This window comes from Alligator mississippiensis, chromosome 11, assembly GCF_030867095.1.
Source record: "Alligator mississippiensis isolate rAllMis1 chromosome 11, rAllMis1, whole genome shotgun sequence".
NCBI classification, from domain to species: domain Eukaryota; kingdom Metazoa; phylum Chordata; order Crocodylia; family Alligatoridae; genus Alligator; species Alligator mississippiensis.
Window position 1 is genome coordinate 63,872,881 of NC_081834.1, and position 137,617 is coordinate 64,010,497.

At 55.2% G+C, this 137,617-nt stretch overlaps 6 protein-coding genes across 14 annotated transcripts; 1 reads left to right on the forward strand and 5 right to left on the reverse strand.

Annotated features, from left to right (window-relative positions):
* Positions 1-9,449: 9,449 nt before the first annotated feature.
* On the reverse strand, positions 9,450-15,520 carry LOC102573721 (antigen peptide transporter 2). Its single transcript, XM_059715291.1, has 12 exons — positions 15,285-15,520; positions 14,729-15,217; positions 13,990-14,104; positions 13,756-13,886; positions 13,409-13,614; positions 12,468-12,665; positions 11,163-11,291; positions 10,901-11,089; positions 10,644-10,817; positions 10,398-10,557; positions 10,006-10,142; positions 9,450-9,925 (listed from the first exon to the last, which is right to left on the reverse strand). Exons 2-12 carry the CDS (start codon positions 15,207-15,209, stop codon positions 9,734-9,736), a joined length of 2,112 nt encoding a protein of 703 aa, XP_059571274.1. The 5' UTR covers positions 15,210-15,217; positions 15,285-15,520; the 3' UTR covers positions 9,450-9,733.
* Positions 15,521-17,069: 1,549 nt separating this feature from the next.
* Positions 17,070-20,057, reverse strand: PSMB8 (proteasome 20S subunit beta 8). The gene is made up of 6 exons (XM_059715292.1): positions 19,875-20,057; positions 19,644-19,773; positions 18,479-18,590; positions 18,146-18,275; positions 17,676-17,880; positions 17,070-17,308 (listed from the first exon to the last, which is right to left on the reverse strand). Exons 1-6 carry the CDS (start codon positions 20,031-20,033, stop codon positions 17,220-17,222), a joined length of 825 nt encoding a protein of 274 aa, XP_059571275.1. The 5' UTR covers positions 20,034-20,057; the 3' UTR covers positions 17,070-17,219.
* A 799-nt stretch (positions 20,058-20,856) lies between these two features.
* On the reverse strand, positions 20,857-30,575 carry TAP1 (transporter 1, ATP binding cassette subfamily B member). The gene is made up of 11 exons (XM_059715290.1): positions 30,266-30,575; positions 28,713-28,827; positions 28,469-28,599; positions 27,328-27,533; positions 26,912-27,109; positions 26,348-26,476; positions 22,901-23,089; positions 22,565-22,738; positions 21,903-22,062; positions 21,660-21,796; positions 20,857-21,414 (listed from the first exon to the last, which is right to left on the reverse strand). Exons 2-11 carry the CDS (start codon positions 28,820-28,822, stop codon positions 21,169-21,171), a joined length of 1,680 nt encoding a protein of 559 aa, XP_059571273.1. The 5' UTR covers positions 28,823-28,827; positions 30,266-30,575; the 3' UTR covers positions 20,857-21,168.
* A 17,738-nt stretch (positions 30,576-48,313) lies between these two features.
* PSMB9 (proteasome 20S subunit beta 9) lies at positions 48,314-51,646 on the forward strand. Of its 2 annotated transcripts, none has more exons than XM_019499142.2 (6): positions 48,314-48,423; positions 48,915-48,982; positions 50,346-50,477; positions 50,569-50,698; positions 51,202-51,390; positions 51,468-51,646. In XM_019499142.2, the coding sequence occupies exons 1-6, from the start codon at positions 48,373-48,375 to the stop codon at positions 51,471-51,473; spliced, it is 576 nt and encodes a 191-aa protein (XP_019354687.1). In that variant the 5' UTR covers positions 48,314-48,372; the 3' UTR covers positions 51,474-51,646. The 2 variants fall into 2 exon arrangements, with proteins under 2 accessions (XP_019354687.1, XP_014456281.1); XM_014600795.2 differs by having other exon boundaries at positions 51,202-51,343.
* Positions 51,647-57,750: 6,104 nt separating this feature from the next.
* On the reverse strand, positions 57,751-67,873 carry LOC102564562 (class I histocompatibility antigen, F10 alpha chain). 2 transcript variants are annotated; one of them, XM_019499145.2, is made up of 8 exons: positions 67,761-67,873; positions 63,283-63,379; positions 62,187-62,447; positions 60,563-60,838; positions 60,158-60,433; positions 59,712-59,831; positions 58,937-58,969; positions 57,751-58,819 (listed from the first exon to the last, which is right to left on the reverse strand). In XM_019499145.2, the coding sequence occupies exons 2-8, from the start codon at positions 63,341-63,343 to the stop codon at positions 58,809-58,811; spliced, it is 1,038 nt and encodes a 345-aa protein (XP_019354690.1). In that variant the 5' UTR covers positions 63,344-63,379; positions 67,761-67,873; the 3' UTR covers positions 57,751-58,808. The 2 variants fall into 2 exon arrangements, with proteins under 2 accessions (XP_019354690.1, XP_006258578.2); XM_006258516.4 differs by having other exon boundaries at positions 63,283-63,425.
* Positions 67,874-69,353: 1,480 nt separating this feature from the next.
* Positions 69,354-113,903, reverse strand: LOC102562567 (major histocompatibility complex class I-related gene protein). 7 transcript variants are annotated; one of them, XM_059715296.1, is made up of 10 exons: positions 113,782-113,898; positions 109,757-110,020; positions 105,146-105,418; positions 104,356-104,637; positions 104,072-104,161; positions 103,623-103,655; positions 103,320-103,343; positions 102,784-102,816; positions 88,769-88,958; positions 69,354-69,663 (listed from the first exon to the last, which is right to left on the reverse strand). In XM_059715296.1, exons 1-9 carry the CDS (start codon positions 113,825-113,827, stop codon positions 88,804-88,806), a joined length of 1,200 nt encoding a protein of 399 aa, XP_059571279.1. In that variant the 5' UTR covers positions 113,828-113,898; the 3' UTR covers positions 69,354-69,663; positions 88,769-88,803. The 7 variants fall into 7 exon arrangements, with proteins under 7 accessions (XP_059571279.1, XP_059571278.1, XP_059571280.1 ...); XM_059715295.1 differs by lacking the exon at positions 69,354-69,663 and adding an exon at positions 84,866-86,254; XM_059715297.1 differs by lacking the exon at positions 69,354-69,663 and adding an exon at positions 84,870-86,005.
* Positions 113,904-137,617: the final 23,714 nt, after the last annotated feature.

A 137,617-nucleotide genomic window follows, 5' to 3' on the forward strand; every position in this document is an offset into this window, starting at 1 on the left:
CACTTACCTTCGGGGGATCAGCTGTTGCTGCCCCCGCTGCCGATTCCTCTGCTGCTGCTGCCACCGCCGCCGCCGCCTCCGGTCAGTCGGTTGGTAAAAGGGGCACACGTGCGTGCGGGACAAACGTGTGCTGCCTCCTCTCCTTCCCGCTGCTGATACCTTCTGCACGCCAATTGCACATGGACCCCTTAATACATTTTTCCAGGATTTTCCCTGGGATGGAAGTTAGACTAATTGGCCTATGGTTACCCGGATCCTCCCTCTTCCCCTTCTTGAAGGTGGGCACAACGTTGGCCCTCTTCCAGTCCTCAGGAACCTCTCCAGAGCACCACAAGTTTTGGAAGAGTTTTGCCAGGGGTTCCACCATGACATCGGCAAGCTCCTTGAGCACTCTTGGATGAAGTTCATTCAGTCCTGCTGACTTATATATATCTAGTTTTTTAATTGATCACACACCATTTGTACAGCAATGGTAGGAAACCAGTCATTCCTACCCTGCTCATTCTGTACCATATCTGGTGTGATTTTCCCCTTGGCCCAGTGAAAGTTTGAAGCAAAGTAGTCATTCAGGAGTTCAGTTTTCTCCTGGGTGCCAGTAACCAGCTCTCCTGAGTTGCTGAGCAATGGTCCCACACTCCAATTTGTTTTCCTCCTGTTCCCTATGTATCTAAAGCAGGACATCTTGTTGTCCTTGATCCCCGTTGCTAATTTTAGTTTAGTCACCACTTTAACCTTTCTAATCTGTTCCCTACAAGTGCTGGCCATTGTTGTGTAGTCTTCCTTGGGGCCTGTCCCAAGTTTCCATTGTCTGTATGCCTCTTGCTTCTTTCTTACAAGGACTATGATTTCTCTGTTTAGCCAAGAGGGATTCCAGCCCTTTTGCTGCCTTTCCTTCACATGGGAATGGACTTCCTTTGTGCTTCAAGGATTGTGTCCTTAAGGAACAACCACTTTTCATGCACTCCTTTTGCCTTTGGTCTCTGGTCCCACAACATTTTCACTACTAGTGACCTGAGCTTGTTGAAATTTGTATTTATGAAGTTCAAAACTTCAGTCCTGCTATCTAGTTTGTCTATCTTGCAACAGACCATGAATGTGATGGTTTCATGGTCTTTATCACTCAGGCTGCCCTCTATGTTTAAGTTGGTCACCAGGTCATCTCCTTTGGCCAGGACCAAGTCTAGAAGAGTGTTACCTTTGGTTGGCCTGTGCACCTCCTGCGTCAGAAAAAAGCTCTTCAGTGCAGGTCAGGAAGGATCACAACTGATCCTACCTGGCCAAGTGTTCCTCCCAAAAGATGTCTGGATAATTGAAGTTGCCTATGACGACCATGTCCCATGCCCACACAGCCTCTGAAAGTTCCTGGGTGAACTCTAGATCCAGTTCCTCCCCCTGGTTTGGTGGTCTGTAGTATACACCTACAGTTAGGTCTTTCTCACCACACAACATGGTCTTTTTTGCACAGTAAACCATTAATTGTATAATATGTTCAAAAGGTGGCAGGGGCCTCAGGTGATATATCTAGTGAAGAGAACTCAAATGCACACACACTGGCTGGGGGTAGCTGGCCAGGCTGTAGCACAGCCAAGAAGTAACTGGGGTTGCAGTGCATCCCATGGAGGTGGGTGTAGCTGAGACCTGGAGCTAATGCCCCCAGGTGCAGCTTTCACACAGCAACCACTGGCTGAATGGTTCATCCTGCTGGACAGCAGTGTATGGGATCAGAGGTTGCCGTGTGCTGACCAGATGCTTCTGTGCAGGGCTCCATGTCAAGCAGATCCATGTGGGCTGCTCTCTCAGCAGTGACGTTTTAGGGGGCCAGAAGTTCTACTACACCTATGATGAAAAGGATTTTGTCAGCTTCAACATCCAGAAGCAAACATGGGTGGTGGCTGTGCCACTGGCATTTGCACAGAAGAACTGGTGGGCCAGTGGCAAGACCTGGACCAGTTTGTGCAGTGGTACCTGAAGGAGAAGTGTCTGCAAACCCTGAAGAGCTTGCTGCAGGAGGGAAAGGCCGTCCTAGCCCAGAGGGGTCAGTGAATGGTCCCGATGTCACAGGCATGGGGCTTCTAGAGCACAACAGACCTTGCACACATATGGACTGTGTGTTGCTGCCTGAAGCTGTCCTGGACCCAGGCTTATCACTAGCTGTCCCTGTCTTCCTGCCTCCCCAGTCTCCCCTATGGTGTCGGTGTTCCAGAAATGTCCCCAACAGCTCCGCCACCTTGTCCTGCCATGTAAGGGGTTTTACCTATGTCCCATCCATGTCTCATGGGAGCAAGAAGGAGAAGAGGTCCAACCGGAGACTTTCACTGATGGGATCCTGTCCACTGCTAATGACAAATTCTACATATGGACATCCCTGGAGCTTGGTCCCATATCTGCCATGCACCACTATGCCTGCCAGGTGGAGCACAGCAGCCTGCTGGAAACCTCTTTGACCTGGGGTAAGGGCTGTAAGGGGGATAATGGATGGGGGGCACCTCTCTGAGAGCTGAGAAAGGACCAGCTGCAGCACGTGACCTCAGGCATCCCTGCCCATGGGCTGCATTCAGTGCTCTCGCCAAGTGACTACTGTTCCCAGGAGACGTGGTTGTCAGCATGGAGGATGTCCTGTGGCAGTCAGTTCCACAGGCATTTGCCTGTTCCACAAGTTAATGTTCAGGGTGAGGGCAAGGTTTGAGGTGGTGCAGATTGAACAGCAGTGCTCCATCATCCCATCCACAGAAGGTGCATCCCTGGTGCATGCTTCCCCCTGTAACTTCTCCTCTTATCCACCCCCCACAGTCCCTGACATGATGGCTGGCCTGTCCCCTGGGGTCCTGCCCTGGCTGTCCTCATCGTGGCCAGGGGAGTGATCATGGTTAGCGCTATCCTGGCCTGTGCCATCATCTGGAGGAAGAAGTCAGCAGGTAAGAGGTTCCTCACATTGCGGGGGGGAACTCACATTGAGGAGGTAACCAGAAGAAGAGACACTGCATTATCATGGTGGGCAACTCCCTGCTAAGAGGAATGGAGGGAACCATCTGTCACCCAGATCTCATGGCACGAGAGGTTTGCTGTCTGCCTGGAGCCTGGATCAGGGATGTCACAGTGAGGATTCCTGACCTCATACAGCTCTCCGATTACTATCCTATGGTCCTCATCCATGTAGGCACAAATGATCTGTGCAGGATCAGTCAGAACTATATCAGGAGTGACTACACATCTCTGGGGGCCAGGATTAGGAAGACGGGGTGCAGGTGGTCTTCTCATCGATCCTCCCAGTCAGCGGTCACAGTAGGCATCACATCATCTGTGTCAGAGCGGTCAACCTGTGGCTTTGGAGTTGGTGCCATTGTGCGGGTTTTGGCTTCCTGGACCACAATCCACACTTCCGTGTAAGGGACTTCCTGGGACGCAATGGTCTTCATCTTTCCACAAAAGGTAAGAGTCTCTTTTCTTACAGGTTGGCTGATCTCCAACATCAGGCTTTAAACTAGGTTTGATGGGGGATGGTGAGGCAGGAGATGGAGAGAATCTAGGACCTACAATCTACGAGACATGCAGCAGGACATCCCAGGTAAGTACCAAGGGGCCCTTTAGGCATCAGAATGGGGGGGCAATTTGAATTGTTGTACACATTGAGGGCTATAGGTTGTACAGAAGTGAATTTGGGCACGTCTGCAACAGCACTGCAACCAGACTGGTGGTAAGTGCAAGAGTGAAGTGGAGCAGTGGTGACTAGGGCAAGGGGGGAGGAGGGGCTCCTGTGAGGGACATTTCTGGTCTCCTCCCTTGACACCGCCCTTTCTTCTTAGTATGCTTTCCCTGTTCTGTCCCATATCTAGGTGCCTCAGGTTTGCAAGGCATCACCCTGTTTTTGTGGCCCCTGCTATGGCCCTGTGCTGCAAGATGAGGCACAAGGGAGCAGGGTGCCCATTAGCCAGCAGCACTGCCAGCTGAGGGAGGACATGCTAGCTTTTAAGACCTTGCCAGTCACAGACCCTGTAACAGTAACAGCATCAGATCCTGGGGGTCAGGGCCCTATCTGTCTGTCTGCTTACCCTGACAGTGGGGAGAACTGCTTTCCTTGCTGATCCTAGAGGACACCTATGGGGGACTGTCACAGAGGGCAGGTGAAATGGGAAGTCCACCTTGAGTGGGGACAGCTGAGGCAGATCCTCCCAGTCCCACTTTTCCCTGTTCCTGGGTGCCAAACTGGAGAGAGAGTGAGGCCCAGTGAAGTGCAATGTTCCCCAACTCATCTCCAGCCCAGCTGTGCTGGCCTCCTGCCCCCAGCCTCACTCCTCCCACTGGCCTCGGGGGCTTGGCAGAGGCAGGGTCTGTGGGCAGGTGGAGGCTCCCATTGGAGAGTGGGGGCTTCAGGGTCCTAAGAAGGAGCAGGGATGTGGGGCCAGGGAAGGCTCCTCCCCACTGACCAGGGATGGCAGGAGCCCCAGGACACAGCAGGTGCCTGCACATTGCAGTCCATTTCCTCTACTGCACTGTCTGTGTCCCCCCTTGCCCAGGTGCCAGCACTGGCTGGACTGGAAGCTAGGTGGCTCCTGGGGGGGGGGAGGTCCTGCACCTCATCCTTGGAGGCTGCTCTTAGCATGTGGATCCCTGGCCAGGCAGAACCTACCTCACCCCTTGCCCCATCTGCTGTGGGCTAGGGCAGTGCTGTTTCCTGAGCTGGGGTCGGGTCTTGCCACCCCTCCCATGCAGTTGGCAGCTCTGGCTGCATGTGGAGACATGGGGCTCCTGGCAATCCCACCCCTTCTGCGTGAGCCCTGGGGGAGGGCCAGGGGTCAGCCCAGGGGTGCAGCTACCAGCCCCATGACCTGCCAGCCGGCACCTGGTCAACGCCACTCCAGGGCAGGGTGAATGTGAAAGGCCTTCTGGCTGTGCTGGCAGCAGCTCGCACCCACCTGTCTCTTCTGTGCCTGGAGTAGGCCTATTTGTTTCTCTGTTGGGACATGGGCTAAGGCCCACCATGTGACTTAGTGGGCCCCCCACTAGTTGGGGGCCAGTGGGGACAGAGGAAACAACTGATCACTTGGGACAAAAAATGACAAAAGAGAATGTGCGCGTGGGTCAGAGGGTCAAAACAAGCACACCATCGGGGCACACCAAGCAGAGCACCTCAAACAGTGCCCACCAACTCTCAAATGCAGCTAGAGAGCTGGCAGCTACTGCTCAGCAGTACTCTGCCCGGAGACTGGACCATAGGAAACAGAGGAAAATGGCCCCACAGTCTCTGGGGACCCTTTCAGCCAGAGCCTCCTTCCTGGTGACATAAATAGCCAACTTGGTCAGGGCCAGAAGGAGGTTAACCAGGAGGTCCTGGGCCTCGGTGAGGCCACAGATAGGGACTGCAAAAATAAACAAGTGAATAGAAACGTGCAGCCAGAACCTCAATAGGAGGTTGTGGAGGAGGAGGTGCAGGATGGGGCTGGGAGATGGGGCTGGAGACACCTGACTAATGCCCATCCTTCCTCCCCACACAGGGAGCAACCATGGCTTCAACACCTGCGTCAAAGGTAAGTGCAGGGGGCTCTAGCTTGAGGGATCCCCCAGAGGAGATGCTGCCCCTCTCCGAGCCAGCCCTGGGAGCCCCGTATCACCCCAAGCCAGGAGGCTGTGGAGGCCGAGTAGGGGGACAGCTGCTGGCTGGGTCTGTGCCAGCCCCCCTGCTCCTGGGAGGAGAGGGGCAGAGTGCGGAGTGTCTGTCACTATCCTAGGCAGCCTGGGCTCTGGGGCCTGTGGGTCCAGGGAAGGGGCTGCAGCCTAGGAACTGCCAGGAGCAGAGGCAGCACAGTGCAGGGAGCCCCTCAGTGGGAGGTATGTTGTGGAGGGGCATCTCCTCCCCTCAGTGCAGGGAGTGACCCCAGGCTGGAGCCAAGTGCTGGGTCAGTGACTGCCCAGTGTTGCAGTCCCTCTAGTTCCTATGTCTCCTGTGTCTTCTTCCCCCGACTTAACAGAGCTGGGTGGAGTCTGTGCCACCTCCTGAAGGGCCCACAGAGGAGGAGAGAGCACAGCACCGAGCAACACACTGCACTGATTCACCCCTTCCAAATGCCTTGATTTTACTGTCTTTGTTTTTTATAAAAAGAACAGGCAGAGATTTCATACATTTCATAGATTTCATAGACATTAGGGCTGGAAGGGACCTCGGAAGATCATCGAGTCCAGCCCCCCGCCCAAAGGGCAGGACGTCAGCTGGGGTCATAGGATCCCAGCAAGATAAGCATCCAGTTTCATCTTGAAGGTGTTCAATGTAGGCGCTTGAACAACCTCCGGTGGCAGGCTGTTCCAGACCTTGGGGGCTCGGACAGTAAAGAAATTCTTCCTTATGTCCAGCCTGAAACGATCTTGTAGTAGTTTGTGACCATTCGTCCTCGTCATCCCTTGGGGCGCTCTGGTGAACAAACGTTCCCCCAGATACTGGTGGTCACCCCTGATAAACTTGTAGGTGGCCATCAGATCACCCCTGAGCCTGCGCTTTTCCAGGCTAAAGAGCCCCAGGGCTCTCAGCCTGTCATCGTAGGGTCTGCTTCCCTGACCTCTGATCATACGCGTGGCTCTTCTCTGGCCTCTCTCAAGCTTCTCCACATCCTTTTTGAATTGTGGAGCCCAAAACTGGACGCAGTACTCCAGCTGCGGCCTCACTAAGGCTGAGTACAGGGGGAGAATGACGTCCCGGGATTTGCTTGAGAAGCATCTATGGATGCAAGCCAGTGTTTTGGTCGCTTTACTAGCCGCAGCATCGCATTGCAGGCTCATGTTCATCTTGTGGTCAGTGATGGTCTTGTGGTCTCTTTCTTCCATAGTGCTAGCCAGCGTAGCACTGCCGAGCCTATAAGGATGCTGCGGGTTTTTCTTCCCAAGGTGGAGAACCTTGCATTTATCGGCGTTGAACACCATCAGATTCTCATCCGCCCACTTGCTGAGCCTGTCCAGGTCAGCCTGGATCACCCGCCTGTCTTCTGGCGTGGATGCTTTGCCCCAAAGTTTGGTGTCATCGGCGAACTCGGCCAGTCCGCTTCTGACTCCAGTGTCCACATCGTTAATGAAGATGTTGAACAGTATGGGTCCAAAGACAGAGCCCTGGGGGACCCCACTGGTCACAGGACACCACGATGAGTGACTTCCATCAATTACTACCCTCTGGGTCCGCCCCCGGAGCCAATTTTCCAGCCAGTGGATCGTGGGGGACCCAAGGCGACAATTGGCCAGTTTCTCCAAGAGACGATCATGGGACACCAGATCGAAGGCTTTTTTGAAGTCAAGATATATGACATCAATCTCATCTCCCTTGTCCAGATGAGATGACCTTGGAAGTTATTCTTACCAGGGAGACAGGCAAGACTTACACTGCGTCAGGCAGTGTGGGTCATGCTCTAGAGCAGCAGTTCTCAACCTTTTGGCCAGGTGCGCAGTGTGGGGTGCATCTGCAGCTATATTGCACTCTGGGGACTGGCCCCACCCTTGCCTGCCCCCAAGGTGCTGGACCAGAGTCCTGGGGGTCTGTGCACCTGCCCCCCCTGCGCACCAGGGTTGTGACACCACTCCCCTGCTGCAAATCTCCAGACCATGAGAAGCCCCATGGACTGGATGACATGGCACCATGGGCCAGAGGCTGCTCACCCTTGCCTAGAGCATCCATTTTGAATTCCTTGTACATTAACCCTCATAGCATATTTTTGCAGTGTTGTTCAATGTGTGCTGTTGCTTTCTGCTGCTCCACTTTGCTCTGCACATAGTGCCTGCAGCCCTGGGGGTGACTCCAGGACAGGTCTGTGTTCTGAGGACATATAAAAAGCCTGATCTAAGATGCAACTTGTAATCTAAACTGGTGCCCAGGTGCCTGAACATCCCCAATTCAGGGAGGAGTGGAGGAGGCCAAATTCTCTCATTTGCACTAGACATTGCTTCTGACAAGGGAATCCTTTTTCCCTTTTCCTTTCCTTTCCTTTTCAGGGTGGGTGGGGTGGGGTGTTGAGTTTAAGATTGTAAGAGCTTCTTTATGTCATAACCCATTGATTTTTAGTGCCTCGGCACATTGGAATTTTCCCACCACATGGAGCTTTCTTTGCATGGATTTCTCAGCTGCAGAGAAATCCCCGGTGCAAAAGAGTTCCCGCCACACGCATGCAAATTAGTGTCCCACTACTGGTCAATTCTAAATTATTCCTATGTGGCAGCTAGCAATTGGCTCACTAGCTGTATAAAAGGTTGGAGCAGTTTCCGCCCAAGTTGGAGGACTCCACAACCATCTTGTGGGGAACTCTAAGCGCGCTGCGGAGCCTAGCAAACTCCGCGTGTGTCTTGAAGGAGGATATAGGGGCCTGATCAGGTTCTAGCCACTCCCCGTCATAGTGGAAAATTTGACGTATCCCCCGTGTTCAGCGTGCGGAGTCGTACATCGACAACTCATCTCGGTGCGGTTCGGAAGAGATCTCAAGTAAGTTTCCTTCCTGCACTGTGACCATCGGCAGTGTAAGTAAAGCTTTCTTTGTAAAACCAATACGCTTCCGTGCCTAACTCTACTCCGTCGTGGAAAAACCCCACCTGACGGTCCGGGCTACTGGTCATAGCCTCAGACTGCCCTCGGTCCCGACACTTTAGAGAATAAAATGTGCACAGTTGGGGCTAACACACGTTTGTTGTTGGATTTCTTGCACTCTAGCCTGGTTGGAGGTTTCTCTGGGGCTGGGCAGGGGCACGCAGCAGGGCTGGCGGAGTAGGAGGTGTTGTGGTGCTGGAGCTGGCCTGATCTCTGCTGTCTCCGTGCAGCATCTATCTCAATGTGTCCAACACTGGTGAGGCCTGTTCTAAGCCTCCAACTGGCTGTAGTCCAGTCGCATCCTCTGCCTGGATTGGGAACATCCCCTAGAGTAGTGGTTTTCAAACTTCTTGAGCTGAACCCCACTTTGAGTTACAATTTTGTCCCCAACTGCCCCCCCTCGCCCCCACCCCAGAGGAGCAGTGCGGCCAGGCACAGGATGCCCCTCATCTTAGCAGCCACCACAGCCCATGGCTCCAGCACCTCCTACCTTGGCCCCATTGTGGCTCTAGGCTGTGCCTGCTGCACCAGGCTCCCAGAGGCACAGCAGCCCACTGGTGGAGCCCATCCAGGGCTCCCCACCCCTGCATCCCCACACAAGGCTGCAGTGGCACTGGCTTCTTGCAAACTTCTTGCCTGAGCCTCTCTGTGCTGCACCACCACCTCCACAAGTTTCCTTCACCCCCCTCCCCAGGGGGTGCATCCCACAGTTGTAAAAACTGATGTCATAGGGGCCTGAAGTGCCAGGAAGGCACCTGTCTGCTGGCAGCAGGGTCTGTGGGAGGACAGGACCCCTCCTGCTGTTGCAGATGTCCCTGGCAACCATCCCTCCAACCCCTGCCATGGTCCTAGCCACTGACCTGGGATTGGAGAGTCACCAGACAATGACAGGCGCATGCATTATTTCAGCTCTTCATTTATTTCACAAAATACATTGCACAGCCCAACCCCAGCTCCAAGACATACCCCCCCCCCCCAAACCAACACGCAACATGCAGGTAACACTGGAGACTCACAGTAAGGTAACCAGGGTAGAGCACAACCCACCCCATGTCCTGCCCTTGTTTCTGGCTCTCCCCAACCTCTTCTACTACCTTTCCCATCCCCAGAGACAGCTGCCCACTCCCGACCAGGCTACAGACCCTGTTGGGAGGCAGAGGGGTTCCTTCCCCAAGTAGTGGGTTACTCAGCAAGCTGCCTCTGCACCAAGCTGTAGTAGGGGCCCCGGCGTGCCATGAGCTCCGTGTGCGTCCCCTGCTCAGCCACAGCGCCGCCCTCCAGCACCACGATGTGGTCAGCTCCCTCTACCGACGCCATGTGATGGGCAATCACCAGCACTGTGTGGGTCCCCCCACTCAGCAGTGCTGCACGGACCTGGGGAAGAGTGGAGACAGTCAGGACACAGCCTGAGGTGCCCCTGCCCTGCAAACCTGCGTGTGAATCTCGCCACTCACTGCAGCCTCACTCTCCACATCCAAGGCACTAGTGGCTTCATCCAGTATCAGCACCCTCGGCTGCCGGATCAGGGCCCGGGCGATGGCAATTCGCTGTTTCTGCCCCACCGACAGCTGCCCGCCCTTCTCCCCCACCTCTGTGGGCAGGAGAGACAGCAACGGTCAGGACACCTGGGTTCTCTCTCAGCCTGGGAAGCAGAGTTGGGGGCTGGGGGAGTTAGAGCAGTGGCGGAGGCTGGGAGCCTGGATGCCTGGCTTCTCTCCCCAGCTCTGTGACGGCATGGGGTCTGCTGGATTGCAGAAGGGAGCCAGGATGCCTAGGATCTCTCTGCAGCCCAGGAAGAGGAGTGGGGCTTCCCAAAGCATGTGGCCAGGTGCACTGTGGGACTCACCCATCTCCAAGCCCTGGTCCAATGTGGCGATGAACTCGGCAGCATGGGCTGCTTGGGCTGCGGCCATCACCTGCTCCTTGCTGCAGCCCTCCAGCCCATAGGTGATGTTGTCCCGCACAGAGCCAGAGAAAAGCATGGGCTCCTGCCCCACCAGTGCCACCTGCCCATGAGAAGCCATGTGAACTGACTCCCACCTCAGTTCACTACTCAACATGCCAGATGCAGCCCACAGCCCACAGCTCTCACCTGTCGGTGCAGGTAGCAATGCTCATAGGTGTGCAGGGGCTCCCCATCCAGCAGGATCTCCCCGGCCTGGGGCTCGAAGAACCGCTCCAGTAGTGCCACACATGTGCTCTTCCCACTGCCGTTTAAACCCACCAGCGCCGTCACTGCCCTAGGCTGCAGCTCAAACGATACCCTCTGCAACGGCAGCCACCAGATCAAGGGGCCATTGTGGCCACAGCAGACACCCAGGCTCCCCCAGAGCTGTGGAAAAGAGGTACCTGAAGGACCAGGAGGTCGGGGCGTGAGGGGTAGGTGAAGGAGACGTCCCGGAAGGCGACATGGCCCTGCAGCACGGCGGGCGCCCGGGTTCCATCAGTGCTCACGGCTGGCACCCGGTCCAGATACTCAAACACCTTTTCTGCCGCACCCACGTTACTCAGCAGGTCACCATACATGTACACCAGGGTCTGGGGGTGGGACAGAGTCAGGGATGTGCTGGAGGTGGGGGGAAAGGGATGGGTAATTCCCTGCCCCACTCACCTGTAAGTATCTGCCCACTTCACCCTGGTACAGCAGGAAGGAGACCAGGCCACCCTTGGTCATGAGCCCATCCTGGATCTGCTGGTGGCCGCAGTACAGCATCAGCACCTGCATGGCCAGCTGCAGCAGCTGGGGGCACAAAGTGGCTGTCATGCCGCCAAGTCCATCATTCATAACCCTGCATCCCCCCAATGTGCCTGGAGAACATGTTGCCTATGGCTGTCCTGGACCACAGTTTATCCACCAGCCTGACTCCAACTCAAGTCATTAGCTTGCACCCTGCCTTTCCCCGACACCTGGATTTCTTTTTCAGGTGCCTGGGTTCCTCTGTCTTCCACAGCTCATGTGCTAGAGCACAACCAGACTTTCTTCCTCTGGGGCTCTTGTCTTTCAGACTGTGGCCTGCCAGGCCAGGACACCTGGGTCCCCCTGTTCACCCACCACCTAGGACTGCTGCACTCAGCTCATCCCTGGAGACACAGGCAGTGGGGTCACATGTGTTCTGGTGCCCTCTGTCCATGGGCAAGGAGCAATATCCCCTCCTCCACCAACACACACACAAAATGCAGGTTGGTCAGCAGACACGCTTGCACACACACAGGCATCCAACACACACAAAACCCAGGTGTCCAACACAGACATGCACTCAGATAAAATGCAGGTGTTCAATACTCCCCCACTCCAAGGTGTCCCACACACACACACAAAACAGGTGTGCCACACATGCACATACAACCCAGGCATCCGGCACAGACACACACACACACACAAAATGCAAGGGTCCAACACAGACACCCTCCAGGTGTCCCATATATATACCTCCCACAACCCCCTCCCACGGTGTCACACATGCACACACAACCCAGATGTCTCACACAAACATCTCACACATCCCAAGCACCCACCCGGAAACAGCCCAGGTATTCAATTCATACACAGAATGAAGGCATCCAGTATGTACACACACACACACACACACATACACACACACACAGCAAGAGCTAACTCATGTAGACACAGACACACAACCTATGTGTCCAACACACATGCACACAGCAGAATCCCGCTTGTCCAACACACACACACAAACACATGCACTTGCATGTGCACACATACACAGATGACCCCCCTCCCCACCTGACTCCTGGGTTCATTCCCCCCCGCTATTTCCCCAACAGCAGCATAACACATCCCCCAGGTGCCTGGATCCCAGCCACATCCTTTCTCTAGCCCTCTTATCCCAGCCTGAATCGTGCCCTCCTCCTGCCCCTTCTCCTGGACACCAGGGTCCCACAGGTGGCTCACCCGTTGGAAGAGCAGGTAGAGGGCCCGCTCCAGGTCTCGGCGGTCCTTGAGGCGCTGGGTGTGGGCTAGAGCTGCCTTGTAGCGCTGCGCCTCCTCCTCCTCAGTGCCGAAGCTGCACACGGTCTCCATGGAGGCCACAGCCTCGCGTGCCACCTCCCCAGAGTAGGCCACGGAGTCCTGAATAGCCCGCAGCACGGCCTGGGGTGTGGGACAGAGATGGGGAATACCATGATGCCAAGAGGTTTCCTTAATTTCTGTGGAGAGGGGTCTGCCCCTCCCAGCCCACTGGCAGAGAGGGGTCTCTGGGACATGGGGTCCAGGCAGCCTGCCCCCAGAGTGCCAAGAGAAAGATACACTGCCCCTGGTAGCAACTTGGATCACAGCACCCTAAAGCTGTGGGGCTGGAAGGGACCTGTAGAGTTCACAGCTAGTCCAGCTCCTGCCTGAGGTAGGACCAGCCCTGTCCAAACCAGTCCAAACAAATCCACTGTCCAACCTCTGAACAAAACTAGTCACCCCTGACACAGCACCAGGCATCACCCCCGCCCGGCCACAGGAAAAGCAGGGGGACCATGGTGACTGATGTCCTGCTGCTGCAAAGGGGTTCCCAGGCAGAGGCTGTGTCCCCGCTGCAGAAGCAAACACCTCCCACATCTGTACCCATCTAACCAAGAGGTCAAATCCCTCCCTGACCCCAAATCCGGAATTAGTCTGAGCCTGAGCAGACAGGCAAGACCCTCTAGCCAGGACCCTCTGGGTTTGGTCCCAGCAGGAGCATTGGCACAGCTCAGTTGCCACCCGCAGCCCTAGCTCCAGCCAGCTCCCAGTGCCTCTGATGACGGCCTCTGTCCTTTCAACCCTCAGCCTTCTCCTTTCCAAACAAAAGGTTTTGAGTCTTTTAGAGTCTCTCCTGGTCTGGCCACTCCCCATGAGCCCTGTACCTGGTAGCGGGCATCATAGACCTTCCGGGAGGCCATGGTGAGGGGTGACTCCAGCAGCGTGAGCAGTGTCAGGCGCCACGACAGGCCCAGCATGAAGCCATAAAGCCCCAGTGCTTTCACCAGGCTGCGCAGGAAGATGTTGGCATTGGCTGGCACTGAGCGACTCATCAAGGTCGTGTCCTTGGACAGGCGCGATGTCAGGTCCCCTGCAAGGTGCAGGGGCACAGTGAGGCCTGGCTCTCCCTTCACTGCTCATGGGGGATGTACAGGGTGGAGCGGGGGCATGGGGGGCAAAGAGGGGGATGGGTGGCTGAGGGAAGGCTGCAGTGAGGGAGACTGGGACCCACCTGTCTTGACCTGCTGGAAGAAGGCCAGGTCCTGGTGCACCAGGGAGGAGAAGAGTAGCCGGCGAAGGCGGAGATTGAGCCGGGAGAGCACAAACATGAAGAGACCCCCGCGGCAGCCAGCAGCCAAGGAACTGAGGGCGTGAAATGGAGAGATAAGACTCTAGTGCCCCCACCTTCCCTCTCCTGCTCTCCATTGAACCCTTTGGGGGAGCTGGAAAGCCCCCAAAATCCCACCTGCCGAAGGAGACCAAGCACATGAGGCCAATGGCAGTGGTGAAGGCATCAGAATCATAGCGGCTGCCCAGGATGTCGATGACGCGGCCAGTGTAGTAGGGGATGAACGTCTCACCTGCAGCAGGAAAGATGGTTTTAAGAACCCAGACCCTCAAATTCACCTCTCTTCCCAGGGCCAGGGTGGCCCCCTCCCCAGCTGTGTGCGAGTCTGCGAGCAGTGGGTTCGTACATTGCAGGTCTCAGAGGAGGTGGTTTCACATGGAGGGGCCGGGGGCCCAGCTCAGTGGGGCTGCTATCAGGCACCTCAGCAGACACAAGCATCTTGTGGGGCCAGCAGCGCCAGCCCCCTGACTCAAGTACCATGGAGGTGACAAGGCTCCCACACCTTGGCGTGGGATGTTCTCTGCAAGAAGCACGTCAGAGGCCTTGGCTTAAGTGCCTCCACCTCGTATCCAGACTCTATCAGGTCAGGGTCTTGGGGCCTGACCACAGCTGCTGGGACAATGTAAGAGCTCTGACCCACTGGGCCCCATCCTACTCTGTCCTCAAAGGCATGAGGATGCTTCTGTGTCTCCATTGTCCGATCTGGAGGCCACCTGAACTGAGGTTTAGCTTTCCCAAGCAGTGATGCTCATGAGCAAACAGATGTGCTCTCTCCCCATGCCACGGCCCTATCTGGCAAAGGAAGCTCCCTTTGCCCCACCTTGAGGACAGAGGGCTTCCTGGGATGCCAACTCACCGATGACAGCCACAGTGAGGAAGACGAAGGCTCCAGACAGGTAGGGCAGGTCAGGCTGGGACAGCCCCATCAGCCGGCGCAGCAGGGCCCAGGATTGCCATCGCCGCTCGGTCTCCTCTGCACTGGGTGTCCCAGCCCCTCGCCCCAGCGCCCCCCAGGTGAGCTGGGCCAGCCCGGCTGCCCCATAGACCAGCAGCAGCCAGCCCCAGGGGCCACGGGCCAGCGAGGCAGGGGGGGCACCGGCCACGCACCCCCGCAGCGTGGCATAGAGCACGGGGCCCAGGCACAGGGCGGCCAGGGGGGCCGGGCGGGGGGGCCCGGGGCCCAGCAGGCGCCAGGCCCCCCCCAGCCCCAGCAGGCGCAGCGCCGCCTCCAGCCAGGCAGCCGGCATTCCCGGGGGGGCCAGGCCCGGCGCCCCCCAGCCCAGCAGGGCCAGCAGGGCCAGGTCGCACAGCAGCAGCGGCCAGGGCAGGGGCAGCATGGCCGGGGCTGCGGAGGTCAGCGCGGCCGGGCACCCAGCGCTCCGGGGCCGAGCTCCCGCACGCCCAGTACAAACCAGTCCGGCCGGGCGGGGCGGGCGGCTCGCACCCGGGATGCACGACCCCGCAGCTGCCTGCAACCGGCTCGCAGCCCCCGCACAACTCCAGCCCGCCCCGCCGCTTCCCCGCTTTCGCTTTCGTCTCCCCGCCCCGCCGCTCCGGGCCTGCGGCCGCCGGGGGGAGCCCGAGACGCGCGGCCCATCGCCGGGGCGCGGCGGGACTCGGCGCTGCCCCCCGGCCCAGCGCTTCCCCGCCAGCTTCGGGCCCGGCCCCGGCCCCGGCCTCGGGCCCCCGAGCCCCTGGCGCGGCCCCTCCTGCGCCCGGGACGCAGGGGCCGGGCTCAGCGCTCCTGCCTGGAGGGGCGGAGGGGGCAGGGGCTGGAGTCGGGCGGGGATTGTGGGGGCAGAGGGTGGGAAAAGCCAGGCAGAGGGGCGAGAAATAAACACCGGGTGAGCTGGCCTGGGAAACGGGGAAAGCCGGCGGGAGGAGGTCTTTTAGAGACCATCCATGCCCATAGCTATTCCCTGGTCCAGCCACCCAGCTGCCCGCCCTCATCTTTCAATTCACATTCATGGATCTGTCCACCCGTCCATAAATCCATGCATCCACCTGGCCATCCATGCACCCACCCACCCCTCATTCATGTCCATCCATTCACCCACCCATCCATCTGTCCATCCATCCATCCATCTGCCCACCTGCCTGCCCATTCATCCATCCATTCACCCAACCATCCATGCATCCATCCATCTGCCCACCCATTCAGCCTGTTCATCCATCCACCCAGTCATCCATCCCTCCATCCATCCACTCCCCACCCACCCTACCTTTCTAGCTTTTCCTGGCACCCCATCAATTGTCTGTCCATCAACCTCTCTCCCTACTAGAACTGAAAAATACAAATGATTTTTAAAACTATATACCAATTCCATTTTTTGAATTGGTAATTGAAATTGGTTTGGTATATTTACATCTGGGTTTTCAATTTTGTTTTAAGGCAGTTTGGGGCTGGGGAAGGGGGGGGGAGGGGCAAACTGTTTAATGTGACAGCTGAGTTTAATCCAAAACTATATATTGTTTTGTTGCAATCTTACCAAAGGCCAGCCTGAGCTGTAAGTGCACTGATTGCTGGTGCTTCTGTCAATAGCTCTGGGTTTCCTGGCTGCTTGTCTATAGGGTAAGGAGAGAAAACCTCTTCCCTTGAAGCCCAGACTCTAGAACAGCAGCAAGCTTGGTCCTGTCCTGTGCTCAGGGCATGATGCTGTGGACACACACTCAGGGGATGTCCCCAGGAGACCCCCATCACAATGAAATTCCTGTTACTGCCCCAGCGAGCATCAAGCTCATTGTCTGGGAGTTGAGGGAAAGACCATTCCTCAGTTTTTGTCAGTCCCCAAAGTGTCCTGGCTGCGGGCCCCATGGGAACACCCCCGTCTGACCCACCAGCCAAGAGAAAAGCTAGTGATGATGTATGACTCCCAGAGAGGTTTCTCACAGTGGGATAAGAGCTGTGACTTAAGGGCCTGCCTTTAATACAACCCATCTAAATATAACCCACCTAGCCAATGCCCCCTCTCCCCCTTCCATCTGGGTGTCCCCATCATCACGCCCTGCCCTATGCCTCATGCATCCCACCCAGAGCTGGCTGACCATTCCAGTATCTCCCCATCCCCACATAAAGGGGGGCTTTAACCAGGGGTCTCTAGCTTTTTGACTACACTGCCCCTCGGAGACAAAGCCAGCTCTCAACCACCCCCTAGCACCCCTGACATGACTCACAAACTCAGCGCCCAAGGCCACAGTGGGTTTAGTTCAAGTTTATTTGGTCAGGCACCAGAACACATTGTGGTGTCACTGACCCCATTCCCCCCACTACCCCATCCTCCTTCATTGCCGTGGTCCTGAGTCTTGTTGCTCCCTGATCCTGGGTCAGATCCTGGTCCAGTCTCATCTCATTGCTTGGCCTCTGTGTAGGCGTGCAGCAGGTCGCTGACATCTGTCCGTCCCACCTGAATCCAGCCATCCTCCTTCATGTGATACACTGGGGGGGACATGGGAGGGTGAGGGGGCAGCTAGCAGAGGGCAGCGCTGGGTGAGTGGGATAAGAAGGCTGAGACCAGGAAGGGGATGGGACCCAGGTGTCTGGGAAGCCAGGGCAGGGTACACACCTCACAGGGGGCCCTACAGCACTCCCATGCCAGGAATAGGGACCACAGAGTATTGTTGGTAGGGATGCAGGCATCCAGGATGGAGCACTCCAGAGGCCCCTGTGATACTCCTGTCCCTTGGGGAATGGGATCTGTCCACCCAGGCTCATAGCCCCACATGCTCACCCCCCAGGAGTAGACCCAGGTGTCTGGGATGGGGAGGGGAAGCTCAGCCCCCTGAAGCAACCACTGGGCCCTTACTATTGACAACGCCCCCAGAGTAGGAGTCGCGGTGGGTGGCATAGGCGATGGCGTGACGGGCCAAGGCATAGGCCTCCTCCACGGTGAGGTCAGGTCGGTAGCCACTATCCAGAACCCCATAGGCATAAGTATTCCCACTGCCCGTGGAGAACATGGGGCCAGAGAGGCGGGTCCCGTTGTCATCCACGTAGTACAGCCCGGGGCCCTGCAAATGGATTGGAGAGATGGTGAGAGGGGGCTGGGGGCAGGGACAGGGGTTAGGGGATGGGGACAGGGACAGGGCCTGGGCTGGGGCTCCATGGACAGGGAGTGAGGGGCTGAGAGCTGGCGAGGTAACCAGGCAGTGGGTTCAGGGAGCCTGGTGGGGCCAAGGTCTCAGGTCACTGCCAACCAGAGGGACATGGGCAGGGCAGTGGCTGGGTGTTCCCCTGGGGGGTGAGGCTGCAGGGTGGGGGGACCCTTGTAGGCACCTTCTTGTCCCAGCCACAGATCATGCTGCCCACGGACAGCCCCATGCCACGGTACTCGCCCAGCATGTTGGCCAGCAGCTTGGAAGCAGCTGAAACGCTGATCCGCTCATTGTTGCGCAGTGCGTAGAGCCTGGAGGGGGAGAGGAGTAAGTACCTGGGGACCCCACGCACACCACACCTCCTTCCTGTGCCCAAGATCCTCCCCAATACTGCAGCACCCTGAATGCCCCTTAACCCCCACCACAGACCACACAGCCTCCCTTCCCCATCTCCTGGTCTCTTCCCCACCCCCACCCCCTCATACCCCACAAGCCGCCCACCCGCTGGGATCACCTGCAGTGTTTGGCAAGAAGCCGCTCCCAGTACTGGCAGTCGGCGGCGCTGCCCGACATGGTACCCAGAAGGTAGGGGTTGATCTCGATCACCTTGTTGAACTGCAGGGTGGCTGCAGGGAGTCAGGGTAGGGCTGTCAGTGGGGCTCACTCCTCCTCCCCTTATAAGGACCCTGTGGGCAAGCCCAGTTTGGGGTGTGGGAAATAAGATTGGGCCCATGTGGATGGGTGGGTGGATGGATGGATGAATGGATGGATGGATGAAGGGAGGGAGTCAGTGGGTGTGGATGGATGGATGGATGGATGGATGGATGGATGGATGGATGGATGGAAGAGTGCCTCTGAGGAAGTAAGGAACACCAGGGAGATCACAGGAATTCAAGCCGGAAGGGACCTCCCCAGGTTACATCCAGTCCAGCCCCCGGCTCAAGGCAACATCACCTCTGCCTAAACCACCCTAGCTATGTGTTGGTCCAGCCTGCCATTGGCAACTCCAGGGATGGAGACTGTAGTGTGTCTCTGGGCAGCCTGGCCCATTGCTTGACCACGGCCAGAATCAGGATGTTCATCTTCCTCTTCAGCCTCAGTTTCCCCTGCTGCAGCTGGAGGCCATTGCTCCCAGTTTGGTCCTCTGTGGCCACAAGGAAAAGCCCATCTCCATCCCCTCTGTCACTGTCCTTTGGGGATTTCTGACTGTGATCACCCCCTCCCCCTTCTCTTCTCCAGCCTCAGTCCTCAGAGCTCTTTCCCTACCAACCTTCCTGCCTCCCAGGCCCCTGCTCCTGTTGGTTGCTCTGTGCTGGACTCTTTCCCATCTGCCCCCATCCTTCTAGAAGTGCAGGGCCCCACACTGGACTCAGGACTCCAGGAGAGGCCTCCCCAGTGCTGAACGGAGCAGGCACACTGCCCCAGGTTTGCAAGTGACACTTCCCTCCGTAGGACGATGGGATGGAGCAGGGACCGGCTTATGGAACAGCTGGGCAACGTGGCCAGGCGAGGGGGCACCGTGACCCCTGAGCCCAGTATGTGGGGCAGCCTCCAGATCCTGAGGGGAGCCCTGGCAGGCCTGGGGATGTATGGGGGAAGGATGCCAGCCCAAGGGCGCTGCAGTGGGGACAGGGGCACCCCAGGGGCAGGGACAAGGTCAGGGGCACGAAGCAGCTCACAGATGTAGCTCCCTGAGGAGGCCCGGGAATCGGTGGCCACGACCACGCCGTGCTGGAACTTGAAGGCCAGCGTGGTGGTGCCGTGCAGCAGCTGGATGCGGCCCGCGGGGCCCCGCAGGAACTCGGCCGGCTGTGGGAGGGGACACACGTCGGACTGGTCCCAGCTTCCCACCCCGTCCCCCACAGCTCCGACCGCCCCGGACCACCCCGCGCCCCCGGGCCCGGGCCCACCTGCAGCCCCGGGGGCAGCGCCAGCTCGGGCCGCCGCGCCGCGAAGCCGTAGTGCGCGGGGCCCCGCGGGGCGGCTCCGGCTCCGGCCTCGGCCCCGGGGGGCGCCCAGGCCCAGGCCCAGGCGCAGCGGGGCGCCCCGCACAGCTCCGCCAGCGCCATCGCCCCGCAGCCGCTCCGAAAGCGAAAGCGGCGGCGGGGCGGGGCGGGCCTGCCCCAGGGCAGCGGGAGCACGGGTGGGACATCGCGGTGGGGAAACGCTGGATGTCAGGGCGCACGAGGGGCTGGAGCCGCGGCATTAGGGCGCACGGGGGTCCTGGGGACCGGGGCGCAGGAGCCGAGCGCCGGGCACCCCGGAGCAGGGAGCAGCGCCCCGTGCCCCCGGGGCGGGGGCGTCACGGCCGCTCGCTCCAGCGAAGCGCGTCCGCCGGGCGGGGCGGGGCGGGGCGGGGCGGCGCAACCTGCCGCGGCCCGATCTGCCCGGGAACTGGTGACGCGGCCCGGCCGCAGCGCCGCTCCGTGCCCCCTGGGGCTGGCACCCAGCGCGCCCGCCCTCCCGCCCGCCTGTCAGCGCCCGGCCCGGGGGAGGGTGCGGGTTTGGGGTCCCGCAGGGCACCGGGCTGCAGGACCCCGCTGTGTGCCGAGGTGCGGGGGAGAAACCCACAACCCCAGCCCCGCCGGTGCCCCTCACTCAGCCCTGTCCTCCTGGTGCCCCACAGGCCCGTGCCCCCCATCCCCCCCTCGCCCCTCACCCCCCGCTCGCCCCTCACTCCCCACCCCACAGCCCTTTTTCCCCAGGGTGCCCCTAGCCCCTCACTCCTGCCCAGCAGCCCCTCTTCCCCATGCTGCCCCTGCCCATCATTCCAGCCCCCAGCCCTGCCGGTGTCCCTCACTCCCACCCCACAGCTCCCTTCGGCCAGCCGGCCCCAAACCCACCGGGGTAATGGGGTAGACACGACTGAAGCCAGAGAAAAAAAGAAACATATGAAAAAACTGAAGCAGTTTATTACAAGTCACAAACGCAGTCCCCAGAAGCAATGGGATTCACTTCAACCAGGGGCCCTGCCTCTCTCCACTGCAGGATCTCCTGGGCCCGGGGCTTGGAGGCTTCTCTCCCAGGAGGCTGCCTTCCCCAGGGGCAGCAGGCACTACCCACCTCCCCACATGGTTCCCACATCTGGGTCCAGCCTTACAGCCAGTATCACAAAGCAACTCCAGAGGGCAGGGAGGGAAGGAGCCTGGGGCCTGGGAGCCCAGATTCAGCCCTCCCCACCCCCTGTGGGGGCCACACACAATCTCAGGGTCCTCCAGATTCCTCTTCGCTGCTGGCATTGGACCTGTTGTTCCCGTTCTGCTCCTGGGCCTGGAATAGGCGCCAGTATGCCCCGCACTGCGCCAGCAGCTCCTGGTGGGTGCCCTGCTCCCACACAATGCCATCCTCCAGCACCAGGATATGGTCAGCCCTCTCCACCGCACTGAGCCGGTGGGCGATGAGCAGCACCGAGCGCCCGGCCCGTGCACCCTCGTACACCTCTGCCTCCACCTGCCATAGCAGCAGGGTCATGGCCAGCCCCAGAAGTGGTGCTAGACCCTCACAACCCTCCCAGCTTAGCTGGGACCCCTCATGCCCAACCCACCACCCACCCAGCCCCTCCAGTACAGATGCCCCTCATGCCTGACCCCCAAAGCCACTTCAAACCCAGTACTATGCTCCACTCCTCCCACCCCTGCTGGTTCCCCTCACTCAATCTCACATCCCCCTGCCCCCAGCCTGCACACGCCTCTCACCCGCAGCTGGCTCTCGGTGTCCAGGGAGCTGGTGGCGTCATCCAGGATGAGCACACAGGGGTCTCGGATCAAGGCTCGGGCAATGGCCACTCCCTGCCGCTGCCCCCCGGAGACCTGGCCCCCCATCTCGCCCACGTCTGGGGCACAGAAAACAGCGAGGTCAGGGCATCTCAGGATGAGGGGGAACTGGGGCCCCAAAGCAGGACAAGGGGCAGTGGCAGAGGAGTTGTCTCAGTCCCATACCTGTGTCATAGCCATGGCTTAGCCGGGCAATGAAGGCATGGGCATTGGCACGCCGGGCAGCCGCCTCTACCTCCTGACGGCTCTGGGGCCCCAGCCCATAGGCGATGTTGTCATGCAGAGAGCGGGCGAACAACACAGGCTTCTGACTCACTAGTGCCACCTACAAGGAGCAGAGAAGAGCAAGCGCTGAGGTGGGCAAGAAGCAGGGGCTAGGGCAAGAAGGGATGCCTCTCCAGGGTGAGCTGGAGAAACCTGGACTTGGCAGGGGTTGAACTGCAGGTGCCCAACGTCAGTGGAGAATGTACAGACATTTCCTCTCCCAAGAGAAACCAGAAGTGATTTACTTCAGGTTGTTCCCAGGTTGTTTTTCTGCTGGGAGAAACACTCATGGTTTCTTGAGGGAGAGAAGTGACTGTATGAGGGAAGAGAGACAAAGAAAACAAGGGTCAACTTGACAGATAGAGCAACAGAGAGAACTGGCACAAAGCAGGGCAAGGGCATCTCAGCTATGAATACAGGGACTTCGAGACTCGCCCTTTGTAGCACCCTAGGGGACCAATCCCTACTAGGTTATCTGTTCTGTCTATCCATGTCCTGGGAATCAGCATGCGGGAGACTGGTCCCAGAGGCAAGTCTGGGTATAGGAAGGTAGACGCCCTTACCTGGCGGTGCAGGTACTGGTGCTCATAGTCCCGCAGGTCCCGCCCATCCAGCAGGATGCGGCCACGCTGGGGCTCATAGAACCGTTCCAGCAATCCCACCAGCGCACTCTTCCCAGCACCTGATGGCCCCACCAGTGCTGTCACTTCCCCAGGCCTCAGCTCCAGTGAGACACCCTGCCGGGGACCATGAAGGTGGAGGGGAGGTGGGGATCAGATAAGGACATGCCCTTTCCCAGCCCCTGGTGCCCCTCCCTGCTCCCATTCACCCTCTTTCCCCCATCCCTCCATCCAATCCCCCCCATGACCCACTGTCCTCCTGGACCTCCCTCCAGGTACCTTGAGAACAGGAGTGTCATCCCGTCCGGGGTAAGAGAACCAGACATCGCACACCTGGACATGCCCACGTAGGTTGGGGGGCTCCAGGGTCCCAGAAGGGGTGATCTGGGGCGTTCGGTCCATGTACTCAAAGATCTTCTCAGAGGAGCCCACGGCCTTCTGCACGCTGGGGTAGACAGACAGCAGCACCTGGGAACGGGGAAGGGGGAGTCGGGGGTGAGAACTGTCCAGGGGTGTGAGGGTGATGGGGAATGTGACTGGGATAAGACAGAAGCAGTGACCTGGAGATGGGGAAAGCCTGAGGCCAGCAGAACTGAGAGGCTAGGTTTCAGCTGACTCCAGGAGCCAGCAGGCCTGGTGCCAGGGGAAGGCAAGCTCAGGGATAAAGACTTCTAGTGGCGCCGGCAGCTTCTCAAGGGTACTGCAATGGGAGCCCAATGAGAAGCTGTTCCCACAAGAAGAGTATCATGATGCCCCTTTTTAAATCCCTGCATGTCCACACCTTGAACACAGCGCCCAGTTCTGGACCCTGCACCTCAGAAAGGATATAGGAGAGCTCTAGAAAGTCCAGAGAAGGGCACAAGGATGATTTGTGGCATAGAGGGGCTTCCCTATGGGGAGAGACTAACAAAGCCAGGCCCGTTCTGTTTAGAAGAGAGATGCAGGAGAAGCCTTTACAAAGTAAGAAATGGTGAAGAGAAAGTCACTTGGGATTAATTATTGACCGTCTCTCCCCAGACAAGAACAAGGGGTCACAACACAAAATGAGTAGGCCATCAGTTTAAAACCAACACAAGTCAGCTCTTTTTTTCACCCAGCGTGTCATTAAAGAGTGGGACTCATGGCTACCAGATGTGGTGGAAGCTGACAGCTCAGCCAGATTCACAAAGGGATCGGACAAATCCTTGGAGGAAAGAGATATCAGTTGCTATGGAGCACAGGAGGGGCATGGGGTCCAAATTAGAATGTCCTAGACACTATAAATGTTGGAGGCTGCAAGTGAGAGACAAACAGGGGGAAAAAACCCTGGTCAGACCCAGCTCACTCCCCCTTTCAGCACAGGGTGACACAGGAGACTGGACAAGAGGAACCTATGGGCTGACCCAGGACATGGCAGTTCTCATGTTCTTAAAGGCTAGAGACCCATGTGGCTGCTCAAGGGGCTTCTCAGATGCCTCAACATCTAAGGCAAAGCCTTTGGGCTATGGGAAGATGTGCAGGTAGCCAAGGAAGCAGACCAGGAAATACCAAGAAGTCGCAGGGACAAAATCAGGAAGACAAAGATAGAGAACGAGTTGCACTTGGCGAGGGAGGACAAAGACAACCAGAGGGTCTATAAATACACTGGCCAGAAAAGGAAGTCATATGCTCCATCACCTGCTTGCATTGCCCATCTGCTGCCTATGTTGGACAGATGGGCTGATCTCTACATATAAGAACGGACAAAGGCTATTCTGACATCAGCTCCAGAAATGCACACAAGCCTGGGGCAAACCCTTCAACCTCCCCCAATACTCCACTGCTGACCAGAGGGTATCTGTTCTCAAACAGAGAAATTGTAAAAGCCAGTTTGAATGGGGAACTGCAGAGCAAGAAGTCACCTACAGACTAGATTAGGTCTGGTTTAAACAGGGACTGTGGGTTCTTATCTTCCTGCCCTCTGCCTGACACAACTAGCTGCCTCTCTCTGCAGAAAAGCAAGGTCAAGGAGGTGGTGCCTGCCCTGGTGAACAAGATAAGCTCCCAAGTAGCAGAGCTGTTGGAACTACATGGCTTCAACCTGCACCAAAGTAAGATAAGTCACAGTCAGACAGCTGGTGGAAATTATACAGATGTGGACAGAGAAAGGCTGAGGAGCCACAACAATGGAAGAGACGATTAGCTTTCAAGGGGTGTGAATACATTCACATTGGCAGGGCCTGAACTCCAGCCCCAGGCACCAGACAAACTGGCAGAAGGGCTCTCACAGCCCCCAGCAATGGTATCTAGTAAGTTGTGTGAGACAAGCAAGGAGGTCCCAGGGGATGGGGAAAGGGCCAATGTATCTTAGAAGAGATGCTTGAGTGAGGGCAGGATCAGGGTTTGCAAAATACTAAATGGTGAAGAGAAGTCGATAGGGATTTATTATTGACTGTCTCTCCCCAGACAAGAATGAATGGACAGGAAATGAAACAAGCAGGCAGTAGGTTTAAAACACACACCAGGAAGTTCTTTCTCATTCAGCGACTAAAGTGCAGAGTTTGTTTCATAGGTTGTGGTGGGAGGTGACAGGATGTGGGGGGAGCTGACAGTTCAGCCAGATTCACAAAGGGAGTGGGCACGTGCTTGGAGGAAAGGGGCATCAGTCGCTAGTGAGCATGGGAGTGACAGGCACGGTCTCTGAATCAGGACTTCCTAGACCCTAAATGCTGGAGGCTGCAAGTGAGAAAGGAACAGTCAAAAAACCCCTGGTCACACCCTGCTCACACCCCCTTCCAGAGTCCGCTTTCTGCCCCATGTGACACAGGCCTATTTGTTGCTTAAGGGACTGTGGGCCAATGCCCACTAAGAAATGCTATAAGCCTCTCTTAGTAGGGAGGCTGCTGGGTAAGCAACAGCAGGTTTCTTGGGACAAATCAAAATGTAACAGGGCCAGGAGTGAGGTCAGAGGTTCAGATTAGTGCACAGGGGGAGGGAGGGGGACACCAAGCTAAGCGCACCGGACAGTGCCCGCTGGCCCTCAAACAAGTCCAAGGAGCCAGTGGACACTGCCCAGTGATGCTCTGCCTGGAGACATGATCAGACTAGGGACAGGAAAGTGGCCCCATAGTCCCCAGGGATCCTGACCCTTGTCCTCATGTCCTCACTGTGTCTTCCCACTTGGTGTCTGTGCAGGACATGAGAATGGGATGGTGGAAGGTGCCAACCACGAGCATGTAGAGCTGGAAGTGATGGGTGGTTTGGAAGCAGACCAGCTTGGTGTCTGAGACTGGCAGGATGGGCCCAGGGTCTGACCCAGGAAATGGAAGTTCTTATGTAGCACCCTGCTTTGAGAAAGGCAGGACCAGGGGGACTAGAGACCAGTCAGCTCAACCTCAACACCCAGGGAGTTATGAAGCAGATCCTAAGGAAGTCCACTTGCAAGCATCTGGGGGAGGGAAGGGTGATCACAAGCAGCCAGCATGGATCTGCTAGGAACAAATCACATTAAATAAACAGGATCTCCTGCTTTGACCAAGTAGCTGGGTGGGACAGAGCGTCTCCTGACTGAGTCTGCAGAGGACACAAATCTGGGAAGGATCGCAAAGATGCCAGAGGAGGGAAGCAGAAGCCAGCAGGATCCTGAGAGACTGTAGTTCTGTCTATCAGAGACATTCAGAAATACAAGACTCCGGCCCCAAGCCAGCTGCTGTAACCTCACCCATCCCCTCCCCACTCCCATCTTTTGCCCTGCCCCCCAGTACTCACCTCCACGGCAGTGGTGAACTGCATCTCGTAGAGGACGAAGGTGACCAGGTCCCCACTGCTGATGGCACCGGCTGTCACCAGCCGGCCCCCGTAGTACAGGATGCCCACCTTCAGAGCCAGCCCCGAGAGCTGCAGGGGAGACACAGCCAGGACAGGGTTAACAGGGAGCCCCTCACATCCCACCCTACCTGAGTAGGGCTTGGGGGAAACCATCCCGATGGAGAAAGGGCAAGGGAGGCCCCAGGGATCCCATCAACCCTTCCCTGTCCCAGCACTGAACCTCCATCTCTGCCTTCCACCTCACCCATTAGCAGATCCATGATGCCCCCAATTGCCATGGACCGCCCCCCCCCCCATTATCATGGTGCCCTTTGCCATGAGAACCCACCCCCCTCCATTGCTGTAACTCCCCATCCCTTTTTGCCATGGCACTCTTGAAACTGCTATGGCTTTGCCCCACAGCTACAACACCTCCCACCATCCCTGGCACACACTGTCTCCATTGCCATGGTACCCCTTGTTGCCATGGGGACCCCCCCCCCAGTTGTCACAGTATCCACTCACACTGGTGGTCCAGGTGGAGAGGGCATAGGCAGCAGCTTCCTTCTGGTTCAGGTGGTAGGTGTCTTGCAGTCGGGCGGCATAGCTCCGCGCTGCTCCTTCCTCATTGGCAAAGCTGCGCACTGTGGGCATGGCCTGAAATGTCTCCACTGCCACCTCATTGGCCCGGGCCAGTGACTCCTGCACCCGCTGCGCCAGGCTCTGCAGGGACATGGGTGTCAGGGCAGGGCAGCACCCCGGGGGTGGGGTGGATGGATGTATGGATGGAAGCATGAGTAAATGGTGAGGTGGCTGGATGAGTGGGGAGGTGGGTGGGTGGATGGATGCCCAGGCTGTCTCCCAGTTCTGGGAGGGAGTGGCTTACTGCTGCCCAGCACTAGAAGCAGGAGTGGGCACTGGGCTGTGGGGGTCCTTGGTACCTGATGCAGCTTGCCGGAGAACTTGGGCACAAGGAGGATGAGGGGCAGTCCCACAGCGGTGCAGATGGCGAGGCGCAGGGACAGTCGCAGCATCAGGATGTAGAGGAAGGCGCCGCGTGCCCCGCACCACATCAGCAGGCTCAGCTTCTCGCTCAGTGCCTCACTCGCCGCCTCTGTGTCCGCTGTCACGCGTGACGTGATGTCGCCTGCAGGGGAAGGGGTCAGTGTGGGGCTGAGACCCCCCACCCATAACTACCTCTTTCCTATGGCTCTGGGACACTCTTCCCTCCCTCCATCTACCCATGGGCATCTCTAGGACTTTGAACAGGGGGCTGCAGATGGCATAGTCCCTCATCACATACAACACAATGCATATTTTTCTCCAGTTAAACCTGAAGCTTACTAATATTCTAGAGGAATTAGCACTATATTGTTCCATTTAAAACCAAAGCAAAAAAATATATAAAATATATAGTGCAATGTGAATTATATTATATATTATACACATTATATATTAAGTTAAAAAAACAGACAAAAATAGTAAAAAAAATTGCATGTCATTAGTCCCATAGTAATTACAATTAAGTGTCTCTAATTCAGATTGAGTGTCTTGACAGTACCTCAAATACTTTAGTGTTAGTCATTTATACACCTGAGTTAACATGACGATACATGAATGAAGGTTTTTAGCTAGAGAAAAAACAGCCTGAAGGGCTGTAAAATAGAAGTGAGCAAGGGCTAACAGACAGCCACATTGCAGAAGAAAAGGCAGCTTGATCAATGGAATGTGAAGACCATTACAAAAAGGAGAGACGGTGGTTAACAACTGTGGAGTGGAGAGATTAGCAGGAATCAGGGACCTGAAAATGCGCCGTGAAGTCCATTGCTGCCGCCTCTCCTGGGCAGTTGGTTTAAATTTTGAGAGGAACAGGAATCAACTAAACCAATGCACCCCTCTGGATCTGCCCCTCCATCCAACATCCATCCCCCACACCTTGCTCCAGTTTCTTCCATCTCCCCATTTCACTCCCAGCCTGCTCAGGTGGAGGGGGATTGGTGGAAGGGACCAGATGGGGCTTGAGCCCATGTGGGGGGCAGTAGGGAGCCCTGGGGGAGGTAGGGGCCCCAGGAGGTCCCTCACCAGTGCGGTTGGTGTGGAAGAAGGCAATCTCCTGGCGCAGGACGGAGCTGAACACCTGGCCCTGGAGCCGTGTGTGGATGCGGTTCATGGTGGTGTTGTAGACACAGTCGCACAGGAACTCCGTCACAGCACTAGAGCACAAACGGGGGTCAGTGGCATGGCGGCAGCAGTCTCTTAGCCCCAAATGCAGCTGGGGTCTGCCCTGCCCTGCCCCCGAACCCTCCCCACACCCTGAGCCTGGCACCTGAAGATGGTGATGAGGGACATGATCCAGATGGCATAACCGAAGCCCGAGGGGTCATCCTCACTCACGATCCAGTCTGTCATGCGCCCCGTGTAGTATGGGATCGCCATCTCCCCTGCAATGCAACAGCTCTTGCTGCAGCAGGATGCTGGGTTTCCCGGGGCAGGAGGGGGTGGCACGGTGCAGTAGGGGCTTCCAGGGAATGGCCGGGGGTGGACTCCTGGGTTCTCCTCTCCCAGCGCTGTGCTCAGTGGTGGGTTATAGGGCAGAGGGGGGCTGGATACCCGGGTTCTTTCCCAGATTTGGTGGGGGAGTAGGGTCTGATGGCCAAAAGGAGGGAGCCAGGACACCTGGGTTCTCCCCCAGCTCTGGCATGGGAGGGGGACGTGATGGGTTGCAGAAGGTTGAGGGGGAGCCAGGACCAGGGCTGCATTAACACACAGGCAACTAGGAAAGGGCCCAGCCCAGTTTTGCTTATTTTGCACATTATAATTATTGAGTGAAAAAAGTAATACAAATATACAGTATTTAGTAGGGGCCCATGTGTTTGTTTGACTATGGGCCCACTGAAAAGTTAAGCCAGTCCTGACCAGGACACCTGGACAATCTGTATTCAGATGGTCTTGACAGTGCCTGCAGTACTTCAGTGTCAGTCATGTCTACACCTGAGTTAACATGACCTGAGTGAAAGTTTTTAGCTAGAGCTAAAAACAGCCTGCAGGGCTGTAAAACAGAAGTGATGAGCAGGGCTAACAGACAGCCACACGGCAAACGAAAAGGTAGCTTGATCAATGGACCCCCCAGCCCCTCCAGGACAGTCTCCTTCTGCCTGTGTTGACTTTAGTCCGGTCCAAACCTCCAAACAGTATGGATCTTTCCCAATTCTGGGAAGGGAGGGAGGTCTGGCGAGTTGGAGCTCGGAGATCCTGTGTCTGGTGGACTGGCTGAGTTTGTCAGGCTACAGCAAGGGGTACTTGGCCACAGGCGTGGGTGAACCAGGCAGCTGCCCAGGGCCCAGACAAAAAGAGGGCCTGAAAAAGTTTTTTTTTTTCTATTGTCTAATCGTTATTATCATTATCTCTGGCAAAGAGGGGGCTGACACTAAAAGTTCACCTGGAGCTACCAGGAGTCTAGGTACAGTGCTGCATGGCCAGGACCCGCTGCCCCTCTAGGACAGTCTCCTTCTGCCTGCATCAGCTTTACCCCAGTCCACATGTCCGGCCCATACAGCTGGCAACGGCAGCCACGGCTCCAGGCTCTGCCCGCATCTCCTGAGCCCAAAATCAGAGTCCTGCCCTGCTGGCTCCTGCCCAGACCCCACTTGGACGGAGGACCTTGCTGTGGCCTGGATGTGAGCAGGTGCTGCAAGCCCAGAGCTGCATCCAGGTGCTCATCTCTCTGCACCTGTCTCCAGACCGGGGTACGGGTGGGGGCAAGGGATGTGAAGGGCAGGGGTCTTTCTCCTCCACCACAGTGTGACCCTGTGGTCACTGGCGAGGACAGGAAGAGGGTCAGGGACAGTGTCCGCCCGCGGCCCCCGCGCCCCGACTCACCGAGGGAGGAGAGCACGAGGAAGACGGTGACGAGGGCGAAGCGGCGCAGGTCGGGCAGGAGGCAGCGCAGCAGGCGGAGGGCGGAGGCGGTGGCGGCGGCGGGGGCCGGGGCGCGGGGCGCGGGGGGCAGCAGGCGATGCCAGAGCACGGCCGCCAGCCCGGCCGCGCCGTAGAGGAGCGCCAGCGCGTCCCAGCGCGCCGCGCCGTGCAGCAGCTCGTCGGGGGCCGCGCGGGGCCGCAGCAGCGCCCGCAGGGAGGCGGCGGCGGGCGGCAGCAGGCTCAGCACGGCCGCCAGCGGCCCCAGCGCCGCCCGCAGCCCCGGCGGCAGCGCCCGGCCCCGGCCCCGGCCCGCGGCCCGCGCGCTCAGCCCCAGCAGCGCCCCCCGCGCCAGCGCCCAGCCCCAGGCGGCGGCCAGCGGCGGCCAGGCCGGCAGCACCCGCGGGGCCAGGCGCAGCGCCAGCCCGTCCAGCGCCACCGCCAACCCCAGCCACAGCAGCGCCGCGGCCCGCTGCATCCTGCGCCCGCGCCCGCGCTCCTGCCCCGGCTCCTGCCTCGGCTCGGGCTGGGACCGGGCGGGGCGGGGCGGGGCGGGGAGGGGGCGCTGCCGGCCCCGCGGACACCCCCGCTTCGGGGAACCGCGCGGCTTGCGGGGAAGCGAAAGTGAAAGTGTCCGCTCGCCCCGCGCGCAGGAGCCGTGTCCGCCCGGGCCCCGCCCCGCACAGCGCCCGCCCGAGCCCGAGCCCGAGCCCGAGCCCGAGCCCCGCCGCTCCCCGGGCGGGGAAGTGGGGCGCGGGGAGAAGGGGCCGTGCGCGGAGGAGGGCGCGGGCCCCGGGCGGGTTAGCCGCCTGGAGCTGCCCCGCCCCGCCCGGCCCGGCCCGGCCGTCACGGGTTGCCGGGCAGAGCCGCGCCGCGCAGGTTGCTCGGGCCGCGCCCAGCCCGCTCCTGCAGCGCTCCTTGCTTCCTTCCTCCCTGTTCCTTTTTCCGCCCGGATCCCTACCCGGCAAACACGTGTTACTCATGACTTTCACAGTCTAAAGAGAGGGGATTTCGTCAGCTGCTGCATTGACTGACTGGCTGAAGGGCCCTTCTCCCCCGCGGTTATTTTTGTAACTGCGGTGTTTGTTTTCCAGGGTTGCTGGTTGTAGCCGTGTTGGTCCAAGGACAGAGGTGGTCCAGGTTCTTTGGGTAGATGTGATATCTTTCATTAAATCAAGCAGGGGCAATGCGTAGGGGGTGCACGCGAATGCATGTGCACCCTGTGAGCATGGCGGTGAACACCCTGCAAAAAGATGACAGTGTCGTTGGCGCCTGCAGGCGGTCCCCGCTCGCTGCCCTGCCACCACCACCGCCACCGCCAGCAGCATCTGCAAGCAGTCCGCGATCCCCGCCAGCTGCCACCAGTGCTGCTGGCAGCAGCTGCGCGTGGTCACTGACCCTTGGTCGGCGCTCACCACCCATCCCACTGCCGACAGCGCAAGCGGCGTCTGCGGGAACCCCACTGCTCCGGCCGCCACAGCCGCGCTCCCACCACCACTGTGCCCCACAACTGTCAGGGGCAGGAATCACTCATGGTAGATGTGATATCTTTTACTAGAGTAGTTGGAAACAAGTTCTCAGCGAACTTTCGGCCCAGTCACCCTTCTTCAGGCAGAAGGAGTCTGCTGTTCTTGGAGTCTCAGACCAACAGAGGCTCCCTAAGCCTGAAGAAGTGTGACTGGGCTCAAAAGCTCGCCAAGAACTTGTTTCCAACTACCCAGTTGGTCTAATAAAAGATATCACACCTACTCAAAGAACCTTGCCTGTTCATTTTTAAATAATTTACTGCCTCATATTTAAGTAAAAAATATTGTTTATTTTTTAAGAACGCACTACAACATATTTAAACTTTAATATTTAATGTGGAGTGAAAAAAGGCAAGCGTCAATATAATAATGACAACTGAAATGAATTTACTGCATCCAAAATGGGGTGGTGCCAGTTTGTTATCTGAGAAGCAAAGTAATCCCAGTCAGTGGAAACCCCACAAAGGGTCAAGTGAAAAAACCCCCACCTATAATTTTCTTTGGGTGGTATTCAGTGATTTTGGAAGGTTTAGAGCAGATAGGACCAGCCATTCTCGAGTTATAAGTGAGCATACATACAGACAGACATTTCATTTTATATAGAGAGATTAATATGTAAAATTTTATCCTGCATCAAGTACAGAGCCCTAAATGAAGATCAGATGAGAATGGGATTATGGGGCAAAATATTTATTGGGCAACCCCTAACTGCATGTCGCTGCCATCGGGGACTGTCCCAGAGAAGACTGAGCATAGTCCTGCCTGGCCCAAAGCACGGTTTGGCCATGCCAGGCTGCCAACTGACAGCCTCGCATGCCCACTGTACTAAGTATAACGGCTCAAATAAGGAACTGGCTTTTGGGCTGGGATTACGGCTGGAAATCCTTTCAGGACCATCCCACATGGTGCCTCTTTGGCACCTGGGGACTCTCCTAAGGCCAGATTGTTCCAGATCTGTAAACCTGGGGGACATCACCACTAGCTGTCATGTCCAGCCACATAAACAATGTTTCAATTATATCTGGGTAGTGTGGAAGTCAGGTTGTTAAATTACCTGAAGGTTAAATCACTTGAGTATGATTATGTGTTTCTGGGGTTTTGGCCGCACCTCCAGAAGTGTTATATATCTCATCCAGTGCACCAAATGTCCCGAGGGGAAATATGTTGGAGAAACCAAACAACAACCATGCACCAGAATGAACGCGCACCAAAAATCCATCAAAGACGAGAATACCCAACTACCTGCGGGTGCTCACTTCTTGATCAGGACAATCACTCCCTCTCCAATCTCTCAATTCTAATCTGCAAAGGGAATTTACAAAACACCTGTCATAGACAAGCCTACGAACTTCACTTCATGAATCTACAGGATACAAAAAAACTATGGACTCAATATAGACATTGGTTTTATACGACACATTGCAACCTGCCTGACATCGGATTCACCAGGTACCTGCCTGATGGCCTCTTTTCTACCTTCTACTCTATCACTGCACTGTCTCCCTTCAGCCTTTTTTCCCTCTCCCCCTCACCCCTTTCACTTCTCTGCCTCACCTTTTGTCTTTCTAATTCTACCTATTAACATTTTCAATGACATCCTGCCACACTTTTAGCTTCCTTCATTTCCTGGAGTCTCAGAAGAGCAGAGACTCCCTCTGCCTGAAGAAGGGTAACTGCACCTGAAAGCTTGCCAAGAACTTTTTCCCAACTACTCAGTTGACCTAATAAAAGATATGACATCTACTCAAAGAACCTTGCCTTCCATTAGGTGTTTCTGAACTTTTAGCATTTCAAATGTAGTCACTTGACTCCAAGACTCTCCCCCACCTCACCCAACACAGGACTAGGGGTGGGGTGTAGTGACTTTTTTCCATTGTCTCCTGTTCTGGTGACCCGTCTTGCTGCTCTGGGCTTTCCAACCCTTCTGCTCATTTGCTGCTGAACTTTGGTTTATATCATATTAATTTTGAGCATCAAGAGGTTAGAATATGCCTTGGAATGATGTAAGGGGAAGCACTGGCTATGAGGAGGATATAGTCAGTGCCTTCCTGCATGAATTGCCACGGTTAGAGAAAGAAGGCTACCAAATGGAGAAATTCATAGAAACAGTGACATTCAGAAAATGGCTCTGTAACTTCTGGCACAAGGGGCTTGAAATCTAAGATATTAAATATACAGCTTCAGAACAGCATTTGTCCCAGAATCTCAGCATCCTGCAGGGATCAGGATACATAAGGTTTCCCCTTGAAGGCTGGCAGAAACAAAATGTAGGGGTGGCCAGGAATACAGCTAGACAGTGTGGAGAGCAGCTCCCTGCAGGTAAGACCATGGGGGGGGGGGTGGAGGAAGTAGGGGGCAGATTGAAGCCCCCACTGTGAGGGAGAGAGTAGAGCAGGGGCTGGGGGTACCGCCCAGCCAAGTGCATGGGGCCGGAGTGTGAAGCAGGACAGAGCCATGAGTGACTCGTCCAGGGGTTGCAGGGCATGGGGGGGGGGGGGGCAGCTCCCCACAGCTGCGTGCACTCCCCACTGGCGGAGCCTTGGGGGGGCACACACCCCCCCCACCCCCAGATTTTTGTTCAGGACAAGGGTGGATGTGGGCTGCCCGCTGCAAGCCTGGGGCTCCCCACCCTGCTGCCCTCTGCCTGGGAGCCCTGTGCCACCATGGTGAAGTGCCCCCTGCCCAACTGGCAGCAGCTTGAGCAGCCGTGGCACAGAGTTGTAGCCCCAGAGCTGCCAGGCAGGTAGAGGGTGCATCGGGCTGGTACAGAGCTCCCAGAAGAAGGGCAGCAGGGTGGGGAGCCCTGAGTCCATAGTGGGCAGCCCACATGTGTCCCTGGGCTGCTCAGCTCTCTTCTGGCCATGCTGCTGGCAGAGGTGGGGTGGGGTGGTGGGGCGAGGGTGGACATGTATCCCATCTTTACATTTTAAAAAGGTGGTCACCATAGGTGCTGGGGTCTGGCTACTGCTACCCTGGCACACATGGACCTGGGAGCCCAAAGCAGTCGGAGAATCCACCATCCTTGCAATAGGTCCCATGTACGGCAGTAAAGAGCCCTGCCTGCTTCCCTCCCACCCCACTCTGCCCCAAGGCCTGGGCATGGACTGGCCCCAAGGACTTCACCTGGCACTTACTGAGGAAGTAAACAGCTGCACCCGTCATAGCAACCACCAGCACCACAACGGTAACACCACCCACAATCAGCATCCGATTGGACTCCGTCTCTGAAAGAGGGAAGGGGCCTGTAAGCAAGGGAATCCCCGGACCTGTCCCCACCACTGCACGGGCCATGTGCCTCCTCCCATCAGTGCCCAGTGTCTCCTCCAACCCCTGCTGTCCTTACCCCTTAGCGGGGTCAGTCAGCCACTCCCTCCCCTAGTGCCCAGGGTCTCCTCCCTCCCCATGCGGGGGTCACTCACTCTTCCTGCTCTTGTCCCAGGCTACTCTCAGGGCTGCATCCAGGCTCATGTGCTCCATGCAGCAGGTGTAATGATGGTTGCTGCTGGGGTCAATCTTGATGGTGGCCCAGGTTTGGTAATACTCGTCTGCACTGGGAATGACTCCTGAGCAGCTCGTCTCCTGGGGCTGCGTCCCCTGACAACAGCTATGTCTTTGGGGTAGAAGCTGTGGATCCGACAGGACAGGTTGGTGAGTCTGTCCCAGGATGATGGCCTCTCTCTCACCTGTCCCTTGGGGTGCTCTGGGAGGGAGGAGATGCCCATTAGAGCAACTGCCCCGATGGACCCTTGGGCCTGAAGTCCCTGCCAGGAGGCCTGGCTGGGCCCCTGCACTGGGCCACACAAAGCTGCCTCCACTGGTTATTTCAGACAGGAGCAGACAGTGTCGGGACAGGAGCACAGGGGACAGGAAACACAGTAGCACTGGGCTCGGGGCTGCAGGAACAGGATCCAATACAACAATACAGCAGATCTCTGGTTCTCAGACACATGGGCAGGGTACAGACACCCCATGTGCTCTTCCCAGCTGGGGCGGGGGCTGACCAGGGCAAGGACAAGGCACACTGAATCCCATGGCAGCACTGGGGTTTTGCCCATTGGCTGGACTGAGTTGCAATGCTTGCCACCTCAGACACAGAGGGATGAGGTGGGCATTCCCCAAGGCGTGCCCTGGTCAGTGCTGCCCTGGGTGGGTGACACCAGGACTCACTGCTCTGCAGTGATGCCTTCCCATGCTGCAGGTACTTCCACAGCCACTCAATGAAGGTCTCCTGCAGATAGCCTCTTGCAATATGAAGGTGGGTCTTATCCTCATTCCACCTGTGCTGGGTGACCTGGGCCTGTGTTGAGACTGCTACACAGATGCACCTTTTCAGGTCATAGCTGGTGAAGTCTCCCCCGTTGTAGCCAAACTTCATGTAGCCTCCAGTGCAGCTATCTTCACCAAGCTCACAGCCGCACATGAACTTGAGAGTGTGACACCATGAAACACATACACACACCCAGGCCCTGGGCCCAGAGAGCAGGTGCTGCCAAGGGCTGCCAGGCTGAGCAGAGGCAGAGATAACTTCATGACGGGGGTAGCTCTGGGACAGCTTGGGGGCTCCGTTCACAGAGAACAGGGCTGAGGGGGCAGAACTGTGGCCCACGCGCATCCTAGGAACCCAGGAGCCCAGGGCTGGGGAGAAGGGGTGGGAATGAGCCCCTGGAAAGGAAAGGGCAAGGTCAGCAGAGCAAGGGGCAATGTGGAACCAGCCAGGGCGAGTCCAGGTTGGAAAGCAGAGCAGTGTTTCTCCTTGCAAGAGCAATACAGGACTGGCAGAGCAGCAGAACTAGTGGGAACAGAGCCCAAGCAGTGGATACTGCAGCTGCTCAGAGAGCAGGGACTGGACTCTGCAGCCCCAGAGATGCTTCCCAGGGCTGTGCCCCATTCAGCCCAACCTTTGCCCTGCACCCAAGAAGGTGACTGGTCCTGGTCCCTTCACCCCACAGCTCCTACTGCACGGATGTCCGAGTCTTCATGGTCACTGCCCCAACATGGCCCTCACACACCCGGAGCGGTTCGGTCCTTCTCCCCGGGGATTCTCAACTCCCCCTTTGGCCTCCTCCTACCTCCATCCTCCCTTTCTCCTCTTGTCCCTTTCTCTCTACCCTCCAACACCCCCTCCCATCACCTGGTCCCTTTATTCCCCTCCAAGACCCTTCCACCTTGCTCTCACCCCTGGTGCCCACACCAGATTCTTTAGGGACCAGCATCCCCTTTACTGCACTCCTTCCCCATACCAGGACCCCTCTGACCCTACAACCAACTTCTCCTCCCCCAATCTGATCTCCCCACATCAATCCCATCTCCTTGACTCTTATGCCACCACCTTTTCTCTGAGCCCCCTCCCCATTTTGCCCACAGTCCTGGCCTCTGCTTGCTCAGCTCCCCCTAGAAGCAATGGTCTGTGTCTGGCTGAGAGCGGAGCATGAAAGCACCATCAGAGCACAGGGCACAAGGGACAGCAGCCCCAGGGAGGTGGGTTGCAGAAGATTTTGCAAGCAGCACTGAGGGGTGGGAGATGGTAGGGGCATGGGGAACAGGCAGGGAAAAGGAGAAAGCACCCGCCCACGGCAAAGGGGCTTCAGGAAGGGTGTGGGTGTGTGAGGGAAGGCAGGAAGAGAAGTCTGCAGCAGGAGGAGATGCCCATCCCCTTTCAGGGAGCACAGGGCCAGGCAGGCTCCCTCCCCTGTGTGGGCTGGGGAAGGGCAGGGCAGTGGGCTCCAGCCAGCTCTTGCAGCTGGCACGGGGAGGGGAGGACCTGGCCCCCTTGCCTGGCTTTCCTGGTGCCTGACACCAGGTCTCTCACCAGTGCCCTGGAAGGGGGCAGCCCCCACCTTCCTTGCACATGGGGATGGGGTCTCTGTGTCTTGCTTCTACCATGACTGGAGGGGCCAGGACCTTCAAGGGCACCACACAGCATAGGAAAGGAGAGGACACTTGAATGGAGACACTGAGAGCCCCGGAGTGGGGGTGGGCAGCACAGCCCAAGGCAGCCGCAGCCCCACAAGGAGCTCTGGGTTAGGGGGCATCTCTGCTCCTGGCCCTGACCACCTCCAGCTGGTGATTGGAAAGGGGCCAGAGAGGTCATGCCTTCCAGCCCCTCATCCCCCGCCCCCCCTACCCTGGGCAAGAGGCGTGGGGAAGGGTCTGTCCCTGAAGACTGCAGTGGAGCTACCAGACCCCTCCCAGCCTGGCCTCCTCCGTGGATCAGAGGCAGAACATGCCCCTTGCCTCCCACACCCCCCGTCCTTCTCCCCCGTGTGATGGATTCCCCTCAGCTTCCCTCCAGGTTAGGTGAGGATGGACCAGGGGCCAAGGCCTGGTCTCCAGAGCCAGGGAGGACCTGGCTGTCACTGTGGGCTATAAACTATATGGCCCATCCACCCCATCACCCCCCTGCTCAGGCCAGGCCTGTTGCAGGGGGACCAAGAGGTAGCTGTCAGTGGTGCAGGGCTTAGGGAGAATTGGGGGGCTGGGGGTGCAGTGGGGAAGTGGGATCATTGGGAAGGGGGTGATGAACCAACCCCTTGTGCCCCCTCCTCCCCAGTACATCAGGACAGCTGTTTCCCTCCTGCCCCATGAGGTGACAGCCTGGGGAGTGGGAGCAGGGAGACCCAAACCAGAGTCTGATGCACCCATAGGCAGGGTGGGGGGCCAGATCCCATGTTGGGGGCAAAGGTGTTGGCCCCTCACCCCCAGGCCAAGCAGCTGGGCTCCAGGGCTGTGTGAGGTGGCAGGGACTGGGGCGGGAGGAAGGAGCCCCTTTAGCCCCAGGCTGGGCTGGGCCTGGTGTGACAGCCTGGGGGGGAGTGGGGAATGACTGCTACAAATGCAGCCCCCCAGGTCGGATGAGGCACATGTTCACTGTTGCTAGGTTTATCCTGGAAGTGTCTGATATGTTCAACAGCTGGTCATTGAGGTTAATTCACGTTTAAGGGTATTTGATAGTCACGGTCATTAATGTCTAAAGGGACCATGGACATTTAGGGACTGTTACTGGGGGAGTGCTGGGTATTGGCTGTTTGGGGTTATACAAGCTGGGGATTTTAAAGGGGAATTAGATTAGGATTCGTTCTTTTTTTATTATTCCTTTGTTCCTTTAGGAACCCAGTAGTATCAACTTTCCCAGGTTTCTGGGTGGAGGTCTTGAGCCCCAAACCCCCCAAATTGGAGCCTGGCCCTTTTAGCATTATCCGAAGGATTACAAATAGGTTGGGCACAAGTGGGTCAAATGTGCAGGGCACTGAATGCCCTGTTTCGTGGAGAAAGGAGGTGCAGGGATGTAGACGAGTTCTACAAAGGTGGCAAAGTCTGAAGGGATTTTATCTCCGTGAAGAGAGGGAGAGAGGCAAAGAGAATGGCAGTCTGTGCTCCTTATGGAGGGAAGGCAGGTCTCCAGGATTTGTCTTGGGAGGAGAATTTTAGTGATGTTTGTCCCACAAAATGTTTCTCCCAAAGGATGTTACTTGTATCCTCTGCCAGGCCATCATGGACACCCTGCTGTGGGGAGGCCATCCAGCATTCCCAGTGCTCACAGGATAAGTCCAGCCACTGATGCTTGTTGTCCCGTGTTGAGGTGGTAAGACATGCACGTGTTTGCCAACTTTTTTTAAAGCCAGGGGGAGTCGGACTTACCATTTTTGCGCATCTGGTCCTGGCAATACTGATATGGGTGGCAATAATTGATCTAATGCTGTTGGATCCATCAGGCTTCACCTACAAGGGGCCTTTGGATACTGTAATAGCAGGCAGCTTGTAGCTCAAATGCAGTCTGGGGTGAGGGAGAATCAACTCCTTTACTTCCAGTTAGGAACCGGTTCTGTAAGCTTGAGTTTCCTCTGGAGTCTCTTCACATGGGATGAAGCCTCCTTTATGCAGGTTCAGATTAGCTGAATCTGGGCATCTTCAACCAGGGCATGTGGGCAGGGGAGGGCTGTGCTGTAGGAGAGAGGCACTGCACTTGATTTCTGCAGATGTCACGATCTGGGCTTTGTTGCTCTGTTCTGGCCCCGGATACCTGTAACCTCAGCCCCAGTGGGCCTAGTGTGGAACAGGGGGAAGCAGGCAGAGTCTCGGTTCCCAGCTCAAGGCAAATCTTTAATGTTAAAGTTCAAAGTACCACAAGATGCCAGCTTTGGGGAAGTCTGTCTCTCTTCGGTAGTTCTTTGAAGATGAAGATATTAGGAAAGTAATTGCCCACACCCAGCGGTGATGCGTAGGGAGTGCATGGTAGCGCACACTGTTGCACCCCCTGACAGCAGCGTTCCTGGGCAGGGGGTGGCAGGCGGGAGCACTGGTGCCCCTCCTGACAGTGCCGGCCAGGGAGTGCATCAGAAGAAGCAGTACCCCCGCAGCCAATCCTGCCAACCCAGAAGTGCCAGTGGCACACTGCTGCCAGTTGCAGGTCAGCTGGGTCGGTCGCAGGGGGACTCCCCCCCCCAGTTCCCCCCCACTCTGGAGGCACCAGTTGCCCATGCCCATGCCGGTTGCAGGCCCACTGGTGACTAATCAGTCCAATTGCAGGGAGGCAAATCCTGCTGCAACGGTTCCACGTGTATAGCTGATTGCTGCTAGATGAGGGTGTATCTTTCCTCCTACTCCTCTTCTCCTCGCTGCTGGCTCTGCACAGACATTTGAAAAAGGCTGTTGCCTTTTTGATTTGGAGCCAGGAAGAGAGAGGGGGAAAGGTATAAATGAGCCTTCTTGTTCTGTTCCCCTTTGACTCCCTGTGAATGAGAGGTGATCTTGGGAAGGGTGAAGCTGGTTTGTGACTTATTTCTCACTCTGCTTTTCTCTCTGCTTTCTGCTGTCCTTGTTTGAGCCTCCTTGGCTGTCAGGGTGCCTGTTCCTATGCCAGCCACTGCCTCAGCCCACGCCTCAACCCATGCTTCTCTGTGCCACAAGCTGAGCTGCTCCTTGGCCCTGTGGATCATCCCTTGGTTGCTATGGAGAGCTAGGACCATCCTGACCAGTCCCACGGCACAGTGTGAGATGGAGGCTGGATGGCAAAGTCCCTCTGGGACTGACTGACTGTTCTTTCCCCCCATCCCCAGCCTCGGTAGCTCTTTACACTCTGCAGTACCTCCTGTCGGCAGTGTCGAAATCTGGCCTGGGCCTGCCCAAGTTCACTATGCAGGGCTATGTGGACAGGAGCTCCTTGTGGGGTATGACAGCAAGGCCCAGCATATGCAAGCAGGCCCTGGATGCAAGCAGCCTCGCCCAAGCTCTGGGAAAACAAGAACTGTGTCCACAAGCTGCTGCAGGGCTGCTTCTGTGGCGAGGTCCACAGCCTCCTGCACCTCTACAGTGAGAGTCAGAGAGAGCTGGCCAGGTCCAGGACCAGAAGTGGGGAGAGCCTGCCATTCACCCGGAGCCTTGGTGGCACCCTGGAGTGGCCTGTGCCTCCCTTGCTTTGAGTCTATCCAAAGCAACAGCCAGCCCAAATCAGAGCCACGGCCTGTCCCATCCTGGCCCAGAGCAGGTCCCTTGGTTGGGGGGGACACCCCAGATCAGATGGTCCTTAGGGCTGAGTGCCCGGAGCACCGTGTAGCTGGGTCTGCACCAGCCCCTCTCCTCCTAGGGGGAGAGGGGCAGAGTCAGGGGTGACAGGTGCCCCCTGTGTCTGGAGGGGCACAATTTGTGGGTGGGCCCAGGGGTGGGCCAAAAGCCCCATATCCACTCCTACACTTCTGTGCTGTGGCTTAGTGTCCCCCCTCCCCCCCAACATGCCACCAGCCTGCACAACCAAAAAACTGTCCCATCCTGAGCAGTATTGGGGGCCAATCTCGGGGGGGGAGGGGGAATGCCCCCCTCTCATGCTCCTCTCACCAGTTGCCTGTGGAGAGTGGAAGTGTCCATTGCCATCCCAGGCAGGTCCAGGGACGGGGATACAACCAAGGCACTGCCAGGAGCAAAGCTAGTGCAGCACTGACCATCAGTGGGAGGTGTGTTGGGGAGAGCTATCTCCTCCCCCTCAGTGCAGGGAGTGACCCAGGCTGGAGCCGAAGCCGGCTCAGTACCTGCCCGATGTGCTGTTCTCAAAAGACCAAGAAGTTAAGCTTACAGAACAATAAAGTTTGCTTATTCAGAGAGCCCTCTTAGCCTGCCCCTCTGCTGGTCCAATACGGTTCCCTCCTCTCTCTGCTGGGCTAGTTTAATAACATATACTTAGGCAGAAAAGATTATTTGGGTAAATCCAATATCTTTTCTTAGACCAACTCAAATAGTTGGAAAAATTCTTTGCAAGCTTTTGGGCACAAACACCATTTGACAGGCTGAGGAAGCATCTGCAGTTGCTGTGTAACCTTCCTGGATGGAGTGATAAAGAATCAAGGAAGAGCACAGACCAACTGCAGAGACTTCCTCAGCCTAACTAAGGGTACTTGTATCCGAAAGTTTGCAAAGAAGAATTTTTCCAACTATTTGAGTTGGTCTAATGAAAGACATCAGATCTACCCAAAGAGCCTTGTCTGCCAATGTCCTTAGACCAACATGGCTACAACCTGTACCGCTGCTAACTTATACATAACACTCTTAAAAGTATCCACCCGAAAGCTTGCTTAAAAGTATCCATGCATCTTCTCCCTTTACATGTAAGGTGTCTCCGTATAATACTAACATTGGAAGTTTAGTTCAACCCATAGTTAAAGCACATTTTAACAGGTCTCTGTCAGTCTTGGTGTTGGCTTTTTAGCTCTAAGTGATTTTCTCAAATTCTCTGCATTCTCAATCCTTATTGGTTCAATTCTCTAGTTTCCTTGTTCAGATGTCTCTACTTTATTTGTCATTTTTCAATCTTCTTTGTAGTTTCTTCTTGCTTGCATGTTAACTCTGTTGTTAGCTCTGTTTCCTTTGGTGAATCTCATGATGCTGCTTCTGATGCTGCTTCTATTTTCCCCTTTATAAGCTGCAAGTGTCCTTCTGTTCCTTCTTAACACCTGTCCTTCTAGTGTGACTACTTTGTAGGATCTGGGACCACTTGATGGGAAACTAGTGCTTTTTGTTTCCACATTTGTCCAGCTGAAATAAGCACCATATCTTTGTTGTGCGCTTGTGGTAACTCCCTGGAACCCCTGTCACAGTACTGTTTTTGTTTGGGTTTGATGATTTTTTTAAATGTTTTCATGTTTTGTTTTTCACTCTGATGAGCACCATCCACAAGATTTGGCAGGCTGGTTTTGAGTTTCTTGTTAAACAACATCTGTGATGGGGACAATCCATATTTCATGGGCATTGCCCTGTAATTTAAGAGTGACAGGTAAACATCGGTGTGTGAATCTGTAGCTTTTTTCAATGATTTCTTCAGTATTTGTACTTCATTTTCCACCAGACCATCGGATCATGGGTATTTAGGACTTCAAGTGTTGTGACAGAATCCATATTTGTTTGCAACTCTTTAAAATCAAGACAATTGAACTGAGGTCTGTTGTCTGTTCTCACAACTTGTAGAATCCCACAAAAACATGTGATGTGAGTTATGACATGGGCTGCTGCTGTGCTTTCAAGCAATGCAATTTCAGAAGAATGAGAAGAATACTCCACCACTAATACATATTTTTTTCCCGCATGCATGAATAAGTCAATACCCACTTGATACCATGGAGTTACAGGCTCCTCCAAGACCATCATGGGCTCTTTTATTTGTGCTGATCTGTACTTTAGGCACATTGTACAAACCTTTATAGCATCTTTTATGTCATTATTTATGTTGGGCCAACATAAAGCACCCCTTGCTCTCCTTTTGCATTTTTCAGTGCCTAGATGCCCCTCATGTATTCTGTTTAACATGTCTTTCTTTAGCACTACTGGAACAATGAGTTGTGAGCCTTTGAACAAATTGCCAATACTGAGAGCTGTTCCTTGAACTGAGAGTAGGGGCTAGGTATATGTTTTCCAGGCTAAGCAGCACAAATTACTGTTATCACTCTTTGCAATGTGGTGTCCTGAGCAGTAGCTTCTGCAATTAGTGCCCACATGTTATCAGTGATAGGAATCACTCTTTTAATTAGATTAACATGTACTATGTCTGAGTCTGGCATTTTCCATTGTATCATATGCTCTGGACAACGTAACTGCAACTGACCATTGTTTCTTCAAGCAATTATCTTTGGCCCATGCTTGCCTGCTTCATAGTGATGTCCTCCTTTCTATATTGTTTATGTGTTGCCTTAGGGTTTTGTGGTCTTGTAATCCTGCCTTGTTCAGTGTGTTCTGTTTTTCCCCCAGCTTCTGCAGCCTGGCACTTGTTATCTCAGCCACTAGGCACATTCTAACTTACTTTCCCAAATTAAGCTCAGGACCCTCTAGCAGTATTTTCCTGAGGCTTGTATCCTTTGTACCCTATACTATTTGGTCTCTGATCATGGACTCTTTTAGATCTACAAAGTTGCATGTCTAGCTCAGCAGTCTAAGGTCACTGACAAATTCCTCTGTTGTCTCACATTCTTTCTGCTGTCTCATGTGGAAATGGTACTGTTCACAGGTTTCATTGTGTTTGGGTATGTGTAACAGAGAACCTGGGACTCTCTGTTCCTTTAAGAGGAAAAGCAGCCCAGCCAGGGAGCTCTGCAGGCTAGGCAGGGCACCACAGTTGCAGGTTGCCAGGGCAACAAGCTAATGGGTAATTACTATCAGGTACCTTTAGTTGGTCAGCTGACCGTAAGCAGGCAGGGCCCAGGGAACATATAAGCCTAAGGCTGGGGCTGGCAGGGAAGTCTATCTCTGGCTGCCACAAGGGGAGGAGCTCCTGTCCAGGGAAACCTGGGATACTGGGTTAGTCAAGGTTTATACTCTCATAGGGGCAGAAGGTTGCTACAGGTTGTTATTTATGTTATAGCCCAGGGGCTTGTGTTTATGTTGTGTTTATACGGTGGACCGGGATGAGGCTATAATGCGAGGAGGAGGCCTCATTGGCGCCAGTGAGGGCACAGCCACAGAGGGGCCGGAGAGCCCAGCACCAGTGAGGGCACAGCCACAGAGGGGCCAGGGGGCTGGCAGACAGGGGCAGGGGTCAGGTGACTGGAAAGGACAAACAAAGCTAGTGCCTCAAAGCCAGATCTGGTTCAGTGGGTCTAGGCTAGAAGGCCTAGCTAGAGAAAAGGGGCAGAGGCTGAGGAGGCTGAAGCCCCAACAGGGGGCAACATACCTGTAACACCTGCAAGGCATGGGGCATGGTAAAAGGGAGGTTTTGGAGCCATGCAATTAGCCCTCAAGGCTTTGGGTACAGTTGACTGCAGTGGCCCAGCCAAAGGCCTGTGACTGTAGAGGTCCAGCCAGGAACCTGTTACCAGTGGGACTGAGGCCTTGCAAAGGGCCATGGGCAGCTTCCCTATTTAGTTATATAACGTCAAGGTGCGGTGGGCGAGATAGAAGGGCACCCTAGGGGCGGAGCAGGGCACAGTCGCGGAGCCACCAAAGGACATCATGGCCACCCCTGGGATCCTGACCTGTTACAATATACAGTATTGCTCAAACTTTTTTGTTCATTTGCCATAGCTTTTCTGTTCTTCTGACAGTTGTAGGCTCTTATAAAGAGACAGAACTTCTGGGCCTGCTATATTAAAAAAAAAAAAAATAGCTACCTTGAGAAGATCTTGCTTCTCTGCAGCTCCACTGGCCATCCTATGTATGGTGAAGCTCTGCTTAAATTTCTTCCCGTTTTCTGCTGCATCGCTGGACAGCTTTATCTCCCCTGGAAGTCTAAGAAGGTTCATTTTTCTATCTTTCTTCACACCTCCCTCCTGGTACCATATGTTGTTCTCCAAAGACCAAGGAGTTAAACTTATACAACAATAAAGCCTGTTTATTCAGAGAGCCCTGGTTTCCTCCTCTCTCTGCTGGGCAAGTGTAACAACTTGTACATAACACTTTTAAAGGTATCTACACACCCCAACCTGCTACATCTCCCATGTCTCATTCCCACAGCTGAACGAAGCCGGGAGGAACCTGCACCACTTCCCAAGGGGCCACAGAAAAGGAGAGAGAGCAGCACAGAGCAAGTGCTGCAGCCCATTCTCTCCTTCCAAGCATTTCACTTTAGGCATGATTTTGCAAAATCAAAGTGCCTTGCTCTGAGACAGCAAATAGCTCATGTGTGACATTAAAGATGCTTGGCTGTGGGTGGGCAGGGTGGAGGCAGGGGGAGTTGTGGGCATTGCTTGTTGTGGGTTCTGAACATTGCTTGTTTGTAGCAAAAGAAAAAAAAAGGCAGAGGTAAGGTGCTCTTGGAGAGGAGTCTTAGAGCAGGGAAATGAGCAGGACTTGCACCAAATCAGTGCCCTGGAGCCCCCTTCTCTCTGTTTGCTGCTCTGGTTTGCCCAGCGCACAGCGCCTGCTCTCTGCATCCTGGGAGTGACACCAGGACAAGGCTGTGTCCACAGGGAGACGTGTATCAGTAGCACCATCAGGGCATGGGCCAAACCAGGATAAAGGGAGCTGTTTTTATTATAACTGATGCCCAGGTGGCTGAGCACCCCCTGATGTTCTGGATGCCAGACTCCACCGGGGCATCAACTGCTTGGTGCTGGGTGTGCAGAGGAGGCCTCAGCTGGGCAGGGGCAGCCCCAGATGCTCTGACATTTTGCACTGATCTCAGGTCCGATGGACACAACCTTCTTTCCTCCTTTCCCTTTTCCTTTCCTTCTGTTTGTGGGTGGGGAGGGGTGTGGTGTGGTAGGGCTGGGTGGAGAAAGTTTAAGATTGTAAAATCTTCTTTAGAGAATAAGCATGCACATCTGGCAGCTTGGGGCTATGTCAGTATATGCACTCTTGGTTTTCTCTCTCCCCATCCTGTTTGGAGGCTTCTCTCTGGGGCAGGGCTGGGGCTGGGGCTGGACACAGAGTAGGGCTGGGGGCAGTAGGAGGTGCTGGGGACTGGAGCTCTCTCTAGGCAGCACACCTGTCCCACCTCATCCCACCCTGGTGAGGCCTGTTCTGAGCCTCCTGCTGGCTGCAGCCCAGCCACGTCCTGCACCCAGACTGGACACATGCTCCAAGGTCCCTGAGTGCCAGGAAAATGCCAGTCTGCTGGCAGTGGTGTTTGTGTGAAGACAGGACCCCTCCTGCTGCTGCAGCTGTCCTGGACCCCTGGGTTGTATTCTAGTGGTGGGACGCAGCAGGTCAGGGAGCTTGGAATAGGGGCGCTGGGAGGCAGGACACCTGGCTTCTCTCCCAGCTCTGAGCACAACGTGGGGGTCTGGTGGGTTACAGCAGGGCCAGGGGGGGCATTCCCAGTGCAGATAGACCTACCAGACCTGGGCCAGAATAGAGATCGACCCCAACAGCAACCACAACCACACCTGCTATGTGGAGCACGTGAGCCTGGACGTTGGATCCCTGAGAGTGCCCTGGACAAGCGTGAGTGACCCTGCACAGGGGGGAGGGGGCCGAGGCTTGAGTGGCGGGAGAGACTGACTGACCCCTGTGGCTTTCACCTTTACATCGAAGCCAACGCGGCTGCTTTTATTTCTTATTTCATGCCTCACAGTCGCTGCCGAGATGCAGCTTCTCTGCTGGAAAAGAAGGCAAACTTAAAAAATGAGTGACGAATAAGGGTGTAGGTTGTAGTAGTTGTGTTGGTCTAAGGACACCGGCAGACAAGGTTCTTCGGATGAATCTAATGTCTTTTATTAGACCAACTCAAATAGTTGGGAAAAACATTTCTTACCAACGTTTTGGGTTTAAAAACCCCTCCACCAGGCTGAGGAAGCCTCTGCAGCTGGTGTGCGCTCTTCTGGGATGGAGTGAATTCATCATCCCATCCTCAGCCTGGCAAAGGGTTTCTAAACTGAAAGCTTGCTAAGAATTGCTGTCCCAAATATTTAAGTTGGTCTAATAAAAGAGATCAGATTCACCCAAAGAGCCTGGTCTGCCAAGTGAAGAATAGGGCACGTGGGAAAGTTCGTGTTTGAGTTGTAAGTACCGCTGCTAGGCACAGAAGATAAAATGTCTCCATTTACAATACCCGACCCCACGTTTGTCTTTTAAATGGCATGTGTCTCGCTCCCGTTTGTCCTGGGGTGGGGTGGGGGGGGGGAGTTGAGTGGGGCCCCGGGCACTGCGGGGGACGTGGCGGGCACGGCGGGGCGCTGGGCACCTTCTGCCGCAGCGGGGGCAGGGCTCGGTCCCTTCTCCCAGCCCCACCCCTGTGGCAGAGCCCGAGGGCAGCCCGCGGGGCCGGGAGGGTCGTGTCGTGTCGTGTCGTGTCGTGTTGTGTGGAGCCGGGCAGCGGGCGGGCCGCCGGCCTGGGCCAGTCTCCGCTGGGGCTCGTGTCCCCGGAGCCCGCGGCCGGCCGACGGCGCGGCCCGGAGCAGCTAGACGGCCCGCGCGGGGAAGGAGGGCCGCGGCCCCGAGCCCACGCGTGTCCCGCCCCGTCCCCACCCCCCGCCGCGTGGAGCCTCCCCGCGTCACGGGGTGTGGGGCAGGGCCAAGCCCGCAGGTTGCTCGCTCCGGGGGCGGGGCGGGGCGGGGCGGGGCGGGGCGGGCGGTGCGCGGCGCTGTCCAGCCAGCGCTAGCTCGGCTCTGCCGGCCCGGCCCGGCCGCACCATGGCCGGCTGCGGGGCGCCGTGCGGGGCGGGCGCGGAGGTCCGCACCGGGGTGAGTAGGGGCCGGGATGGGCCGGGGGGGGGGGCGGGGGGGTGCTGCTTCACCTGCCAGGGGAGCCCCCTCCCCCCCTCCCCACGGGGCACCCCCCCCCCGGGAGCTGCGGGCGCGGGGCGCTGCGGGGGACGCGGGTCTGTCGGTCCGTCCCGTCCCGTCCCGTCGCGTCCCGCCCCAGCTCCCCGCGCGGCCCCGCCGCCGTCGCTTTCGCTTTCCCTTCCCGGGCGGCAGCGGGGGGGCCGGGGGCCTCGGCCCGCGCGGCCCGGGCCCGGGCGCTGTCCAGCACCAGCCGCCCGCGGCCCCCCGCCCCCCGCGGCCCGGCCCGGCCCCTGGGCAGCGCGTGGGGGGGGCGGGGCGGGACATGCCCACGGGGCCACCCCATCCCACCGCACCCCGCTCCCCTCCCCTCCCCTCCCCTCCCCGGCCGGGCCGGGCCGGGCCGGGCAGAGCCCCCTGCCCTGACCCCGGCCCGGCCCATCCTTCCCCAGACGACCATCATGGCGGTGGAGTTCGCCGGCGGGGTCGTGGTGGGCTCCGACTCCCGCGTGTCGGCCGGGTAAGTGCCCTGCCGGGCATGGCCGGGGCAGTGGGACGGGGGGACAGGGGAGGGCGGGGGGTGCTGCGGTGCCAACACCCTGGTGCCCGCAGGCTGCAGGGCCTGGCAGGGCGCCCCATGTGCAGTCTGGGGCTGCCCAGGCGTGTTGGCGCCCATGGCAGGCAGCAGCACCCCGGCAGTGCGCGGGGCCGAGTGCGTCCCGCCCGGCGCAGCGGGAGCGCTGCCGTCCACTCGGGCACGCGGCACGGCCGGGCTCAGACACGACGGGCGCTCCGGGGAAGCGGGCTGCGGTGTCGGTCTGGGCAAGGCGGAGCACAGGCCGGGCGCAGGACACGGGGCGCGGGGCACAGGGCGCGGGCTGGAGTCAGCCTCGTCCTGGATTGCAGCCCGGGAAAGCGGGACTCGGATTTCGTGCTGCCGAGACGGCTCTCCGTGGAAGGGCCACGGGCCGCGGGGCACCGAGGGGAGCTGGTGGGCATGGATGAGCCCTGGCCCCAGAGGGCGCAGGCAGGGCGAGGGGCTTGAGGCCCTGCTCTCCGGCCACAGCCTGTCCGCAGCGGTCCGTCCCCATGCCGGGGGGCTGGAGGGCGTGAGGCCAATGGCAGGGGTGGTGGGGCCCCTCAGGCAGCCATTTTGTATCCTGTCCCCCGGAGACCTCCACAAAATGGCTGCTGGTGCCAGAGCAGGACCATGGACAAGATGGAGCAGGGGCTGTAGCCTGATCTCCAGAGCCAGGGAGGGCCAGGCCGTCACCATGGGCTATATGCTAGATGGCCCCCTCCACCCTGTCACCTGCCTTCTGCAGGGGGTGGGAGAAAGCTGTCTGTGACGTGCGGCTCAGGGGCACCGGGCTGGTCATTCCTCCCACCAATGCCACCTTGGTCGGGGCCGATCCCGCCGGCTGCTGAGCTCACCCGCCTCCTCCCAGGGGCGGAATAGCCCCAGCACTGCTGTGCTCCTCCCCCGGTCCCACCCCACGGGGTGCAAGAATGGTAGTTTCTCAAGTTTTGGGGGTTGGGGGGGGGGAGTGTCCTGCTTCCAGGTGTCATTCAGGGGAGAGCAAGGACCAAGTCCTGGGAGCAGGTGCTTATATTTTTCCCCCACCTAAGGGAAATACAAAAGAAAGGCAGTTCCTGAATTTTGTTTCAGAGCTGGGAACTGGGCATTTCCTTTGGAGGGAGGGAGGGTCTGGGGGACAGACTGCGCCAGAGAAGGGGGCATTGGGATGCGCTCTAGGAAAGGTGGGTGCCAAGGTTTTGGGGGGTGAGGACAGGCTCTGAGTGTTATTACAGAGCTCATCTGGGGGCAGGCCAGGCTGGGGCTGGGGGCGTTTGCACTCATGTTTGCCCGGGTCTCTCCCCAGGGAGGCTGTGGTGAACCGGGTCTTTGACAAGCTGGCTCCACTACACAAGCGCATCTACTGTGCCCTCTCCGGCTCCGCGGCCGACGCTCAGGCCATCGCTGACATGGTGCATTACCACCTGGAGCTGCACAGGTAGGGGTGGGCAGAGCAGGGCTGGACCCAGCAGGATGGGATCCATGTACCCCTGTTGCCCCATTCCAGCTCTGGTGCCTTCCCCCCGCAGCATGGACATGGATGATCCACCTCTGGTCCTGGCAGCTGCCACCCTGGTGAGGGGCATCAGCTACAAGTACAAAGAAGAGCTCTCAGCCCATCTCATGGTAGCCGGTTGGGACCACAGGAAGGGAGGGCAGGTGAGGCTGGGACAGGGCTGAGGGGGTGCGTGGAGGAGTCTCGGTGCAGCTCAGACCCCCAGATGGGATTGGGCCCATGCGTGACCAGAAGCTGCGCAGACTGGGATCAGGGCCTCTGTTGTGCGCACATGGTCCCTCCCCAGTTCTTTGCAGTTCTGCAGAGCAGCAAAATAGAGGGGATGGTGAGAGACCTGAGCCCAGAGAGGGGCAAGGCTAAGCCCTGGGTCAGCCAGCAGGGCTGGGCACAGACTCCCTCCCTGCTGACACATCCATGATCCATCCCCTCCCCCCCAACATCGCTCTCCCAGCGCCCCACACCTGGGCAGCAGCTGGCAGCTGGAAGCAAGACCTCAAGGGCTGGGAGGCGGATCCAAGACACCTGCCAGAGCTGGGCCCAGGCACTCGGCATGTCGGGCACAAGGGTAGCTGTGACTGTGGCTGAGTCCCTGATGCTGTGCTACTGGCTGCAGATAGACTGGAGTCACCTCTCACTTCTCCCACAGGTGTACGGCACGCTGGGGGGCATGCTGACCCGCCAGCCCTTTGCCATCGGGGGCTCTGGCAGCACCTACATCTATGGCTATGTGGATGCTGCCTACAAGCCAGGGATGAAGCTTGAGGAGTGTCAGCAGTTCACCAAGAACGGTACCTGCTCTGGCCACGGGTTACTGTGGCCTGGCTCAGGGTGTGGGGTAAGTGAAGAGGCAGGAGTCCTCCTCCTCCAAGGGGGTGGTTAACTGACCCTTCATTTCCCTCCCTCTCCCCCCAGCCATAGCCCTGGCCATGAGCCGGGACGGCTCCAGTGGGGGGGTCATCTATCTCGTGACCATCACCAAGGCAGGCGCGGAGGAGCAGGTGTTCCTGGGCGACGACATCCCCAAGTTCTACGACGAGTGACCTCTGTCCCGCGCTGCCTGGCACTCCCAGCAATAAAACTTGGAAAGAGGAGCAGAGCCGCATGTGCCCATCTGTGCTCAGACTCCAGGGCTGGGCCTGGCTGGCAGGAATCAGCCCTGAGCAAGGAGATGTTAGCAGAAGGGATTCATAGCCTGGTGCCCTCGAGCCCTGCACTATGGACAGCTGCCTCTTAGCCCACCCTGTAGCAGGCCTGGCCCAGGCATGGGGTGATGGGCCGGAGGGGTGATACAGCATTTAGCCTGTGGTGATGGCCCGGCCCTCCCTTGGCCTGGACACCAGGCTGCAGCACCTGCTCCATCTTGTCCATGGTCCCGCCCTGGTGCAGCTATTTTGTGCCCTGCAGCCTTCACGGGATAGAGCACAAATTGACCACCTGAGCGGACCCTTCCTCACCACCACCACTACTGCTATTGGGCTCATACTCCCCAGTCCCCCTGGCATGGGGATGAGTTGCTGGGGAGAGGCCGTGGGGCCATGACTGGAAAGCAGGGCCTCAACCCCCTTGCGCCATCCACCCCCTCCAAGGAACAGGGCTCAGCAGTGCCTGCCCACTCCCCAGTGTGCCCCATGGAGCACAGCCCCTGGCACCGGGACAAGGGTTACACGACAGCTATTGGGCAGCTTGCTCCTGTCCATGGCTCAGAGATAGGGGGTCTGTGATTAACACTGAATTAACACTCTGTTTGCACCAATGCCTGGCCCAGTGGGGTACAAGCAGGGAAGAGGCTGGGTCCCCCCGCTGCCATGGACAGGCTCGCAGTGCTGGGTCCCATCACCTGGTCAGGGCCTTTTCCTCTGGGCCAGTAGTCACCTCTGGCAGGTCCTGCTGAGGCAGCAGCTCCCTTTGCCACCCCGGGCAGTGCTTTCCCTCCTCTCTCAGGGTTTCTGGGAAGTGGCAGAGTCCCTGACTGGCCACGCCTATTTTCCTGGTATTTCCAGTGCAGGCACATGGTCACAGGGTGACTGAGCCCCTGGGCTGGCACAGGCTCCAGCAGGCATCACCTGTCCCAACACAGGCTGGCACCAGAGCAGGAGGGAGGGGTCCCTACATAACCTGGGTGGGTGGGACACCCAACAGAAGCCCCCACAGCCCAGGGGGTTGGGTTAGGGTAGTGAAAAGCATGGACCTACAGGAGTGGAGGTAGGACAAAGGACCATCACTTGCACTTAGACCTGGGGTTGGGGCTAGGGCTAGGGCCAGGCTTAGGGTTCAGGTTAAAGCTAGAACAAAATATGGCCCACAAGCCAGATCTGTCCCACAGAGGGATTTTAACCAGTCCATGGCAGGGGGTAGCCTGGGTCATGGGGGGCGGCCTGGGCCTTGGTGTGTGCAGTCAGCCCTGCTACCCCCAGGTGCACAGTGGGCTGGGGCAATGTGGCGGCTGGACCTGCTTCCCAGCAGCCCTGGTGGCAGTGGCTCCTTCCAGCTGCCACCGCGTGACTTGGCTGTGCCCCCGGGCTCCTTGGCCTGTCTCGTCTGACCCGCACCCAGCGCAGGGGGTGGGACCTGGGTGGGCAGGGCGTGCAGGATGGGGCTGTGTGCAGGCAGGGTGCAGTGTTCAGGAGCGGGATGGGTGGGTAAGGCCAGGATCACGGGGTGGGATCATGAAGCAGCGACAGCATAAGGCTGTGACCGGGGCCAGGGCACAGACATGATTCATTGCCCACATGCCTCTGCGACAGGCACCGGGTCTATGTGCAGGGCCATAGGGGGAACAGATCATGACTGCCCCATGCTGCCATCACCCTACGATCCCAAGGTCTCCACTGAGACTGGCCAGCCCCATGCGGGCATAGCAGGCCAGGTGGGTGGGATGTGGCCTCTTAGGGAGTGTTGGTGAGCTGTTGCTTGGGACAGGGCTGCTGATCCAGCCCATTACAGCTCTCCAAAACTCCTTCAGTGCCCCGTGGGCCCAAATAATTGCCCACCCCCGGCTTAGGCTGAGGGACTTGCTGCCTGTGCCTGAGGGCTTAGCCACCGTGCACCCTGCCCCAGCCCTGCTGTGTAACCCCTCGCAACCCCCTTCCCCCACAGCTCCTGCCCCAGTGGGGGTTGTGGGAACATGGGGCTGGGTCTCCGTGGGGAAAGGTGAGAGGCAGGGGCCTGGCGGAGCCTGCCTGGTCCATATTACCCCCTCCCTGCCCCCCACCTGGCACCCACTGCCTTCACCTGCCCCCTGACTCTGGCCCCCCACCCAAACTACCACTGAACCTGCTAAACACCCCCCCGACTCCTGTCCTCCTGGGGTTGCTGCCTCCCACACCTCTTTTGGGACCCCCTCCCTTTGCCCCCTGCCCCCTTGGCACTGCCTCTCACACAAGCCTGCCCCCTCAACAGCTGCCTCATGGGACAGGCAGGAGACAGCTCCCCCGCCTTGAGAAGAGGGGAGCAAAAGGGGGTTAATGCCCCCTGGCCCCACTGACCTGCCTGGGTGATTTGGGGGCTGCCCTGGTGTCTCCAGGCCCCCAGGGCTGCTCCCTACACTACTGCTCTCTGGGTGCCAGTGACACCCAGAAATGTGCCCACCCCGAGCAAGGTCTGTGCACGGGGAGCTGTGCGCACCCCATCGGGCACCAGGCCCTGAGAGCTTTCCGCCTGCCCAGACGGAGGAGGAGAAACATGCACGGGCTGGGAGCCAGGTTCCCATCTCACTGGGGAGGGGAGTGGGGGCTGGGGCCTAAAGCAGGGAACTGATGATGAGTCTCTGCCGCTGACTCACCGCGTGCCCCAGGGACATGCCCTTTGCTCCCCCCACCTCAGTTTCCCCCTCTGGGGCCAGGATGCAGCTCTTCCTGCCTCTCCCCATCCCAGAACCAGTGCTGGACCAGCTCTCCCAGCTCCCACAGCCCTGCTAGCAGCCCCCAGCCCTGGGACAGCCACTCCCCCCAACCCCAGTGCACAGTCCCTACCCCAGCCCTGCTCCCCCAGGGGAGTTTCCACTGGAAGTCCCTGCCTGCCCCAGCCCTGCTGCCCTGCTCCCCCTGGGGGAGTTTCTACTGGAAATCCCCGGGCTGGGAGCCACCACCTTGTGCTTTTGCTTTCACAGCTGGGCTTTGGGGGGCAGAGTTGCATTCCCCCCACCCCCACGCCTCCAGGGGCTGGGGCACACAGAGGGGCCCTTTGACCTCTCGCCTGCCTCCTCCCGGAGCCTCTAAATGTGTTGGGGGCAGGGACACCCCCAGGTGGGGCAGTGTGGGGGCACGCAGGGAGCCAGGGGGCCTGGGTGCGTGAGCTCTGCCCATGCTCCCCGCATTAGGGACAGAAGCCAGGACAGGCAACCTCGGCTTACCTCTCTCGGACCTGGGGGAGACCCCAGGAGGCCCCCGCTCTAACCACTACTAGATCTGACTCCTCTCCCCTACTAGGGAAAGGACCAGGAGCCCGGCACTAACCCCAGCAGCTACTCGCCCTCGGGAACCCTGGTGCCCGAGGCCCGGGTGCCCTCTGCCGGCTGCAGCCGTCCTCGCTGGCAGGATCTCAGGTGATTTCCGAGAAGTCACCCAGGCATGAGAGCGGTCATGAGACAAATGAGCCATTTGTACAGGCACCAGGCCAAGGCCCAGAGCCCACAGCTGCTTCCCTGCCCACAGAAACGATAACCAACTGCCTTTTATTAGGGAAACCTCCCAACGGAAGGCTCTTGGCCCATTCGCACATAGGCAGGGGCACAGTTGATCCCTGGGCTACTGGATCCCAGTGGATGGGGCAGGGGGCAACAGGGGTGGATGGACCCTTAGGCAGAGGGGGCTTGGCTAGGCTGGGCCCGGGGGGGGGGGGGGAAGGGGGTTGGGAGAGCTGTGTGCAGATGGGAGCAAAATACAGGGGGCTCCTGCCCTCTTCATGTCTGTGGAGGGTGGAAGGACATGGTTGCAGGAGGGAAACTGAGGCACAGGATATTCTGAGGCCATGCCCAGGTCCCTGGCCCAGGTAAGAGGCCTGGTGGGATAGGTACCCTTGCCATGCCAGCTGGCTTCATGCAGGTGTCGGGCTTTTCTCTCTGGCTTTAGGAGAAAGCTTCACTGTTTTGTGCACCAGTTGTGTCTGTGTCCACACACTTAGGGCTAGCAACACACATGCACATATGCACATGCAAACACAGGCGGATATGCACATAAACACATGCCCACACACATGTACACACACACAGATGTGCACAGAGGTATGCATACATGTGTACACATGCACAGGTGCACACATATGCACATACAGATGCATGCACACACACACACATGCATACACAGGTACACACATACACTTCAGATGCTGACCCTGGTCCACGCAGCTCCAACACACAGCACAAGTGACAGGGGTCCCAGGCACACTCATGGTGCACACAGCCATCGTGGGGGGTGCTGGAGTGGCCCATCAAGTCCTGGCCCAGCAGCTCCCCAGTTTATGCAAGGCATGCTATATGCCATGCCCCCTCCCAGCCCCTCACCCCTATAGCATCTTGTGGATACCCTCCAGCCCCCCCTGCATCTTGTTCCAGCCTACCACCGACCATGTGAATAGCAGTCCTCCTGCTGCTATCCCACAATGCATTATTTCACAGCTGGCACGGCCTGCTCCAGGTCCCTCTGGGATGGAGCTGAGGGCTTGGAAGCACAGGAACACCCAGCTGGTCCTCAGCCTCCCCCCGACACTGTCTGCTGCCCCCAGCTGCCCCAGTGCCCTAGGGTCCCCTTTGCCCTGTTGGACAAGGCGCCTCCTGACCCCACGGTGGGCCCGAGTGTGAGGGCAGGGGTATCGAGCAGGAACCACATAGGGCAGCATGTGCACAGGCCGCTCTGTGGGTAGCCAAGCCTCCGGGCTAGACAGCAAGGAACTGATGCAGAGACACACAGCTCAGTCTTCTGCTATTAGCCCTTCTATACAGTGTTCCTCCCTTGGGAGTCAACATGGGGTGCATTGCATTAGCACAATCCCTGGTCAGCAGCTGCAGTCCCCTCCCAGGCACCTTTCATTAGAGAAGCAGAGATGCTCAAGGAAGCATTTCCAGCTGCCTTGTTCAACAGCCATTAATAGATACATCATGCATGAATTCATCCAATCGACCCCAGTTCTGCTCTCTGCCTCTGAGCAAGGGGCTCTTATCAGGAACCCCTGAGAAATGAGACTCCGGCCTGTCTGTGACCAGAGCTGCACTGCAAGCTGAGACTCCCAATTCAGGGACAGTTCCACCTCCCTTACCGATTCCTTGCGTGGTTTACCAAGTCATGGCACCGTCCCATTTCCCAGGGATTCTCCATTCCCTCTTGGTAGAGAAGGCATTCCTACCGCCCACATCAGATACCAAGACCAGAGGCAGGACTATAACCCAACCTTTTATTGATGACACCCAGAGCATAAGAATAAGCATTTGTCTCCAAGCCTCTCAGCTCCCCGCACCAGCACAAGGCACCTTCTCACCTCTACTGGCCAGGGGGAATGCAGAAGAGAGGAGGAAAGTGGCCTGGTGGCTGACAGCAGGTTGCCTCAACTTTGCAGAGGTTTTCCCCAGATCTCTGCTGTTTCCAGACCATACATGTATGTGGCTCATTTAAATAAATATTCTTCCATTCACATTTGTTTCTTTCCCTGAGACTGGGAACAGGACTGAACCAGTTGTCCTGTGCACTTGGCTGGGGCTGGCGTCCTCAAGAAAACCACAGCTCTGGAGAGAGGAGCACTTCTTATCTCCTTCCTGCCCCACCTGGGAATGCTCCTTGTCCCATCCTGTTGCTTCTGCTCGGCTGGCCAGGCCAAGTGTAGCACAGAGCAGGTGACTAGCGCAACACAGCAGTGGCTGCTCCTTCCTGCTGTGACACCTGTCCAAAAAGCAGCTATTCCTACTTGACTCAATAAACACATTCTTATTCCACTTTCTCGGGCTATGGCTTGTGGTGTAGCAAGCCTATTGGTTCTGGATTGCCTACCAGCATAAGCACAATATCATTCATAGCTCAGGCTTTGCTAGTCTGTGCTGCCCAGTGTGATCTGGCAGCCACTGGCCATGTCTACAGCCTGCAGGGTGTGCGGGCCAGGAGCGGTCCGAGGCCTTCGGGGGCATGCGGTGGGCTGTGGCCAGCAACCCTGGCACGTGGGTTAGGGAATTCGGCACGACAGACTAGAATTAGGCACTGACGTGTAGAGGTTGATTAAAGATTATTTTACTTACACTGTAGATGGTCGCGGTGCAGGCAGGAAAACTTGCTTGCGTTGCAGTTACAGACAAACACGTGGAGTTTGCTAGGCTCCACTGAAGACACACAAACGGAGTTTGCTAGGCTCCGCTAAACGAGCACAAACAAGATCCGCAGAAAACTCGAGCCTCTTGTTAACAAACCGGACAGAGCTCTGGATACACACACACGGAGTTTGCTAGGCTCTGTGGAACAAGCACTCAGGGCAGGGGTTCATTGAGGGATAGCATTCAGCGACGGGGAGAGGCTAGAGGTTGATCAGGCCCCTATATCCTCCTCTAAGGCACACGCGGAGTTTGTTAGGCTCCGCAGCACGCTTAGAGTTCTTCACGAGATGGATGTGAGGTCCTCCTCTTCCTCCAACTTGGGCGGAAACCGCTCAAGCCTCTTATAAGGCTAGCAAGCCAATCGCTAGCCGCCACGTGGGAATAATTTAGAAACAGCCAATAGTGGGACACTAATTTGCATACGGGTGGCGGGAACTCTTTTGCACCGGGGTTTTCTCTATGCAACTGAGAATTGCACCGTGCAAAGAAAGCTCCATGTGGCGGGAAATAATTCTGCAGTGCCGAAGCACGCACAAAATCATACCCATTGGGTCATGACACAGGGCTGGACTAGATGTGACCTTAGGAGGTCCATAGTTTCCTAGGATCCTATCATCCTACAGTCCTATCCCCACACATCTGGTGGCTTTAGAGAAAAAAAAACAAAAAACAAAACCTGGAGGCATGCTGCTTTTCAGAAGAAGGGAAGCAAGTACATGAATAAATGAGCTAACTGGCTGGAGAGTCAGAGGCAGGCACCTGCCTGGAGAGAGTCCTGGTCACCCGGCCCCAAACACAGATAAAGGAGAAACACAATCTTCTGCAATGCAAGAGCCAGAGATGCGGAGACAGGGCCCCCAGGCAGCAGAGACTGGTGTTGGGTCTGGTGTCCTGCTGCCTCAAGCCGGGGTGTCCCTGGTTTTCAGTTGCCGCCCCGAGGAGAAGGTCGGTTTGGAATCATCTCAGCTTTTGGCTGCCAAAAACGGGAAACATAATTTAGTGGCAGCAATGGCCTACAGGGTCTCAGCAAGGTAAGGGGCCTTCTCCCCTACCCCAAATTCCCTGGGATGTGGAGTCAGGATTTACTCACTGCTTGCTGGAGTGTAGCCGGATTGAGCAATGCCTGGAAGCCAAGCAGAGAGAAAGGGGAGAAAGAGTTAATCCTCCCCAACGTGCCCAAGAGTAGACAATTCCCCAGGTCCACCTGACAACAGGGCCCCCGGTGTCCCAGCCAGTGGCACAGGCCAAAGCAATCAGCTCAGGCTCTCCGCAGACTCAGGCAGCCTTGCTGCAAGGAGCTCCCACCTCTTAGAGCCACGGCTCAGCCTGTGTGCAGTACCAGGTGGGAATGGGGTCGCCCCTGCCCCAGCCTCATTTGCTAGCAGTTCTCACCCCAGCCACCGGAGAGAGGAATTTAGGCTACTACTACCCCAGCAGTTAAGGTGAGCCCTGAGGGCCCTCCTCACCCCACTGCCACCCATGGGAGCTGCCACTCCTCTTCACATGGCTGGCAATGGGGGCATATGGTATATAGGAGAGACAAGCTGTGGGCCAAGAGATTCCTAGAAGGGCTCCACACAAGGGTGATTCCTGGTCCCTGACTAGAGCCCTTCTAGGTACATCGCCGCTGTGACTTGTCTGTTCTTCTGTGCCTGGCTACGGTGAGGGGTATATGCACAGACTGGCAGACAGCTGCGGGGTTGGTACTGGAGGGCTCCCTGGGCTCTCATTGCTGCCAGAGTGGGTGCGATGATCACTGAATGCCCCGGCTTCACCCCAGATATGCACCATGCCCAGCTGGGGGGGCGGAAATGTCCCTCCCTCTACTGCTGCCAGTTCCTCCCGCAATGTGAGGACCCTCTTACCTGCTGACTTTTTTATCCAGACACTGGCACAGCCTAGGACAGAGCCAATCAGGATCATACCCCCAGCTATGATAAGGACAGCCAGGACCACAGGCAACAGGGTCACTTTCTTATCAGGGACTGCGGGGAGCGGAGAGAAGAAGTTACTTGGGGCAGCACACACCAGGGATGCACCTTCTGGGGATGGGATGAAGGACCTCTGCTGTTTAGTCTGCACCACCCTGGACCCTGCCATCTCCCTCAACATGGGCTTGTTGTTGGCCTGTGGAACTCCCTATCGCAGGACCCCCTCCAGGCTGAGAACCGTGTCTCTGGGGCATGACAGCGACTGGGCGAGAGCAGTGAATGCTGCCTGTCCGCAGGAATACCTGAGGTCACATGGTGCAGCTGGTCCTTCCCAGCTCTCAGAGAGGAGCCCCCCACATTATCCCCCATACAATCCTCACCCCAAGTGAGTGAGGGCTCTGGCAGGCTGCTGTGCTCCACCCGGCAGGCGTAGCGGTGCATGGCGGATGCAGGGCCAACCTCCAGGGACGTCCAAGTGTAGAACGTGTTGTTGGCAGTGGGCAGGATCCCGCTGGTGAAGGTCTCCGGGAGGATCTCCCCTCCCTCCTGCACCCACAAGACATGGATGGGACGTGGATAAAAGCCCCTCACGTGGCAGGACAGGCTGGCAGACCCGTCAGTGGCATCTTTGCGGGACACCGACACCGTGGGGGAGACTAGGGAGGCAGGAAGACATGAATATAGTGATAAGCCTGGGTCTCAGACAGCCTCAGGGAGCAACACATGGCCCCTGCGTGTGCAAGGCTTGAAACCCCATGCCTCTGTCACCGGGACCATTCACTCACCCCTCTGGGCCAGGATGGCCTTTCCCTCCTGCAGCAAGCTCTTCAGGGTTTGCAGACACTTCTCCTTCAAGTACCACTGCACAAACTGGGTCCAGGTCTCATCATTGTCCCACCGCATCTTCTGGGCAAATGCCACAGGCACAGCTGCCACCCACGTTAGCTGCTGGATGTCAAAACTGATGAAATCCTCCCCGTCGTAGGCATACTGGAACTTCTGGTCCCCCAGAACATCACCGCTGAGAGAGCAGCCCACGTGGACCTGCTCGACGTGGAGGCCTGCACAGAAATGTCTGGTCAGCACGCGGCAACCTCACATCTCATACACTGCTCTCCAGCAGGATGGAGCACCCAGCCAGCGGCTGATGTGCGAGAGCTGCACCCGGGGGCATTAGCCTCAGTTACATCTGGCTCCATGGGATTCACTGCAGCCCCAGTTACTTCTTGGCTGTGCTACGGCCTGGCCAGCTACTCCCAGCCAGTGTGTGCACTTGGGTTCTCTTCCCATGGCACAGCGCCTGAGGCATCTTGCATATTATGCTATTAACTGGTTAACTGTGCAATAAAGACCATCCCCACACGCAAAATAATTATCCCACAATTAACTGGTTCATCACATAACAAGTGTAGACCGACCACACATGCATAGTTATCACACCATAAGATGCCCATCCAGCTATAAAAAGGGCCAATCAGCTACCACATTAGTACTTGAAATTATATATAGACTTTATAGCTAGTTCCTATCCAGCCTTCATTGAGTGTATAGCAGAGCCCCGGCATTCTTCTCTGCTGAATTTCATTTGCTGTCTAGTGCCCAATTCTCTCATTTATCCTGGTGAATTCTAGTCCTCCCAAAGATGCTGCTGTCTCTCCCAGCTTTGGGTCATCTGCAAACTGGATCAGAAAGTGCTTCATTTCTACATTGGAGTTATTGATAAAACATGCTGAACAGCACCTGAGATAGTCAAGACCTGTGTGGATCCTTTGCTGAAACCTCCTGCTGGGCTGATATCGATCCACCTGTAGGCTCTCTTAGCTTGCACTTATTCAGGCACTCCTTCAGCCATCTCACTGCAATGCTACCTGCCCTTATTTCTCCAGTTTCTTTAGAAGAATGCCATTTCAAAACCACCAGTAAAGTCTACCTATACTCTACCTCTATAACCCCCAGGGTCCCACTTGCTAAAGATGGGCACTGTGTAAACTTTTCTTCAGCCCCTGGGAACTCCCCTCTCCCCCATGGCCTGGAACCATTTCTGCTAATGCCTCCAGGATTTCTTTGCTTCCATCCCCAGCATCGCAGGAGGAATTTTTCAGGCCCTGCATGTAAAGAGCACAAGCCCAAGTACCTGTTTTGCTGAACACAAGACTTGGCTCAGGAGCCCAGTCCCACTTCCAGACAAAGCCTTCTATTCATTTCTTTCTAAGGCTGAGCTTCCAGCCTGCTCAGTGTTTCTTGGTTCTGTGCTCGCACACCCGGGCAGTCATGCTTGTAAGCAAGCAAGCCTCCTTGCCCTTCTTTGATATCAGCTGCCAGGAAGAGCTGAGAAATTGGGTGCGCTTGACAGCAGCTATGAACACTTTCAGTGTTCAGGTACGTCAAAAACAAGCCTGGGGCACTCACCATCTGTCTGGTTATACAGCTTCATCCACCTCTTTCTGTGAACTTTGGAAACTTTCTCATAGCCCTGGAATTCCAGGGTCTGTTGCTGTACATAGTCAGCACCCAGAGCCCGTTTCACCCACTCCTTGGTGGGTCTGACCTCCTGGGTGTTACTGCGGTAGTTAGCGACCACAAAGTTGTTGAGCTTGGCAATCATGAAGTAGTTGTGGGTCCCGTCTTCCTCATCAGCTCCAGTGACCAGAATGTCCAGGTGATGCAGCCCTGGTATGACAGAGGAGGCATCAAAGATTATCAAGACGGATATTGCACTCAACTGCACTACCTGACTGCTTAACAGCCGCACATCTCAGTGCACAACCAAAACAGAAATCTTGGGATAAGGGACAGACTGACAGGGGAGTGTCTAGAGATGATGTTATGAAGTGTGATGGGCAATGCCTTCACAGGGAAGGTGCAACAGCATGGTCTGGCCTTTTCAGCCAGAGCAGACAGGCTGTGATAGAAGCCCAGCTGCAGGCAGCTTAGCTACTCTGGGAGTGCCCCTGGGCAGTTAAGACCCCAGAGAGAGCCCAGCTTACCCTCAGGCAAAGCCAGGCTGCACAAAGGCAGCAGGCCTGCTGACCCATTGCAGAAGCACCTACAGAGAAAGGTGGCACAGGGCTGGGGAGAAGTACCTCAGAGATGCCTGCTATGCTGTTGCTGTGGTTCAGCAGTTGTAGTGTTAATAATAACAGACATCACAAACCAAAACAGAGCTGTGTGGTTGCAGAGGGGCTCAGACCCTGGGGAAGGGACATGAACTGCTCACTGCACAAAATCCTATGGACAGGAGGGCACGTGTGCAAAGACATCCCGGCACAGGTCAAACTCACCCCCTCCTCTCTCCTGCACCTTTGCTCCTGCCTGGGCCCCAGGATGCAGCTTCAACAGGTCTGTTCATGGGAACTGCACTGTCCCAATGCTGTTGCCACCCTCAGCCAGGCGATGCTCTGCTCCCTCCCTTCTCAGTTAGTATGCCTAGGCCTATGTCCCTCTAGGTGACAAACAGGCCTGTCCTACCCAGTGCTCCCAACACACGCCCCTATTTGTAACTCACCACTAGCAGCTGCTGCTTCCAGAAGTCCCCAGCACATCCATAGGGCCAGAGCCCAGGCCATTGTCCCAGGTGGGGGGGAGAGATCCTGGCACTGAAACTGCAGGAAGGGCAGGGCCCAAAGTTCCAAAACTGGATGAGTCCGTCTAGAGCAGGGACAGGCAATTATTTGGGCGGGGGGGGGGGGGAGGGAGGGGGCCACCCAGGGGTCAGCACCCCAAAAGTGCCTGCATGCCCCCCCACCCCAAATCCAGGCCCACCACAGGGCTGGGGGCACCAGCCTTTGCTACCCCTTCTCCCCATACCCCCGGGGCTGCCCTGTGAGCGGCGGGGGCGGCTGGCACAGGTCGTGCCTGCCTGGCAGAGCCCGGAGCCCCACGACTCTGGCCCCATCCCCGTCAGTGGGGCTCCCCCGAGGTCCCAGCCCGGCCAGGCAGGGCTAAGCGCAGCCTTGCTGAGCAGGAGTTGCTGGGAGATCCGCCTGCCCAGAGCCGCCCTGGGCCGGGTCATGGGATGAGGTGGCAGGGACGGCAGTGGGCGAGAGGCATTACTTGTGCGCAGGCAGAACTGCTGCTTTCAGGTTACCAAAAGGAAAGGCGGAAAAATAAGCGTGCTAAGAAAAGCGAGAGCAGGGGCGCTGCTGTATGATGAAGTCAGCAACAGGCAGGGGACTTCCCCTCCTAAATCAGCAGTTCCCAACCTTGGGATCCTGAACCCATTTGGGGTTGCAATGATAAAAACTAGGGTGGAGCACTCCCAGGGAAGGGGTGGAGGGGCATGTGCCCCCCAGATGTATGTGCAGGGTGGGGGAGATATGGGCTGTGCACTGCGGGCTCAGGGCTCCCCTCCCTGCTGCCCTCCCCTGGGGCCAGGAGGCTCAGTGCCACCGTCCAGAGCCTCATGCCAATTGAACTGCCATGGTGAGGTGCCCCCAGCCTGCCTGGCAGAAGTGGGGGGCACAACTCCGTGCTGCTGTGGTTGCTCCTGTGGGCAGGGGGTGCCTTGCCTTGGCAGCACAACCATAGTTTTATAGTGGTTAGGGGCATGAACAGCGCATGCCCTCAGCGGCTGGAGGGGCACGGCGGTGGCAAGCAGGGAGCTCCTGCAGATGCTGCCAGCACTGGTGGGAGAGGTGGCAAATGCTGATCAAAGGTCAGTGACCACCCAGTCTCTGGTGGCCAGCGGGGATCGCGGACCACCTGTGGACACCACTGGTGGTGTCAGCAGTGGGGTGGTGAGCAGCAACCACCCACAGGCACCGCCGACAGGCGTACACAGCCACACTCAGGGGGTGCATGTGCACCTGCATGCACTCCCTACACGTCACCCCTGGTTAGGGGCTGGAAGGGACCTTACAGATCATCAGGTCCAGACCCCCTTCACGTGGGCCAGACAGACTGCTGGGATTGGATGACACAAGCTAGGTGGGCAAAAAGATGCTTTTTGAAGATCGCCAGGGTGGATGATTGTAACACTTCTGGGGGGAGCCTGTTCCAGATGCTTGACACTCGGCTTGTAAAGAAATTTCTCCCGATGTCTAGCCTAAAGCAATCCTCAATCAGCTTCTGCCCATTATTTCTTGTCCTCCCCTGGGGGACCTTGGTGAACAGATGCTCCCCCAGGCCCTGATGTATACCCTTGATATACAAATAGGCTGCCACCAAGTTGCCTCTAAGTCTTCTCTTCTTCAGGCTGAACAGTCCCACGTCTTTCAGCCTCTCCTCAAGTGACCTGGTCTCTAATCATGTGTGGTCCTCCTTTGGACTCTCTCAAACCTCTCCACAACCTTTCTGAAGTGCAGTGCCCAGAACTGGAGGCAGTGCTCCAGCTGCGGTCTCACCGAGGCTGAGTAGAGTGGGAGGATGATATCCTTAGCCTTATCTTAGATGCCTCAGTGGGTGCATGCCAATGTTTGATTCCTCTGCCAGCCACAGCATCGCTTTGGTGGCTCATGTTCAGTTTAGGGTCTATCACAACATGCAGGTCTTGTTCAGTTGTGGTGCTGACAAACATAGCACTGCCGAGCCTATAAGTGTGTTGTGGATTATTTCTCTTCAAATGGAGCATTTTACATTTATCTGCATTAAACGACATCAGGTTGAGGTCCGCCCATATCGTGAGCCTGTCCAGGTTGACCTGTATTGCCAGCTTATCTTTGAGCATGACCACACTCCCACAATGTTTGGGGTTGTCAGTGAACTTTGCTAGATCACTCTTAGTACCTGAATCCAAATCACTGATGAACATATTGAAAAGCACTGGTCTGAGTATATTGGAATACCATGTGCAATTTTGGGCACCACACTTCAAGAAGGATGTGGATAACCTGGAGAGGGTCCAGAGAAGGGCCACTCGTATGGTTAAGGGCTTGCAGGCCAAGCCCTACGAGGAGAGACTGGGGCACCTGGACCACTTCAGCCTCCGCAAGAGAAGGCTGAGAGGCGACCTTGTGGCTGCCTATAAGTTCATCACGGGGGCACAGAAGGGAATTCGTGAGGTTTTACTCACCAAGGTGCCCCCAGGGGTTACAAGAAATAATGGCCACAAGCTAGCAGAGAGCAGATTTATACTGGACATTTGGAAGAACTTCTTCACAGTTTGAGTGGCCAAGGTCTGGAACGGGCTCCCAAGGGAGGTGGTGCTCTCCCCTCCCCTGGGGGTCTTCAAGAGGAGGTTAGATAAGCATCTAGCTGGGGTCATCTAGACCCAGCGCTCTTTCCTGCCTACGCAGGGGGTCGGACTCGATGATCTATTGAGGTCCCTTCTGACCCTGACATCTATGAATCTACGAGTACTGAACCCTGAGGGATGCCACTGGCCACCCTTTGCCATGATGGCTCAGTCTTGTGGATCAATACTCTCTGGGTCCTACCAGATACTGTGACCTAGCCACCAGACCATAAAATAGCTGAGGTCACACTTTTCCAATTTTTTCATGAGGATTTTGTGGGAGACCAAGTCAAAGGCATTTCTGAAGTTCAGGTATATGACACCAACCTCATTTCCTCCATCCAGGTGGTGAGTAACCACCATAGAAGGAAATAAGGTTGGTTTGGCATGACCTGCCTGTAATGAAGCCGCGTTGGCTAGCCTTCAGAATACAGCCTTCTGTTAGCCTGTCTGCAATGGATTTTTTGATCATTTTCTCCAAGATTTTACCAGGGACTGAGGTGAAACTGATTGGCCTATAATTTTCTGGGTCCTCCTTTCTCCCTGTTTTAAAGATATGAACCATGTTGGCCTTCTTCCAATCTTCTGGGAGCTCTCCCAAGCACCATGAGTCTTCAAATAACTTTGCCATTGGTGATGCGATGACATCAGCCAGTTCTTTTAGCACCCTTGGGTGTAATTCATCTGGTCCTGCTGATCTATATTTAGCCTTTGCAGGTGCTCCTCAACAAGATCTATGTTAAGTACGGGGGGTAGTCACCCCCACCCCGATCAGCCTGTATCCTGTCAAGCAGGCTAACACCCTTGGATGGGTGGAATACAAATGTGAGGTATTAATTCAGGAGTTCAGTTTTGCTCTGAGTGTCAGTTATCAGCTGTCCCATTTTATTCATTAAGGGCCTTATGCTTGCCTTATTTTTTCTCTGACTTCAACCAGTGTGGGGCTCCCAACAGTGGCGCTGAGCCTTCATACCCTCCTGTGCCAGATCCCACCTGCTGGGCTGTGGAGGTCCCTAGCAGGAGGGTAGCAGGGCAGGGAGTCCTGATCCTGCAGCAAGCAGCTGGCACCCCCCTCCCCTGTCTCTGCTCCAGCCGTGCCACCCGCCGGTGGAAGGGGAACCAGGCTCCATGTGCTGCTCCACCACAACAGTCACTGCCTCCCCTGGGCGGCAGCTGGGGCAGGAAGTAGGGGCTGCAGGCCCCGGCCCTGATACCATAGGGCTGGCATCTGGGCACCCTAATGGCAGGGCTGATGTGGGTAGGTGGCTGCAGGGTGTGTATAAGGGGCACCAGCAGGATGGGGGGGGGGGGGGAGAGGGGGGCTGTGGATGGGGAGCCAAGTGCCATGCTGAGGAAATGGGGTCATAAACGAGGTCATGCTGAGGAAAGGGTTGGGAAGCACTTCTCTAAACTAGCTCAGCGAGAGATGTGCAGCATACAGTCAACACAAGCACAACCCATAGACCTGAGAGGTGCAGCAGCTTCCCCAGGCAGCCGGTGCAACCCGGTTACACCCAAGGTAACGCAGACCCCAGGCTGAACTTTGGCCCCTTCGCACGACGCGGCAGCACCAGAGCCCGCGGGACCGGGACCGGGACCGGGACACCGCCCCCTCCCCCGCCGCAGAGAAGAGCGAGGGCGCCCCGAGCAGCGCCCGGCTGCTCCCGCCGCGGCCCGGCCCCTCAGCGAGCGCCACCTCCGCTCCCACCCGCTTTGGACCCAGGAAGACCCTGGGGCCTCTCCTGGGGCCCCGTGGCAAAGGGAGCCCCCGCCCCGCCCCGCCCGCAGGACGTGCCGGGGCCCGCGCTCACCGCCGGTTACGACCATGGCCCCCGCGAGCAGGAAGCTAAGAAGCACCCGCGCTTGGCGCCGGTGCCGCCTCCACCATCCACCCCTGCTCGCGGCTGCCAATGCCAGCTCTGGAGGGCGATAACCTGACTCCTGCCTTTTATACTTCCCACCCAGCCCCCGCGATTGGTCATTGCTGCACCCCCTGGCCAATGGCGGCGCAGCGAGCCTCGCGTCGGTTAGCCCAGGCAGGTCGCTGCAAGGGAAAGTGCAGGCTGCATCGAGTGGGTCCGGGGGCGGGGCGGAGGGGTGGGGGTTGCAGCCGTGTTGGTGCGGGGGCCCAGGCACGCGAGGTTCTTTGGGCTGCGGATGTGATGGCTTTTACCAAACTGACAAGAGCTGGAGAAATTGTTCTTTGCAAACTTTGGGGCGCGGACACCCTTCTTCAGGCACAGGCAGAGTCGGCTGTTTCTTTGCCCACTCCCCTGGGTGGAAAGGAAGCCAGCATGCAAAACGCAGGTCGGGGGTGATCAGACGTCATGTTCTGATATATTTGGTCCGTGAGATAGGGTGTCTGTACCCGGAACCTTGCAAAGAACACTTTTTCCAACTGTTTAGGTGGTCTAATAAAAGATGTTACCCAAAGAAACTTGTCTGAGCAGAGCCCAGGCGTCCGGGCTCCCCTTCCCCAGCTCCACGCAGGGGTGACCCCAGTGCTGTGCTGTACTTCCTTTACTTGGTTTCTTTTTCTGCACAGCCGGCTGCAGCTCACATCCGTTCTGCGAGTTACTTCATCTTCTCTCACCCCAGCGGGGCCGGGCGGGGCCTTTGCTGTTGCAGGGCTGGGGGCAGCACAGTGGGGACTATCAGTGCCACCCACGGGAGCCCTGCCCTGGGTCCGGGGCTGCTGCTCGAGGGGATCGGGCTACAGGAGAAGGGGCCGGGACCTGGGCTGGGGCAGGACGTGCTCCAAGGCCACTGCCTGTTTACTAGCCCTGGCCCAGCTCAAGGCCAGCGTTAGCCCCTGCCACCACCCCCTGCCACCACACCCTGCCCTGTGCCTCGGCCCCCCCACCACCACTACCACCATCAGCCTCATGCTCCACAGGCACCCCGCCATGGAGACACACTGCTGGGGACAGGCTCTGGGCCTGAGGCTGGAGAGCAGGGCCTCAACCTCCTCACCCTGTCCACCCCCTCCAAGGAGCAGGGCTCAGCAGTGCCCTTCGGCTTCTCAAGGGGCCCGATGGCCCGTAGTCCTACCCCTGCCCCAGGCCCTCCACTGTTGGGGAGCAGAAAGCATCCAGAGGGGTTTCCTGGGGTCTGGGTGGAGAAATCCCCCTTCCCAACCTAGAGGGATGGGAGGGTCCCTGGTGGTGCTGGATCCAGAGTCCAGATCAGCTCCTGGCCCCCACAGCCAGGCTGAGGTCTGAGGTTGAAGTCATGGGGCATGCAGACTCCCTACCTGTCTGGGGCCAAGCTGGGCGGCATCACAGGGTGACCCCACGGCAAAGCCCCACAGAGCACCAGGGCATTTTTTGCGGGGGAGAGGGGAAAATATATTTGTCTCTATGTATAAATAGTTACAAACCATCTAGCAAGAACTTTTCTTTACACGCCTTAACCCACATTCAAAACCCATGCAGCCATTACAATAAGCGTGCCTGTGGACCGGCGCTCCCGCTGGCAGTCCTTTCCTAGCCCCGTCCTGCTGTCTCTCTTCGCTCTAGAACCGATGTTAGGGTTTATACACTCAGTTTGTTTGCTGTAGTTGTCGCTGTCACTGTTGCTTTTTCTTCCGCTGCTGCTGCCATTGTTGCTGCCTCCAGGTCCAGTTCTCTCATTGTCCTCTTTGCTATCGCTGTCCATCCCTCTCTAGCAGGGTCTTTGAAGAGCCTGTGCAGAGCCCTGCAGAGCACAGAGGACCTGCAGGAGAAAGCAAAGGGCAGGTGCTGAAGCTGCAGCCAGGATGTGGGGGAATAATGGGTCTCAATCCCCCCTCCATCCCACCATGGGCTGAGCTCTGCACAGGGGTCAGACACCCCCAACACAGTGCTCCCCCCCCCCCCCTCCAGCTAATGATCCCTCCCATTGAACAGCCCAAAGCAAGGCGCCCACCCCTGGGCTAAGCACAGCCCCTCGCACTGGGGCAAGGGCTAGCGAGGGTTGTGGGGCAGCCCCTCCTCTCCATGGCTCAGAGCTGACGGGTCTATGACTAGCACTGGATTAACACTCTGCTTGCACCTGTGCCAGCCCAGCAGGGTCCTGGCTGGGAGGAGGCTGGGGTCCGCCAGCTGCCGTGGACAGGCTCCCTCTTCTGGGTCCATCACTAGGTTGGGGCCTTTCCCTCTGGTTCATGCCAGCAGCCAACTCCAGAGGGTCTTGCTGAGGCAGCAGCTCTCTTTGCTGACCCAGGGAAGTGCCTTCCCTCTCTCACAGTCTCTGTGAAGTGGCAGAGCCCTTGGCTGGCCATGCAGAGCTGGTTCTTGGGGTGGTGGCAGTGCAAGTGTGTGGCCCTGGGGTGCTGGGGCCATGGCTGAGTTTCACAGGCTGGCACAGGCTCCAGCAGGCATCACCTGCTACAACACAGGCCAACACTGGGGCAGGATGGAGGGGTCCCCATGTCATCTAGGGAAGGGGACCCCCACAGCATCCAGGAACCCCAACAGAAGCCCCCCTGGGCTGGGGCAGGGGGTTGGGGTAGGGGTGGGGTTAGAGAGAAGCTTTGGCCTACAGAGGTGGGGGCAGGAGAAGTGACCACCAGTCCTACACACAGAGACCTGGGGTTGGGGTTAGGGCTGGGGCCAGGTTTAGGGTGAGGGTGAAAGCTACGGTTAAGGTGAGAATTAGGACTAGGGTTAGGATTAGAACTCGGATTTAAATTCAGGTTAGGGCTAAGATTCGGGTTTGGTTTTGGGGTAGGTTTAGGGTGAGGGTTAGGTTTCAGGTAAGGGGTACCATTAGAGTCAGGGTAGGCTTAGGGCCCTGGTTAGCGTTCGGATGCTCATTAGGGCTCTAGGCTTAGGGTTTGTGGTAGCCTTAAGATTTGGGTTAGCATTAGCATTAGGGCTAGGCTTCGGGTTGGGGTTAGAGTTGAGGTTAAACTAGGCTTAGGCAGAGGGACCTGTTCACTCCACAGGTTGCCTGTGAAGGGTTAGCCACCGTGCACCCTACCCTAGCCCTGCTCTGTAACCCCTCACATCCCCCTGCACCCCACAGCTGCGGACCCAGGTCTCTGGTGGGACAAGGGTTGTTCACTTACACCTACCCTGGGAACATGGTGCTGCATCCTTGTGGGGAAAGGGGAGAGGCAAGGGCCTGTCACCCCCTTCCAGCCTCCTCCAGCACCCACTGCCCCACCTGCCCCCTGACACTGCCCCCACCCAACTTCCACAGAACCCGCTAACAACTCCCTGCCCAGACCCCCTGGCTTGTTTGGGGCCAACCCCCTTCCTCCAATTTTGGTGCTCCCCCAATACCCCTTCCCCCAAAGCCCCCCAGCACTGCCTCTCACATGAACCTGCCCCCCACAACAGCCACCTCACGGGGCAGCAAGGAAACAGCTGCCCCCAGCCTGGAGGAGAGAGGAGCAAAAGGGAGTTAATGCCTCCTGCCTCCCCCCGCCCCCTATATTTGGGGTGCAGGCCTGACATCACTTGATCATGCCCAGGGTGTAAGAAATGGGGCCCACCCCACCCTGGGGGGGATGCTCTGGGGTGAATGAGTTCCTGCCCACCTAGGCAGTATCGGGGGAGAGGGGTTTAAAACCCCAATGTCCCCCTCCCCAGCCCTGTGAGTTAACCCCCCACATTCCCCCATCCCCCAAAATACAGGATCTCCATGGGGGGTGGGAGTCAGTCACACTCACTAGCACTGCTCATGGGGGGACATGGCAGCTGCTCAGTCCAGGGTCCCCTGAGTCCCCAGCCCCATGTTAACGCTTCCAGATCCCCCTCAGGACCCACTGCCCCCTGCTTACCTGCCACATTGCCCCCCACCCCCAACTGCCACAGGTCCTTCTGGGCCTCCCTCACCCTGGGGTCCTGCTGCCTTGGCCTGCGGTGGATGAGGGGCTGCTCCCTCCACTGACCTCTCTGGGCTATTTTTGGGGCCCCCCAGGGCTACTCCCTACCCTGCTGCTCTTTGGGTGTCAGCAACACCCAGAAACATGCCTACCCCTAACTAAGATCCATGTGCTGGAAGCTGTGCACACCCCACTGGGGACCAGGGCAAACCAGAGCTTCCCATCTGCCCAGACCGAGGCAGGGGAAACTGAGGCACAGAGTGGGAATTAGGAAGCCTGGGTTCTATTTGAGCTCTGGGAAAGGCATGGGATCTAGGGGGTTAATGAAGCAGTGGGGGCTGGGAGCCCAGACTCCTGGGTTCCCTCCCCAGCTGGGGGAGGAAAGCGGGGGCTGGGGCCTGAAGCAGGGAGCTGATGAGTCTCTCTGCCACTGACTCCCCACATGCCCCTGCAGTGAAAGCGGTTTCCCCGCTCTCTGCCTCAATTTCCTCCTCTCTGGGGCAGGGGTGCAGCTCATGTCCCTTCCCCCATCCCAAAGCCAATGCTGGAATAGCTCCCACAGCCCCCACTAGCAGCCCCCCTCTGCTTTGATCCCCCCCCAGCCCTGGGACACCCAGCCTCCCCTCCCCACCCAAGTCCCTGCCCCCCCCCCCACGCTCCCCCAAGGGAGTTTCCACCAGAACTCCAGGTGCTGGTAGCCACTGCCTTGTGTTTCCACTTTCACATCTGGGCTGGGTGGGGTGGGATTGGCAGGGGCTCGGGTATGCTGAGGGATCCTTTGACCCCCCGACCCCTTAAGCATGCTGGTGGGCAGAGGCATCCACAGGAGGGGTATGTGGGGCAAAGGGGGAGCTGGGGGAGGCTGGGTGAGTGGGGAAGAGAACTCAGTTCACACACCCCCAAACACTAGACCTGACTCCCCTCCCAACATTGGGGCCAGAACCCAGGAGCCCTGACTCCCAGGCACTAACCCCCTAGCAGCTACTTCACCCTCCAGAGCCATCCCTAAAACCCAGGTTGCACTGGAAGGGTCTCAACTGATTTCTAAGAAGTCATCAGTCATCAGCTGGCTGGGGAATTGGCTCCGTATTCAGACCCAGGGGGTGGTGGTTGACGGAAGTCAATCGTTGTGGTGCCCTGTGACCAGTGGAGTCCCCCAAGTCTCCGTCCTTGGACCTATATTGTTCAACATCTTCATTAATGATGTGGACATTGGTGTCAAAAGCAGACTGGCCAAGTTCACCGATGATACCAAACTCTGGGGTAAAGTGTCCACACCTGAGGACAGGAGGGTGATCCAGGCTGACCTTGACAGGCTCAACAAATGGGCAGACAAGAACCTGATGCTGTTTAACACTGAAAAATGCAAGGTTCTCCACCTTGGGAGGAAAAACCTGCAGCTTCCTGATAGGCTTGGCAGTGCTACGCTGGCTAGCCCTATGGAAGAAAGGGACTTGGGGGTCATGATTGACCACAAAATGACCATGAACCTTCAGTGTGATGCTGAGACTAGTAAAGCAAACAAAACTCTGGCTTGCATCCATAGATGCTTCTCAAGCAAATCCTGAGATGTCGTTCTCCCCTTGTACTCAGCCTTGGTGAGGCCACAGCTGGAGTACTGCGTCCAGTTTTGGGCCCCACAATTCAAAAAGGGTGTGGAGAAGCTTGAGAGAGTCCAGAGGAGAGCCACACGCATGATCAGAGGTCAGGAAAACAGACCTTATGATGAGAGGCTGAGAGCCATGGGACTCTTCAGCTTGGAAAAGTGCAGGCTTAGGGGTGATCTGATGGCCATCTATAAGTTTACCAGCGGTGCTCACCAGGATCTGGGGGAACGTTTGTTCACCAGAGCACCCCAAGGGATGACAAGATTGAATGGTTATAAACTACTGCAAGACTGATTCAGGCTGGACATAAGGAAGAATTTCTTTACTGTTCGAGCCCCAAGGTCTGGAATAGACTGCCACTGGAGGTGGTTCAAACACCTACTTTGAACACCTTCAAGAGAAACCTGGATGTATTTCTTGCTGAGATCCTATGACCCCAGCTGACTTCCTGCCCCTCGGGCAGGGTGCTGGACTCAATGATCTTCCAAGGTCCCTTCCAGCCCTAGTGTCTATGAAATCTATGAAATCAGAGGCTGAGGATGGTCACAAGAGAGGATGGAGCCATTTATATTGGCACCAGGCCAGCGCTCAGAGCCCAGAGCTGCTTCCCTGCCTACAGAAACCCTAAGAAACTGCCCTTCCTTAGGGAAACCATCCAGCCGATGCCCTTGGCCCATCTGCAGGTGGGCAGGGGCACAGCTGATCTGGGCTATTGGATCCCAGTGAATGGGGTGGAAGGATAACAGGTCTGGAGGGACCCTTGGGCAGAAGGGGCCTGGCTAGGCTGGAGCCCCAAGGGTTGAGAGCTGGGGAGGTAGGAGCCCTGCACTGTCAGAAGATAGGGCAGGAGACAGGGGGCAGGTGGGGGCAGGAGATGGGGGCAGGATCAGGGGCAGGAGATGGGGGCAGGAGACAGGGGGCTCCTGCCTTCTCCAATTTAGAGAGTGAGCTATGTTTGCAGGGGGTGGAAACCAAGGCATGGGGTAGTCCAAGGCCATGGTCCCATCCCTTCCACCAGTGAGGTGTGCACACAGCAGCTGGCACCATGAGTCTGCCCACCCATGCCATACCTGTCCCCTGACCCCACAGGACCCCCCGCCCTGTACATTCACATCATGCTGGGGCCTTCCTGCCTTGGTAGTGCTGGGCCTGGTACTGAGCTTTCCCCCACTCACTTTCTGTCCCAGAAGCAGAGTCTGGAAGATCCCAGGACTCCTGGGGCTGGGGCTTTCCTGCAGGCACCACACCACAGGAGCCACAGTGGGGAAGGGAGATGCTGGGGCTGGGCTGGGAAGGGCTGGCCGGAGCCCAGGGCTGGAGGCGGTGATTCCCCGAGCACCGACAGGCAGATCCATAGCTGGCTTTGCCAGGCTCTGCACAAGGCTCAGGCCTTTGGGGCCCTGGGGCCGGGGCAGCCCTGTGGGACAGTCTCCCTGTCTGGAGCCCACTGGTCCACGCCAGGCAGCAGAGGAGACCCTGCCCCAGACTGGCCCACTGTGGGGGGAGGCAGGACCACTTAGCATTGGCAGGGGAAATCCCATGACCAAGCTGATGCAATTAAAATGGCGCTGTGTAGTGGAGGGTTGCACCCTTGCTTGCTTGTAGACACGACTCTCTATGACAGCCTCATATTTGGGCACATCCATGTGGGCACAAATGACATGGCTCGGAGCAATCCCAGCCGGGTCATGAGAGACTACAGGGCTCTGGGAGCAGGGCTTAGGGGGTTGGAGGCGCAGGTGGTCTTTTCCTCGCTCCTCCCGGGTGTGGGTCATGGGCTGAGGAGGGAGAGACGGGTCGAGGTAGTCAACCAAAGACTGCAGCACTGGTGTCATCGTGAAGGCTTTGGCTTCCATGATCACAGCCCGCTCTTTGGTGCAGGAGGCAGCAAGCTGCTGGGAAAAAACAGCCTCCACCTCTCTTTGCTGGGGAGGAGGCTTTTCTCAGCTAGACTTGCTGACTTGCTCAACCAGGCTTTAATCTGAGCCTGCTGGGGAATGGGGGAACTACCGCCAATGCAAGCTCACTGGGCAGTTTTTGTAAACCCAGCTGGCTAAGGCACTCAAAGGGAACTCACCCCTTTCCCAGCCCCAGGCCCAGAGTAATCTGTAGGGAAAGCAAAGGCCCCCAGTGGGACACTTATGTGCCTGTACACCAGTGCCAGGAGCCTGGGGAACAAACAGGAGGAACTGGTCCTCCTGCTAAACCAAAAGGATTATGATCTCACAGGGATAACAGAGACCTGGTGGGACCCCACCTATGACTGGGCCACAGATATAGACAGCTATACCCTGTACAGGAGAGATCGTGGGGGCAAAAGGGGAGGGGGGGGCGGGTAGCTCTCTAAGTCAAGGAAAGCCAGGTGTCCCTGCAAGCTGACATTGGCACCCGGAGGGACGATTGGAGACTCTCATGGTCAAAATACATGGCGAACAAGGCACGGGACACAATGGTGGGGGTCTACTACAGACCTCCCAGCCAAGATCAAGAGCTTGATCAGGAGTTTGCAAGGGAACTGTCTGAGGCTGCACGCTCCTGATGTATGGTTGTCATGGGAGATTTTAACTACCCAGACACCTCGTGGGAAGAGCGCTTGGCCAAATCCAAATGGTCACAAAGCTTCCTCATGTGTGTCAATGACCTCTATCTGACTCAAGAAGTCTATGGACTGACAAGAGGCAAAGTGCTGCTCAACCTGGTACTGGCAATGGGATGACTTAATCAACGACCTAACGATCAAAGGGAAGCTGGGAGACAGTGACCATGAGCTGATCACCTTCACCATCCGCCGTAAAGCAGGCAAGTCAGTCAGCAATACAGAAGTCCTCAACTTTCATAGAAAATGATTTCATAGACATTAGGGCTGGAAGGGACCTCGGAAGATCATTGAGTCCAGCCCCTTGCCCCAGGGGCAGGAAGTCAGCTGGGGTTATAGGATCCTGGCAAGAAATACATCCAGGTTTCTCTTGAAGGCGTTCAAAGTAGGTGCTGGAACCACCTCCGGTGGCAGGCTGTTCCAGACCTTGGGGGCTTGGACAGTAAAGAAGTTCTTCCTTATGTCCAACCTGAAATGGTCTTGGAGGTTGTTTATAACTGTTTGACCTTGTCATCCCTTGGGACGCTCTGGTGAACAGACATTCCCCCAGATCCTGGTGAACACCCCGATAAACTTATAGGCAGCCACCAGATCACCCCTGAGCCCGTGCTTTTCCAGGCTGAAGAGCCCCATAGCTCTCAGCCTGTCACCATAAGGTCTGTTTTACTGACCTCTGATCATGTGCGTGGCTCTTCTCTGGACTCTCTCAAGCTTCTCCACATCCTTTTTGAATTGTGGAGCCCAAAACTGGATGCAGTACTCCAGCTGTGGCCTCACCAAGGCCAAGTACAAGGGGAGAATGACATCCCGGGATTTGCTTGAGAAGCATCTATGGATGCAAGCCAGTGTTTTGGTCACTTTACTAGCTGCAGCATCGCATTGCAGGCTTATGTTCATCTTGTGGTCAATCATAACCACATATGGTTCCCATTTTCAAAAATGTGGTTCCCATTTTCAAAAAAGGGAGGAAGGAGGACCAAGGAATCTATAGGCCAATTAGTCTTACCTTGATCCTGGGTAAGCTTTTTGAGAGAATTATCCTGGAGCAAGTCCACAAGGGGCCAGCAGGGGAGGTTATGCTTAGGGGCAACCAACATGGGTTCATTCGAGGCAGGTCCTGTCAGACCAACCTGGTGGCCTTCTATGACCAGGTCACAAAATCCTTAGACGCAGAGGTAGCAGTGGACGTAGTCTTTCTGGACTTCAGCAAGGCCTTTGACACTGTCTCTCACCCCCTTCTCATTAAAAAACTAGGGGACTGCGGTGTCGACACCTACACAGTCAAATGGGTTGCTAACTGGCTGGAGGGCTGCACCTAGAGAGTGGTGGTGGATGGGTCATTTCCGACCTGGAGGGATGTGGGCAGTGGGGTCCCCCAGGGCTCGGTCCTCGGACCCGCACTGTTCAACATCTTCATCAGCAACTTGGATGAGGGGGTGAAAAGCACCCTGTTCAAATTCGCAGATGACAATAAGATGTGGGGGGATGTGGGCATGCTAGAAGGCAGGAATAGGCTGCAATCAGACCTAGACAGGTTACAGGTGAGGATGGATGAGAACAGGATGGGTTTCAACACTGACAAGTGCAAGGTGCTGCACCTGGGGAGGAAGAACCAGCAGCAGACCTACAGGCTGGGGAACTGCCTTCTCGTCAGTGCAAAGGCAGAAAAGGATCTTGGGGTCATTATAGACTCCAAGATGACCATGGGCTGACACTGTGGGGACATGGTCAGGAAGGCCAACCATACCTTGTCATGCATCCACAGATGCATCTCAAGTAGGTCTAAGGAGGTGATCCTCCCCCTCTACGCGGCACTGATCAGGCTGCAGTTGGAGTACTGCATCCAGTTCTGGGCACCGCACTTCAGGAGGGATGTGGACAACATGGAGAGGTCCAGGGAAGGGCCACTTGCATGAACCAGGGGGCAGCAAGGCAGGCCCTACGAGGAGAGGCTGAGGGACCTGAACCTGTTCAGCCTCCACAAGAGAAGGCTGAGGGGGGGGGGGGGGCTAGTGGTCTGTTACAAACTAGTTGTGGGGGACCAGCAGGCATTGGGGGAGTCCCTGTTCCCCTGAGCACTACCAGGAGTAACTAGAAATAATGGTCACAAGCTGGCAGAGGGCAGATTTAGACTGGATATCAGGAGGCGCTACTTCACTGTCAGGGTGGCTAGGAGCTGGAACCAACTTCCAAGAGAAGTGGTGCTGGCTCCTACCCTGGGGGTCTTTAAGAGGAGGCTGGATGGATACCTTGCTGGGGTCGTTTGACTCCAGTACTCTTTCCTGCCATGGCAGGGGGTCGGACTTGATAATCTGCTCAGGTCCTTTCTGACCCTACCTACTATGAAACTATGAAAATATGACCCCCAAGTCCCTCTCGTCTATAGTACTAGTCAGTGTAGCACTGCCAAGCCTATAGACATGCTGCAGGTTTTTACTCCAAAGATGGAGACCCTTGCATTTTTCGCTGTTAAACACCATCAGGTTCTCATCCACCAATTTGCTGAGCCTGTTCAGGTCAGCCTGGATCGCCCTCCTGTCCTCAGGTGTGGATGCTTTGCCGCAGAGTTTGGTATCATCAATAAACTTGGCCAGTCTGCTTCTGACTCCAGTGTCCACATCATTAATGAAGACGTTGAACAGTATAAGTTCAAGAGCAGAGCCTTGGGGGACCCCACTGGTCACAGCGCACCACAACTTTTGACTTCCGTCAACCACCACCCTCTGGGTCTGACCACGGAGCCAATTTCTCAGCTTCTCTCAGGGACTGTTAATCTTTGGGCCTGGAGGATTGCCCCCTTAAGGTACGACCATCCCTCATGGACTCCCATCTCCTCTACATTCTGGGAACTCAGTGCCTCCCCCACTAGTCTCCTAAGCTCATTGAAGTTGGCCCTTCTGAAGTCAAGGGCCTTAGCCTTCGTGTAAGCCCTTGATGCCCTGTGTTGAATGGTGAAATCCAGCAGGTGATGATCACTATCACTCAGGTGGTCGAGGACCTGCAGTCCCCTCACCAGGTCATCCCCCGTGGCCAGGACCAGGTCCAGCAAGGCATTACCCCTAGTGGGGCTGTGCACTTCCTGGATAAGGTGAAGGTCCTGTAATACAGCCAGGAACCTATGTGAGCGGCCAGACCTGGCTGTCTGCTCCTCCCAGCAAATGTCTGGGTAGTTTAGGTCTCCCATGACAATAACATCCCTTGACCTAACCGCCTCCATAAGCTGACTGAAGAAGTCCTGTTCCAGCTCTTCCCCATGGTTGGGTGGTCTGTAGTAGACACCCACCGTAAGGTCCCTTTCGCCATGCCCCCCTTGTAGTTTGACCCACAGTGTCTCTGCCCGAACCTCCTCTAACCCGAAGCTAATCCTTGATGATGTGAGGTGCTCTTTGACATAGAGCGCAACCCCCACACCTTTCCTCTCTGTCCTGTCTCTTCTATAAAGGGTGTATCCCCGAATGCCCACCACCCAGTCGTAGGTAGGGTCCCACCAGGTTTCTGTGAGCCCTACTAAGTCTGGGTTCTTACTCACAAGTTTTGCCAAGAGGTAATCATGGGAAACCAGATCGAAGGTTTTTTTAAAGTCAAGATATTTGACATCAGTCTCTTCTCCCTTGTCCAGGTGATAGGTCACCTGGTCATAAAAGGAAATGAGATTGGTCAAGCACAACCTACCTGCAACCCTACCAGCCACCTGTGCTGGCTATCCCTCAAGGTGTTGCCATCAGCCAGTCCATTAAGGATGGTGTCTTTGATAATCTTTTCTAAGACCTTCCCCAGGATAGAGGTCAGGCTGATGGGCCTGTAGTTTGCCGGATCCACTTTCCTTCCTTTCTTGAAGATAGGCACCACATTGGCCTTCTTCCAGTCTTCAGGCACTTCACCAGAGTGCCAGGAGCTCTCGAAGATCCGTGCCAGGGCCTGAGCTATGATGCTTGCCAGCTCCTCAAGCACCCTGGGGTGTAGATTGTCAGGGCCGGCTGACTTGAAGGTATCCAGCCTCTCAAGGTGTTCCTTCACAAGGTCAGCATTGATAGAGGGCAAGGAACCACCCTCACTCAGGCATCCTTGTTTTGTAATGGTCATGAGCATCCGGTGGGACTTGAGAAAGACCGACACAAAGTACCCATTTAGTAAGTTAGCTTTTTCCTTGGCGTTGGTCATCAGTTCTCCCTTCTGGTTTAGAAGGGGTCCAATATTGCCTCTGCTTTTCCTCCAGTTCCCCACATATCTAAAAAAGGACTTTTTATTGTCCTTGATATGTGTAGCCAGCTGGAGTTCAGTCACAGCCTTGGCTTTTCTGGTTTGCTCCCTGCACATCCAGACCAGAGGAGAGTATTCCTCCTTGGAGGTGAATCCCATCCTCCATACTTTGTAGGTCTGTCTTTTTAGATGCAGGAGGACCACTAGTTCCTTGTTGAGCCAAGGGGGCTTCTGTGCCCTCTTGCTGCCTTTCCTCCAAGATGGAATAGCCTTAGCTGGTGCATCTAGGATCACTCCCTTGAGGAGCAACCACTCTTCCTGGAACTTGGGGTCGTGGTCCCTTAGGACCTCACCGACAAGTCTCCTGAGCTTGTCAAAGTCAGCCCTCCTGAAGTCAATGATCTCTGTACTGTTGACTGACTTGACAGCTTTTCAGTGGATGGTGAAGGTGACCAGCTCATGCTCACTGTCACCCAGCTTCCCTTCGATCGTTAGGTTGCTGATTAGTCATCCCCAGTTGCCAGTACCAGGTTGAGCAGTGCTTTTCCTCTCGTTGGCCCGTAGATTTCTTGAGTCAGATAGAGCTCATCCGTGCACGTGAGGAAGCTTTGCGACAGTTCAGATTTGGCCAAGTGCTCTTCCCACAAGATGTCCAGGTAGTTAAAGTCTCCCGTGACAACCATGGACTGGGAGCATGCAGTCTCAGCCAATTCCCTGGCAAACTCCTGGTCAAGGTCTTGATTTAGGGTGGGAGGTCTACAATAGACTCCCACCTTTCTATCTCCTGTGCCTTGATTGCCGCATATTTTGACCAAGAGATTCTCCAGTCGTCCCCCCTGGGTGCCAATGTCAGCTTGCAGGGATGCGTAGCTTTCCTTGACATAGAGAGCTACCCCCCCGCCTGCCCCTTTTGCCCACACGATCTCTCCTGTACAGGGTATAGTTGTCTATACCTGTGGCCTGGAGTTCCACCAGGTCTCCGTTATCCCTATGACATCATAATTATTTGCGTTAAGCAGAAGGACAAGTTCCTCCTGTTTATTCCCCAAGCGCCTGGCATTGGTATACAGGCAGGCAAGAGTTCCCTTGGGGGCCTCTGCCTTGCCCGCAGCTTGCTCTAGGGCTGGGGCAGGGGTGGGCTCCCTAAGTGCCTTGGCCTGCTGGCTTTGCAAGGGTTGCTCAGTGGTCCAGCAGTGGCGGTAGTCCCCCTGTCCCCCAGTGGTCTTAGTTTAAAGCCTGGTGGAGCAGGTCAGCCAGTCTGGCTGAGAAGAGCCTCCTCCCAGGCGGAGAGAGGTGGAGGCCATCTCTTCCCAGCAGCTCACTGCATCTCTCCAAAGAGCGGGCTGTGGTCATGAAAGCCAAAGCCTTCCTGACGACACCAGTGCCGTAGTCTTTGGTTAACTACCTGAATCCTCCTCTCCCTCCTCAGACCATACCCCAAAACTGGGAGGGTCGAGGGAAACACCACCTGTGCCCCCAACCCCTTAAGCCCTGCTCCCAAATCCCTGTAGCACCTCATGACCTGGCTGGGAGCGCTCCGAGCCTTGTCATTGGTGCCCACATGGATGAGGAGCATGGGATAGTGGTCAGTGGGCTGCAGGAGCTTTGGGATCTTCTCCGCAATGTCTTGGATGCGGGACTCTGGGAAGCAGCAGACTTCCCAGGTTAAGGGGTCAGGGCAGCAGCTTGCCCCCTCACCCCCTCAGGATGGAGTCTCCCACAACAAACACTTTGTGTTTGGTTTTGGGGAGAGCAGGGGCAGTAATTGCAGTTGAACCTGTGCTGCTTGTGGAAGCTGGCAACTCAGCAGGCTTTCCTGGGGCTGCAAGAGGTTCGTACCTGTTGCTGAGCTCCGGCGGGGCAGGGGCCTTGGTGCGGCGGGCCTTGGGGCCCCTCACCACCTTGGTCCAAGCCCTGGGCTGGACATAATGGGCGGTCCTGGAGTCCTCCCTTGTCCTGTCGGGAGACGGTGATCTATCCTCTGGCTCCCGGGGAAGAAGGGCCTGGCAGTAGGAGTCTATCTCCTGCTCACAGTCCCTGATGGTGCACAGTCTCTGAACTGTGGCCTGGAGCTCCTCCAGCTGGCGCACCAGAGACCTCAACAGGGAGCAGACCCCAGAAGGGGAGGTGGCCATGCTCCCAGGCCCCAGAGCCTGAAAAAGGGACAGGCAGCCCCCATGCCGAGAGCCAGGGGCTCCAGCCGCGTGGAGCCCAGGACCGTGGACTCAGTCTGGGTGGCTGTCTCTGAGGTGCAGGGGTGGGGCAGGGTGCAGACCCCAAGGGGACCCTCGGGGTGCAGCGCGTGCCCATCCATGTCGTGCCACTGGTGGGCTGGCTACGGCAGGGAATGATTACCCAAAGGGGTGCACAGGCAGGGCCTCGGGCCCTCCCGCTCGTTCTCCTGCCCAAACTCCACGCTAACTCATGCGCCGGCAGACAAATGCACCTGTTTGCGCAGCCTGGTCGCATGGCTCCCTGCAAGGCTGGGCCAAGTAGGGGTGGGGCAGGGCAAGATCCTCCCTGGTTCCCACTTAGCTGCCTCCCTGCAGCTGAGCTGGACTAGTCCCCCTCCCCCCCCCCCGGTACCCCCTATGGGCCCTGCTTACCTCTGGCTGCCGCTGGGGTCGGTGGGGGGCTCTGCAGCACTTGGGGGTCGCTGGGGGGCTTGGGGTGTGGGGGCGCGACAGGCTTTCACCTGTGCGTCTCACACACTCCCTAAGCCTGACTTTGATGAGCTCAGGAGGCTAGTTGGCGAGGCCCCAAGGAACCACGACCCCAAGGGGAGGGGAGTTCAGGATGAGTGGTTGCCCCTCAAGGGAGCAATCCTGAATGCACAAGCAATGTCTATCCTGTCTCGGAGGAAAGGCAGCAAAAGGGCACAGCAGCCCCCTTGGCTCTGCAGGAAACTTGTGGACCTCCTGTGTCTAAAAAGAAAGACCTATAAAGGATAGAGGACAGGATCCACGCCAAAGGAGGAATACTCTGCTCTGGTCCAGACTTGCAGGGAGTGAACCGGGACAGCCAAGGCTGCAACTGAACTCCAACTGGCTACACATGTCAAGGACAATAAAAGTCCTTTTTCAGATATGTGGGGAGCCGGAGGAAAAAACAAGGGTAACATTGGACCCCTGCTAAACCATATGGGTCAACTGACAACCAACGCCCAGGGAAAAGCCAACCTGCTCAACAGGTATTTTGCATCGTTATTTCACCAGCCCCAAGGGACAGCCCTGCCCAATACGGTATGGGATGACCAGGGCGAGGGAGAACTATAACCCCACACCAATGCTGACCTCGTGAAGGAGCACCTTGAGAAGCTGGACACCTTCAAGTCAGTTGGCCCAGACAGCTTACACCCCAGGGTACTCAAGGAGCTGGCGAGCATCATACCCCAGCCCCTGGCACAGATCTTCGAGAACTTGTGGTGCTCAGGTGAAGTGCCCGAGAATTGGAAGAAGGCCAATGCGGTGCCTATCTTCCAGAAATGGAGGAAAGTAGATCTGGGGAACTACAGGCCCATCAGCCTGACCTCCATCCCCAGGAAGATCTTGGAGAAAATCATCAAAAAGACCATTCTTGACAAACTGGCTGAAGGCAACTTCTTGAGGGATGGCCAGCACAGGTTTGTTTTGGGTAGGTCTTGCCTGACCAATCTCATCTCCTTCTACGACCAGGTGACATGTCACCTGAACAAAGGAGAAGAGATTGACGTCATATTTCTCGAATTTAAAAAAGATTTCAATCTCATATCTCATGATCATCTTATAGAAAAACTGGCCAACTGCAGCCTCGGCCACGTCACAGTCCACTGGCTGGGGAATTGGCTTCAAGGTAGGACCCCGAGAGTGGTAGTTGATGGAAGTCAATCATCGTGGTGCACTGTGACCAGTGGGGTCCCCCAAGGCTCTGTCCTTGGGCCAACACTATTCAACATCTTCATTAATGATGTGGACATTGGTGTCAGGAGCGGACTGGCCAATTTTGCTGATGACACCAAACTTTGGGGTAAAGCGTCCACACCTGAGGACAGGATGGTGATCCAGGCCAACCTTGACAGGTTTGGAAAATGGGTGGATGAAAACCTGATGGCCTTCAACTCCGAAAAATGCAAGGTACTCCACCTTGGGAAGAAAAACCTGCTGCATACTTATAGGCTCAGCAGTGCTACGCTTGCTAGCACCATGGCTGAAAGGGACTGGGGTCATGATTAACCACAAGATGAATATCAATCACCAATGTGATGTTGCAGCTGGCAAAACTCTGGCTTGCATCCATAGATGCTTCTCTAGCAAATCATGTCATGTCATGTCACCCTCACGCTGCACTCGACCTTGGTGAGGTTGCAGCTGGAGTACTGTATCCATTTCTGGGCTCCACTATTTAAAAAGGATGTGGAGAAGCTTGAGAGAGTCCAGAGGAGAGCCAGGGGTTTAAGTTGTAGCCGTGTTGGTCTAAGGACATAGGCAGACAAGGTTCCTTGGGTGAATTTGATATCTTTTATTAGACCAACCCAAATAGTTGGAGAATAGTTATTAAGCAAGCTTTCGGGTTCAAAAACCCTTCGTCAGGCTAAGAAGGTTTCAGCAGTCGATGTGTGCTCTTCCTGGATGGGATGAAAAGTGAAGAAGCCAGGGGCTGGGCTGGGCTGGGCGGGGGAGTCAGTTGCCAGGCAGATTATAATGTATCAAAAATCCAATGTCTATATTTATTCCATGATCTCTAGTATCCAGCAGGTTGATGAAATGGAGCTCATAGGCTCGTCTCTGGGAAGTGTTGTGTAAATTTCCCTTGAGGATCAGGACTGAGAGATTGGGGAGAGAGTGGCCCTCCTGTGAGAAATGTGCCCCCACCGGTAATTGGGTGTTTCTGTCTTTGATGGGTTTCCGGTGTGCATTCATTCTAGCGCGCAGTTGTTGTTTGATCTCTCCTACATATCTGCCATCAGGGCATTTGCTGCACTGGATGAGGTATATCACATTCCTGGAGGTGCAGCTGTGAGATCCTGGGATGCTGATGGCTCTGTTGTGGGGTGCAGTGATAGTGGGGGTGGTGGAGATGTGTTGGCAGGTTTTGCATTTGTTGTCCTGACACGGTCTGGATCCTTTTGGTGTGGTCTGGGGTTGAGGAAGTTTGCTTCTGGTGATGAGGTTGGCGAGGTTTGGTGCTTGTTTGAAGGCTAGGATGGGTGGCTCTGGGATGATCTCTTTAAGAATAGGGTCTCTGTCTAGTATGGGTTGCAATTTTTTGAGGATTTTCCATACAGGTTCAAGGGAGGGGTGATACGTCATAACCAGCGGTGTGCGATTTGTGGGTGTTTTTCTTCTGTACTGCAGCAGTTCTTCACGTGGTATCCAGGTGGCTCTTTCAAACGTGTGATCTACCTCTCTGGAGGAGTGTCCTTGCTGGGTGAAAGCCTTTTTAAGATTGGTGAGGTGGCAATCCCGGGTGGTATCTGAGGGCCTGGCTGTATATCACAGCTCTTTTGGTGTGTTGAGGGTGATTGCTGGTTCTGTGCAGATATGTATGTTGGTCTGTGGGTTTCTTGTATACTGTGGTCTGTATTTTACCCGTCTGAATACTGATCATTGTGTCTAAAAAGGAGATGTTGGTGCTGGAGTATTCTAGAGAAAGTCGGATGGAGGGATGGTGACTGTTGAATTTCTGGTGGAACTCAATCAGAGATTGCAGGTTCTCAGTCCAAATGATGAAGATGTCATCGATGTATCATAAGTACAGCAAGGGTTTAATGGTGCAATTCTTGAGGAAGTCTTCTTCCAGGTGGCTCATAAAAAGGTTGTCATACTGTGGGGCCATTTTAGAGCCCATAGCTGTTCCCATCATCTGGAGGAAGTGTTGATTATTAAAAGTGAAATTGTTGTGTGTGAGGATGAAGTGTATAAGCTCAGTAATATCTTTGGGTCTGTATTCTGAGTTGTAATCTTGTTCCTGTAGATATGTTAGGCAGGCTTGGATGTCGAGAGCCACGCACATGATCAGAGGGCAGAAAAACAGACCTTATGATGAGAGGCTGAGAGCTACGGGACTCTTCAGCCTGAGAAAGCTCATGCTCAGGGGGGACCTGGTGGTTGCCTGTAAGTAAATCAGGGGTGTCAGGGGTGTGCATCAGGATCTGGGGGAACATTTGTTCACCAAAGCGCCCCAAGGGATGACAAGGTCAAACGGTCACAAACTTCTCCAAGACCATTTCAGGCTGGACATAAGGAAGAACTTCTTCACTGTCTGAGCCCTTTGACCTGGAACAGACTGCCGACAGAGGTAGTGCAAGCACCTCCTCTGGATTCCTTTAAGAGTCAATTGGACATTTATCTTGCTGGGATCCTGTGACCCCAGCTGACCTCCTCCCCCTGGGGCAGGGGACCGTACTCGATGATTTTCCAAGGTCCCTTCCAGCCCTAATGTCTATGAAATCTAGGAATATTTAGCTTCCCCCTGGCCAGCTTCCAGTGAGAGGATCTCGGATACACGCTAACATTATGAAAATGGGAGACCCCTCCCTAGCTTGCTCCTGTGGCCCTATGGCTGAGGGCGAGCGAAACTCAGGGGCATTGAACCCCAAGCCTCCAGGATTGGACCTGTAGGATGCCCACCAAAGGATTTGGAAGTAACTGAAGCCCCAGGCTGGGGCAGAGGATACTTGCTGATAGCAGGGTCACATATGTTTTTTGAATGATTCAAAGGGATTTGGAACTGATTTGGCTGATTTGACTTGGGACACAAAAAATTTTCCAAAAAAAAAAAAAAAAAGTTGCTGTCCTGGGGGATGTGCATGGAGAGACATGGGCACCAGAAAGGGAAAGGAGTGGTTAGCTCCGGGAGGGCAGTACACCCTGCCACTTCCCACACATGCAGCACCCCCCAACTTGCACTCACTGATGCACCCAGTGGGACCCCAGGCACTGGGCCCCACCGGCCCTGGCACTGGAGGCCATTTTCTGCCTTGGGGCCGGCATGGGCAGGACACAAATTGGCTGACTAAGGGCCCTCCCCACTCCCCACTACCACTGCCATTGGTTTCATGCTCCCCAGCCACCCTGGCATGGGGATGGACCACCATGGACAGGCCACAGGGCTATGGATGGAAAGCAGTGCCTCAACCCCTTCCCCCAGCCTCCAATGAGTGGGGCTCAGTGCCCGCCAACTCCCCAGTGTCCCCATGGACCCTGTGGTACTGCTCTGTGCTCCAGAGACTTTGCTGTTGAGGGGCAAGAAGCATCCAGAGGGGCTCCTGGTGTGGAGAAATCCCTCCACGCAGCCTAGTGGGGCAGGTGGGTCCGTGGTTATGTAAGGTTCGACCTAGAAACTACTATGCAAAGCCTAAGCAAAAGTGAATATTATGTGTCGAATGCCCATCTGCAATGATAAGGAGCAGACAGTCTTAGATAGAGGAAGCTTGAAAACAAAAAAAACAGAATCAGAGTTACTGGAACAAAGAGCTCGTTATAATACTAAAAATCACACCCCTAGGCGGAGAAGATATATGCTAATGAAACATATATGTATGTTAATGAGATACATAGCTAAAACACAGGTATAGAGACATGCTCAGTAAAGAACTCCTTGCGTCACTCCTTTATAACCAATTAGCAAACAAGGATGCTTATGAAGATTCAAACTCTGGTATATAAGGGGCTCAGTATTGCATATGTGCTGTGCTTGTAGAGTGAAATTATTCCGCTTGCACCTTTTATTGCTAGCAATAAATCTTCTTTATACTTTCACCCCTGGTATCTTTATTGGCCTTTGCATACCGGGCACAAACCCAGACTCGAGCTGGGGCCTAACAGTTTTTGGCGACCCAGATGGGACTGCCGTAGATAAGCTTTGCCCGGACTAACTGACGACCAGCTAATCTGCTTTTCCTTATCAAATGTCGAGCGCGCCCCGGGATTTCTTTTCCCGGTGAGACTTTTGTTTCAGGAGAAGCTGGATCGCTGAGGCGGCAGTAGCCTAATGGTGAAACGCCATAGAGTGAAAGTATCAGTAACAGGCACCTGGGTGAGAGGGTAGAAAGGGCATAAGGCCTACCGTCAGTACGTCTGCCTGGGATTATTTCTGTAAGTATTCTGTCTGGCCTGAGTCCAAGACCAGTGATTTTTCCCCTGTGAGGACAAGGACTAAGAACAGATCCCTGGATCCCAGGTAAGTAGGACGGTCAGAACCGGGAAGGCAGCCCTGAGATGGGTACTATTAACAGTAAGGTTAGGAAATGTACCCCCCTCTCTTGTGTATTGGGACATTGGGCAGAGTTTGGTGAGGATCCTATGACTAAGAAGAAAGCTAAATTCTTCTGTGAAACTGCGTGGCCACGCTATCAGCTAGATGATAAAGAATATTGGCCTCGGGAGGGAAGTGTTAATTATAATACCATCTTACAATTGATTTTGTTCTGCCGGCAGAATGGTAAATGGGAGGAATTGTTGTATGCGCAAGCGTTTATGTCTCTTTGTAGAGATAAAAAAGTTTTGGAGGAATGTGGATTGGGGGAGGGGGTTGGGATCTGTGAGATGGCTGTGGCTCGACCAACTGCAAATCCTGTCCTGGACTGTCCGGAGCCGGAGGCTCCCCCCCCTCTGCTGCCTTTACCTTATTCTCTTCCTCTTCCTCCTCCTCCTCCTGATTCATCTGATTCCTCGTTGGCATCTGCTCTTCCTGCTTTCCCCCCCCCGAGGCAGAAGTTGTAAATACTCCCCGACATAGGGATCTGGAACAGCGCCAACCATGGTCGTCAGGTGCTTGGCAATCTCCAGACTCCCCGACTTCTCCTGATATAAGCCTGGGAGGAGGGTGGAGAGTACAGTTAGAAGCAGACTCTGGGGTTAAGGGAAAACATCACAGGGAATCTGATCCTGGCCGTGGGAAGGGAAATGGGGTATTTCCCCTAAGAGAACAAGTGGTACCCGGGCCTCTTGAAGATGACGGTGAGCCAACCTACCGTCGAACCTTTGTGCACGTTCCTTTCAATACCTCAGATTTGTATAATTGGAAGAACAATAACCCCAGCTTGAGAGAGAATCCTGAAAAGGTACAAAACCAGTTTAAAACGATTTTCAAAACCCATAATCCAACTTGGGCAGATGTTCAGTCTCTTCTAGATATCCTGTTGACACCAGAGGAAAGGAGAATGGTAGTGAACAAAGCTCGTGAGTACATGGAAAAGGAAATTACTGCAGGGAACCTGCAAGGAAATAGAGACGATCATGATCCCAACCAGGAGCCAGATTGGAAACCAGACCAAGATATGACCTCCATCCGTGCCTATCGAGAATATATCCTCCGAGGATTGAGAGATGCTGTGAAAAAACCTCAAAATCTCAGTAAGGTGTATGAGATTCGACAGGAGACTAATGAGACCCCGAGTGCTTTTTTGGAAAGAATTTACAATAGTTTCAGGCAATACACTCATGAGGATCCGGAGGATGCATCGAACGCTCGCATGGTAAATATGATCTTTATGGCTCAGAGTGCACCAGACATTAGAAAGAAGTTGCAGAAGGCAGACGGAGCAACAGGTATGCCTATTTCCCAACTAGTAGACATTGCTTACCAAGTATTTACTAACCGAGAAAGTGTTCAGGAAAAGAAACAGGACAAGAAAGAGGAGAGAAAGATGAAAATGCAGGCAGCCCTAGTGGCAGCTGCAATCACGAGAAAACCTAGAGATGAGGGATCCTGGAGACAGCCGCAGAGACGGGGTCCATTAGAGAAAGATCAATGTGCCTTTTGCAAATGAAAAGGACATTGGAAGCAGGAATGCCCTTATCGAAAAGTTGGGGAAGGTGAAAAGAAGAAAGAGGAGAGCAGTGGATTGTTCACTTTTGGAAGGGATTCAGATTGAAGGGGACCGGAGGCCCGGGAGGGAAAGATAACCCAGATCCCAGTGTCCCCTGACAAGCCTCTGGTTAAAATGCAACTAGGGGACAGAGATGAATTGGTAGATTTTCTCGTCGATACAGGTGCTGCCCATTCTGTCTTAACTCAAAAACTGAAACCTTTAAGTAAAAAGACTGTGCCGGTGGTAGGGGTTACAGGGAAGGCAGTAACACGACCCTTCCTACAGCCAATGACCTGTAATCTTGGGCAGGCCGAAGTTACCCATCAATTCTTGTACATGCCAAACTGCCCCGTTCCCCTTTTAGAGAGAGACCTCCTCTGTAAACTGCAAGCTACGTTGTCATTCCAGGATGGGCAAATGTTTTTAACAATGCCTCCTGAAAAGGGGTGGCATTTGCAGGCTTGCCTTCTCGGCCTTCTCCGAGAGGAGAGTCCACCGGATATTCCTCAACCCCTGCTCGATGCTGTTGTTCCATGGGTATGGGCAGGTCACCGACCCGGGAAGGCTAAAAATGCTGACCCTGTGAAGATTCAACTTTTGCCAGGGGCCCAGCCTCCATGTGTGAAACAATATCCAATGCGAATGGAAGCCAGGAAAGGACTGACGCCGTTAGTTGAACGGTTCCTGGAGTATGGCCTTCTCCGTGAATGTACATCAGCTTTTAACACACCCATCTTGCCTGTGAAGAAGCCTAAGAGTAATGAATATCATTTCGTCCAAGACTTGAGAGCTGTAAATAAAGTGGTTGTGAGTATATACCCGGCCGTGCCTAATCCGTACACCTTGCTATCTACTTTGAACCCAGATCATAACTGGTTTACGGTTATTGATTTAAAAGATGCTTTCTTCTGTATACCGGTAGAGAGGGGATCTCAGGAAATATTTGCATTTGAATGGGAAGACCCAGATACTAGCATTAAGACTCAGTTGTGCTGGACTGTTTTACCCCAAGGATTTAAAAACAGCCCAACCCTATTCGGCAATGCATTAAGCAAGGATTTACGCAGGCTAAAATTGCCACTGTCCTGTGCTCTTTTGCAATATGTGGATGACTTGCTTTTAACAGCCACCACTGAAGCAAGCTGCCTGGAAGGAACAATTTGCCTCCTTAATTTTCTGGGTCAACAAGGATATCGCGTTTCCAGAAAAAAAATGCAGCCCATATCCCAGAAAGTCACATACTTAGGATTTGAATTACAGCCTGGTCAGAGAGCCCTGTTGCCTGAAAGAAAAGAAGCTATATGCCAGCTGGCACCCCCAATAACAAAGAAACAACTACGAGGATTTTTAGGTACAGTAGGTTTTTGCAGGATTTGGATTCCAAATTTTGGGGTTATTGCAAAACCTCTATATGAGGCAACACACAGAGATGAAAAGGTACTCGAATGGACTGAAGAGTGTGAGCAAGCATTCTGCCAGTTAAAGCAGGCTCTCATTGAAGCACCCGCCTTAGGACTACCGGACACGAGTAAGCCTTTTTCCCTTTTTGTGCATGACCGAGGTGGGGTAGCCGTGGGAGTCTTAACACAGAAATTGGGTAGCTGGCAACGACCAGTGGCATATTTTTCAAAAAAATTAGACTTTGTGTCATGTGGATGGCCTGCTTGTCTCCAGGCTGTTGCTGCTACCTGTCTGCTAATACAAGAAGCTGAAAAATTAACCCTAGGCCATGAAATGATTGTATATGTTCCTCACGCAGTACTTACAGTCTTGGAACAGAAAGGAGGGAACTGGTTAACTCCGGGATGAATGGCTCCATATCAGGCCATTCTCCTAGATAAGCCTGAAATAAAATTGGCCATTTCTCGCAATGTAAATCCAGCAACACTGTTGCCATCTATGGGTGACACACCAGATCTTGTGCATGACTGTTTGCAAACATTGGAAACTGTTTATTCTTCAAGACCAAATTTGAGAGACAGACCTCTTGAAAAAGCTGACCTGGAGTTTTACACTGATGGCAGCTCGAGTATAGAGAATGGAATTCGAAAATCCGGATACGCTATCGTGACTGCACAGAATGTGATAGAAGCAGGACCTTTAAACCCATCTGTTTCAGCTCAAAAGGCTGAACTTATTGCTATGACTTGGGCTTTGCAATTGGCGGCCAACAAAACTGTCAATATTTATACTGACTCTAAATATGTTCTCCTTGTTTTACATGCTCACGGAGCGCTATGGAGAGAGCGAGGTCTACTTGATTCAAAAGGAACAGGCATTAAGCATAGCAAGCAGATAAAAGCCCTCCTCAAGGCAGTCTGGGAACCAAAAGAGGTAGCGGTAATGCATTGCAAAGCACATCAAAAGAAAAATGATGATCCCTCCACAAAAGGTAATCGATTTGCTGATGCTACAGCAAAGAAAGCAGCTAAAAAACCTCAGACAGACTTGCTGCCCGAAGTAAGTAATCTGTTACCTCTCCTCCCAGACTTATACCAGCCTGTGACACCACAGTACGGGGAAAGAGACAAACAATTGATAAGAGAGTTTCAAGCAAAGAAGGGGGAGCACGGGTGGCTAGTAGCAAAGGATGGCCGCATTATCATCCCAGCTGCCTGGGTTCATATGGTAATGAAGAGAGCTCATCAAGGCACCCACTATGGACCCAGGGCCCTGATAAGGTGGATCAGTCACTATGTAACTGGAGTGGGATTAAGAGAGGCTGCCAAGAAGGTATCAGAGACATGTGAGGTCTGCCAGAGAAATAACCCAAAAGGAAGGAGAAAAGAAACTTCAGGACATCAGAGAATAGGCAATGGGCCAGGAGAAGAATGGCAGGTGGATTTTACTGAGTTACCCCAGCAACAGGGGATGAGATATCTCCTTGTCTTTGTGGACACTTTCTCTAATTGGGTTGAGTGCTTCCCATGTCAGACTGCCCAAGCCCGAGAGGTGGTCAAGGCACTCCTATGAGAAATCATACCTCACTTCGGACTTCCAAAAGGAATAGGGTCAGACAATGGCCCACATTTCATTGCACAAATTACTCAGAAGGTTTCTGAGTTCCTGGGAATCAGCTGGCATTTACACACCCCTTGGAGACCCCAGTCCAGTGGAAAGGTGGAACGTATGAATCAGACCTTAAAAAGACACCTTGCAAAGATTTGCCAAGAAGCTCGACTCAAATGGCCAGAGGCCCTACCCTTGGCCCTGTTACGAGTAAGGGTCGCACCACATTCTAAATTGGGATTAAGCCCATTTGAGATAATGTATGGTAAGCCTTACCCTCTGAGTCTGTCCATGGGTACTGAACAACAGTTACATGTTTTAGGGGAGGGAATGATTAGAGAATATGTATGATCCTTGGTTTCTGTTTTGTCTTCCATCCATCAGCAGGTACGGGACGTGCTGCAGACACAGGACCAGTCTCCTGCCCCGGAAAATCAATTATTACCTGGGAGTTACGCTCTTGTGAAAGATTGGAACGAGGAACCACTTCGAGCCGGATGGAAGGGCCCATATAGAGTACTTTTAACGACCCCGACGGCAGCAAAGCTCGAAGGAATCAAGACTTGGATACATTCCAGTCGCCTAAAGCCGGTGGCTGAACCAGAACAAGAAGAAACTCCTGCAAACTCCGGGACCGGAGGCAGAGAACAGTGGAAGGTGGAGCCAATAAGGGACTTAAAATTCCTATTCAAAAGAAAGGAACTTTGAATAATTTGTCAATCTTTGATCAAGTTTTACAAGCCTTATTATGATATTGTTCAAGTTTTTAGTGTGGGGCGCCCTGATCTGTCCACTTCTACTCATAGGAGGGGAAAATCTTTTACAACAAAAATTTGACCCTCAGGAAAATGTCTGGATTTATCTGGCCCAGGAAATATTAAATAGAATGGACTTCTGCTTAGTGGGAGGGATCAATGCTCACCTGGTTTTTACCTCATGCTTAATTGCAGTACCTACCCCTTTGAAAATTTTACAAAATTATACTATGCTGAAAGATGTAGAGAAGAAAAATACATATCAGGATATATATAAGTGGGCGACTATTGTAAAAGAGAAAAGCAGAGACATGTTTTCTGTACAGGTTCAGGCAACAGCTAATGCTTCTGAATGTTTCCTAATAGTTAATTGTACCAATAATTGCTTTAAATTGAACCAAGGTAGAAAAATCTTCTGTAATAAGACCAGTCAAATATCCTATGTATACACACATACCATCCTTCCTTGAGGATGGTTTCTGGCCTGCGGGAGAATGATATATTCATACCTTCCAGCGAATGCTACTGGGGGACCATGCACCATTGCCCGGGTAACTGCAGCTCTTCCAAGGAAGTCTGACCTAACGCACACTGAACAAACCCCTCTTGGTGGGAGGTTTAAACGAGCATACACTACTCTCACTGCTGATTGTGACAAGAATGATTCCCCTGGACTATTATCTAAGGCAGAATACATAGCATTAGCTGAATCTATGGTGGGGGTTCCGGGTCTTGCTGTAAGTAACAGCAGAAATCTTAATGCAGTGGCCTGTGTTTTAGCAAAAGGACTAAATGCTACATCTCGAGTGCTCTCAGCCCTGAATGCTGAACAAAAACAATTAAGGGACGCTGTCTTAGAGAATAGAGCCGCTATTGATTATCTTTTGTTACGACACAATCTGGGGTATGAAACCTTAAAAGGAATGTGCTGCTTCAACCTCACTGATAATTCTGTGCTAATTGAAGACAAAATTGGTGCCTTACAACGATTGACACAGACGTTGAAAGAATCATCTGGCTTAGACTTTTCCTGGTTAACTTCCTGGCTTCCCAATTTTGGATGGTTGAAACAGTTATTTTGTATGGTTGTTCTATTTTGTTTTATAGGGATTATGGTTTGTTTCTGTATCCAATGTTTACCTGTTATTTTATCTATCCTCAGGCCTAAGGTAAATCAAATGATTCTGCAAACAAAGAAAGCTGAGGATACTAGATTTGTGTTAAGTCAAATTGAATGGAGCAATTATAATAAAAATAATTAAAAATGCTCCAGAGAGGGGAATGTGAGGTTTGACCTAGAAACTACTATGCAAAGCCTAAGCAAAAGTGAATGTTATGTGACAAATGCCCATCTGTAATGATAAGGAGGAGACAGTCTTAGATAAAGGAGATTTGAAAACAAAAGCAGAATCAGAGTACTAGGTTAAAGAGCTCATTAAAATACTAAAAATCACACCCCTAGGTGGGCAAAGGGTATGCTAATGAAACATATATGTATGTTAATGAGATACATAGCTAAAACACAGGAATAGAGACATGCTCAGTAAAAACCTCCTTGCGTCACTCCTTTATAGCCAATTAGCAAACAAGGATGATTATGAAGGTTTAAAACTCCTATATAAAAGGGGCTTAGAATTGAAACCTAGTGGGCTTGTTCTGTGAAATTATTCCGCTTGCACCTTTTATTGCTAGCAATAAATCTTCTTTATACTTTCACCCCTGGTATCTTTATTGGCCTTTGCATACCGGGCACGAACCCAGACTTGAGCTGGGGCCTAAAAGTTTAACTATACATTGCCTCCGCTGCACTAACCTATCCTTGTGGATGGGTTAGTGCAGCAGGGGAAACACCACGACCACCAAGGTAGTTTTCCTAGTTACACCCAGGGAAAACTGCTCTCCTGGCATGGGGGTGTTCAGGTACCTGGGCACCAGTTTAGATTACAAGTTGCTCTTATAAAAGGCTTTTGTGTGTCCTGTGGACACAGCCTTGTCATGGATTCACCCCCAGGATGCAGGGAGCAGGAGCCGTGTGCAGCACAAAGCAGAGCAGCAGAAAGCAACAGCACACATTGAAGAGCACCGCAAAAATAGGATATAAGGTTTAATGAACAATCAATTCGGGACAGGGATGCTCTAGGGCAGCGTTTCTCAACCCATGGGTTGTGATACAAAAAGTGGGTCGCAAGAATGTATGAAAGGATCACAAATTTTAAGGATGAATTAGCAAACTTAAAATATGGATTCTCCCTTAAAAGGGAAAAAAATGTGGGAAATTGTGGCTTTTCCTTTGCAGGTTGGCAGAGCTTCTGCCTGCAAGAGGCTGCTTGGGGCCCCCCTGTCCCACACCCGCTATCCCACCCCACATGCTGGGGGCTGGGACCTGGGGCCAGCGGGTCAGGAGTGAGGAGCACGGGGTTGGGACTGGCCGTTGATGTTTACAAATGGGTTGTAGTAAAAAAGGATTGAGAACCACTGATCTAGTGGAGGTGTAGCAGAAAGCCCCCTTTTCCTCTTGCCTGCATTCGCGCTCCTCTCTTTGGATATGTTTGTCTTTTTCTACCTTTTCTTCCTTCTTCTCTCTTTCACTTTAAGATAAGGAATTGTGTTTTAAAATCTGTATGTGTGCATTTTGTATCTCCCCTTGTAGTTTGGTATTTTTATCTATTTATGTGCCATGGCATTTGTAGCTTATATTTTATATTCCTCACCTTTCAACTTTCAACTAAATGTGTTTTAGTAAGTTATACATTGTAACATGTTAACAAGGGCAGGAATCAAACTGCCCTTCCCTGTATCAGGCTGGCCTCTGAAAGAGTGAGTGAATCAGTGACTGAATGTGTAACAAGGCAGCAGGCAGCAATTATCACCTGGAAGCTGCAGATCAACCAAGGGAAGAACTCAATAGAAGACAATGTAACAACCGGGAAATCTCTAAACGTCACTGATCAAGGGCTAGAAGCCCTGGCCTGAGTTAATCAATGCCAGAGACCAACTTTTGGGCTGAAAGTCTCCAGATGGACCACTCCCAGAGTCCTATTCTAAATTCATCAACGGACTCCCAAACCTGCACGTTCATGCAGACGACCCCTGGGGCTGACAGATGCCATCCAGTAGCCACCAAGGGGGGGGGGGGGGGGGAAGTCCCACGAGGGTCAATGACCCCTGGATTGAGCAAACCAGAAAACTGGGGAGTCACCAAAGTCTGCCAGAGACAGATAAAAGGCAGTGAAAAGTGACCCTCAGGGGCGCCCTCTTGATCTCTAACTCGACCAGACCTGTCCAGCCTAAAGGACCAGCCGGCGACCCCCTTCTGGAGGATAACACCACACTGAAAGAAGCCTCAACAACAGACTCCAGCACTGGTAGGATAGGTATACCTGACTCTGTAGCCTGCTACTGTGTGTGTGTGTATGTGTGCGCATGTGTGTGTGTGTGTGTGTGTGTGTGTGTGGGGACCAGCCCCAAGGTTTATGATTACAGTGTTTCATTCCGCCTAATAAACTAGAATTTTAAGGATCCTGAGTTGGACATTTGTAGCCAACATTATTTGGTGGAGAACGCAGGCATTATTAAAGGATTATTAGCAGATTGGTAATTGGGGAGGGGAGACTGTGTCTCCAGATAGAACCCACGTCCATGGAGGTGGGTGGGCAATAGTCACCCGAGGGGCTGGACTAGGATTTAGACTCACCCAAGGGGGTGGGCAGACTCAAGGAGGGTCTGGATTTAGTTGTCACCTAAGGGGGTGGGCATATCTCAAGGAAGGGATTTGGTTGTAGAACTGCAGGGGCAGGGGCAGAGTCAGTTGGGAGCGTGAGGACTCAAGGAAACTGAGAGGCTTGAGGCATGTTGAGGAAAATGTCTTTGTTTAGGAAAAACCCCCCCCTAAGGTTGGAGCTGGAGGCCAAGAAGATAAGTGGGTACGGAGGGAGATTTCCCCTCTCCACAGGGGGATTCTGAAGGGTGGACCCAGCCCATGGAGGGAGGATGTGTGCACCCCAGGCTTTTCCATAGGGGACATTAAATCCCAATTTGAAAGATTTTGCCTTTGTGAAAAACCCTCAGTTCAGTGCCTTGCTCTGGCTGCTGTGGCATGCTGTAAAAACAGCAGTTGAGGAAAAAGCTCAGCAAGCCTCTGAAATTGAGGAAAAGGAGGAGCAAATCCAATTTCTAAATGATAGATGTGTCCAATTGGAAACCAGCAATCAGACTCTAAAGGGGTTGTCTTGGAACTTGGAAAATGAAAATGAGCAATTGAGAAAAATAAATCAAGACAATGCCCGATAATTGGAATTATTGGACCAAGAAAAGGCTAGCCGAGAAGCCTTGCAAAAATTGGTAAAAACAATGGCTAAAGACCAAGCTGAGAAGGGAACCAAGGCCAACCATGGCCCCTGTCTAAATGCCATTAACCGTTTAAAAAAGGAACTCCAGGAGCGCAGCCTGCAAGTAGCAGCTGTCATCCGGGGAGACCAAGCCAGGGATCCAGACATCCCCTTCAATCCAGGAGAGATTTGGGGTGGGGAGATGTGGGGAGACCCAGAGGATGCAGGGGAGCCCTCTCCTGAAGACCCCAAGTCAGATCAGGAAAGGATCCTGGTGCCTGAGGTGAGCGCAATCACGTGGACCTCAGTCACTCGGGATGCTCAGGGAAAACCCACAGAAACCACACAGGTAACGGTCCCCCTCAGTGGAGCTGATCTAGCAGCCCTGGGCAAGACCCTGGGATTTGCTAACATTAGGAATTTGGGACAGTGGTTGCAGAAATCCCTCAACATAGTGGAGTGTGAAACTCTGAGTGTCCGGGAATGGCACCGCCTACTAAGGGCTTGCGCCACCCCAGAGATTCAGGCAGCTATGGATCAGGAGGACAGCTTTGGGGGAGACAATATTCTCCGGAGCATAGTGGGTTTGGGGATCAGTTTGGGGAGGAAGACATTTAAGGGACAGTTTGGGGCTAGCCATCAGACACCTGGGGAACCTGTTAGGGACTATGTGATCTGGTGTGTTATGTTGGGATTGCTGTCAGGGACAATTCTGTCCCTAGACAAGGAGAACAAACAAACATCAGACATAAGAAGTCTAGTGTACCCTCCTGGGTTTTGGAAGGAGGTACAGGAAGGCATGCATTAGCCCATAATTGGACTGATGGGGCCGCTCCGAGAGACTGGGAGATATGTGCTGGGAGAAGTCCTAGCCCGGGCTCAGGATGCAGAGAGGTTAATTGGATGTCAAGGGGGGGGGGGGGGGCGATTGCAGCCACCCAGTTCAGAGAAAAGCTTAATGACACACCGAATTATATGGGTACCTATTCTAATGAAAGTGCCTACCCCAAAACTGATAGGGGGGTTGGGGGCCCAAATTATCACCCCGGCCCACACTGGGTTAACCCCAGGGTATCAAAGGAAAGAGAGGGGGAAAACGGGATTCGGTCAGCAGTGTGGAAGTTTTTAATGCAGCATGGGGAACCAAAAGGGAGATGGCATGGAAAGCCTCTAGCCGAGCTGCTTATCAGAATGGCAGAGCTGACTGGGGAGGGAGCAGCACCTCCCCTTTCTAACAGGGTAGCAGCCTCAGCCCCGGTCTCCGAGGAGCACTGACAGAGCCCCCATAATGGGACCTCTGAGCAAAGCCCTGGCTCATGGGAGAAATTGGGGACCCTCAACTGGGATCCAGGAGGGAGACCCCAAATACCTGTTACGGTGGGAATTCAAGGGCATACCAGTGCACTCCTGAACGCCAGAGCTGCACTAAATGTATTCAGGAGGAAATGGGACCTAAATCAGGAAAATGGGTACATATGTTCCAAGAAACTGTTTAAGGGGGCAGAATAGATCTAACCCTGAATCTAGCCTTGTTAATAGGATTCCTTGTGTCATGAGGAGAGCATCCCAGTGACCCAGCTTGGAGAAAAGGAAAAAAAAAATAAGTGAGCCACCAACCACCTGACCCTCGAGGAACAGAGTAACCAATCTTTTAACCCTGCTGGCCACCCTTCTTGGCTAGCAGGAAGGAACAGCTCTGAGCCGTTGGAAAATACTCATCAGACGGGCTGATCAGTGCCCACCCCGATGTTGAAGCAGGAAAAGGCCAAAAATCCTTAACTTAGGATGGCCACCCTCCTGTAGGTTATTGCTCCACTTTTTCAGTATAAAAGAAAAGCACCCCAAAACCGGAAAATGCTGTGTGCACTGCCACCGCACATCAGCATTGCACTTTGTAAGTATGAATAATCAGCCGCTGCAAGGAGTTTTCCTTGGCAGGTTTGTGTGTGTTTGTTTTCTTTTGCAGAAGCCACAGTGTAGTCAAAGGTGACCGACAAACCATGAGGCCTCATTACCATCAGCAGCATCTTCCTCATCACAGCCATGGCAAAAATTGTCTTGTCTGTTTGTGTTGTCTTGTTATATGTTTTGTGTTTGTTTGTCTGGTTTGTTTTAAGTTGTCAGTTTAAATAGATATGATATCATAAAAATATAATAAGAGTAATTGGTAATACCCCCTCTAAAAATTGGACCTGTCTGTGGATCCCAGACCAGAACACTTCCGTCCACTTGGACTGGAAAGTTGTTCTGATATTTGAAACAAGGGCAGCAATTCTCAAAAGGTTTTATATTCCATTTGGTTAGCAAAAGGATATTTATTAAGGGTCATGTGTACTTTGTTTTGGGGGTTTTGTTTTTTTTTTTTTCTCTGTACTTCTCTTAAGGATTTAAATGCTATTTAGAATATCAGTATAACAAGGTGTGTAAAAAAAAAACTGCATTCAAAGTCATATTTTAATAAGCAAAGAGACAACTATACCATTGTAACTGTGCAAATCAACCTCGTTATGTTATTTTCTCTCTCTGCCCCCAAGGCTTTTCTCTTTCACTATCTTTTAACTGCCTAAGTTTTGTTTTAACTTCAAACCAGCTGAAGATGACACACCTCCTGTCTATGTAGCTGAACAATGGTGTTCAAACAGTATAGTGACATCACCCTTGTGTAAGGCCGATGTCAGAAAGCCCCCTTTTCCTCTTGCCTGCATTTGCTCTCCCCTCTTTGGATATGTTTCTCCTCTTCTACCTTTTCTTCCTTCTTCTCTCTTTCACTTTAAGATAAGGAATTGTGTTTTAAAATTTGTATGTGTGCATTTTGTATCTCCCCTTGTAGTTTGGTATTTTTCTCTATTTGTGCGCCATGGCATTTGTAGCTTATATTTTATATTCCTCACCTTTCAACTTTCAACTGAATGTGTTTTAGTAAGTTATACATTGTAACAATGTTAACAAAGGCAGGAATCAAATTGTCCTTCCCTGTATCAGGCTGGCCTCTGAAAGAGCAAGTGAATCAGTGATTGAATGTGTAACATAGTAGCAGGTAGCAATTATCACCTGGAAGCTGCAGATCAACCAAGGGAAGAACTCAATAGAAGACAATATAACAACCAGGAAATCTCTAAATGTCACTGATCAAGGGCTAGAAGCCCTGGTCTGAGTTAATCAACACCAGAGACCAACTTTTGCGCTGAAAGTCTCCAGATCAACCACTCCCAGAGCCCTATTCTAAACTCATCAACGGACTCCCAAACCTGCACGTACATGAGGACAACCCCTGGGGCTGACAGATGCCGTCCAGTAGCCACCGGGGGGGGGGGGGGGGGAAGTCCCACGAGGGTCAATGACCCCTGGATTGGGCAAACCAGAAAACTGGGGAGTCACCAAAGTCTGCCAGGGACAGATAAAAGGCAGTGAAAAGTGACCCTCAGGGGCGCCCTCTTGATCTCCAACTCGACCAGACCTGTCCAGCCTAAAGGACCAGCCGGCGACCCCCTTCTGGAAGATAACACCACGCTGAAAGAAGCCTCAACAACAGACTCCAGCACTGGTAGGATAGGTATACCTGACTCTGTAGCCTGCTACTGTGTGTGTGTGTGTGTGTATGTGTGTGCATGTGTGTGTGTGTGTGTGAACCAGCCCCAAGGTTTATGATTACAGTGTTTTAATCCACCTAATAAACTAGAATTTTAAGGATCCCGAGTTGGACATTTGTAGCCAACACAGGGGTGAGCAACCTGCAGCTCACGGTGCCATGTCAGCCAGCCACTGATGCTTCCCACAGTCTGGACATTTGCAGCAGTATCCCCACCACAGTGTGCAGAGGCACAGGTGCACAGGCCCCCAGCACTCAATCTTGGCACCTAGGGGGCAGGAAGGAGTGCTGCTGAAGATGGACTAACATCTTCAGCTAGCCAAATGATTGAGCACCGCTGCTCTAGGTCATGACCCACCCAGTGCCCAATTCAGTGCATGCCCTGCCCACCTCTCTATTAGCAGGGAGATGCCCTTGGAAATGATTCCTATCTGTTATTTTTATAAACAGCAAACTATGGTTCAAACCTGGAATAAGCTGATCAGTCACAAGCAATCCCCAAACCCCACCCCCTTCCCAGCTTGGCTGCAGCCCAGCAGCTTTAATTTCACACACCAGCTCATTGCTCTCCTGCAGCAAGGGGCAAAGAAAAAAAAATCAAGGCATAAAAAGGCATCTGGAAGGGTGGAATCAGTGCAGCACGTTGCTCTGTGATCTGTCTCTTTCCTCCTCTGTGGGCCCCCCAGGAGGCGGTGTAGGCTCCACTGAGCCCTGCTAAGCTACAGGAAAGAGACAAGGAAGACGTAGCAGGTCAAGGGACTGCAGCACCGGGCACAGGTCAAGGGACTACTCCGCTCCAGCCTGGGGTCACTCTCTGCACTGAGGGGAGGAGATGCCTCTCCCCAACACCCCTCCCCCTCACTTATGGGCCCCCCGCACTGCGCTAGCTCTGCTCCTGGCAGTGCCCGGGCTGCAGCCATTTCCACAGACCTGCAGAGCCCAGGCTGCCTGGGATGGTGACAGACACCCCCACTCTGACCCTCTCCTCCGGGAGTAGAGCGGCATACACAAACACAGCCATGCAGCTTTCCAGGCACTCAGCCCCATGGCTGCCCGGCTTGGGGTGACCCAGGGCTCCCAGGGCCGGTTGGACAGGGACAGCATCTCCTTTGGGGATTCCTCAAGTGAGAGCCCCCCACACTGACCTTTGACACAGGGGTCAGAGCCATGGTTGCTTCCTGTACAGGGAGGAAGCACAGGTATTAGCCAGGTGGGAGCCTTCCAGCCCTACAGGATCCCCCAGCCCCGCAGCACACCCTGTACCCTGGGCACAGGAGAATGAGGTGGGTGCAAGCTGCTCCCAGTGCAGCCAGGAAGCCCTTTGCACTTCTCCTGCCCTGCAGCGACAGTGACTAGGTCCCGACAGGCAGAGACTGGCCAGGACACAGGGCTGGTAACTGTACCCCTGGGGTGACCCTTGCCCCAGCCCCTCCACCAGGGCTTGCACAGAGGTGGGTGACACTGCCAGGAGTTCTGTCACCGAGGCACCGGGGGGGGGGCAGGAGATAGCACCAGCAGGACAGTCCCTCCCCACAGCCCCTCTGCCCCCCCCCCAGACAGACCCACAACAGGGCTGTCCTGCCCCCACAGTGGCCTCCCTTGGGGCAAAGCACAGGCTGGTTCTCCATTCTCTGCCCCCAACAACCCCTTCCCTGGGTTGGTCCCGCACGCTGACACTCACCGGAGCTGTTGGAGCCGTCACGAGCTGAGGGGGAAGAAAGAGTGGGTTAGAGCTCCCCAAGCACAGGGAGTGGGGCCTGGGGCCAGGGGAACCGCACCAGCCCCTCCCGGCAGGAATGTCCAGATGCCACGGTGGCAGGTGCCCTTGTGCGCACCCCCCCACCAGACAGGAGTGAGGCCTGTGGCTCTGCCCCACCACCACCTCCTGCAGAGTCAGAACAGGGCTGGGACAGGCTGTGTGCCCACGGGGCTGCCCTGCAGAGCTGATGACAAGGAGAAACAGAGGATGGGGCTTTGCACTTACTGGATGCTGCTTTGTATCCTGCTCCCTGCCTCCCTGCAGAGAAAAGGCAGAAGTCAGCGACTGCAGGTGCTCAGCAACCAGAGGCGGATCTGACCTGGGGCCACAGCCTAGCAAGGAGCTGCCTTCCCAGCACAAAGCCAAGAGCTCAGACTGGAATGTGGGGCCAGGGACACCCCCACTGGGGGAGGGGGATGGGGCTGCAGGGCACAGTTCACATGGAGCGCAAAAGCAGCCCTGGGGGGTCCTCACCAAGATAGCCTCACAGCACTGGTGCTGGGGTCTGGCTGCTGCTGTCCCAGGGGCACATGGACCTGGGAGCCCAGAGCAGCTGGAAAATCCACCATCCCCCACCAGGTCCTGGACATGGCAGTGATGAGCTCTCCCCACTAGCCACGCATTCCCCAAGGTCCAGGCACAGCCTGGCCCCTAGGGCTTCCCCCAGTACTTACTGCAGAAGTAAACAGCTGCACCTGCCACGACCAAGACCAGCATGACAGCGATAACAAAGCCCACGATCAGCATCAGGCTGGACTCAGGCTCTGAAAGATGGAAGGGGCCTGTGAGCAAGGGGAAACCTCAGACCAGCCCCACCACTACAGGCCCAAAGTGCCCCCTCCCCACTGATGTCCCAAGTCTCCTCCGACGCCCACCCCCAATCCTTCCCCCTTACCAGGGTCAGTCAGCCCATCCCTCCACTAGCACCCAGGGTCTCCTCCAGGAGGGGGTCACTCACTTTTCTCCCAGGCCACTCTCAGGTCTGCACCCAGGCTCACGTGCTCCACATGGCAGGTGTAATCATGGTTGCTGCTCGGGTCGATCTCAATAGTGGCCCAGGTCTGGTAAGTCCCGTCTCCACTGGGAACAACCCCTGAGCGGCTCGTCTCCTGGGTCTGTGGCTCCCCGTTCTTCAGCCAGACGACAGCCACATCCTTGGGGTAGAAGCCGTGGACCCGGCAGGACAGGGTGGCAAGTCCATCTCGGGAAGACCTGTCATTCACCTGAGCCATGGGAGGCTCTGGGAGGGACAACACACCCATTAGAGCTACCACCCCTGCTGGACCCTTGGGCCCAAGATCCCTGCCAGGAGGCCAGACTGGGCCCCTGCACTGAGCTATATAAAACTGGCTTCATCAGCCATTTCAGGCAGAAGCAGATGGCATTGGGGCAGGAGCGGATGGCATTGGGGCAGGAGCACAGGGGACAGAAGATACGGCTGCACTGGGCTTGGGGCTGCAGGAATGGGGTCTGATACAGATCATCTCTGGGTCAGAGACATGTTGCTGGGGCACAGATACCCCAGGGGCTCTGCCCAGCTAGGGGGGTCTGACCAGAGTGGGGACAGGGCACGCTGTGTCTTACAGCAATGCTGGGGTGTCACTCTGTGGCAGCACAGAGACAGTACTTCACCACCCCGGACACAGGGGAATTGGGTAGGTGTAGCTCAGGGGGAGGGGGCGGGCATTCCCTAGGGGGAGAGGGTGCCTGGTCAGTGCTGCCATTAGTGAGGAGACACTGGGACTCACTGCTCTGCAGCGCTGCCTTCCCGTGCTCCAGGTACATCTTCAGCCACTTGATGCAGGTCTCCTTCAGATAGGCTCTTGTAAGCTGAAGGGCAGCATTATCCTCATTTAATGTGTACTGAGTGATCTGGGCCTGTGGTACAACCGCTACCCAGGTTCGCATACTCAGGTCATAGCTGATGAAGTCTCCCCCATCATAGCCAAACTGCATATACCCTCTAGTGCTGTCATCTTCTCCAAGCTCACATCCATACATGAGCTGGAGAGTGTGAGACCCTGAAACACAGATGCAAACCCTGGGTCAGGGTCACAGCTGCAGGGAACAGGTGCCACCAAGGGCTACTAGGCTGAGCAGGGGCAGAGCCGACCTCATGGCAGGGATAGCACTGGGACAGCTCAGGGGCTCCATTCATAGAAAACAAAGCTGAGGGGACACAACTGAAGCCCACATGCACCCTGGAAACACAGGAGCCCAGAGCTGGGGAGGAGGGGTGGGAATGGGCATGGTTGGCAGAGAAAGAGCCAGGGTGAAACTGGCTATGACAAGTTCAGGCTGGAAAAACAAGCAGTGCTTCTCCTCGTGGAAGCAATGCAGGGCTGAACAGACTCCCGGGAGCACAAGAGTGGCAGAAGCAGAGCCCAAGCAGTGGATACTGCAGCTGCCCAGAGCAGGGACCAGACTCTGTGGTCATAGAAACATAGAAAATGAGAGTTGGAAGGGAGCTCAGCAGGTCACATTTAATCTAACCCCCTGCTCAAAACAGGACCCACCCCAAATAGATCCCAGCCAAGGCTCTGTCATGCCAGGTTTTGAAAACCTCCAAGGATGGAGCTTCCACCACCTCTCTGCATAACCTGTCCCAGTGTTTTATTACCCTCCTAGCAAGAATTCCACCCCCCCCAATATCTAACCTAAACTTCCCTTGCTACAATTTGAGACCACTGCTCCCTGTTCCCTCATCTGCCACCACTGAAAAGTCCAGCTCCAACCTCTTTTGAACCCCGCCTTGGGTAGTTGAGGGCTGCTATTAAATCCTCCTTCAGTCTTCTCTTCTCTAGACTAAATAAGCCCAGTTCCCTCAGCCTGTCCTCTCAAGTCACGTGCCCCAGCCCCCTCACCAATTTTGCTGCACTCCACTGGACTCTCCAATTTGTCCACATCCTTTCTGTAGTGAAGGGATCAAAACTAAACACAGGGTTCCAGATGTCACCTCAACAGTGCTGAACAGAGGGGAAGAATCACTTCCCTTGACCTAGTAGCAACACACCTACCCAGGGCTGTGCCCTGTTCAGCCCAACCTGTCCTACACCCAGGGAGGTGATAGGGCCAGGTTCCTGTACCTGACAGCTCCTATTGCATGGACGTCTGAGTCTCCATGGTCACTGCCCCTCCATAGCCCTTATATGCTCTGGAGGTCTGGTCCTTCTCCCCTGGGCTTCTCAACTCCCACTTTGGCTTCCTCCTACCTCCACCCCTATCTTCTCCTCTTGTTCCCTTCTCTGCACCCTCCAACACTCCCTCCCATCACCTGGTCCCCTCCTGTTCCTCCAAGCCCCTCCCTGCCCTGCTCTCAGCCTGGGCAGCACACCAGATCCTATATGGACCCCTCTGACCCTAAAACCAGCTTCTTCTCCTTCAACCCCAAGCCCAGCCCCCCATCCATCCCACTTCTCTGCCTGTTGTGCCACCTTTCCTCTGTGCCCCCTCCCCATTTTGCCCAGAGTCCAGCCTCTGCTTGCTCAGCTCCCCCCAGGTGAGGTGGTTGGAGTCCCGGAGGGCAGGGCAGTCTCCTTCCCCTGTGTGGGCTGGGGAAGGGCAGGGTAGGGCAGTGGGCTGCAGCCAGACCTTGCAGCAGGCACCAGGGAAGAGAGGACCTGCCCCCCATGCCTGGCTTTCCTGGTGCCTGACACCAAGTTGTTCACCAGTGCCCTGGCAGGAGGCAGCCCCCACCCCACCCGCACACATGGCACTGGGGTCTCTGCTATGACTGGGGGACCACAATACTGCAGGGTCCAGCACAGAATAGGAAGGGAGAGGTCACTTGAATAAAGGCACTGGGAGCCCCACAGTGGGGATAAGCAGTACAGCCTAAGGTAGCCCCACAAAAGCTCTGAGTTGGGGGGAGCAGTCCCTGCTCCTGTCCCTGGAAACCTCCCACTGTTTCCCTCTGGAGCCTGCTGGGTCTCCTTTCTGCCTGGGGTGCTTCTGAGGTGGGGAACACAGGATGAGCTGCCAGCCCTAGTGCTAGCCACGCTCCTGTGTCCCTGCCTTGGGGCAGCAAGGGCTTTCCTGCTTCTCACAGGGGATCTTCCATGTCCTCCAGGCCCAACCACGAGGCTACCCCAGGCTTGACTGCTGCTCTGAGCTTGACTGCTGCTCCAGCCCAGCCCCTGCCCCTGGGACTCTGCCAAGGCACAGATCAGACTGAGAATACCACAGAGCCCTACCCCTGGGGCAGGCTGGGCACCAGCCTGTGCCCTCCTCCCCTGCCAGGCTGCAGCAGGGTGCAGCACCCAGGGGCTCTCAGCAGGAGCGGAGCCGGACCTGCAGAGGCTGAGGGCAGAGAGCAGCAGGCACAGTGGGAAGGGGACTGGGCCAGGCAGAGATGCAGGGGGGAGCCCCGGAAACAGTAGAGACCCTGGCCCTCGCTGATGGCACCAGTCGCGCGAGTTCTTTGCACCCCAGCTCAGGAGATCCACCACAGCCCTACCCCCTCCCAGCCTCCTTCCCAGTCCCATCAGCCTCTGCACACAGGACTCGGAGCCACTCGGCCTGGGTCAGAGGGGACACCCAGGCTGAGGCAACTGAGAGGCCTAGAGCCCCTCCCACACCACGGGGGTTGCAGTGCTCTTCTTACCCCGATGCACACTTATGCTGCGATGGCAACAGGTTTGTGTGCGCAGAGGAATGGGGGACCAGCTCACCCATAGGGGTGGTGCACATGCCTTCTGTGGCAGGCCAGTAGGGGGAGCTCCTGCATTGAGCTTCCCACCTCACTACGCCCGTCCACCTTCCAGATTCCATGCGTCTCTCCAGGGGCGCCTAAGCCCTGGCAGACCCCCTTTCGAGCCCCACCGCAGAGTCCAGGGGTAATGTGTGCTGCCACCACACTGACAAGGGACTGTCTGGGGCCTGTGTCCTCAGGGAAACACAGGCCTAATAGTCTTATGGGTACTCAACCCAATACAAGAACAGGGGTACGTCCCCAAGTCCGGGGCCAAAAAGGATAGTTTCCCTTAATCTGCAGACCCAAGGGGCCTCCGGGGCATAATTAAACCCACACCTCAATAAGTCTCCTACACCAGTCACAAAGGAGAACGTTATTGGTTACAGAGGACAGGGGTAGCATAGGGTACAGGGTAGAGCAATATCAGAGAAATCCCATAGAGCAAACTCCCATGGCTGGGGTAGCCTTTGATCTCGCATCTGAGTTACTGCAAGCTATGTATCTAGTTGGATCTCAGGTAGCTTACTCACAAGGATCATCCAGAGGCAGGTGGAGATTCCCTCTGGAGGCAGGCAGTTCCTTGATCATGAGTTTTGAGAGACAGAGCAAGTTTCACATGGTCCAGCTCTTCTTTGTTCCTGAGTATCCCTCATGGCTGCTGCCCCCCACTCCCAGGCAGTCCTTAAATTATATAGCCCATGTGACCTCATTTACCTGGTCCGATGGAGGCCAGCACTTGTTGGCTGTAATCCAACCCATTTGAAATACATCACTAGTTGCCGGGAAGACCCTAGCCCACCAGGAAGGAAGCCCCTCACTCAGGTATGTGATGCCAGTCACATAGGCAGAGGGAGCAGGTTTCCCCCTCCCTCAGGAATGTATCCAGCTCAGGTTACCCAAAGAGATAGGGTAAGGATGTGTCTCTCTGCTGGGCCCATCCTAATCATATTGTCCTAGAGCAGAGACTCTGGGGACAGACAAAAGGTGGCTTTTTGCCACACATTCCCCTCTCTGTTGCGTCAGAGCTGGCAGGGCAGTGACAGCCCCTGGCTGACCCTTCTCAAGAAGGCAGAGCGGGTTTGGAGGCCACAAGGGCTGACTTCAAACACATCTCACCTGTCAGTGACACTGAGATGCTCAGGGCAGAGCTCAGGGAGCTTCAGACAAGAGGAGAGGGCATGAGCTGGGTGGCTGTGCGCTGACCCACCGCAGGACAGAGAACAGCCGTTCCCACCACTATCGGGCACACGGGGTTTCCCTCCATGCATCAGCCTGGGGCTCCAGCCTGGGGGACAAAGGCTGGGCTCCTGCTGCCAGGAGCTAGACCACCTGGGGACGTCTGTGTAACAGGTGCCAAGGCACTGACCTGCTGAACCAGGGAAGCAGCAGAGACTCAGTCTCATGGGCACAGGCCAGGGGAGAGGGCTCCCTCCACAGCCACCTGACCCCTGCCTGAAGACTTCACTGCTGTCCCTGTCCTTGCCCCTGCCCAAGGTGACACCAGAGAAGAGCTGGCTGACAGGGACACAGACCAGACAGGAGGCAATGCAACACCCTCCCAGCAGTCCCCACCCTGTGCTGCCAATGGGCAGGTGCCTCCCCCACACCCTCGTCAATCCCAGGGCCCCGATGGCCCTCCTGCTCACACCTGTCTGCCCACACTCACCACTTGTCTGGTTGTAGCGATGCTGCAGGGTGACCAGGTTCTTTCTAAATCCCCGTTGCCAGCCCCGCAAGCTCCTGATTTCACTTTCCCAGAAGTCTGGGTCGACGGCCTCCTGCACCCAGTTCGCACACCTGTCCTCTCTATGCATCTTACTGTTGTAGCAGAAAATTTCCTGGTTGTCCACGTAGCTCACAGCCATGAAGTCAGGCAGGCCTGAGTCGGGATCTGACACCCCCGTGTAGAAATACTGGTAGGAGTGGGAGCCTGTGAGAGAGTGACAGGGGTCAAAAAACAGTGCCCTCAGGTGCTTCCTGCCACCTCCTGGAGGGGCCACAGAGAAAGGACAGTGGTGGGGGGCCCGACAGGGCAGAGTCGGCTGAGAGGGGGCAGGGTTTCAGGGCAGGAGGGATAAGATCAATCAAGCAGGGCACAGGCCTGGCCTGGAGGGGCCATACACTGTCTCACAAGCCAGTCGTGCTCCTCTGCATGTCTCTGCCATTAGGGCACACTCCCAAAGAAACATGGGCAGGCCCCTGCCCAACCCAAAGCTCAGTTTGAGTGTGCCAACTGATACCCCTCCACCCAGGGCTGTACTACATACTTGGCCCCGAAAAAGAAGCTTGGGCTGAGGGAAAATCCTTCTTGGGTCTACCCAAACCATCAATCCCTGCCACTAGGGAACTCCCTCAAAGAAGCCTGGAGCCCCTGACTGACCTGACGCACACGTCTCGCGTGCCAGCCGGCCACCTGACAGCTCCCCAGGCCTGTGAGGCTTGGTGCATTGACCAAAAATGAGGAGCTAGGTTTGAGCCTGGATTATGGAGCAAAAGCCTATTTGGGTCTCCCTGAAACACATCTCCACCACCAGTGACGCTTCTGCACAAGTCAGGCCTGGGCTCTGGTCAACCTGAAGCTCAGTTCTCACGGTCCAGACTGCCAACTGACAGGCCCCCAGCCCTGTGTGCTAAATACACTGCAACAAATAAGAAGCTGAGTTTGTTGGGCAAAACCTACTTCGGACCACCCCAAACCACATCTCCTGCATTGGGGGACTCTCCTGGAGAAGTCTCAGCAGAGCAATGCCCAACTAGAGATATATATCTCCCTGAATAATGGGCTCAGAGTGTTGGGCAGAATCCTGTTAGTCACCCCAAAACGCAGGCATCCACCACTGGGGGTCCGTCCTGTAGAAGTCTGGGCAGGCCCCTGTCTGACCCCAAGCTTGGCTTTTAAATCCCAGCCTGTCAAATGACAACCTCCTAAACCTGTGCCCTAAACATTGTCCCCAAATAAGAAGCTGAGTTTGGGCTGGGATTGTAAGGAAAAACCCATTATGGGTCACCACATCATCACTGGCACCAAGGGACTCTCCTGAAGACATATGAGCATGGCACTGCCTGCCCTAAAGCTTGACCTCCGAGTGCCCGCCAGCCAAGTGCTGGCCTCCAAGGCCTGTGGGCTAAACATTGCCCTGAAAAGGAAGCTGCATTTAGCCTGGGATTATGGGCCAAAACCCGCTTTGGGTCACCACAAAACACATGTCTCTGCCATCAGGGGACTCTCCCTAAGAAGACTGGGCAGAGTCCTGTGTGACCAAAGCTCATTTTCTGAGTGCCTTCCTGACAAGTGCCAGCCCCCGAACCTGTGTGTTATTTACATTGTTATAAATAAGGAGATTTTTTAAACTGGGATTATGGTGCAAAACCCACATTGGATCACCCTAAAACTCACATCATCACCACCACCGAGGGACTCTCCTGAAGAAACCTGGGCAGGTCTCTGCTTGACCCAAAGGTTGGATTTTGAGTGCCAGCCTGCCAGGTGACACCCACCCTACAAGGCCTGTACATTGCTGTTTTGCCAGGCACTGCACGGCAGTAAGAATGGTTGCGTACAAATAGAGGTTTTACACCAACTTTTCAAATTCAACTCGACCTCCACCCAGAAACTTGGTAAAGTGAATTTGAACAGGGTGTTCTCATGTGAACAAAGCTGCCCCCTCACAAGCCAACATTAAATGAGAATAGGTTTACTGCAAGGGAAAAGGAGCGCAAGGTGACACACTGAACCAAACCTTAACCTTTACGTGCACCTCTAAATTGATCACAGGCATAGTCAGTGGCAAACGGACCTAGGGAGCTACCACCCAGCGCTCTCGCATGGGAAGGGAGTCTCACCCAGGGCTGCCATCAGACAAGCACCTACACCAACTTATTAGTAAGTGCTGGGTAGGAAGGCCCACCCTGGAGGCCCTGTTGTTCCCTAGTGCCAGGGGTTGCTGCCCTCCTTTGCAGGCTCTGCCACCTTTGCCAGCCAATGTAGCAAGGGCTGGATCGGGAAGCCTACACAGGAGTTACTGTCACTGTGATGCTGCAGAGCGGTGCTAGGGTGGGATGTGAGGAAGCGCTGTGGTTCATGTTGCTTCCAGGGATGTCCACTGCTCTGCCAAGGGTCTGCGTCACCACCCCCTGCCCCACTGCCAGGGGGTCCGATGGGGTCTCCACTGCTCTTCTGTTGCATGCTTCTGATGTAGGGGTAAGATGCTACCAAGTCCCCTCTCAGCCTTCTCTTTTTCAAGCTGAGGAGTCCCAGGTTCCTCAGCCTTTCCTCATATGGCTTGCCATGCAAGTCTCCAATCATGTGGGTAGCCCTTCTCTGGACTCTCTCAAGCTTTACCATGTCCTTATTAAGGTGCGGAGCCCAGAACTGGATGCAGTACTCCAGCTGCAGTCTCACCAGTGCTGAGAAGAGCCGAGTAGAGCAGGAGAAACGCTTCTTTGCAGTGGTTTTGCTGGAAATGCATCATTTGATGCATGCTAGCGTATTGTTGGCCCTGCTGGCTCATGATCATACTGTGGTCAGTTATTACCCTCAGGTCTGTGGTGCCAAGTGATGGGGGATCTCCAGTCCTGCTGCCTGATGAGAGGCAGCAGTTGCAGAAGCACCGGTGTCACGAGTTTTGTCCGTCAGCAGCTAGGGGTGCAGGGCCCCAGAACCCCCCTGCACAGATCTCGACAGCTGGCAGGCATCACAGCAGGGGCCACCATCCCTGCAGCTGTCACCCTGCTGCGCCTGAACACACAGTGTCACCCGTGGCACGAGTTTTGCTTGTCCGCAGCTCGAGGGGCAGTTTCCCCAAACCCCTGTACTTATCTCCTTGAAAGCTGGCAGGCTTTGTGGCCTCAGCAGGGGCTAGCAAGCCTGCAGTTTTGACCCTGCTGTGGTGTAACACATGCACGTGACATGAGGTTCACTCAAGATTTTGGGGTGCAGTTTCTCTGAACCCCCTACACCTATCTTCCTGAAACTTGCCACGCTTCATGCCCTCAGAAGGGGCAAGTTTTATCCAAATCTGGCCAGAAATGACAAAGTTATAGGCTGTTTCAACCTTCCTCATTATAGCCTACGGGGAAAACATTTGCGTTGAAACGGTGAAATGTCTGGACTTGCTTTGTTTTGACACTGTTTCGACCATATGTGTTTTGTTTCGATTTTGCAGAACTGGTGGTGACATTTTGCACAGCCCTAGTGTCCATCACTGCTCCGCGCTGGCGTGGTTTGTGCGGGCCGGCGGGAGCTCTCCAGGGGGCCAGGCAGCCCCACGCCTTTCAGGTCCCGCCCTGCGCCAGGGGAGGCTCTGGCGGCTCAGCCGTGCTTACTGCGGCGACTCCCGGAGCCCACCAGGAGCAGCGCGGCGGGATGCAGACGGCCGAGGGCGACTCCTGCCGTCCATCTCCCCCGGCCCCGACCGCGCTCCTACCGCGGGGCGGAGCTCCGCCCCCTTCGCACGACGCGGCAGCCCGGAGCCCGCGGGGCGGGGCGGGGCGACACCGCCCCCGGGCTTTCCCACCTCCTCGCCGCAGGTAAGAGCGAGGGCGCCCCGAGCCCGGCCCCTCAGCAAGCGCCACCTCCGCTCCCCCCCGCTTTGAACCCAGGAAGACTCCGGGGCCTCTCCCCAGGGCCCCCGTGGCAGAGGGAGCCCCCGCCCCGCCCCGCCCGCAGGACGTGCCGGGGCCCGCGCTCACCGCCGGTCACGACCACGGCCCCCGCGAGCAGGAGGCTCAGCAGCATCCGCGCTTGGCGCCGGTGCCGGTATCCCCTCCTATTTAAGGCAGCCAACGATCACTGGGGCAGGGACGCGACTCCTGCCTTTTATACTCCCCACCCAACCCCCACGATTGGTCATTGCGGCACCCCCTGGCCAATGGCGGCGCGGCGAGACTTGCGTCACCGGTCGCCGGGCAGGTCGCTGTAGGGAAAGCGCAAGCGGCGTCCTGTCTGTCCGGGGACGGAGGGGGGTTGCAGCCGTGTTGGTCCGGGGGCCCAGCCACACGCGGTTCTTTGGGCTGCAGATGTGATGGCTTTTATCAAACCGAGTCAAGAGCTGGAGAAATTGTTCTTTGCAAACTTTGGGGCGCGGACACCCTTCTTCAGGCACAGGCAGAGTCTGCTGTTTCTTTGCCCACTCCCCTGGGTGGAAAGGAAGCCAGTATGCAAAATGCAGGTCGGGGGTGATCAGATCTCAGGTTCTGACGTGCCACACATATTTCATCTGTGAGATAGGGTGTCTGTACCCGGAACCTTGCAAAGAACACTTTTTCCAACTGTTTAGGTGGTCTAATAAAAGATATTACCCAAAGAAACTTGCCTGAGCAGAGCCCAGGCGTCTGGGCTCCCCTCCCCCAGCTCCACGCAGGGGTGACAGCAGTGCTGAGTTGCACTTCCTTAGTTTCTTTTCCTGCACATCCGGCTGCAGCTCACATCCGTTCTGCGAGTTACTTCTTCTCTCGCCCAGCGGGGCCGGGTGGGGCCTTTGCTGTTGCAGGGCTGGGGGCAGCGCCACAGAGACCATCAGTGCCACCCACGGGGGCCCTGCCCTGGGCCCCGGGGCTGCTGCTCAAGGGGATCGGGCTACAGGAGAAGGGGCCGGGACCTGGGCTGGGGCAGGACATGCTCCACGGCCACTGCCTGTTTACTAGCCCTGGCCCAGCTCAAGGCCAGTGTTAGCCCCTGCTACCACACCCTGCCCTGCGCCTCGGCCCCACCACCACTACCACCATCAGCCTCATGCTCCACAGGCACCCCGCCATGGAGACACACTGCTGGGGACAGGCTCTGGGCCTGAGGCTGGAGAGCGGGGCCTCAACCTCCTCACCCTGTCCACCCCCTCCAAGGAGCAGGGCTCAGCAGTGCCCTTCGGCTTCTCAAGGGGCCCGATGGCCCGTGGTCCTACCCCTGCCCCAGGCCCTCCACTGTTGGGGAGCAGAAAGCATCCAGAGGGGTTTCCTGGGGTCTGGGTGGAGAAATCCCCCTTCCCAACCTAGAGGGATGGAAGGGTCCCTGGTGGTGCTGGATCCAGAGTCCAGATCAGCTCCTGGCCCCCACAGCCAGGCTGAGGTCTGAGGTTGAAGTCATGGGGCATGCAGACTCCCTACCTGTCTGGGGCCAAGCTGGGCGGCATCACAGGGTGACCCCACGGCAAAGCCCCACAGAGCACCAGGGCATTTTTTGCGGGGGAGAGGGGAAAATATATTTGTCTCTATGTATAAATAGTTACAAACCATCTAGCAAGAACTTTTCTTTACACGCCTTAACCCACATTCAAAACCCGTGCAGCCATTACAATAAGTGCGTCTGTGGACCCGCAGTCCCGCTGGCAGTCCTTTCCTAGCCCCGTCCTGCTGTCTCTCTTCGCTCTAGAACCGATGTTAGGGTTTATACACTCAGTTCGTTTGCTGTAGTTGTCGCTGTCACTTGCTTTTTCTTCCACTGCTGCTGCCATTGTTGCTGCCTCCAGGTCCAGTTCTCTCATTGTCCTCTTTGCTATCGCTGTCCATCCCTCTCTAGCGGGGTCTTTGAAGAGCCTGTGCAGAGCCCCGCAGAGCGCCGAGGACCTGCAGGAGAAAGCAAAGGGCAGGTGCTGAAGCTGCAGCCGGGATGTGGGGGAATAATGGGTCTCAATCCTCCAGCCCCTCTCCCCATGGGCTGAGCTCTGCACAGCGGGTCAGACACCACCAGCACAGTGTCCCCCTGCCCCTCCCCCAGCTAATGATCCCTTCCATTGAACAGCCGAAATCGAGGCGCCCACCTCTGGGCTGAGCACAGCCCCTTGCACTGGGGCAAGGGCTAGCGAGGGTTGTGGGGCAGCCCCTCCTCTCCATGGCTCAGATCTGACGAGTCTATGACTAGCACTGAGCTGCTTCCCTGCCTACAGAAACCCTAAGAAACTGCCCTTCCTTAGGGAAACCATCCAGCTGATGCCCTTGGCCCATCTGCAGGTGGGCAGGGGCACAGCTGATCTGGACTATTGGATCCCAGCGAATGGGGTGGGAGGATAACAGGTCTGGAGGGACCCTTGGGCAGAAGGGGCCTGGCTAGGCTGGGGCCCCAAGGGTTGAGAGCTGGGCAGGTAGTGATGTAATCTTTTTATATAATCTTTTTTATGGTATATCTAGCTTTTACAAACTATATCTAACTGAACACTTAAGGCAACTTACTGGTGCTGGGAGGGGTGTGGTATGTGTGTGTTAAGAGATGCTTTCAGAGCACAGCGTGTGGGATGCAGAGGATTCCTGGAATGCCTCCCTAACACCAGCAGGATAATGTCTCCCTGACACTTGTAAGATAGCAAGAAGTTCAGAAAAAGGTCTCATTATAATGCTAAAAATCACACCCCTGGGCAGAGCAAAAGCATGTTAATGAAACATATATGTATGCAAATGAATTACATGGCTAAAACATAGGTATAGAGACATGCTCAATAGAGAACGTCTTATGTCAGTGGCTTGTAACCAATCACTGAGCGATACACTTGCAAACATATGTATAAAAGGTACCCAAAGGTAGAAACCGGTGGTGCTTGCTTTGCAAACGATTGCCAAGCACCCCTCTCTGCGCAGACTTGAAACAATAAAGATAAAGTTGGATCCTCCACCCCTGTGTGTTCATTGGCAATAGCGCACCGGGCACGAACTCACACTGTCCTTTGGGGACAACAGTAGGAGCCCTGCACTGTCAGAAGATGGGGCAGGAGATGGGGGCAGGTGGGGGCAGGAGATGGGGGCAGGAGCAGGGGCAGGAGACAGGGGGCTCCTGCCTTCTCCAATTTAGAGAGTGAGCTATGTTTGCAGGGGGTGGAAACCAAGGCATGGGGTAGTCCAAGGCCGTGGTCCCATCCCTTCCACCAGTGAGGTATGCGCACAGCAGCTGGCACCATGAGTCTGCCCACCCATGCCATGTCTGTCCTCTGACCCCACAGGATCCCCCGCCCTGTACATTCACATCATGCTGGGGCCTTCCTGCCTTGGTAGTGCTGGGCCTGGTACTGAGCTTTCCTCCAGAAGCAGAGTCTGGAAGATACCAGGACTCCTGGGGCTGGGGCTTTTCTGCAGGTGCCACATCACAGGAGCCACAGTGGGGAAGGGAGATGCCGGGGCTGGGCTGGGCTGGGAAGAGCTGGCCGGAGCCCAGGGCTGGAGGCAGTGATTCCCTGGCAGATCCATAGCTGGCTTTGCTAGGCTCTGCAGAAGGCTCAGGCCTTTGGGGCCCTGGGGCCGGAGTAGCCCTGTGGGACAGTCACCCTGTCTGGAGCCCACTGGTCCACCCCAGGCAGCAGAGGAGACCCTGCCCAGACTGGCCCACTGTGGGGGAGGCAGGACCACTTAGCATTGGCAGTGGAAATCCCATGACCAAGCTGATGCAATTAAAATGGCGCTGTGTAGTGGAGGGTTGCACCCTTGCCTGCTTGTAGACACAACTCTCTATGACAGCCTCATATTTGGGCACATCCATGTGGGCACAAATGACATGGCTCGGAGCAATCCCAGCTGGGTCATGAGAGACTACAGGGCTCTGGGAGCAGGGCTTAGGGGGTTGGAGGCGCAGGTGGTCTTTTCCTCGCTCCTCCCGGGTGTGGGTCATGGGCTGAGGAGGGAGAGACGGGTCGAGGTAGTCAACCAAAGACTGCAGCACTGGTGTCATCGTGAAGGCTTTGGCTTCCATGATCACAGCCCGCTCTTTGGTGCAGGAGGCAGCAAGCTGCTGGGAAAAGACAGCCTCCACCTCTCTTTGCTGGGGAGGAGGCTTTTCTCAGCTAGACTTGCTGACTTGCTCAACCAGGCTTTAATCTGAGCCTGCTGGGGAATGGGGGGACTACCGCCAATGCAAGCTCACTGGGCAGTTTTTGTAAACCCAGCTGGCTAATGCACTCAAAGGGAACCCACCCCTAGCCCAGCCCCAGGCCCAGCCCCAGCCCCAGCTCCAGAGTAATCTGTAGGGAAAGCAAAGGCCCCCAGTGGGACACTTATGTGCCTGTACACCAGTGCCAGGAGCCTGGGGAACAAACAGGAGGAACTGGTCCTCCTGCTAAACCAAAAGGATTATGATCTCACAGGGATAACAGAGACCTGGTGGGACCCCACCTATGACTGGGCCACAGATATAGACAGCTATACCCTGTACAGGAGAGATCGTGTGGGCAAAAGGGGAGGGGGGGGGCGGGTAGCTCTTTAAGTCAAGGAAAGCCAGGTGTCCCTGCAAGCTGACATTGGCACCCGGAGGGACGATTGGAGACTGGTCAAAATACGTGGCGAACAAGGCACAGGGGACACAATGGTGGGGGTCTACTACAGACCTCCCAGCCAAGATCAAGAGCTTGATCAGGAGTTCGCAAGGGAACTGGCTGAGGCTGCACGCTCCTGATGTATGGTTGTCATGGGAGATTTCAACTACCCAGACACCTCGTGGGAAGAGCGCTCTCCTGGAACTTGGGGTCGTGGTCCCTTAGGACCTCACCGACAAGTCTCCTGAGCTTGTCAAAGTCAGCCCTCCTGAAGTCAATGATCTCTGTACTGTTGACTGACTTGACAGCTTTTCAGTGGATGGTGAAGGTGACCACCTCATGCTCACTGTCACCCAGCTTCCCTTCGATCGCTAGGTTGCTGATTAGTCATCCCCAGTTGCCAGTACCAGGTCGAGCAGTGCTTTTCCTCTCGTTAGTCCGTAGATTTCTTGAGTCAGATAGAGCTCATCCATGCACGTGAAGAAGCTTTGCGACAGTTCAGATTTGGCCAAGTGTTAAAGTCTCCCGTGACAACCATGGACTGGGAGCATGCAGTCTCAGCCAATTCCCTGGCAAACTCCTGGTCAAGGTCTTGATTTAGGGTGGGAGGTCTACAATAGACTCCCACCTTTCTATCTCCTGTGCCTTGATTGCCGCATATTTTGACCAAGAGATTCTCCAGTCATCCCCCCTGGGTGCCAATGTCGGCTTGCAGGGATGCGTAGCTTTCCTTGACATAGAGAGCTACCCCCCCGCCTGCCCCTTTTGCCCACACGATCTCTCCTGTACAGGGTATAGTTGTCTATACCTGTGGCCTGGAGTCCCACCAGGTCTCCGTTATCCCTATGACATTATAATTATTTGCGTTAAGCAGAAGGACAAGTTCCTCCTGTTTATTCCCCAAGCGCCTGGCATTGGTATACAGGCAGGCAAGAGTTCCCTTGGGGGCTTCTGCCTTGCCCGCAGCTTGCTCTAGGGCTGGGGCAGGGGTGGGCTCCCTAAGTGCCTTGGCCTGCTGGCTTTGCAAGGGTTGCTCAGTGGTCCAGCAGCGGCGGTAGTCCCCCTGTCCCCCAGTGGTCTTAGTTTAAAGCCTGGTGGAGCAGGTCAGCCAGTCTGGCTGAGAAGAGCCTCCTCCCAGGCGGAGAGAGGTGGAGGCCATCTCTTCCCAGCAGCTCACTGCATCTCTCCAAAGAGCGGGCTGTGGTCATGAAAGCCAAAGCCTTCCTGACGACACCAGTGCCGTAGTCTTTGGTTAACTACCTGGATCCTCCTCTCCCTCCTCAGACCGTACCCCGAAACTGGGAGGGTCGAGGGAAACACCACCTGTGCCCCCAACCCCTTAAGCCCTGCTCCCAAATCCCTGTAGCACCTCATGACCTGGCTGGGAGCGCTCCGAGCCTTGTCATTGGTGCCCACATGGATGAGGAGCATGGGATAGTGGTCAGTGGGCTGCAGGAGCTTTGGGATCTTCTCCGCAATGTCTTGGATGCGGGACTCTGGGAAGCAGCAGACTTCCCAGGTTAAGGGGTCAGGGCAGCAGCTTGCCCCCTCACCCCCTCAGGATGGAGTCTCCCACAACAAACACTTTGTGTTTGGTCTTGGGGAGAGCAGGGGCAGTAATTGCAGTTGAACCTGTGCTGCTTGTGGAAGCTGGCAACTCAGCAGGCTTTCCTGGGGCTGCAAGAGGTTCGTACCTGTTGCTGAGCTCCGGCGGGGCAGGGGCCTTGGTGCGGCGGGCCTTGGGGCCCCTCACCACCTTGGTCCAAGCCCTGGGCTGGACATAATGGGCGGTCCTGGAGTCCTCCCTTGTCCTGTCGAGAGACGGTGATCTATCCTCTGGCTCCCGGGGAAGAAGGGCCTGGCAGTAGGAGTCTATCTCCTGCTCACAGTCCCTGATGGTGCACAGTCTCTGAACTGTGGCCTGGAGCTCCTCCAGCTGGCGCACCAGAGACCTCAACAGGGAGCAGACCCCAGAAGGGGAGGTGGCCATGCTCCCAGGCCCCAGAGACTGAAAAAGGGACAGGCAGCCCCCATGCCGAGAGCCAGGGGCTCCAGCCGCGTGGAGCCCAGGACCGTGGACTCAGTCTGGGTGGCCGTCTCTGAGGTGCAGGGGTGGGGCAGGGTGCAGACCCCAAGGGGACCCTCGGGGTGCAGCGCGTGCCCATCCATGTCGTGCCACTGGTGGGCTGGCTACGGCAGGGAATGATTACCCAAAGGGGTGCACAGGCAGGGCCTCGGGCCCTCCCGCTCGTTCTCCTGCCCAAACTCCACGCTAACTCATGCGCCGGCAGACAAATGCACCTGTTTGCGCAGCCTGGTCGCATGGCTCCCTGCAAGGCTGGGCCAAGTAGGGGTGGGGCAGGGCAAGATCCTCCCTGGTTCCCACTTAGCTGCCTCCCTGCAGCTGAGCTGGACTAGTCCCCCTCCCCCCCCCCCGGTACCCCCCATGGGCCCTGCTTACCTCTGGCTGCCGCTGGGGTCGGTGGGGGGCTCCGCAGCACTTGGGGGTCGCTGGGGGGCTTGGGGTGTGGGGGCGTGACAGGCTTTCACCTGTGCGTCTCACACACTCCCTAAGCCTGACTTTGATGAGCTCAGGAGGCTAGTTGGCGAGGCCCCAAGGAACCACGACCCCAAGGGGAGGGGAGTTCAGGATGAGTGGTTGCCTCTCAAGGGAGCAATCCTGAATGCACAAGCAATGTCTATCCTGTCTCGGAGGAAAGGCAGCAAAAGGGCACAGCAGCCCCCTTGGCTCTGCAGGAAACTTGTGGACCTCCTGTGTCTAAAAAGAAAGACCTATAAAGGATAGAGGACAGGATCCACGCCAAAGGAGGAATACTCTGCTCTGGTCCAGACTTGCAGGGAGTGAACCAGGACAGCCAAGGCTGCAACTGAACTCCAACTGGCTACACATGTCAAGGACAATAAAAGTCCTTTTTTAGATATGTGGGGAGCCGGAGGAAAAAACAAGGGTAACATTGGACCCCTGCTAAACCATATGGGTCAACTGACAACCAACGCCCAGGGAAAAGCCAACCTGCTCAACAGGTATTTTGCATGGTTTTTTACCAGCCCCAAAAGACAGCCCTGCCCAATACGGTATGGGATGACCAGGGCGAGGGAGAACTATAACCCCACACCAATGCTGACCTCGTGAAGGAGCACCTTGAGAGGCTGGACACCTTCAAGTCAGTTGGCCTAGACAGCTTACACCCCAGGGTACTCAAGGAGCTGGCGAGCATCATACCCCAGCCCCTGGCACAGATCTTCGAGAACTTGTGGTGCTCAGGTGAAGTACCCGAGAATTGGAAGAAGGCCAATGCGGTGCCTATCTTCCAGAAATGGAGGAAAGTAGATCTGGGGAACTACAGGCCCATCAGCCTGACCTCCATCCCTGGGAAGGTCTTGGAGAAAATCAACAAAAAGACCATTCTTGACAAACTGGCTGAAGGCAACTTCTTGAGGGATGGCCAGCACAGGTTTGTTTTGGGTAGGTCTTGCCTGACCAACCTCATCTCCTTCTACGACCAGGTGACATGTCACCTGAACAAAGGAGAAGAGATTGACGCCATATTTCTCGAATTTAAAAAAGATTTCGATCTCATATCTCATGATCATCTTATAGAAAAACTGGCCAACTGCAGCCTCGGCCACGTCACAGTCCACTGGCTGGGGAATTGGCTTCAAGGTAGGACCCCGAGAGTGGTAGTTGATGGAAGTCAATCATCGTGGTGCACTGTGACCAGTGGGGTCCCCCAAGGCTCCGTCCTTAGGCCAACACTATTCAACATCTTCATTAATGATGTAGACATTGGTGTCAGAAGGGGACTGGCCAATTTTGCTGATGACACCAAACTTTGGGGTAAAGCGTCCACACCTGAGGACAGGATGGTGATCCAGGCCAACCTTGCCAGGTTTGGAAAATGGGTGGATGAAAACCTGATGGCCTTCAACTCCGAAAAATGCAAGGTACTCCACCTTGGGAAGAAAAACCTGCTGCATACTTATAGGCTCAGCAGTGCTACGCTTGCTAGCACCATGGCTGAAAGGGACTGGGGTCATGATTAACCACAAGATGAATATCAATCACCAATGTGATGTTGCAGCTGGCAAAACTCTGGCTTGCATCCATAGATGCTTCTCTAGCAAATCATGTCATGTCATGTCACCCTCACGCTGCACTCGACCTTGGTGAGGTTGCAGCTGGAGTACTGTATCCATTTCTGGGCTCCACTATTTAAAAAGGATGTGGAGAAGCTTGAGAGAGTCCAGAGGAGAGCCAGGGGTTTAAGTTGTAGCCGTGTTGGTCTAAGGACATAGGCAGACAAGGTTCCTTGGGTGAATTTGATATCTTTTATTAGACCAACCCAAATAGTTGGAGAATAGTTATTAAGCAAGCTTTCGGGTTCAAAAACCCTTCGTCAGGCTAAGAAGGTTTCAGCAGTCGATGTGTGCTCTTCCTGGATGGGATGAAAAGTGAAGAAGCCAGGGGCTGGGCTGGGCTGGGGAGTCAGTTGCCAGGCAGATTATAATGTATCAAAAATCCAATGTCTATATTTAGTCCATGATCTCTAGTATCCAGCAGGTTGATGAAATGGAGCTCATAGGCTCGTCTCTGGGAAGTGTTGTGTAAATTTCCCTTGAGGATCAGGACTGAGAGATTGGGGAGAGAGTAGCCCTCCTGTGAGAAATGTGCCCCCACCGGTAATTGGGTGTTTCTGTCTTTGATGGGTTTCCGGTGTGCGTTCGTTCTGGTGCGCAGCTGTTGTTTGATCTCTCCTACATATCTGCCATCAGGGCATTTGCTGCACTGGATGAGGTATATCACATTCCTGGAGGTGCAGCTGTGAGATCCTGGGATGCTGATGGCTCTGTTGTGGGGTGCAGTGATAGTGGGGGTGGTGGAGATGTGTTGGCAGGTTTTGCATTTGTTGTCCTGGCACGGTCTGGACCCTTTTGGTGTGTTCTCGGCTTGCGGAAGTTTGCTTCTGGTGATGAGGTTGGCGAGGTTTGGTGCTTGTTTGAAGGCTAGGATGGGTGGCTCTGGGATGATCTCTTTAAGAATAGGGTCTCTGTCTAGTATGGGTTGCAATTTTTTGAGGATTTTCCATACAGGTTCAAGGGATGGGTGATACGTCATAACCAGCGGTGTGCGATTTGTGGGTGTTTTTCTTCTGTACTGCAGCAGTTCTTCACGTGGTATCCAGGTGGCTCTTTCAAACGTGCGATCTACCTCTCTGGAGGAGTGTCCTTGCTGGGTGAAAGCCTTTTTAAGATTGGTGAGGTGGCAATCCCGGGTGGTATCTGAGGGCCTGGCTGTATATCACAGCTCTTTTGGTGTGTTGAGGGTGATTGCTGGTTCTGTGCAGATATGTATGTTGGTCTGTGGGTTTCTTGTATACTGTGGTCTGTATTTTACCCGTCTGAATACTGATCATTGTGTCTAAAAAGGAGATGTTGGTGCTGGAGTATTCTAGAGAAAGTCGGATGGAGGGATTGTGACTGTTGAATTTCTGGTGGAACTCAATCAGAGATTGCAGGTTCTCAGTCCAAATGATGAAGATGTCATCGATGTATCATAAGTACAGCAAGGGTTTAATGGTGCAATTCTTGAGGAAGTCTTCTTCCAGGTGGCTCATAAAAAGGTTGTCATACTGTGGGGCCATTTTAGAGCCCATAGCTGTTCCCATCATCTGGAGGAAGTGTTGATTATTAAAAGTGAAATTGTTGTGTGTGAGGATGAAGTGTATAAGCTCAGTAATATCTTTGGGTCTGTATTCTGAGTTGTAATCTTGTTCCTGTAGATATGTTAGGCAGGCTTGGATGCCGAGAGCCACGCACATGATCAGAGGGCAGAAAAACAGACCTTATGATGAGAGGCTGAGAGCTACGGGACTCTTCAGCCTGAGAAAGCTCATGCTCAGGGGGGACCTGGTGGTTGCCTGTAAGTAAATCAGGGGTGTCAGGGGTGTGCATCAGGATCTGGGGGAACATTTGTTCACCAGAGTGCCCCAAGGGATGACAAGGTCAAACGGTCACAAACTTCTCCAAGACCATTTCAGGCTGGACATAAGGAAGAACTTCTTCACTGTCTGAGCCCTTTGACCTGGAACAGACTGCTGACGGAGGTAGTGCAAGCACCTCCTCTGGATTCCTTTAAGAGTCAATTGGACATTTATCTTGCTGGGATCCTGTGACCCCAGCTGACCTCCTCCCCCTGGGGCAGAGGACCGTACTCGATGATTTTCCAAGGTCCCTTCCAGCCCTAATGTCTATGAAATCTAGGAATATTTAGCTTCCCCCTGGCCAGCTTCCAGTGAGAGGATCTCGGATACACGCTAACATTATGAAAATGGGAGACCCCTCCCTAGCTTGCTCCTGTGGCCCTATGGCTGAGGGCGAGCGAAACTCAGGGGCATTGAACCCGAAGCCTCCAGGATTGGACCTGTAGGATGCCCACCAAAGGATTTGGAAGTAACTGAAGCCCCAGGCTGGGGCAGAGGATACTTGCTGATAGCAGGGTCACATATGGTTTTTGAATGATTCAAAGGGATTTGGAACTGATTTGGCTGATTTGACTTGGGACACAAAAAATTTTCCAAAAAAAAAAAAAAAAGTTGCTGTCCTGGGGGATGTGCATGGAGAGACATGGGCACCAGAAAGGGAAAGGAGTGGTTAGCTCCGGGAGGGCAGTACACCCTGCCACTTCCCACACATGCAGCACCCCCCAAACTTGCACTCACCGATGCACCCAGTGGGACCCCAGGCACTGGGCCCCACCGGCCCTGGCACTGGAGGCCATTTTCTGCCTTGGGGCCGGCATGGGACAGGACACAAATTGGCTGACTAAGGGCCCTCCCCACTCCCCCTACCATTGGTTTCATGCTCCCCAGCCACCCTGGCATGGGGATGGACCACCATGGACAGGCCACGGGGCTATGGATGGAAAGCAGTGCCTCAACCCCTTCCCCCAGCCTCCAATGAGTGGGGCTCAGTGCCCGCCAACTCCCCAACATCCCCATGGACCCTGTGGTACTGCTCTGTGCTCCAGAGACTTTGCTGATGAGGGGCAAGAAGCATCCAGAGGGGCTCCTGGTGTGGAGAAATCCCTCCACCCAGCCTAGTGGGGCAGGTGGGTCCGTGGTTATGCTGGATCCACAGTTCAGCTCCCAGTCCCTGCAAGCCAGGCTGGGGTGGGAGGACAAAGCAGCTGGATGCACAGCTTCTCTGCCTGTCCAGGACCAAGCTGGGGGGCATCACAAGGTGACCCCAGGTCGGAGCCCCACAGAGAGCACCAGGGTCCATCAGGAAAAAACACAGGGAAGGCAAGGGAGGCTCTGATAGCAGAAGGGATGTGGAGGGATAAGGGATCCTGAAGCACCAACCCCTCTCCCCAGGTGAGCTCTGCACAGCTGGTAGGACACCCCCAGCCCAGGGCTCCCTCTGCCCCAAGATGGGCCCTGTGGTTCCAACAGGCCAGGCAGCACCGCCCCAGTGGGGCCTGCACCCACAGGCCCAATCCCCTACAGCCTAGTGAGAGGTGTTTGCCACACACGTCGGGGTGTGGGACTCAGCTCAGGGACCCCCAGCCGCAGTCTCAACTCAGGGCTGGGGGAGCTCTGTCTGACTCAGCTCATATGGAGCCACATCAAGCGCTATCACCCACGGATGTGGAGGCTGTGCCTGGTGGTCAGTCACAGATAGCTGGGGTTGTTGTTGACCTCTGCATTCATCCAGCCCCTACGCATAAAGCATCTCTCTATACTCACACCCCAGCCAGCTGCCACCTGTCCGCTCAGCTTTCCCTCTGGGGTTGTCCAGACAGCCAGTTTCTCCCTTTATATTCCCTTTCTATGTGCCCCCTGAAAAGGGGCCCAAAGCTGCATTGGGGATTGCTTCCCCATGTGCCCCCTTGCTCCCACAGACCTGGGATCATTCAGCCTCTGTGGAGAGACAAGCCATAGCCCCTCAGCCGTCAGGACCCATCATGCAAGCTCAGACTGGGAGCTGCCCTGAGGTGCCAGGGGGGAGGGGGCACAAGGTGGTCATCATCCCCTTCTTGATGATCCCATAGACCCACTGCACCCCAACCCCCCCCCCCCCAATCCTTCCCAAACCCTGCACCTGGCTCAGCTGCTTCTCAGCCTCTCCTGCAGAAGGCCTGGCCCCAGCAGGGGATGGGCCAATGGGATGGAGGGGGCCATATAGCCCAGATTGAAGGCCTGGCCCTCCCTGGCTCTGCTGGTCCATCCTGCCCTAACCCAGAGGGGAAGGGAGGTGAATCCATCACACCAGGGGGATGAGGACTGGGGGTAAGGAAGGGAAGGGGCATGTTCTGCCTCTGACCCATGCAGGAGATGGGGGGGGGGGGCAGTGGGCGGGTCTCATAGTACCACTGCAGCCTTCAGGGACAGCCCCTTCCCTGAGCCTCTTTCCCAAGGCAGTGGGGCAGGTGAGGGGCTGCAAAGCATGACTGCTCCAGCCCTTGTCCTGTCACAGCCCTGAGGCAGAGTCATAGATTCATAAATGTAGGATTGGAAGGGACCTAAGTAGATCATCAAGGCCAACCCCCTGCCCTGGCCAGGGGAGAATACTGGGCTCATATGATCCCAGCCAGGTAATTATCAATCCTCCTCTTAAAGACCCCCAAGGTAGGAGCCAGCACCACTTCCCGTGGAAGCTGGTTCCAGATCCATCCGCCCTGACTGTGAAGTAGCGCCTCCTGATATCCAGCCTGAACCTACTCTCAAACAACTTTTGGCCATTATTCCTTGTTACTCCAGGAGGTGCTCGGGGTAACAGGGTCACTCCTGTTCCCTGCTGGTCCCCCCTAGTAAGTTTATAGATGGCCACCAGGTCCCCTCTCAGCCTTCTCTTGTGGAGGCTGAACAGGTTCAGGTCCCGCAGCCTCTCCTTGTAGGGCCTGCCCTGCTGTCCCCGGATCATGCGAGTGGCCCTGCTCTGGACCCTCTCCATGCTGTCCACATCCCTCCTGAAGTGCAGCACCCAGAACTAGATGCAGTACTCCAGCTGTGGCCTGACCTGTGTCACATAGAGGGGGAGGATCACCTCCTTGGCCCTGCTCGTGATGCATCTGTGGATGCATGACAAGGTGCGGTTAGCTTGCTGACCACGTCCTCACATTGGCAGCCCATGTTCATTTTGGCATACTTCCCTGCACTCATTCAGGAGGGATCCCAATGCCTTTCAGGGCTTTGGCCCCACTGACCTCTGCTGAAAGACAACTGGCCATTCTCCAGCATATGCCATTCTCCAGCATATGCCATAATCACAGCACAAGTCCCCATGGCACAGAGCCCCTGAGTGCCCCCCAAGGGGACCCCGTATCAGCCTGCCAGACCCAGCAGCCTACTTGGGGATCCCAGTCCCTGTCTCATGGGCTCATCCTCTCACTGAGGTGCCCACATCCTCTCTAACCCTCAGCAGATCCAGACATGTATGTGCCAGGCCCCCGAGCCCTCTCCCACCCCCTCATTCCCCCAGCTGGCTGTGCACACTGGGATGATACTGCTCATTCACTCTCATCCTTCCACCTAGTCTGAGCTGATCAGTCCAGCCCTGGTCTGTGCCCCATGAGCACTGCCCCTTCATGCCCCAGGCCCTCTCCACCAGCCCAGCCTCACCACTCCCAGCCCATTTCTGCCTCTCCAGCCTGGCTGTTTGTGCCACAGGGAAGGTCCCTCCCAGCACAGACCTCCATTGTCCTGGAAAAGACTGGAGACCCAGCATGGCCTGGATGATATTTGGGGGTGTATGTGTGATGCGGGACTTAGGGAAGATCGGAGGACTTGGGGGTGCAGTGGGGCTATGGGATCACCAAGAAGGGGGCAATGACCCCCTTGTGTCCCCTCCTCCCTGGCACCTCAGGGCAGCTGTTTCCCTCTCATTCCATGAGGTTACAGTCGGGGGGGGGGGGGGGGGGGCGGGGGGTTCAGGGAGACCCAAACAGGGAATTGGAGGTGAGGAGTCTGTGCAGAGAAAGAAGTGGGGTGGGTTCTGCTCTGTCTCCATGATTGACCACAGCCACACCTTTCCTGGTTGGATCCTGTTGGTGGTAGTTGCTGTGGCTGTTAGGCATTGGGTTTATCCTGTGTCAAGAGCTGGGGGTTGTCCAGGGGAGGGGAATGGGGACACCTTGGAGCCGAGGGGACTTGGCTCTACATGTTTTGTGAAATAAAGGAAAAGCTCAAATACTGTATGAGTCAGCTGCCATCAGAGTCTGGCACTGTCTTTCCATGTACAACAAAGATACAATCCTATCTGTGGGGGTCTTCTTCTCCTCTCCTTCCCTTGAGGGTCTTGTGAGCCATTTTGGCCTGTGTTGCTCCCCTGTTCCTCAGCCATTCTGCTTTCCACCACCACCCACCAGGAGCCTTTGGCTGGGAAGGGCAGCACCAGTTGAACACATCATGTAAATAGATGCATTGGAGAGAGGAAAGTCAGGAAGTGCCCAGGTGGGAGGGACCCAGGCCAAACAGCTACACCAGGAGGGGGCCCATGTGGCACCCACTCAGCAGGTTTCTCACACTCTTATTTTCAAATCTCTCCTTCCATGACTTGTTGTAAGTGAAAAGGGGTTTCAGGAGGGGGTGCCTGATTGGAGAGAGTTGGCTGAGACCGGCATGGGTCATGACACCTATGGGTCTTCTGTGGGGCTCCTCCTCCCCTACACCCCATACCTTTTCACTTGGGTGTTCCTGTTGGTGTTGGGTACAGACGCCTGAGTTTCTGGCCTTGTAGTTTAAGCAGATCAATCCAAGATGAACAGAAACTGTGTTTCAGCTGAGTCCTCTGGTTTCTACTACAGTTCTTAGATCAGTGGTGTATGGCTCACATAAAGAAACGAATAAACTAATATAGCTTAAATGACTGTGCCTGTGTCTTGCTTTGGGCCTTTCCTTGGCCACCTTTCCTCACATGAACCTAGTCCTCCAGGCTTGCCCTGTATATGAGCTTGGTCCAAGTGGGCTGGCCTGTCCTGGGCTGAATCTTTTGGGTAATGTGAGGCCAGGAGTAGCCCCTCAAGGTATTTGGCCTCCTATGGTAGGGCAGCAGTCAGGACACTGTCCGGAGAGCTGGGGTGATCCAGGTCATTGGTGCCTAGTGCACTGCTTTTGTTGGGGAGCATGGTGAGATGCCATGCCTTCACTCACGTTCCCCCAAATCCTGGGCCTTACAAAATGGGTTCCAGGTTGGTCTGAGCCAGTCTGGCCCCTTGCTCACCCCCACATGCCCCGCTTCCACTGACCGGTGCTGAGAGGCCCAGAGGAATTAATTATTCCCTGCACCTGTCACTTTTGGGCCCCAGGCAGCACTTGCTGCACTGGCCGCCTGTTTTCCTCTTGGGCTGCAACCCATTCTGGGAGTGGGGCCTGAGGGGTATCTGCTGCCTGCTGTCTGCCCATCTGGCAGCACATCAGAGCAAGCCATGGGCTCATGGGCTCACCATTTCCCCATGAGCCCAGCTGAGAGTCTACCTCCCAAGAAGTGTGCTGGCAGTCCTTGTCCTGGTGAGCACAGGGCTCAGTTTGGCCCCTGCTACATCAGAACCCTGCCAGATACTGTATGTATGACCCCGAGCCAGGTACTGCAAGAGCAAAAAACAGGGGCTTTGGGGAGAGCAGAATAGGGCCAGTAGCAAGTAGCTAATCAAGAGATCGTGCTTCTCACCTGCAGTAGGCTCTGTGATGCTCATCACTCTCAGCAGCTGGACAAGGACCCAGAGCCAGTGCAGGATCTGGGATGCATCAGGCTGGCCCCTCCCTGGGTCCTCTGCAGGCATCACTATTTCCTGCAAGTCCCTGGGTGCCCAGGCCCCAGCCAACATCCTTGAAAACTGAGACCTGGCACCTCTCATGCAGCCCTTCTTGCCCTGCCCCACCACTAGTGATGCCTGAAGCTGCCGAGTCACCGGTTCTTGGGTTTATTTTACCCCAGCAGCTCTGTATAGCACTGCCTTAGTGCTAGCTCTGGGCAAGAAAGCACAGAGCAGTGAGAGCAACAGCCAGGGCACCAGACCATGCAGCCAGCAACACAAGTCCTAGGGTGACTGCTCTCCAGACAAGCCCTGCCATTGCTATAGGTCCTTTCCCTTGCATCCACATCAAAGGCAGCAGACAACCCAGGCACAGACGGCCCCATGCAAATGCAGCTGCCTCTTCAGTGGAGCGTGTCAGTCCGGCACCCGGGGAAGCATTAGACAAGGGCCAGGGGAAAGGCAGTGATGAGTAGTCAGCTGCCAGAACGCCTGCTTGGAAAGGCGTCCTGGTAGCTGACTGCTCACTGCACCCAGCAGAAAGTCCAACGAGTTTGAAAAGGTCATGAAAGGCCCCACACACTGTGATGCAGCCCAGAGCTCAGGTCTGTGGGATGGCACCTGGGATTCATGCCTGTAGAGTTATATTTTCCCCTCAGATGCTCACACAAGACCCTGCTCATTTACCCCTGGTGAAGGGCTCATGCCTGGCTCACAAGGCAGGGCAAATTTGCACCTGGATCACATAATCCCTGACACAGGTGTTTTCACAGTCAGGGGTGCACTTGGTAGCCGTGTTGGTCTGAGACAAAAAGACTGGAGATACAAACAACTAGAACTCTGGGTTCCAAAATGATACCTTTTATTAGACCAACTGGAAAATGGCAAGACAATTGTCCTTTTCTACAAGCTTTTGGGATCAAAGTCCCTTCATCAGAGAACAATTGTCTTGCCATTTTCCAGTTGGTCTAATAAAAGTTACCATTTTGAAACCAGGAGTTCTATTTTTTGTATGTCTTAACAGTCAGGGGCTTTCCCTGTCCGGCCACACAGGAGCACAGCTCCCAGCCTAGCTGCTGGAGCTGCTTGTGGTGAGGCAGCAGCTCCCTCTTCAGTCTGCAGGAGGAACCGTATATTATATTTCACGTGATTTCTCGGAAAAGGCAGCAGTTCCTAGTTTTCTGTTTCGAAAACACGTGGTCACCAGTGACAGCCGGTCACATGGGGGCAGCTCCTGAGAGCCCTGGAGCCAGAGCTGAAGCAAATGTGCAAGTTGGTTCAAAAGACCAAGGGAGCCTTCAGCTTGGCCCTATGTCTTCTTTTCTAAGACCCCACTAGCACCTGATGCACAGACTTGGTTGCCTTAAAGAGCTAATAATAAAACATGTCTGAAATTAGCCTTCTACTACTACATTAGATAGAGAACAAACAGCAGATGCTTGCCCCTCCAGTGGAGAAAGGGGGTGAGGGGGGGGGGGCCCTTGGGGATGGCAGGAAGCTGCCAGGTTGGTGACACTGGGGCCAGTGCCCATGCTTTGCAGGGGTGGGGTGGCCAGGAGACTCTGCCCAGGAGGGGTCATGGCCAGGCCACCTGGCATGGTGTGAGAGCCCCAGCCCATGGCAGGGGGTACCAAAGGCATCCCTTCCTCTTCCATCCAGCCTGCACTAGGACCAGTCTTGCTCTGCTGCTGCCAGCACGTCACCCAGGTGGGACAGAGACAGCTGGGGGCCCCCCTCCAACACAGCTGGGGTGGGAGGGCAGAGGATTGCGGGTTGGGAGTGAGGGGCACCAGCAAAGCTGGGGGGACTGTGGCTTGAGAGTGAGGTGCACTGGCAGGGACAGGGGGCTGCGGGTTGGGAGTAAGGGGCAACAGCAGGGCACTGGCATATCAGGGCTGCTCAGCACCACAAAGCAGTGAGGGGGACAGCTGCAGCTGGACCTGTGTCCTCATGAGCGTTCCATTTTAATCATGGAAAAACATGGATTTGGGGAGTTTTAATCAGAAAATTGTGGGGGGGGGGGGATATAAGAGAAGGTGCAATTTTTAAGCAGAGAAAAACAGGAGCCCTGGAGATAAGCTGGGGCCTGAGCTGGAGCATTGTGTCTGACCCTGGAGGCTGAAGGGGAAGGAGCACTGCAATGGGACTGCTGGCAAGGGGAGCCTGGCTGCGGGCAAGCTTGGGAATTGTTGAAGCCTTCCCAGCAGAGGGAACAGGACAGCAGTCAGACCTGCCTCTCTCAGCTCTCGTAACACAGCCCGGAGTGCCCGCACGTGCTGTGCGCCATTGATGAATGCAGCAGCATAGGCTTGCTGGGGCGCTAATACCTTATTCATAAGTCATTGTAATGTCGCCACCGCACCATGCAAGCTGAATAGCATTCTTTTAAATTCATATAAACCCCATGGCATGCCCAATGCTGAATTTTTTTGGTCCTTATGAGCCACAGGAATCTGCCAATCCCCCTTAGTCATATCCAATGTGGATGCATACAGCACTTGCCCAATTTGTTCCATCATCTCTTCAAGTCACGGCTAGGGAAGACATCATATTTCACAGCTGAGTTGATCTTCTGGAAGTCGATGCACAAGAGAAGAGGCCTGTCCGTTTGGGGCACTACCACCAGAGGACTTCGCCACTGGCTTCTGGACTCCATTCTTATTCCTCTGCTCAATTTTGGCTTTAATGGGTTCATGTAACTTCTGGGATATTCTCCTCCACACCTCACACACTACACATCCATGTGGTGTTTCTACCCAGCATACCACACCCTTAGCCTGACCCGGGTCAGATCTAGGTATGGGATCATTAGCAGCCCTTCCTGACCCACAGCTTCAGGAGGTTTACATGGTAAAACTGCTCCTCATGTCACCACCCAGGGAGTAGCACCCCATATCCCACTGCCCAAACTTACTGGATCACTTTGTAGGGCCCTTGGCACCTGGCAAGGAGGCAGCTACCTTGGTCTGGCAGCATCACTAATATCTGGTCTCTGGCTTGAAACTTCCTACTTCTTGTCTTTTTATTATATAGGTGACCCACGACATACACCAAGTGCTATGTGCATCCAATGGCAAAATCCGTGAACAAGGCACTGTGCTCAAGAGCGCAGTCTGCGTTCATGAACGCAGTGCCCCCGGTGGCTGGGGCTGGGGCACGGCTCCAGGGATGACAGCAGGAGTGCAGTGGCAGTGGTGGGAGCCTGGCGGCAGCAAGTGTGAAGCTCCTAAGGAGTTCCTGTAAGCGTATAATGTGTATTGAAAATGCAGGTTCGGCATTCGCGAATATTTGAAACGGCGAATAGTGAGGGTTTTCTGTAGTTGGCCTTCTGGCACTGTTGTGCTCCCATAGGTTGACACCCACCATCTGCTGAGCTGCTGCTAGCCTCTGTCAAAGGTTTAGCACATGCTGTGGTACAGTCATTGCCTGGGATACCTGGCCCTCTCAGCCTTCTTTCATGATATCCAACAGACGTGGGGGCTGATGTCTGTAGAGTAGCTTGAAAGGGGAAAATCCGAGGGAGATCTGTGGTGCCTCTCAAATAGCAAACATCAGTGAGGGAATCAGCTGGCGCTGCTTCTTAGGTATGAATTCCCAGCTATGAATTTCTGCAGTATTCCCTTTAGAGTGTGATTAAAGTGTCCCACGAGGCCCTCCAGACCAAGGCCGTTTGCCACCACTTTGATATTAGCAGTTGGGCACCTCCTCCTCCTAGGTCTTTCCACCATCCACCTGGTATAACAAATCCACTCATGTCAAAATGGGGCCGTGTTCTCATCAGTTTGGGGCATAGGATCTCCTCATTACACTTGGGTGACCCCTCTTGGTAAACAGGTCAGAAACCTTTTTCGTTTGTCTGCTCACCCTGGAACTGCCCTGATCCTAACATTCACTCATGCCCGACACTCTTCTCATCTCTCCCCCTTCCTTCTCAGACCTGAGGAAGGCGAAATTTGTTCATCCAACATCTCCCCCAACTATACGATTTGTAAAATAAAAGATATTACCAAAAAACTCTTTGCTTTAATCTACCTGCTAGAGAAGCAGATGCTTAGCAAAAACGGCTTCAGTGGACCAAAGTGTTGACTCTTTTCTTATTATTAACCAGCTATTGATGCCAAGTCATCTCAAAACTTAGGCTGTCTCTGCATGGCCCATCTGTGCCCTCCTTTCTCCTACCCAGCTGCTGTCAGCTCCCAATTGTCTACGTTGATGGTGTGAGAGGGAAGAAGTGTTTGCTGTGTTATTCAACCACATAGCACCCCTTTAGGATTGCCAGGGTTTTTTCCTACTGTGCTGGAAGCAGCTCCCCTCAGGTCCCAGCACTCAAGGGGATCAGGCAGCTCACAGCTTCCATCCACTGAGCTCCCTGCTAGCAACCCCTGACCATCACACCCCACTGTCTTACCTGCCTGGGGCAGGGTTTGTTGCTGTCCAAGGTAGGGCATCGAAAGGAGGTTCACGTTTCCAAGACCAAAAGGCTTTAAAGATTAAATGTTCCCCAGGGACCAGCTGGACTCACCCTAAAACCTTGGATGACAGGGGCTTTACTGTGGCAAATCTGGCCCCAGCTGAAGGTCACAATCAAGGTAGGAGATGGGTTTCCAGGAGAGATCTGGGGAGCTTGGAGCCAGGGCTGGGGCTCTCTGGTCTTGCTGAGACTGACCCAGCTCTGTCCTGAGAGCGGGGTGCTTGGGCTTAAGCCCTGGCAGCCCTGCTCTCATTGCAGAGCTGCTGCAGCTGGACAAGACCAGAGAGCACCAGGGAACCTGCTTCTCACTGACACAGGGGTGGGCCCACTCTCTGCTCCTAGTCCTGCCCATGCTCATCAAACATCCAGTGGCAGGTGAAAGACAATCAGAGCAATTTGCGGGGTTTTTTGCCTAGAGATGGCAGAGAGGAATTTTAAAAGGCAGGGAAATACATCCAGAAGAGGAGGTGGGGGACTGGGGAAGAAATCCCTTTTTAAATGACTCCGCCAATATCTCTGAAATGCCCTCAGCTCTTGCCCCCATCCTCTCCCCTGGTCCAATATAGCCAGGAACCCCCCCCCCCCCCAACATTTACCCATCTCCTTGTGCCCTTCTGATCCCAGAAGCAAAGCCCCAGCCCCAGGTCCCTTCTCTAGACTGGTCGTCTACATCCCTGTACCTTCTTTCTCCATCAAACAGGAAATCAGTGTCCCTCACATTTCACTCACTTTTGCCCTAAATACTTGTAACTTGCCTGATGGCAATACATTGGCCAGGTCTCAATTTAGGAGATGTTTAGGCTCGAGACTGCACCCAGAAACCTGGAAAAATGAACACTCCCAGGGTCCTAAGGAACAACTTCCCCACTCGCAAGCAACATAAAGTGAACGGCTTATTAAAATGCAAATGAAAAAGGAAAAAAAAAATCAATCTTTATCTATGTCCCCTTTAAACTCCCCATCTAGTGTAACCCCAAACAGTCAAAACCCAACACTCTCCCAGTAACAATCCCTGAATGTCCATGGTCTCATTATATTTTAATGACTGTGACTATCAGATAACCTCGAATGTGAATTAAGCTCAACTACCAACTATTGAACATATCAGATACTTCCCAGATAAACCTAAGGACAATGAACATGTGCCTGGGCTGGGCTGCAGGGCCGCTGTTTGGAGCGGTCACTCCCCACTCTTGCCAGGCGGTCGCACCCGGCCCAGCTCAGCCTGGGGCAAGAGGGCTCCTTCCTTCCCAGAGATGCCCTGAGACGGTGATTCTGGTCTGGAGTCTCCCTGGGCTCAGTCTCAGCCTTAAAGCTTTTCATGGCCCCGCAGGGCCCCTGCCTGCCTTCCAGCTGTCCCAAGCCTGCCCGTGCATACCTAACATGGCCAGCCAAGGCCCTGGACAGGGTTACATATAGACAGGAACTCCCCTCTAATTCTCCTCCTTGTTGGCCCTTATCAAGCAAATATTCTTTCTGAATTTACCTTCTGTTATTTACTGAGTAATGGTATAAATTGCTCCTCTTCTGCCCCTTTCATTCCTTTAGGATCCCCCCACATTTACCCAAAGACCCACATCAAGCACCTTTCTGTCCAAGTTAAAGCAAAAAGCTGGCCCTGACTTTCCAATTGTTTGCAGAATATGAGCCTAACATTGCCATCTCTGCGTCCAGTTTCTCCCATGATGATCTGAAATTCTCCACTGGGGTGGCCTGCTTACTCTCCCATCCCTGGACACAGACAAGACATGCCTCGTCTCTCACTGTTTATCAAATATTTGAGGAGATGTGGTTGCCTGTTTTTCTTCTTCCATCTAATCTCTAAAGATGGTGAGAAGCTCTCTCTGCTGCTGCCTGTTTCCCCCCTGCTCCTCACACAGGAACATGAAAACTCCACCGGTTTTGGCTACTTTCCCACCAATTTCTGCTCATGGAGATAATATTTCCTCAGGGGCTTCCCTTCCTCTCACTGATTATGAAGTATCATTACAGTGAAACCCCCCAGATTAAATGTTGTTTCTCATGCAGTCATTTCCTTTTAATTCCTGGTACTTCCCTGATATCACTGTGAAATCCCCTCAGACTTCACCCACTCTACAGATCAAACATCAGCAGAAAAATCACTGCATCTCTTCCTCCTGCTTGCGAATAGTGATGGTAAAATCAGGTACTGCCACCTCCTTGTGCCTGGTGATACATTTCCCTTCCATTGTCCAAAGCAGCAGCCCCTGGTCCCTTCCCCACCCAGAGCTGGAGGGTTTGGGGTGGGGAGAAACCGGTGTGATTAAATCCCCTGGCTGGCAGCTTCCCACCCATGCACAGGGGAGTGACCCTTACTGCTCCTTCTCAGACACCGCATCAGCTGTCTCCGAATGAATCCTGTGGCTCAGTTTCCTGTGGATTTTACACTCAGAGGTGCCTGTCTTCTCAAGCTGATACGACACAATTTAAATAAAAACATTGATTTAAATGCAGCAGGGTGTAGTTTCAAAGTCTGCATCCGGCAGTGGTCTTTTCCTCTCTAGTGGTTCACTGGAAAATAACAAAAGGAAGCTGAGAGGAAAACTGTGCGTGTCTGTGCATGTGCTTGTGGGTGTGCCTGTGCTTATATATAACTTCTTTGAACTTCTTGGAAAACTCTGTAGAATTGAAATTCTTTACCTTTGACTTTTTTCTATTAAGATTTTCATTTCTCATGCATGTGGAAATAGCCATTCACTATTTTTTTCACCAAAATAGAAGCATGTCTCCTCCTGTTCTCCCAGGACCCACTCTCCCATCAAGGGAGGGGAGGAGAACGGCTGGGAGTGTTAGTATCGTCCAAAGCTGGTTTTGTAATTGCACACTTGTTAGCGTGCTGCTTTGCATGGTTCGTAGTTCACCTCTGCCTTCACAGTTTGCCAGAGGAGAAATAGACCTGGGTTTTGCTCAAGTCGCTGAAGCCGGGTCTGTGAACTGCTGCTGACAAAAGCTTATGTAGCTCTGATTTAGTTAGTCTCCAAGGTGCAAATCTACCCTGCCTTCTGCCTGCTTTCAGACTGACACAGCCAACTCCCT

What these genes read in the sequence shown, in the direction of transcription:
- LOC102573721 (XM_059715291.1), bottom strand. Translation starts at nt 15,209, where the DNA reads ATGCTGCCCCTGCCCTGGCCGCTGCTGCTGTGCGACCTGGCCCTGCTG. An exon ending in TCTATGATGCCCGCTACCAG is followed by an intron (nt 12,666 to 13,408) that starts GTACAGGGCTCA and finishes CCCACACCCCAG; the next exon opens with GCCGTGCTGCGGGCTATTCA. An exon ending in AAGTGGGCAGATACTTACAG is followed by an intron (nt 11,090 to 11,162) that starts GTGAGTGGGGCA and finishes TCCCACCCCCAG; the next exon opens with ACCCTGGTGTACATGTATGG.
- PSMB8 (XM_059715292.1), bottom strand. Translation starts at nt 20,033, where the DNA reads ATGGCGCTGGCGGAGCTGTGCGGGGCGCCCCGCTGCGCCTGGGCCTGG. An exon ending in CTTCTTGCCAAACACTGCAG is followed by an intron (nt 18,276 to 18,478) that starts GTGATCCCAGCG and finishes CTCCCCCTCCAG; the next exon opens with GCTCTACGCACTGCGCAACA. An exon ending in TCTGTGGCTGGGACAAGAAG is followed by an intron (nt 17,881 to 18,145) that starts GTGCCTACAAGG and finishes ATCCATTTGCAG; the next exon opens with GGCCCCGGGCTGTACTACGT.
- TAP1 (XM_059715290.1), bottom strand. Translation starts at nt 28,822, where the DNA reads ATGGCGATCCCATACTACACGGGGCGCATGACAGACTGGATCGTGAGT. An exon ending in TCCCTCATCACCATCTTCAG is followed by an intron (nt 28,600 to 28,712) that starts GTGCCAGGCTCA and finishes TTTGTGCTCTAG; the next exon opens with TGCTGTGACGGAGTTCCTGT. An exon ending in AGTTCACCACTGCCGTGGAG is followed by an intron (nt 23,090 to 26,347) that starts GTGAGTACTGGG and finishes CCCCGTTCCCAG; the next exon opens with GTGCTGCTGTCTGTCTACCC.
- PSMB9 (XM_014600795.2), top strand. Translation starts at nt 48,373, where the DNA reads ATGGCCGGCTGCGGGGCGCCGTGCGGGGCGGGCGCGGAGGTCCGCACC. An exon ending in GACTCCCGCGTGTCGGCCGG is followed by an intron (nt 48,983 to 50,345) that starts GTAAGTGCCCTG and finishes GTCTCTCCCCAG; the next exon opens with GGAGGCTGTGGTGAACCGGG. An exon ending in ACCACAGGAAGGGAGGGCAG is followed by an intron (nt 50,699 to 51,201) that starts GTGAGGCTGGGA and finishes CTTCTCCCACAG; the next exon opens with GTGTACGGCACGCTGGGGGG.
- LOC102564562 (XM_019499145.2), bottom strand. Translation starts at nt 63,343, where the DNA reads ATGGCCTGGGCTCTGGCCCTATGGATGTGCTGGGGACTTCTGGAAGCA. An exon ending in GGAAGCAGCAGCTGCTAGTG is followed by an intron (nt 62,448 to 63,282) that starts GTGAGTTACAAA and finishes CTGTCATACCAG; the next exon opens with GGCTGCATCACCTGGACATT. An exon ending in GGCCATCCTGGCCCAGAGGG is followed by an intron (nt 60,434 to 60,562) that starts GTGAGTGAATGG and finishes CTGCCTCCCTAG; the next exon opens with TCTCCCCCACGGTGTCGGTG.
- LOC102562567 (XM_059715296.1), bottom strand. Translation starts at nt 113,827, where the DNA reads ATGCTGCTGAGCCTCCTGCTCGCGGGGGCCGTGGTCGTGACCGGCG. An exon ending in GAGAGTGGCCTGGGAGAAAA is followed by an intron (nt 104,162 to 104,355) that starts GTGAGTGACCCC and finishes TCCATCTTTCAG; the next exon opens with AGCCTGAGTCCAGCCTGATG. An exon ending in AGGATACAAAGCAGCATCCA is followed by an intron (nt 103,344 to 103,622) that starts GTAAGTGCAAAG and finishes CTTCCCCCTCAG; the next exon opens with CTCGTGACGGCTCCAACAGC.